The sequence below is a fragment of the Peromyscus maniculatus genome, chromosome 2 (genome assembly GCF_049852395.1).
Source record: "Peromyscus maniculatus bairdii isolate BWxNUB_F1_BW_parent chromosome 2, HU_Pman_BW_mat_3.1, whole genome shotgun sequence".
In the NCBI taxonomy this organism is placed as follows: Eukaryota; Metazoa; Chordata; class Mammalia; order Rodentia; family Cricetidae; genus Peromyscus; species Peromyscus maniculatus.
In genome coordinates, this window is record NC_134853.1 from 9,116,073 (window position 1) to 9,260,251 (window position 144,179).

Below are 144,179 nucleotides of genomic sequence, written 5' to 3' on the forward strand. Positions count from 1 at the left end.
GACTGGCTGTTTAATGCCCATGCACCGCAGCTAAGCTATTCTCACCATCATACCTCCCCAGCCATGATGGACTATATCACAAACCGTGGCCCAAACAAACCTTTCTGTTCTGAAGCTGCTTTGTCAGGCATTTAGTCATAGCATCTTAGTCCGGGTTTCTATCATGATGTAACACCAGGACCAAAAGCAACCAGGAGAGGATAGGATTTATTTCAGTTTGCAATGCTCGGATCACACTACCGCTGAGCAATGTTAGGGCAGGAACTAAGGAGCAGGAGGCAGGAACTCGGCTTGCTTTCTTATATCACCCAGGACCATATGCCCAGAGTCAACACCATCTGCAGTGCACTGGACTCCCCCATATCAATCATTAATTTAAAAAATGCTCTACATGCTTGCCTATAAGCCAACCATATGGAGGCATTTTCTCAACTGTGCTTCCTTCTTCTCATATTACTCCAGCTTGTGTCACCTTGACAAAAAGACCAACCAGGACACACAGCAACGAGAAGAGTCAATGATTCAACTACAGGAAAAGTGCTGTGATCAAGTTACTGAATGTGCTCTATGGTATGTTCCAATCATAATTTCTTGGTCATGGGCTATGGATACAGCTTCAAGGTAGAGTGTGTGTCTAACTAACATGTGGAAGGCTCTGGATTTGATCCTAGTACTCGAAGAGCAAAATGGAATGGAAGAAAGAAAAGAAAAGAAAAGAAAAGAAAAGAAAAGAAAAGAAAAGAAAAGAAAAGAAAAGAAAAGAAAAGAAAAGAAAAGGAGGGAGATTTACAGTTTACATAATTAACTACATTATTAACTACTACTGGCAAATGCAAATAATATACAGAGACTCACAGGCAGACATTATGCAAAGTGGGAAACCTTGGAACACTCATCCCTAAATGAGATGTTGTAAAAGGGCCCCAGACCTTAGCGGACCCCAAGATCTCCATGATGGAAGTTAAATTCCAGTTGTAAAACTCAGCATGTAGACAACATTACCTAATCCATCAAAGCCCATAGTTCTAGTAAAGTCTCTAAATGTGTACCAAATTGCTTTTTTGGCTTCTGTAGTTCTACTTCTGGCTAACTGTTCTTGTTAATTGAAGTGTGTCAACCCAGAACATGGTTTTTGTTTTTAAAAGCACATCCTGAGAAAGGCTTGGTGAGACACTGGGATCCCAAACACCCAGTATAGTCGCAAGCCAGCTAATAAAGATTTTCTATTGGCATAAGCCCATGTCTGAATATCCCACAACAATGTCTCCATCAAATCCATCCTCTCAGGGTTCAAGGAACCCCGCAGAAGAGGGGGCAGGAAAAGTATAAAAGCCAACTGGGTGATGGTGGTGCATGCCTTTAATCCCAGCACACAGGAAGCAGAGGCAAGCAAGTCCTGAGTTTGAGGCCAGCCTGGTCTACAGAGTGAGTTCCAGGATAGCCAGGGTTACACAGAGAAACCCTATGTCAAAAAACAGAGAGAGAGAGAGAGAGAGAGAGAGAGAGAGAGAGAGAGAGAGAGAGAGAGAGAGAGAGAGAATGAGAATGTAAGACGAGGGAATGGAGGACACCAAGAAAGCAAGCTCATATGAACTCACAGAGACTGAAGCAGCATGCACAGGGCCTGCACTGGTCTGCACCAGGTCATATATAAATATAATGACTTCTAGTTTAGTGTTATTATGGGATTCCTTAGCGTGAAAAGTGATTCTTATGCCTTCTCCTGGGCTGTTTCTCTTGTCTGTGTGTGTTGTCCAACTTTGAAGTGATAGTAACTCTGAGGTGGTTATTACTCTGATGTGGTAGCTTTTGTTTTATCTTATTATATTTTATATATTATCCCTTAAAAGCTTGTTTGTCTTGTAATGAGAGACAGAAAGGGAGTCGATCTGGATGGGAGGGGTCATGTGCAGGGACTGGCCAGAGTAGAGGGAGGGGAAATCATAATGGGGGGGGTATATTATGTAAGAAAAAAATCTGTTTTTTGTTTGTTTTTCGAGACAGGGTTTCTCTGTGTAGCTTTGGTGCCTGTCCTGGATTTCACTCTGTAGCCCAGGCTGGCCTCGAACTCACAGAGATCTGCCTGGGTCTGTCTCTCAAGTGCTGGGATTAAAGGTGTGTGCTACCACCACCCGGCCTTGAACAGAATCTATTTTTAATAAAAGGAAGAGAAAGAGACTGAAGCTTTAAAAAAACAAAAACAAAAACAAAAACAAAAACAAAACAAAACAAACAAAAAAACCATGCTGTGCAGCAGAACAATGGCATTTATCCCCCTTAACTACCTGAAACTTTGTACCCAGTATCTTCCTTTTCCCCATCCCTAATCCTATAATTTACTTTGGATTGGTTGAGTTATATAAACTATGATTCTAATATTTATTTATTTATTTTAGCTTTTTATATGTGACTTCTAAAAACTTAGAAATCACATATGCGGCTGAGGTGCTGTGTTGTTAAGTTGAGACCATGCTATTGTGGTCGGCATAGGTCCCTTACTATTCAAGAGGGGAAACCCATCACCAGGGCGCATGGTTTCAGCCAGAGATGATCTCTCGCCGGGGCGGGAAGAGTAGAAAGGCGACCCTCTGGCTCTCAACAGTTTGCTGTCACTTTCTTGTACTCACACATGCTATCGCTTTTGCTTTGGGCAGATGTATTTTATTAAAAATATTGACTAATCAGTGAATTGCTTAAAGCATACACCAGAAGGTATTTACTTAAGTACAGCATTAAAATAAATGTTCATGGAGAACAAATCCCCAAATCTTCCATTGGCTGCCATGCACTGCAAACATTTCAGCCAATGGTGGACCTGTTGAGGAAGACTGTCGCACTAGGAGTATAAGGAAGCTGAGAGCTTCCTATGACCTAGCGTTGTTGCTGCGGCAATGACATAATGCAAGGAAGGCATTACTCCTGAGTTTGGGACGACCCTGACCTAAACAAACCTACTGCCAGTCATGTGACAGCAAAGACAATTACAGCCCATAATACTTGGTCACAACTGACGGTGTTGCCAGTTTATGCCCTCATCGTGTTACCCTTTTGTTTTGGAGGGAAAGGATCACACACTGACCGAATGCCGACATTCTGGATATCTGTTGTCACCACGAAAGCCAATGAGCAGAGATAGGAATTGAGTCTCTAAATTGTGATTTTCTCAAACAGACAGCAGTCTGAGAAGGCAGCATGTTAACACTCTAAAAACTGCGCATCATGTCATCTCCCTCTAGACTACTCAGCTGGGGACACGTCAAAGGCAGGCAGCCACTTAGGAGCTGAGATCTGCTCCCATGGTCAGGTGGTCAACTGCATTCTGAGACATGTGATGTCTCCTGTCGTCATCCCTTGCTCTCTGACATCATTCCATAGATGTCTGGACTCAGGCACTGGCTGAAATGCAGAGTCTAAGACAGTGTCTACCACTACCAACCTTGTACACTCCTCCAAGGGCATCTGGGCTAGGGAAGCCGAACTGAAAAAAAAGCAAACAATTAACAGTATGTACATGTTAAGCTAATAATAATGTTTGCAAATTCCTCTGTACAAGTGAGTCCTTATAATACAGAATATAAAAGTGGCTCTATCCATTGTAGATGTAATTCTGAACAGTCTCATTAAATAAGAAACACAGAGCCAAATGCGGAGTTAAAATTATTTATCACTATTTTAGTGTGCTGCTCCTACTTACAAAAATGTACTGCAAAACAGAATTTTAGGTCATGTTGCAACAGCCTCGTTCACTTCCTGTTTACTTGTCTCCTGAGTGCATTGAAGGGCCATGGCTAATGATTGGCCCATCCCATACAGATGTGTGTCTCAGGCATGGGTATCCCCTGGTTCTATGATACCCATACATGGGCAATATATATCCTAATTCTGCATTTAGCATATCCCTGTTAAGTGATGTGTGAACAACTGTGTTTCCTTGCAGGGCTAGCCTTCACACCACAGTGATTGTGTCCTACCAAAAATAGAGGCAGGGCCCAGCACGGTGGCACACACTTGTATATACAAGTGCCAGCGCAGCATGGACTTCATAGTGAGAGGCTATTGAAGGAAGGAAGGAAGGGAGGAAGGGAGGGAGAGAAGTATGCTGAACATCGATTCTACAGTCTTTTGGGATATGTTAAAAGCTCTAAAATATTAGCATGTCTAAATTAATATTTCCTTCCTGAACCCTGCTTGGTTTCTGCTATAAACACTCCTGCAGTTCTTGGCAGTATTTTCCTGAAGTAATTCTGAAGATGGGGAGCTGGGCGTGCTCATACTCCCCTGAAATCCCAGCTCTCTCAAGGCTGAGGCAGAAAGATACTGAGTTTCCACTAGTGTGGCTATATAGTAAGACCTGGTCTCTACAAGTAGGAACTTATCTCTCAGTATATACAAAGGTTGGTAACATACACCTATTAACTGAACTGAAGGCAGCCTAAGGTAATCTGAGGTCTAAATCTACAACATTCCATCTCTCCACAATCCTCAACTCTACTCTGCCTTTAACATAGTTGTAATTTCTTCATAAAACTTCAGTTCACAGTAAAAACACAAATACTTAAGCCAGGCGGTGGTGGTGCACGCCTTTAATCCCAGCACTTGGGAGGCAGAGGCAGGCGGATCTCTGTGAGTTCGAGGCCAGCCTGGGCTACAGAGTGAGTTCCAGGAAGGGCGCAAAGCTACACGGAGAAACCCTGTCTCGAAAAACAAACAAACAAACAAAAAAAAAAAAACCACACAAATACTCAACATGGTAGATATAAGAATTTAAAAGCTGGATTTCAAAGTGTTCCTCAGAAAAACAGTTCAAGATTAAAAAAAAAAAAAGTCCTAGAAAATGTGACATCATGGGACTTATTATCTAAGTTGCATGGCCATTTCTTCAGTAGCTCTGATGGCATTGAAGGCATCCACAATCCCCTCTTCTACAGTGAGAAGCCAGAGCCAGCAGTATGGAAAAGCCCCAATGGTCAGAAATCCCACTGGAGAAGTCAAATGGACCTCCCAGCATCCCCAGTCTTTGGTTTCCAGTTTCACTGTCAGGAGCATCACTGGACCAATGGAACCTCGCCTTTGTAAGAGCCTATTGGATAACTTTGATGAAGTCAACTCTAGATGGAAGCTCTCCTTTGTAACAGACTATTGGATAACTTTGATGAAGTCAACTCTAGATGGAACCTCTCCTTTGTTTAGCCTATTGAATAACTTTGATGAAGTCAACTCTAGATGGAACCTCTCCTTTGTAACAGCCTATTGGATAACTTTGATAAAGTCAACTCTAGATGGAACCTCTCCTTTGTAACAGCCTATTGGATAACTTTGATAAAGTCAACTCTAGATGGAAGCTCTCCATTGTAACAGCCTATTGGATAACTTTGATAAAGTCAAAGTTATGGGCAACTATACAAAGCGTACAAACTGAACTTGGCCAGAAAGTAGAATTTCCTAATTTTACCCAAAGGGATGGCTGTATGTATGTACGTATGTACGTATGTATGTATGTATGTTGGTGCTGGGACTTGAAGTAATGCCTTGGGCACACTACACAAGCATTCTAGCACTGAGATATATTTCCAGGCCCTAGATTGGCCTGAGATTTACAATATCTGAGCTTCCCAAATAGTGGAATTATAGGTATGTAGCATCACATTCAGCTATCGAAATGGCCTTTACTTACTTAATAATATTTATTTATTCAGTCTCACATAGTCCAGACTAGTCTCTAACTTGTAGGCCACTTTGTGGCCTGGAACTCTGATCCTTCTGCCTCCATGTCCGTAAGTGCTGAGATTACAGGCTGTGACAGTAGGCCTGACTGAGGGGACTTTTAAAATCATAAACTGAAGATTTTCTCTCTTCACCAGACCCACTCCCATCCCTAACTACTAGCCCTGCCTTCTTTAAAACAGCCCTGGGTAAATGGTGCTTTTTTTGGTAAGCCTGTGTGTGTGTGTGTGTGTGTGTGTGTGTGTGTGTGTGTGTGTGTGTGTGTAAGTGAGAGCTTTAGATCCTCTGGAGCTGGAGTTAGAGGTAGTTGTCAGCTGCTCCATGTTGGTGCTGGGAATGCGACTCTAATCTTCTGGAAGAGCAGTAAGATCTCTTAACCACTGGGCCCCTCACAAAGTTCTATTATAAGCCTAGAAAGCACTAGTTCCTTGGTTCAATCTCCAATACTTCCTCCCTCCCTGCCCCCAAAAGATTTTTATTTAGCTATTTTACATGTACCACAGTTCAATTTTCTAAAATTGTTCAGAAAAAAATATATACCATTGATACTCTATGAACTGATAGTCCCAAAACAGCCACACCTGTGTTGAAGATGCTTCAGATGGATTAACTGATTCAAATTCCTAGTTGTGGAGAATTAGAATATTGTAGATCTAAAGTGAAAATTATGGGCTACTGTTAATTCCCTTACAACGATTTATCACCTATCTCTATATCTGACTTAATATTCCTTTAACTATCAGCTACAATCTTGAATTGTATTCTCGGCAGGCCACTAGTTCCCACCAACCCCAAAACTAAGAGCATCATTTACAAAGCACCTAAACACTCCAAGGAGTTATTTCTTTTTGCTGTCACCCACCTGTCATCACTCTGGAGGCACTGGGACCTGGTAGAATGGAGCTGATAAATGAGGTGGAATAAAGTCTCATGTGACCTTTCTTAACACTCGGAGCATCAGACAATTTATACTTTGAGAGTTAACAAAGGTCACACGAGTAACGTTCTCATGAGCTCAAACTGTATACAATCATAAGGACAAGCCACATCGGTCAAAAATATGTTTTCACACAGGGACGTACAAAGGATAGTCGAAACATTTAATCGAGTAACAACAGCAAGCAATGATGAGTAATCTGAAGTAAACTCACTCCTGTCTGCTGCACCTGGGAGGAACACAAAAACACATTCCCAGAACAGTTCCGTGCTTTGAAGAAGCTGAGGTCACAAATTTCTTGTGCTTTTGGAGTGTTCTCACAAGTGACTAGAATCCTCACATGACGACGTCTGGACTGCATGTGTTCTGACACCCATCTCCTGGCTGTCTTCTCCAGTGACCTACGGTAAATGAGTTGACTCATGGCTGCCCTTCTGTTCTGTGACCATAAAAGTTCATGCCATCACTTCCACACAGTAGAACATAGCGTTAAGGGCAACGTGAATCTGTCTTCAGTCCACTGTCACCCATATTTGACTAAGAATAAGCTACCCCTATTCCCTGGGGAGGAGAAATCTATGTTCTTCATTAACAATGGCCCCAGCAAAATTGTTACAGTTCTGCTCCATCCGGGAGTGTAACTAGGGAAATGTTACAGTCCCGCTCTGCTCCAGCTCAGGTGAAAATTGTTACTTCTCTGCTCCATTCCATTCCAGCCAAAGGTCTCACCCAAACCTCATTCAAAAGATTTATTGGGAGGGAAGAATCCAGGAGGGTGGCTGCCTCTGCCAGGGTGGAAAAAGGCAGCTCCCCAACTGAACAGGCACAGGGCTTGGACAAGGCTTCTTAGAGGCAGAATTTTTCCGGGGAGATTTTCCGGGTGGGAAGTGGTGGAATTTCAATCCCTGAGCTTAGACGAGCTCCGAGGTTGGCTAGATTTCATGCTCAGGAATTGGTTGGTTTTTGTGCTGAGTTGGTCAAGGAGTGTATTTCTTTGGTTTTGGTTTCAGGACCAAAGTGTGTTTCTTTCCCTGTCGGTTTTAACCTTTTGGCTCTGGTCTCAGGGTCAGGGTGTTTCTTTGGCCCTAGTTTCAAGGCCAAAGTGTATTTCTTTGGCTGGCCCTTTTATCCGACAAAGGCTTCCTCTGCTTTTTCATTCACAACCTGGGGTTAGACACCATATGAATAATTCTCTATGCAGAAAGGCTTTTGAATTCCCGTTTGCTCCCATCTGACCTACCCTTTGTGCCAGCACACCTAAGGTGTGGCTCATTTGCTCTTCGGAAACAGAAGGCGACAGCAAGCTTATGTGTAGCTAGAAGCAGTTTTTGAGGATGAAAAGGGCCAAAGAAAAACATCTTGACCCTGACTTGACCCCAGGACCAGGGCTTGAAATCCCACCAATCCCTGAGCTTGCCCCAGAATCAGACCAAAAAAATCTACCAATCGCAAGCTACCCTGGAAAGCTCTGCCCCCTAAGAAATCCTGTATGAGGTCTGTACCCTGTTTGGTTTCCTGTTGTTTCTCACACCAGGGAGGAAGCCACACTCCTGGATGTTTCCTTCCCAATCAATCTCTAGAGTGAGGCTTGTTGTGCAGTGTGACCTTTTCCCCTGAGAGGACTCCAGCTGTAACAGTTTTCACCAGAGCAGAACTGTTAACACTTTGCCAGGGGAAACCTTCCCCTAGCAGAGTTATTACACTCTGGGAACCTAAGCAGAGCTGTAACACTTTCTCTGGGGAAACTTACCCCCAGCAAAGCAGTGCTGTAACACTTCACGGGTCCTGAACAGAGCTATAACACTTCTGAGCAAAGCTGTAACAACTTCACTGGGGAAACCCTCCCCTGCCAAAGCGGAGTTGTTACATTTGCTTTGCGGAAACCTTTCCCTGGAGCAGGGCTGTAAGCTGTTATGCTTGTGATGACTTGAGATATTCCTTGGCTCCCGACTGCCATCTAAGCTGCATTGCTAACAGTTTTCAAGCAGCCAAAATACACTCAGAAGCTAGGAGAAGAGAGGTTTAGTTTAGAGTAAGGGGCCGGGGTGAGAAATGCTGGGAGGAGCCACAGGTACTGCATGAGACTTGTCCCAGGCTTCCATGGTACCTGACAGTACACAAATCATGTTCAGCACACCTTCACAAAGTGAATACTCTGCTATAACTACAGTTAAAGAGAAAAATAACCAGATCGCCCATCTTCACCTAAACCAAGATAAACATTCAGGGACTTGTGGTGTAGATCAAATAGTAGAGTAATAGCAATAATTACGAGGGACAATCACTTAATTTCACATAAGATATATTCTAGTTCCAGCGCCTCATGAAAATACTCCCCCACATTTAATGCAGACACCGGACAGCAGTAGTCCTCAAAATGGGGGCCTCAGACTAGCAGCCTCAACATCAGTGGGGACTCACTAGACTTGCAAATTCCAGGGCTTGCCCCGACCCCAGCTAGAACTCTAGAAAATTCTAAAGCAGAGCCCAGCAATTAGTGTTTTAATAAGCCCCAGGTTTCAATAAGATGAACATTCGGCGTTGGAGAGAACACTCTGTGATCACGCTTGTAACTGGGTTAAGTAAGTACTCGTGTTTATGTTTGGGAAATGGTGGCAAGTTCTGATTACCCTTTCTTTTTCCATGTGCCCCAGGCTGACCTAGACTCTGCAGCTGAACCCTGAATTCCTAATCTTCCTGCCTCCATCTCCTGAGTGCTTCTGGGATTACAAATGACGCAGCGCCATGAAGTCAAAAAACTGCAGGCGAAAACCGCTCCATTTTAACTAACCTTGTGGTTTCCAGAGCAAATTGATTTTTTGGGGGGGGCGGTGGAAGGTTCGAGACACGGTTTCTCTCCATAGCTTTGGAGCCTGTGCTCCAAAAGGAAGTGCTCTATAGGGCTGCACGGAGACCCACCTGCCTCTGCCTCCTGATCCCTGGTATTTACGAGTTTGCGCCACCACCGCCCCCGCGGTATTTTTAAAAAAATTATCCGCCCTGCCTCAGACTGACAGGCAATTTAGCAGGTTCCAGCCAATGGGAAGCTAAGCTCGAGGCACTAGCCCATCCCAGCGGCGCGATTGGCTGACGTCCACGCCCAACGCCGGCCAATCGGCGCCCGGCGCCCGCAGAGGAACGACGCGCGCCTTGGGTTTAACATGGCGGGGTCTGTCAGCTCCGCGGTCCGCAGTGCGCCGGGCTGTGCTGACCGGGAGGACGCGGACTCTCCAGAGATGGAGGAGGTGACGGAGCCGGCGGGAGACGACGCGGAGCTGCTGGAGGGCCAGGTGCAGCTGGGGGTCCCGGAGGAGGAGAACGCGAACCTGGTGGCCGAGGCCGAGGCCGTGGCTGCCGGCTGGATGCTCGACTTCCTCTGCCTGTCTCTGTGCCGAGCCTTCCGCGACGGCCGCTCCGAGGACTTCCGCCGGACTCGGGACAGCGCGGAAGGTGAGTGCGGGCTGTGCACGGCCCGGGGGGCCGGAGACCTGCTTTCCCGCACACCCCGGGCCGGTTCACGGAAGACCCAGGCCGCCGCCGCCTCCTCCCGTTGGCTGGGAGCCCCGCCCCCCGCCGCCTTCGCCCCCCCGCCGCCTTCGCCCCCATTCGGTGTTCGAGTCGGGCTGGATTGGAAGGAGGACAGACTGGGTTAAAATGTAGAAAGCGGTGGCCAGTCCGGTTGCCACTGCCTCCTTCGGCCTCCCCCCACCTAGGTGCTCCTTGAGTTGTGTTCCGCGTTCCCATGCTGGGAACTCTTGAGTCGGCGTTATGTTTATTTGCAAGCCCCCTGGAAAGGCTCACAGTGGTGGTCAAGCCAGACCCGGCCAGAAGATGATAACGTTACCATGACTGTGTGTATCTATAGTATAAATGTAATATTTTTGGTTGTGAGGCTAGCCAGCTATCCCTCCAGCCAGTATAAATGTAATATTTACCAAAATTCTCATCAAGCCATATTGACAGACTGCATCTCAGCTATAACAATATTCAGGTTATTTATAGAAAAGTGAGTTAGTTAATCTGAGGTGCTAGTAGGTGAAGAGGGGTGCTCTAGATCCGTGTGTCACGTTACAGTTTAAAAAAGTTTCCACACCGATAAAGCTGGCGCCATGGCGTGGGTAAGTAGCTGTAGAAAACTAAATCCTGAATTCAAGTCACTTCACTGTACTTCCGTTGAGAATAGGCTACGGTTACTCCATGGTGATAGATTAGAGTTGGAGACATCGCAGTGAACTCCTGTTAGTTAATACATATGCGGTCTTTTGGCTTCGTGTGCTGTAACATATATCTGACGTAATCGGCGCATGGAAAGAAGAGGTATATCTTGCACAGTTCTGGGTGTTTCTGTGCCTGGAACCCTGGAGAGTCAGCTCATCATGGTGCCCAGCTCCTAGTGGAGCAGAAGAGCGAAAGTGGCAGTCTTTCAAACACGGGGCACAATCTCAGCTACCCCTGTTAATGTAAGTTAAGAGCAGTGTATCGGGAGAGAGCAGACTGTCAAAGGTGGCAGCCACAGGGGAGCAGAACTTTTTCATGCCAGGATGTAAGAGAGACAGGAGGAATAAAGGTCCCACAGCCCCTTAAAAAGACACCCTCGATGACTTAACATCTGCAGGAGGCTCCATGTCCTAAAGTTCTACAGTCTCAGCAAGTGTGTGGACCAGGCCTTGAGAAGGAAACGTTCTAGATCCAAACTACAGCAGATGAATATAGGAAACTTTTAAGAAGTTGGAAGGAGGGAGGCGTGCCTGGAGGGTAGTACAGCTTGTGAATGCTTTTCTTACAAGCCTAGGACCTTAGTTTGATCCCCAGAACCCATATAAAAAAGCTGAACACATTGTATTCACAGCACTGGGAAGACAAGGTTCACTGGCCGGCCTGCCTACTTTGGCAAGCTTCAGGCCAATGGAAGGCCTTGTCTTAAAAGGGAGAAGGGAGATGAGGAGAGGTGGCTTAGTAGTTAAGAGTTTAAATGTTAAAAAAAAAAAAGTTTGACAGTGTCTGAAGAATGAGACCCCAAGTTTGCCCTCTGGCCTGTGTATGTGTGAGATATCCGGGAATATGGTTGGCTCACCAGTATACATATTCACTGCCAAGTGCATCTTTGTGAGTATTCAAATATTTGAGAAATAAATGTTTTAAAATCGATCTTTATGAATTGAACAAACTCAATGGAAACCTTGACATATGTATAATATTTCCTATAATATAAAGAATTTCATAGTATAAATTTCAAAGTAGTGCTTTGATACATTTTATAATTTAGATATGACTCTTTCCTTGGTACTATTTGTAAAAGCAATTTTGAGTTTTTCACAATTGAGTTACATGTTGTAAGAACAATATGTTACAAAACTTTCTGATTTTTAAAAGATTGAACAATTAGAATCTATAGGTCTATGTTTATGATCAGTTTTTGTTGAATGTTAGATTAGTCAAGGTTCTCTAGAGTAACAGAAGCTACAGAATAAATCTATATATAGAAAAGGAATTTATTAGAATTATTTACAGGCTGTGGTCCAGCTAATTCGTAATGGCTGCCTGTGTACAGAGTCCAAAAATCCAGTAATTAATTGGTCAATCCATGAGGCTTGATGTCTTAGCTGGTCTTCAGTATATACTGGAATCCCAAAGTAGGAAGTAGGCTCTAATGTCAATGAAGGAATGTTTATCGAGGGTGGGAGGACACTAGCAAAAAGAGCTTCCCTCTTCCATCTCTTTTATATAGACTTCCAGTAAAACATGTGGCCCAGATTAGAGGTGGATCTTCCCACCTCAGAAGATCTGGATCAAAGGTTTGTCTTCCCACCTAAATTCCAAATTAGAAGTGGATCTTCCCACTACAGATAGTCCAGTTAAGCAAAAAAAAAAAAAAAAAAAAAATCACTCATAGGTGTGCCCAGCCATTTTTTGGTTTTAGTTAATTCTAGATGTAGTCAAGTTGAGAACCAAAAATAGCCATCCCAGGTGTTATAATCTAATACTTTACACTGAATTGTGGCTACCAGATTGTGATAATATTTTAATAAAAGTCTTTCTTTTCTCTTTTAGCTATTATTCATGGACTACCCAGGCTTACAGCTTACCAATTGAGAACTGTGTATATATGTCAGTTTTTGACAAGAATTGCAGCAGGAAAATCTCTTGGTAAATACAAATTTGATATTAGAAATCTTTTAACTTATGTCTAAATATAAGACATGAGAAACTAAGCCGGGCGTGGTGGCGCACGCCTTTAATCCCAGCACTCGGGAGGCAGAGCCAGGCGGATCTCTGTGAGTTCGAGGCCAGCCTGGGCTACCAAGTGAGCTCCAGGAAAGGCGCAAAGCTACACAGAGAAACCCTGTCTCGAAAAAACCAAAAAAAAAAAAAAAAAAAAAAAAAAAAAAAAAAAAAAAAAAAAAAAAAAAAAGACATGAGAAACTGATGAGCACTATATTTTCCTTTTGTGGCAAGGAAAGTTTGCCTGTACATCTGGCATACACATAAGCATATCTAAAGCAAATAAAGAAATACAGTTTTGTCTTTCTGGAACAGTGACTCTCAAGCTTTAGCCTGCTTCATATTATTGAAAGGGCTTCTTAAAACAAGAGAGCCATTCTGCCTCCCCATGAGTTTGGCTCCCAGATGATTCAGATGTTATGGTGGGAGGACTACATTTCATAGACTCCTGGAGATTTCAGGTGAAGTGATGACAGCCACCATACACACACTGTTTACTGGCAGCTGTTGAAACTTGATGCCTGTCCTTGTACAAGAAAACATAATTTGTAGTTGTAATCTGTCTCCCTTATTTTTATGGTTCATTTTAGACTATAATGGACAACTTTATTTTATTAATCATGACTCATATTTACAACGTGGTCATTTAGAAGGCTGTTTGGTAAAAATAATTACTTTATGTTGGTTTTTATAATTTATAAAATACTTTCCCAGCAATATTTGTTGGTGAACAGTACTTACATGGAACTGCTTATTATAAAAATGTATTATATAAACTCTCAGACTATTCACCATACTAAATTATACCTAAGCCATATAACCTGCTTTATTTGGAGAATAAAATTAGGGGCTTGGTGTCTGATATTATTCCTGGAGCAATTAACAATCTCCCCACAATATGGAACCCATGACAAACCAGAGTAACGTTGACACCAAATTCTAACTCGGTGAACCAGTTGGTTTATTGTAGTTACTTAACAGGATCGTGGACAACTCAAAAGCAATTGCATCACCAAAAGCTCATCCCGGTATGAGTGGCAACTCAGGAAAGCTGAAACTCTAGAGCTCTCTGGATAACTTGTAGGCAGTTCACCAGGTTAGGGAGTCTCCTCTTCTGAGTAGCCCCTACTTAGCCATAAGGGAGGGGCTTGTACATCTGGTAAGTTTCAGGGACTTCCTGGGTCTTTATACGCTTACCTCTAGGATGGAATATTTGAACTAGAAGGGAACTACTACACAGCAGGGCTAAAGTAGATGCAGAAGAGAGGGCTATGTGTAGGTTAGGGCCTGTGGCTGAAAAAGCTAACAAGGTGATGTAGACACAATTGGAAAATTTCAGACCATAACTTACAGTATTGTAGTTAACTGGGTGGTTTTGTAAATTAGATGTGGCAGAATATTCTAAACTGCTTAGCAGTGCTTTACATATAATAGTTACTCTGAATATCTTCGTTTCTTTCCAGGTAATCTTCCCTCCAAGGGATAAAAAAACAGATTTTGTAACTAAGCTGTGGTTGACTTATTTTGTTTGTTCAGTTTTGCAGAGACAGGGATTGAACCCAGGGTCTCATGCATATTAGACAAATGCTATACCAGTGAGCTATATATATCTATCCTGACTCCATGGCTTAATCTTTAAGTGTACCAGGATTCTATTTTGAATATATATCTTAGATAAAAATCACAAAGATCATCGAGCAAGAATCAGTTTCATCACAGTTAAAGATTAGGGTTTTGTTCGTTCGTGTTTTGCAGTGCCGTGTACCCAGGGCCTTTGACTTGAAGGTGAATGTGCCACCATCAAGCTGTAGACCCATTGGATTTTTGGTGACCTTTTAGTAATTCCTCATAGTAGCACTTCCCAGTAGAAAAGTGGTCCATGTTTGAAATTTAAGATGTTTTAGTAATTAAATTAAGACAACTAAAAGAAAGTAGAATTAATTTTAATGGTATCTTGTTTAACCAGTAATCCAGTATTTTTTAAATGCCAAAAGGTTGATGAGGTATCTTATTTTTGTAGTAAGTTTATGATGTAGTATTTTATGTTTAAAGTAATCTGTTTCAGCTAGTTGCGTTTTAACTCCTAAGTGCTTGTAAGTAGGTAGTAGCTGCCATATTGACTCCTGTCTCCAGCCCCACAGAGCTGAAAAATAAGACATCTCAAGGGAGAAAAATGTTTATAACAAGTTTTCTCATCTCAAAAACTTTCATGTACCTCAGGCTGTCCAGAAACTCATAGTCCTCCTGACACAGGGACTTGTAGGTGTGTGCCACCATGCCTGACTATTTCTTCAGGTCTAAGATTAGGAATTTCCAGGCCTCTTACACTGCAGCAGAGTTCAGCAGATGCACTGTGAGGAAAACCCAGTCATGTGTGTTCAGTTTCTTTAGTTTCCAGTGTACCAATCCAATGTCAAGGAACCCATCAGAAGCTTTTCTGGTTTCTCTTTTCCCTGTAAAATGCTGCCTACTCGACCAGGTCTTCAAACCCCATCCAGAAGTAAGCCCGGGCAAGAAAAGAGGAGACAGGCGCACGTTAGCAGCTCACCTCCACGGAGACTCTTCAGAACTCCGGCTTGCCTCACTCTCGTTGTTTCCATGTCGGCTCCTTGTCCTTTGCAACACGACTTGACATTTCCACCTGTTCTACTTAGAGGGATTATGTGATGGTTATGTGACGCCTACTGCTTTGCCGTTCTGCTCCAGGCTGGGGCCTTTTGTTCTTCACTTGGATTTTAGCACCCACCCACCCCCACCCCCCATTCTATGAGAAATGTGAGTGGAATGTTTATAAATTACGTTGAGGGGCTGGAGAGATGGCTCAGTGGTTAAGAGCACTGGCTGCTCTTCCAGAGGACCCAGGTTCAATTCCCAGCACCCACATGGCAGCTCACAACTGTCTGTAGTTCCAGTTCAGGAGATCTGACACCTTCACACCAATGCTCATAAAATAAAGTAAGAAAAAAAATAATAAATAATAAATTACATTGAATCTGTTGATCACTTTCATAACGGTAGCCAGTTTTACAATATTCTGTCAGTCAGTGAGTATGGGAGGTCTTTTCATCTTCTGGTGTCTCCAACTTCTTCAGTATCTTAAATTTTTCATTGTACAGATCTCTTACCTCCTGGCTTAAATTTAATCCTAAGTACTTTATTTTACTGTGATCAAGATTTTTTTTCCTGGTGCTTTTCTCAACAAACTTATTATTGGTGTAAAGGAAAGCTACTGAATTTTGCATTTTGATTTTAAATTCTGCTACTTCTCTAAAATCCAGATGTTTTGTAGTAGTTATTAGGGTCTTTTGGGCACAGAACCATGCCGTCTGCTGAGATGAGCTGTTCTTTGAGACACACAGTAAGTGGTCTTTAAAGGTCCTGGTATCTGCCTCTCCCAGGTTTCTAGTCCTGCTTCAGAGAACAAGGAAAGTTGCCTGATAAGCTTTTTTTTATTAGTAAGAGTGTCTTTTGTATCCCTCTGCCTTATATTCCATCTCAGTTTTCCCAAATGTTCTTTTTATCCTGTCTGTATTTCTTGGTTATTTTCTCATTATCCTTTTTTGTTATTTCTTCTTACAGCACTTGGCTTCATGTGTGCAGAGTAAGTGTTCTACTGAACTGCATCCCTAGGTCATATTCTAGAGCTTAAGCAGTTTCCAGATGTACCTAGTCATCCATGTGTTTGAAAATTCCTGAATGATTCTCAAGTAGAGCAAACATAGAGCCCCTGGCACTATAATGTACTGCTAGGAACGTACTAGGTATATTGGCTTGTTCACGTTATGTCATTTATGGATTATGAAGTCCACATGGACAGAACTTGTTTTTATTTTTGTTTTGAAACAAGGTCTCACCCAGGCTAGGCTTGAATTGTGAGTCATGCTCCTGCCTCAGCCTCAGAAGTGCTGGGATTATAGACTTGAGTTACCATGTGTTATGGTTTGTTCTTTGTGTTTGAATCTTAAGTACTGAGTACAACTTGGATTATAAATTATTATTTTTTAACCTGAAATATTGGAAATGCCAAAAGAGGCCAACAGAAAATTTAAATCCATGAAACTGCTAATATGGATGGCTATTTAGTATATGAAGTTATACCCAACTTTAAAATTCGCTTCAATATATTCACTTATTGTGTGGTTAGTTGAGTTGAAATGAACCCTAACAGTTATGAAACTAGAGCTTTAGAGTAATATTGCTAGTAAATGGTTCCTGCCCCAGAATTTAACATATAGTTGTATGATGGAATAAGAGCATTTTTACCTTCAAGACACTTAAAATTGTAGCCAGGCATGGTGGTACATACCTGTGTTCCCAGCACTCTAGAGGCCAAGACAGAAAGAAAGAGCTGGAGCTTAAGAACTGGGCTACATAGCAAGACCTGTCTTAAAAGAAATAAATTTTTAAAAAATTAATAAAAAGTTTCTGGTTTTTATAATCCCAGTGGTTTTCTGGTTTTCCTTTCTCTCTCTCTCTCTCTCTCTCTCTCTCTCTCTCTCTCTCTCTCTCTCTCTCTCTTTTTTTTTGGGGGGGGGTCAACAAATTAACTTACAAAAATCATTTCCCTAAACTGTTCTGTATGAAAACTGCCTGGCATATAGTATATAGTTGATAAATTTGAAAAAGGCCAAGTTTTTAAGGTTCTACTTGACTTATAGTTAATTTGCTTTTCTGTTTTAAAAGATGCACAGTTTGAAAGTGATGAGCGTCTTACACCCTTGGAATCAGCCCTGATGATTTGGGATTCAATTGAAAAGGAACGTGACAAACTTCATGAAGAAATACAGAATTTAATTAAAATTCAGGTATGAGTAGTATTTTGTGCTTGCTGTTTTGCTAGAAAATTGTATCAGTTGCTTTTCTTGTTGATGAAACAAAATCCCTAACAAGAAGCATCTTAAGGAGAGGCTGTAGAGATGCCTTAGTGGTTAAGAGCAGTTCAGTTCCCAGCCCCACATTAGGAGTTCACAGCCACCTGCACTTCCCTGTTCTGGTCTCTGCAGGCACCTGCACACATGTGTGCGCACACAGATTTATACACATAAAGAAAAATCAATCTTCTGAGGAAAAAATGGAAAAGGCAATCAGAGAAGAAGGGTTTGTTTCAGCTTATAATTTAAGGAGATACAGCCCATGTTGGGAGGCATAGCATAGGAGTGTGAAGTGGTTGGTCATCTCGTGTCTGCAGTCGGGAAGCAGGGAGAGATGAATGCCAGTGTCCACTTACTTGTTCTTATTCATAACAACCCTCACCCATGGAATAGTGCTGCCAATGTTGAGGGTAGGTTTTCACTTCTCAGTTAGTCCATTCTGGAAATACGCTTCTAAGTCCAGTAAATTTGAGAGTGAATATTAACTGTCACAAATATGAAAACATCTAATATCCAGAATAAAAATAACCTGTCAGAAGTTGTGCTATAAACCTAGTGAAAATCTTAATGAAATCTTCGCATTTAGAGCATTGGCCCTTGGTTTAGAGCCTTCACATGAGCACCAAGCCCAGAACCTAATGTTTCTATCTAGGTGTAGGTTGCCTCTGTGTTGCAGGAAGCACTGTAGCTATTTAAAGTTCCAAACAAACTTTAAAGCTAAGGATTCAAGCTCTTCTCTTTTTTTAACGAAAGGATTATAAATACAGAGGAAAAGTAGCAGGTTGCTTGTTTATTATAGGGTGTTGGTTCCGGTGCTGGGGATTGAGCCCAGGGCCTCAACACATGCTGTGCGTGGATTTTTACGATGAGAGTATGTAGAATTTTAACCATGCTAAGACTTGAATTTTAGTAGACTGCTTAAGAATGAGAAACCAGAAAAGCCAAACATCTGCCTGCAGTTAAAGAAAATACTTCCTTAGTTCAATACATTTTTCCTCAGCTTTAGAAGGTTTGTAATTTTTTTTTTCTTAAGTTGCATAAGAAAGAGAAACCCAAGGTAGTTTGCTACTTAGTGTGATGCCAAATGAAATTAGGACCCGGAGATGAGACATTGTGCAGAAAAACGCCTGCTTCTTCGAGAATTCAACTTACAAAAAAGAGATTGTTCACGTTTTCACAATCTTTGAGACTCTAAAGAAAGCTGACTGTTTATTACACTACTAGACAGTTGAGAAGGGGACAGTGACATTTAGGACATTGTTGCTTTTGCCTCGCTGTTGTATGCATTTCACATAACAGTTCCTCATTTTGGGTTGTGAGCCTAGCCCTTAACGACTGAGCCATCTCTCCAGCCCTCACATAACAGTTCTGTCGGGGGTAGGTGTACTCTCTCCACCATGTAGAGCATATAGAAATGAGCAGCGGGATCAGTAGTCTTTCCAAATAATAAATTCACTTCTAATCTATTAATTACTGCTTAGAGATGCTGGATATATCATTGTAAATGTGTACAGAGCTAATAAGAATTTAAAAAAAATTTTAAACCATAATTATTTCATCATTGAAAAATTACTTTATATCTTTATCAAATAAAATACATAAAAATGTTTTAAATGACGCCTTTCAGAATTAACTATGCACTTAGTCAAATAATGGTTGGGTATTTTAAAAAGCAACTTAAGATTTGTATATGTCCTCTTTAAGGCTGTGGCTGTTTGTATGGAGAGTGGCAGCTTTAAGGAAGCAGAAGAAGTGTTCGAAAGAATATTTGGTGATCCAGAATCTCACACGGTAATTATTTATATTAAAACAATAGAATTAATTTTACAGCTCTTTATATGGGGTGAGGAAAATGGAAAGAAAATTGAAAGAGAAAAGAAATGCTTTACCAAACTCAGTATATTAAAAAATAATTCTAACAATCCATACAAAAATGTACTATTTCAGTTGCCCTTTTTTATATCAAGTACTTATATTGAACAGTATGGCTGACTTGATAGCCAGTCACATTTCAAGGGCTCAGAAGTTACATTGGGGCTTGGGGGCTGCCACATTAGGCAGCATAAATATGGAGAGGCAGTATAACTTGTTTACTTTTCTAGCATCTGTCACCTCATTTATTGATTGATTGATTGACTGATTTTTATTGTTGTGTTGTTGAGATAAAATCCGTTGCTGTATCCAGGGCTTACCTCAAATCTCAAGATACTTAGCCTTCGCCACTATAGCACTAGGACTGTAGTCACGTGCTGCTGGGCCTTTCCCCGTTTTCTGTGCTTTCCTCTTCCTTTTTCTTCCCTTTTCGAGAGTGTGACACCACACCCAGCTGGAGTTTGTTATATGATCATTTGCAGTTTGTCTGTGTATATTAATACGGTCAGTAGGCCTCGGGTTGTTAAAATATTAAATACAGTGTTGTTGGGGTAAATTAAATATCTTCAAAGAAAGAAAAGATAATCTTATATTTTTAGCAAATTTTTTTATTGAACATCTATCCCTCTAGAAGAAAACAGTGTGTTCTGGATATTTAAGTAGATATGTTTGCACCAAGAAACACACTTGTGGGAGGAGCCCCTACATCAGGAAACTAGCTAGCTCAGAATGTAGCTTGATGGTGGCACTATAGCACCTGCCTAACATATGCAAGTGCTAGATTTGGTCCTTGGCACCACCAAAAAGAAAGATCAGCCAGGCATGGTATAGTACATACTAATCCTACACTCAAGCAAATCTTCTGGTCATTTGAGAAAGTGTTTGTCTTTCCCAGCATAACTACTAACCAGTCTTCTCTTCCTAAAGATCTGTTTTATAATGGAATCATATACAAGGTTGTGATTATAGTAGTTTATTCATTTCTTTTTGTTGTTGTTGTATGAGTAGGTAGTAATTTAACTTTCCTGTGCTGGACATTTAAGTTATTTCATTCTTTGCTTTAGGTAAGACATGATCTGATTTGACCCTTCTCCTAGGATATAATACCCCAGAAATTTCAGCAGAGAGCCTGATGATTTTGTTGGATTTCCTACTCATATGTTGTCTTCTTAGTATTATTAGATTAATGAAAACTGTTTCTGTCTCATTAGAGAAAAACTTAGGAACAATAAACATAAAGTACTTAGGAGAAAGTATTCAACTGCCCTAGTGTTGGCATAATCAGTGAGACATTGCCAACTAACTCATTGAACTAGTTCCCATGCTTTCAGCCTGGCAGCAGTTTTCATTGGTTAGAACACCAACAATTGGCCCACAGGATGGCCAAGTGTTTAGATGCCTGCTTATCTTCCTCTCTGAAGTATAAATTGATGCATTAGAGAGCCAAGGAAAAATATGCAAGCACACATTCCAGTGAGTTCCATTTCTGGATAAATATCTTAGAATAACTTATTTTTTCTCTATATGCTAAAAGCCATGAAGTTTTAAAGACAAACAGGAAAATCTTACTGAGACAGTCTAGGATCGAGCCTACAGTCTTTTCAAGTTCTATAGTATTTATTGCTTATCCAGCATTGAGACAACTACTGTATAAGAAAAATTTATATTGAGCACAAAAGGAGTAAGAGAAATTGTTTGAACATTGCAGTAATAGCAAATAACCGCAGTTCTTCAAGCAGCTAAATGAACAAATGATGATTGATCAATATACTAGACAGTGGTACAAATAACTTTTCCTATACATTAACATAAGTAATTGCCGGGAACATAGAATTAAGGAAAAACACACTTTTACAAATGCTACTATTTGTGTAAGATTAAAACCACAGGACTTCAGGGATGCTGCAGTGAAGTAAATTGCTTGCTATGCCAAAGTATGAAGACCTGCACTCAGATTCCCAACGCCCACATAGAAAGCCAGACTTAGTGGCAGGTACCTAATCCTGGTGTTGGGAAGCAGAGACTGGAGGATCACTGGGGCTTAGTGATTAACCAGTCTAGCCAATCAGTGAGGACCGGGTTCAGTGAGATAACCTGACCAAAAACATCAGGCGGAGAGCAATAGGGGGAGACGGACATTGATGCAGGCATCACATATGCACACCTCAACCTATAAATCACGTTAGAACTGGTGAACAACACTACCTTATTTACAGACATATACGTATGTTGTACAAGTGTAAAGAAATGGACCTTGGGGAGGCGGCAGTACTGGGAACAGAACCCATTGTCATGCTTAGACTAGACAAGCACTCTGCTTCTGACGAGCTGTGCACACCTTCAGCTCTAAGCAGTTTATAAAGATAGTCAATTCTGAAGTCTGGGAAACAGAGGTGAGGACAAAAAAGTGGGATGCAATCAGACTGTGGAAGTAAACAGATTTTAAACATATTGATAGGGTTTTGTTTTTAAACTGGGCAGTGGACAATTAAGTTTATAATCTCTGTTTCCTCCTATGTGTCTGAAACAAAACATTCAGAAATGTAGGGCATTAAAAAGGAAGAAAATACATGCGTTTTTAAAATTGTATCTTGAGTTTATGTTTACAAAATAATTGTTTTTAATCAAATATATATTTGAGATTTGTTTTGTATTAATACATTTCTGTTTTTTCTTTAGTCTTTAGAAAGGAAATTACTCAGGATAATCTCTCAGAAAGATGCATTCCACTCCTTTTTTCAACACTTCAGCTATAACTGCATGATGGAGAAAGTTAAGAGTTATGTGGATTGTGTGCTAAATGAAAAATCATCAACTTTTCTAATAAAGGTACACATGTTATCTCAAGGAGAGAGAAATTGTTATAATGAAGGAGAGTACTTGAAAGAGAAAGTCTTACTATCTAACCTGAATTTTAAATTAATGGTGATTAAAGCAGAATATCTTTTTTTTTCATTTTTTAAATTTATTTATTAAATTTAATTTTACATATCAGCCACGGATTCCCTTGTTCTTCCCCCCTCCCACCCCACCCCACTCCACCCCCCACCCTCACCTCCGCCTTCCCCCCAGCCCACCCCCCATTCCCATCTCCTCCAGGGCAAAGACTCCCCCGAGGATTGAGTTCAACCTGGTAGATTCAGTCCAGGCAGGTCCAGTCCCCTCCTCCCAGGCTGAGCCAAGTGTCCCTGTATAAGCCCCAGGTTCCAAACTGCCAGTTCATGCACTGAGGACAGGACCCGGTCCCACTGTCTGGATGCCTCCCAAGCAGATCAAGCTAATCAACTGTCTTATTTATCCGGAGGGCCTGATCCAGTTGGGGGCTCCTTAGCTGGTTCATAGTTCATGTGTTTCCATTTGTTTGGCTATTTGTCCCTGTGCTTTTTCCAACCTTGGTCTCAACAATTCTCGCTCATACAAACCCTCTTCTTTCTCACCAATTGGACTCCTAGAGCTCCAACTGGGGCCTGGCCGTGGATCTCTGCATCTGGTTCCCTCAGTCATTGGATGGGGTTTCTAGCACGACAATTAGGATGTTTGGCCAGGTGGGCTTTGAATACTTCAAAGATCTATTCAGAGGGCCTGATCCAGTTGGGGACCCCTCAGCCTTTGGTTCATAGTTCATGTGTTTCCATTCATTTGGCTATTTGTCCCTGTGCTTTATCCAACCTTGGTTTCAACAATTCTCGCTCATATAAACCCTTCTCTTTCTCGCTAATTGGACTCCTGGAGCTCCACCCGGGGCCTAGCCGTGGATCTCTGCATCCAGATTCCTCAGTCCTTGGATGGGGTTTCTGGCATTAGGGTGTTTGGCCATCCCATCACCAGAGTAGGTCAGTTCGGGCTGTCTCTCAACCATTGCCAGCCGTCTGTTGTGGGAGTATCTTTGTGGAATATCTTTGAGGTAATTATACTCCAAAATATTTAGGTACACATGTGTATGTGTGCCAGCAGAGGCCAGCAGAGGGCATCACATTCTCTGGAGCAGTCGGGAGCCACCTGATACAGGAACAGGGAACTGAACTTGTCATCAGCAAGAGAAGCTCTTAACCACTAAGACATGTCTCCAGCTACCAAAATTTTGTTTAATTTGCCTAGAGAACATTGTGTCTATCTATCAAATGTATTTACAAGAGGTAAAAACCTTCCACAGTGCCTATAAACCAAGCAATAGCTAGTGGAGTTGCGAGCATCGTCAGAATCGTGAACATAATTTGGTACCTTCTGTTGGCCTGGGAACAGATACTTCTGCTACAGCTATCGAAGATTATGTGTGACCTGTTCAACATGCCTGATGTGTTCTTTTTTCTCCTCCCTCCACATTCCACCTGTTCTTAAGGCAGCAACAAAAGTAGTGGAAAATGAGAGAGCAAGGGCAGTCGCTTCTGAGGATGAGCCCAGCGCTGCTCACCCTGAAACAGAGGCGGCCGAAGTGGATTTGAGTAAAGGAGAAAGGTGTGTATACTCTGGATTTTTTTCAAGGGTTTAGGAATATTTTGTCTTTACCATAAGTGATGCTAGTAAGCCATTATTAAAGTAATAATTGTGACTGCTGGGTTCTCTAATTGATGGTTTGAATACTTGGAGTACGATAGAGTTATTTCATGATTTACATGGATGATATGTTAAGCAAAGTAATGAGTTAGAAAATACCAGTTTAATGTGTATAGATTTATTTACTATTTTTAGTGAAGGTCTGCTTAAGAAATGAAGTGGAAATTAGAAACCTGGTTCATTTCTGCCTCTTATTTGAGCTCAGATCCTACTTGCCTTTGGTATATACTAAGTTATTCTGGTATTTTAAGGTATTGTTCTCTATATTTTTCAAGGATATCATGTTCTACTCAAAAAACAAAACCCAGCAGTTGGCTCCAGTGCTGGAAGAAGTACCCTAGTCAGTCCTGACCGCTGTAAGGCAGTAGTGCAGTCTCAGGCTATTTTCAGGGATTTTCAAGGTTGGTTTTGCTTTAGGGTTTTTGTCTGTTTGAGCTACATCCTCAGCCAAAGGGTGGTGCTTGTTTGGTGTTTGGTTTTTGTTTTATTCTTTTGGACAACTCTTTGTGTAACTGAGGCTGCTCTTGACCAGTCACTTTGTCACCGAGGCTCACGTTGAACAGATCCTGAGCCTCCTGCCTGGACCACCCAAACGCTACATTTATAGGACTATGCCACCACACTCGGCTGGGGAGTGGGAGGAGGGTTAAAGTAAGTGTGTGTGTGTGTGTGTGTGTGTGTGTGTGTCAGTGTCAGAGAACAGCCTGTGGGAGTTGGCTCTTTATCATGTGGGCCCCAGATAATGAATTTCCGGTTAGTCAAGCTTGGCCCCAAAGAAAAAGTAACCTTTATTCACTCACTAAGCCATTTCTCAAGATGCTAAGGGTGAATAGTGCACTTTTGTTTTATGAGCTAACCCTGTTGAAGAAGATAAAGTTTGACCATTATAAAGATTCTTTATTTTTTTAATTTTATTTGTTGTTCTTGTTGTGTGTGTATATGCATCATATGTGTACCAGAGTGCATGTGTAAAGGTTAGAGGACTTCTGGTAGCTGGTTCTTTCCTTCCAGGATGGATTCTGGGAATTTAAGTGAAGTCATCAGATTTACAGAGTGAGTGTTTTTTTTTTTTTTTTTTTTTACCCACTGAGCTATTTGTTGACCCAAGATTTCTCCTGTTGAACCCATGATAAATTTTTTCTATTGTTGTATACTTAACCCAAGGCTAGATAGTTAAGACCTTTTCATTTCTGGATGAATGGATTTAGTAGCCCACATAATGCTTAAAGTTCCAAGGATGCTATCTTAACTACTTGTTTAGAGGTGGGGGTTGGGCCCCAAGTTAGAGAAACACTTCATTGTAACCCTTAGGACTAAGGCTAAATCATTCTAGAATCTTCTCCTTTTTGTTCCTGTGTGTCAGCATGGCTTGCTCCTCATTCATCTCAAAGGCTTCACTAAAGTCTCATTTTGGCTCTATTACTTTATTTTGTTTGGAAAATAAATGATCCTGAGACCAGGACATTCATGTAATTTAAGCCTTCTTGCCCAATGTAATAGTGCTGTATTATAGAATTAAGACCTAAATCATAATGCTTAGAGATAATAAGTCCATTTCCTATCTCCTCTCCTTATGTAGCACCACTCAACTTTTTTTCGAAGCTCTCCTAGACACAGACATAGTACAGAGTGTAAAGTAGAACCCTTCATGTTCTCATCTGCTTCTCTACACTCTGGACTCTCCTTGACTGCACATATCCAACTGTCTTTACAAGACTTTGGATCCCATCTCAGCAGTACTGCTCTGATGATTTGTATCCAAGGTTATAATGTAGCTTGGTACCACACAAATACATCCTTAAAGTGACTTCCAGAGTTGGCTTTGCAAAGGTAAATGTTTAGATTTCTTCCCAGCTTAAAACTTTTAGCTTACAGTACTAAGAGAGTGAACCCAGGGCAGGACATGAATCATACTTTTTTTTTTTAATTGAAAATAGATTTTTAAAAATACAGTCTATTCTAATTATGATCTCCCCTCCCCTAGTCTTCCCAGTTTCTCCCCATCTCCCCTCCCATCCAGATCCACATTCTTTCCATCTCTCATTGGAAAACAAACGGGCGTCTAAGGAATAATAAAATTCGATTAATAAAAAACAAATATGACAAAACAACCAAACAAGAAAAGAAGTCAAAGAAAAAGTACAAGAAACATATATAGGTGCAGAGATACATATTTGCACACTCAGGAATCCCAGAAAAACCAAAACCAGAAATCATAATATATACAATATATACAAAGGACCTGTAAGATAGAAAAGGAATAAAACACCCTGACTTAACATTATGAGACAAAGAACCTCCAAAGTTACTGCTGAATTCATTTTATGTTGGCCATCTACTTCTGGGCATGGGGCCTACCTACCCTTAAGAATGGTTTCTTGGCCGGACGGTGGTGGCGCACGCCTTTAATCCCAGCACTCGGGAGGCAGAGCCAGGAGGATCTCTATAAGTTTGAGGCCAAAGAATGGTTTCTTTCCCCAGTGAGACTCCCTTAAAGAAAACTAATTTTTTATTTTTAAGTGGTTATCAATTGGAGATAGTTTCTTGGTTAGTGATAGGGGCATGTGTCCACTTCCCCTGTCAGCACCAGGACCCCATCTGGTGCAGATCTATGCATGCTGTGCATGCTGCCAGTGTCTGGAGTTCATATGTATGCCAGCCCTGTTGTGTCTAGAAGGCCTTGTTTCCTTGCTGTCTTCCATCCCTGCTGACTCTAACACACTTATCTTCTCTTCCACATAATTGTCTGAACCCTGAAGAGAGGGATTTGATGGAGACATCCCTTTTAAGGCTGAGTGTTGTAAGTAAAGTCTTTCACTCTGTATATTGTCTAGCTGTGAGTCTCTGTATTGTTTCTATCTGCTATAAGAAGCAGTTTCTGATGATGGCTGAATAAGACACAGACAGATCTATGAGTATAGCAGAATGTTGTTAGGAGTCATTTTATTGCTGCATTCCTTTAGCAGGACAGTAGAATTTGTTTTTATTAGCAGAACATAGTATTTGAGACTGTCTAGTCTCAGGTATCTTGGTCACCAAGCAGTGCTGGGCATGAGTTCCATCTCATGGAGTGGGCCTTAACTCCAATCAGGTATTGATTGGTCACTCCCACAAGTTTTGAGCCACTGTTGCCCCAGTTGTCCGTGCAGGAAGGTCACCATTGTAAATGGAAGGATTTGTAGCTGGGTTGGTCTTTACCGTTCTTCTTTGGTAGCATGCAGAGTTATACTCATGTACCATGAACAGTAGTCAGTAGGGGTGAAGGCTCTATGTAGGCACCAGCTTGATTTCTTCATGTTCATTAAGTTGTGTAGGTGTTGTCTTTAGCAATAAGGTCTTATTGTCTGTTTGTGGAAAGCTACCAATAGCCTTAACCATAACTCTTTGGCCAACAACTCAATTAGATGTAACCTATTCCCTGTACTGGAAGCATCATTTGATGTCAAGAGATGTTCAGTTGAGGCTGTGTCTCTCCTGTTCCTTGACAATTTCATTTAGATTACCTTTATGTATGTATATATTAATAGGAAGCTACTACTGTATGAGGTTTCCATATGACCCCTCAAATAGCTCTTAGTTTTAGCTTTCCCTCCCATATTCCTTCCCTCTCCTCCTTCCATGTTTGATCATCCAATTCCAACCCCTCCTTCTTGTCCATCTGCAGCTATTCTATTTCCATTTCCTAGGGAGACCCATCCCTCTCTCCCAGTCCCTTATTGTCTTCTTAACCTCTGTGGCAGTATGGATTGTAGCTTGCTTATCAGTGACTTAACAGCTAACATCCTCATATAAGTGGGTATGTGTATTTATCTTTCTGGGTCTGAATGGCCTCACTCAGGGTGATTTTTTTTTTTCTAGCTCTAGCGTTTCATGATTGCATGTCTTTTAACCATTGAGTAATGTAAATCATACTTTGACCAGGGTATCTGCTGCATTTGCAGCCTTCCCACCCTCGTTTCAGTTATCTGAGTTAGCAGTTGACATTTGCATTCTTGTGGTACTTAGATTCAAGTAACCCTTATTTACTTAATGACCACAAAGCTCAGAAGTGGTGGTGTATCAGAGGGTGACCCTGAACTTTGATCCACCTACCTCCACCTCAAGTGCTAGAATCATAGGTGTACACCATGTCACCCAGCTTGTCAGAACAATATTCTATCTGTGAAATTATATGGAAAGAAAAAATTTCTAAGGTAAGCATGTTTCCCCATACTTGTAATCCCAACACTTGGGAGGCTGGAGCAAGAGGCTCTTGAGTTTAGAGCCAACATAGGCTGCTTACACAGCAAGACTCTGTCAAACGCATGAAAAGGGGAAAAAAGAACTTTGCCAGGGCTGGAGTAGTGGCTCAGCAGTTAAGAGCATTTGCTGCTCTTGCAGAGCACCAGGTTTGGCGCCCACTGACTACTGTCTGTAACTCCAGTACCTTCTTCTCACTGTCTCACACGGAACACATGCATATGCGGGCACAGCACGCATGCACATAAACGGAAATCGATCTTTAAATCGAAAACAAGGAAAGAAAGGGTGTTGTAGCACGAATCTTAAAACTTCTTATTCATAAAAACAAACCCAAGGCCAGTTATTGGGGTGAGCACTGGAAGATCAGAGAAGCAGAACAAGCCACAACTTCCTCACCTCGCCAATTCCTCAGCTGATCCTGTTTCCTCAGACTGGAAGCCTCTGAGTCCTCATCCAGAATGAATCTCAGCTGAACTGTTTGTTGCTCAGAAGCCTAAAAGCTTAACTAGCCTAGTTCCTGGTTTTCACACCTTATATACCTTTCTGCTTTCTGCCATTACTTCCTGGGATTAAAGGCTCTTGTTACCATGCCTGGCTGTTTCCAGTGTGGCCTTGAACCCACAGAGATCCAGACGGATTTCTGCCTCTGGAATGCTGGGATTAAAGGTGTGAGTGCCACCGTTTTCTGTTCTGTTCTCTGACCCCAGATACATTTATTAGGGTGCACAGTATTTTGGGGAACACAATACCACCACAGGGTGCTTTTCAGATTTTGCTGTCTTTGTTGTTTTTTCAGGACTATAACATTAACTCCCCTTTGCCCACCTGCCTTACACTATCTAGCAACACAGAACAGAGTTCTGTGATCTTAAAATACTATCTTCTGTTCTTAAAAAAGTTCCTTGGTTCCTCCTTTCCTGGGTTCCCTTCTTTTTATTCTCTTCTAGATAAGCTCATATTTTCTATTCAAAGTCTCCTTCAAAGATCACCTGTGTGAAATTTTGTCTAGCTCTCTGATTACAATTGTTAGGTATGTGCTCCCACAGTACAAGGTATCAAATCATGTATCCATGATAAACCCTAACTTTTGCAATAAATTACCTGTTTATCATAATACTAAGAATTCTTTGAAAATTTTTATTATTCGTGTTTTATTTGCTTTGGGTTTGTTTTTTCATTTGTTTGGTGTGTGTGTGTGTGTGTGTGTGTGTGTGTGAGAGAGAGAGAGACAGAGACAGAGACTATGGCTATGGCTATGGCTGTGTGTTTTATCAAACCTAGAGCTTTATACATTCTAGGCAAACATTCTACCTACTGGGTTATACCTCAGACTTTGTTGAAGGAACCTGAACTTTGAACATCTTAATTGGCTCAGTATCCATCATGCCTGGCTCCTTACCAGAAACAAATTAAAAATTTAACTGAGTACTAGTTATGGAGAGGAAAGTCAAAACTAGAGACAGGATTGAAATTGGTAATCAAACAAATATCCAAACCATTCTGAAAGCTAACCCAGGAAGAATTGAGTTCAGTGGGTGTGGTGGTGCATGGATTGATGCTAGAGCACTTGGAAGAGAAAGCAGGAGGGCCATGAGTTTGAATCTGCTCTGGGTTCCATAAGACATTGTCTCACTTCCCACCTACTGCCACATCCTCCAGAAGCTCAATTTGAGACAGATTAGAAAGACAAGAAAATAAACTTGAACCCATCAAATTACATACATTAAACACCTTTTGTGTTTTTCATGTATCAGTTGTACTCAGTAAAGCTGTTAAAAGAGAACTTCATGAAATAGGAGTTTTCTAAAGAAAAACATGATAAATTCTTGGTTGCAGTACTAACTATGCTTAACTTGTGTCTTGGGAAGTTTGATTTCTACTTCTTAAGCACATCTGAGCAAAAAGTGGCCACCTTTTAATGGACTCCGTAAGTCCTTTATCCAAGATGTTTCTTGTGGATTGAAATATGTCTTGACTATGCCAGGTACTTTTTTTACACCAAGTTTCATTTGTATATATTCTTAGAATCTTACTTTTCTTTTAAAGTGTTAATGGCCAACAGTCTACAGAAACTGAATCTTTAGTGGATACAGTATCCATAATAAGGTAAAGTAAAATGATATTTTTTTTGTCCCTAAAATCATTGATGAAGCAATTCATGTAGATTTAAATATGTTATAATTGGCATAATTAAATACAGCTCAGAGTTCTCTTTAACTCAACAGATATTCAAGACCCTGAAATGTCTTAGAATTTCTAGCTATAAAGACTTTGATATGGAATCTAGGGTTGTTTTGCATAGTTTCCAATAGATTGTTAGACTAACAGATAGGGAGCATGTGAGCTTATTCTGGTATTCTATCATCATAAGGCTCACAGGAAAGGACTAGAAAGTACATTTTCTTGTGTGTGTCCATATTCCAATTATATAAAATTATTTGAAAAACTCTTTCTGGACTACTATAAATGCTGTGTGAGACAATCTAAAATATTCAAAGAGCAGAAAGTCTGTGTAAATGATTTCAGAAATATCAGTTGGGTCGCTGAGTGAATATATGGGAGGAGTTGGCTAACTTAGTGTGGAAAGGATTGGTGACTAGGATTTAAGAATCCAAGATGTTATATGATTTGTCCATAAAAACACTGGATTAGATTATATATATCTGGGGAGGAGAGGGAACAGGTTCTCAGTGTGCAGCCCGGGCTAGTCTGGAACTTAGTGTAAAGTCTATGCTGGCTTCAAATTTGCATTGATCATCCTGCCTCAGCCTCTTAGTGCTAAGATTACAGGCATGCACCACCATGCCTGACTTGAATTAGTCTTTTTTTGTTGTTGTTGTTTGTTTGTTTTTTGAGACAAGGTTTCTCTGTGTAGCTTTGGTGCCTGTCCTGGAACTTGCTTTGTAGACCAAGCTGGCCTCCAACTCACAGAGATCCGCCTGGCTCTGCCTCCTGAGTGCTAGGTTGAAGGCGTGCGCCACCACCACCTGGCTTTGAAATAATTCTTAATCACACCTCTTAGGTATAAGAGAGATATATAAATGATGGGAAGTTCTTGAAAGGATGGTGACTGGCAATGAAGAATGATAGCAGGTGGTATCTGTAGCATTCCTGAGTGGCTGAGATGTCTGTGGAAGCAGGAGTAACATTCATGAGGAAATAAAAACTATTGGAGCTGGAGAGAGAGCTCAGTGCTGGAGCCCTTGCTTAGCGTATGTAAGGACCTCGATGCAGTCCCCCGCGCTGTAAAAACGGTGTGAAGGCCCATTGTTGGAACCCTGTGTCTTCTAGGAGGTTGAAGAGTAAGCTTTTCTCTTCTTGAAAAGGTCAAAAGGAGAAAACTATTGTCCCAGGTGGAGCAGGAGTCGGGGTGGGGGCCAGACTTAGAGGTGAAGAGTTTGAGAAGAGCATTCTAGAGAATACAATACAATAGAATAGAACATTTCAGGAGAGAGGAAAGGGGAGAAAGGATCTGCGCATTGCAGAGTGTTTTCGTGGATAAAAGTACAGCTAAAATGTCTACATTTTAGGTGGGGCTAACATACCTATAAAGTTCAGGCACACTGCTTTTTAGGTTCTAAGTTGCTTCTATATCAAATAAGAATAATGCTGTCTTTGCAAGGCTGTTAAAAAAATATGCCACATACATTATTTCCAGTATAAACTTGCCTTAAAAAAAAAAAGTCTTGGGAGATGAAAAGTATGTGATCTACCATCAAATGAAAGAATTTTGAAAATTCTGCAGAAAATGATTTTAGAAGCCAAAGGAGAGAAGGAAAATAAATTCTTTGCAGTTTGAGGAAGGTTTGGGAGTTCTTTTGTTTTTGTCTTGTTTTTCATCCTCAATCTATTTGGATAACTGATAGAATCTTGATTTCTGAGTAGATGAACCATAAAAAGATGAAATAAAGGGAAATTTGACAATAGAAACATTAAAACTTAACATGGGGTGATAGGTAAGAAGAGCACCAAGAGAAGCGGGTGCAGAAGATCCTGTAGCAAAGGTGACAAGTCATTCCCTTCCGTGCCTTCACTAGACTCTGGAACTAATCACTAACTAACTCTCTTGTTTTTGTTTAGGTCTCACAAGAACGTCATATCTAAATTGAAACATGAAAGCAGTCAACCAGATTTTAATAAGAAAGAAGCAAGAATGGGGAATCTTCAAAGTGAGTACTGTTACTGTAGTTTTAGAAGTAGAGACAAGTGCTGTAGCTGTTCACCTTACCACCACAGCACAAAAGGCCCTCAGAAGACCAAGAGCCGACTTTAGAAAGTGAGCTCTTGTTGATGGTCTAGTCTGAGTTATTTGGCTATGTGTGGGAGTAGCATTGGTTTTCTGCTTAACTGTATTCAGCAACTTCAGACTTTTTTGAGCTATGAATGGAATCAAAGCTCATTATTAACATTGAATAAGTGAATTTGGAATCTGTACTTCTAGGGAAAATACTAACATTTTTATCAACTAATCAGTACACAGTCTTGTTTTATGTTTGTTCTATTTAAAGACACTGTGGTGTTGGCTCATTAATATTGAATCATTGCCAGCTGCACTATAATACATGCCTGAATAAAATATATGCCACTCTTCCATGTTGCCCTCTGACCTCCACAGATACACATGCCCATGCCCACTCATAAATAAATGATTATAATTTTTTAAGTTTGAATAAAGAATATGAAGTGCTTTGATAGTTGGCTCTATTTGTGTCTGTAAGTATAAATTAAGCTTTAGAGTGCAGAATGATTTAAGCAAAAGTCTCTCCCCAAAAGCCAATCTTCTGTTTTTCTTAGTTAGCTATTTTTAGTTGGTTTGGAGTCAAACTAACAAAATTGGAGTGATTTTGTTCAGTTTAGAATCTAGCAGTGTAGTCTAGCCCTATCTCAAACTCATGATCCTCTTACTTGACCTCCAGAGTTTACTTGTGTGGAACACCATGCCTAGTTTTTATGTTTTATGTAATCAGGGTTTGTAGCATTGTTTTCTTGATACAATCCCTATGAAATTCTACCTTATTGGTTTAAATTTATTCTCCATGAATCCTTTAATTAGGATTCCTTTAATTTGCATCTTCATTTTATTTCCTATTTGTCTAAATGTTTTTTAAGTCTGTAGTTTCTAAATTCTTACATGCTGAAGACTATCTAGTGTCCTTTGTGTATCTTTAGAACTTTTTGTCTAAGTATATAATACTCATTAGAAATACTTTCTGGCCACAGCTTAGCAAACAGATTGATTTTGAGTTGCTACAGTGTCGAAGTCTGACATTAACATGACTTCTCCCACCTTTGTGTGTGAGTTACTTTTCTCTCTTCCCTGACCAGGTTTTCCTAGGACATGTGCTGAGTGCCAGACATCCCTCCTTAATTACTGCTTTGGTTTTGGATTTCCATTTAATTAAAGTGATTTTTCACTTTGAACTTGCTTATTTAATCTCCAGATAACTGAAGGATGTTCTAAATAGTTTTCTAATCTCCAAATAATTGAAGGATATTCTAAATATCATTCTGTTATTGAGTTCATGTTTAATTCTATTGTGGTCTGAGAATAGTTTGTAGTAGACAAAAAGTACCTATATCCTAAGCTGGCCATGAACCTGCAGTAGTCAGTCCTCTGCTGTGGCCTCCCAAGTGCCAGTTGTCAGAGGACACCTTTCAGGAGGTGATTGTCTCCTTCCCCCAAGGATAGAACTTGGGTAACCAGACTGTACACTAAGAACGTCACTGGCTGAATCCTGTTACCAGTCCCTTAAAGGATTTTGTTTCTCTATGGTGCATCCTACTGTTAGTTTCTCTTGGTGATTGTTGTTGATGTATATCTGAGAAGAGAGAACAATATGTATTCTGTTATTAAATATCATAAAAAGACTTCATTGATCCTATAGCAAAAGTACTTTTCCTTCTATACGCAGGTGATTAGATATGTTCCTGGAGGTGAGAGGACACTTCTGTGTTAGTCAAATGGATTCTTAGAATTAGGTTGCTTCCAGGTTTGAAGGAAAAAGAATTCAACATATAGAGCTCATTTTCTTACAGTAGCTAAAGGAAACAGGAATTTCATGGTAACCTGTTGGAAAGTCCACCCTTTCTTCTAATGTGAAGCAATATTAATGTTGGTGTTTTTATTCACAGGTGAAATAATGACAGAAGAAAATAGAAGAACCATTAGAAGCAATAGATTATGTAGTTCAAAGAATCAGCCAGACATTGATGAAAAACACAAGCGTAAAAAAAAACAGGTATTTTTCACTATATTTGAATAATACTTATAAATATTTAAGTATTTATACTCGTTTTCCTAAAAGGTCTAACTTTAAGGTTCTTACGTATTTGAAAATTACACACAAAGTAGAAAATACACCATTTGTATCAGGGGCGTTTTGTTTTGTTTTGTTTTGTTTTGTTTTGTTTTGTTTTGTTTTGTTTTGAGACAGGGTTTCTCTGTGTAGCCCTGGTTGCCCTGGAACTCACCCTGTAGAGATCCTCCTGCCTCTGCCTCCCAAGTGCTGGGATTAAAGGTGTACGCCACCATTGTCTGGCCCCTCAATCTTGATTTAATTTTGGTGTGTGGTATCTATCAAGAAGTTTGTCCATTTCTTTTAGATTTTCCAAATTTGTGAATTCCAGGTTTTTGAAGTGTGACCTAATGATTCTCGAATTTCCTCACTGTCTGTTGTTAAGTCCCCCTTTTCATTTCTGATGTTGTTAATTTAAATATTCTCCATCTGCTTTTTAGTTAGCTTGTCTATCTTGTTGATTTTCTCAAAGAACTCTTTGTTTCGTTGATTCTTTGTATTGTTCTCTTTATTTCTACTTTATTGATTTCGGCCCTCAGTTTCATTTTTTTATTCTACTCCTCTTGTGTGAGTTTGCTTCTTTTTGTTCTAGAGCTTTCAGGTGTGCTCTTAAATAGCTCGTATGAGATTTCTCCAAATTCTTTATGCAGGCACTTACTGATGTGAACTTTCCTCTTAGAAAAGGGAAACTTGCCTTTTAGACAGTCCTTTCACGCTGTTCCATAAGTTTGGGTGGGTTGTGCCTTCATTTCACTGAATTCTAGGGAGTCTCCAATTTCTTTATTTCTTCCTTGACCCAGTGGTAGTTCAGTTGAGAGTTGTTCCATTTCCGTGTGTTTTTAGGCTTTCTATAGTTTGTGTTGTTGTTGAATTCTTTTTTTTTTTTTTTTTTTTTTTTTTTTGAGGGGGTGGGGTTCGAGACAGGGTTTCTCTGTGTAGCTTTGCGCTTTTCCTGTAACTCACTCTGTAGCCCAGGCTGGCCTCGAACTCACAGAGATCCGCCTGCCTCTGCCTTCGAGCGCTGGGATTAAAGGCGTGCGCCACCCCTGGCTTGTTGTTGAATTCTAACCCATAGTGATCCAATAAGATACAGGGGGTTATTTCAGTTTTTTGTACCTGTTGAGACTTGCTTTCTGACAGAGTGTGTGGTCAGTTTTGGAGAAGATTCCATGAGGTACTGAGAAGAATACTCTTTGGTGTTTGAGTGAAATGTTCTGTAGATATCTGTTAGGTCCATTTGAGTCATAATGTCTGTTATTTCTCTGTTTAGTTTCTGTCTGAACAACCTGTCCATTGGTGAGAGTGGAATGTTGGATGTCTCCCACTATTAATGTGTGGAGTTCAATATGTAAATTAAGCTTTAGTAATGTTTCTTTTACAAATGTAGGTGCTCCAAAAATACATTTGGAGCATAAGTATTCAGATTTTTCCTTTGATGAGTATGAAATGTCCTTCTACATCTCTTTTGATTAATTTTTGTTTGAAGTCTATTTTTTCAGATACTAGGATAGCTACACCAGCTTGCTTCTTAGGTCTGTTTGAGTGGAAAATCTTTTTCCAACTCTTTACTTTGAGGTAGTGTCTATCTTTGATAAATTTTCTTGTATGCAACAGAAGGATGGATACTGTTTTTATATCTAGTCTGTTAGCCTGTATCTTTTTATTGGCCAATTGAGTCCATTGATACTGAGAGATGTTAATGATCAGTGATTGTTAATTCCTATTGGTGGTGGTGGTGGTGGTGGTGGTGGTGGTGGTGGTGGTGGTGGTGGTGGTGGTGGTGTGTGTGTGTGTGTGTGTGTGTTTCCCTTCTTTGGGTTTTGCTGGTGTTGGATTATCTATTGCTGTGTTTTCGTAGGTGTAACTAACTTCCTTGAGTTGGAGTCTTTCTTCCAGTACCTTTTGTAGGTCTGGATTTGTGAATAGATACTGTTTAAATTTGACTTTGTCATATAATATCCTATTTTCTCCCATCTATGGTGACTGAAAGTTTGGCTGGATATAGTAGTCTGGGCTGGCATTCTCCATCTATGGTGATTGAAAGTTTGGCTAGAATATAGTAGTCTGAGCTGGCATCCGTGGCCTCTTAGGGTCTGTAAGACATCTGTCCAGACTCTTCTGGTGTTTCGAGTCTCCATTGAGAAGTTGGGTGTAATTCTGATAGGTCTGCCTTTATATGCTAATTGACCTTTTTCCTTTGCAGCTCTTAATATTCTTTCTTTATTCTATATTAGTATTTTGATTATTATGTAGTGAGGCGACTTTTTTCTGGTCCAGTCTATTTGGTGTTCTGTAAGATTCTTGTACTTTTATAGACATGTTCTTTAGGTTGAGAAAATTTTCTTCTATGATATTATTGAATGTATTTTCTGGGTTTTTGAGCTGGGATTCTCCTTCTTCCATTCCTATTATTCTTAGGTTTTGTCTTTTCATAGTGTCCCAGATTTCCTGGATATTTTGTGTTGGGATTTTTTTTAGATTTAATAGTTTCTTTGACCAATGAATCTATTTCCTCTATCGTATCTTCAGTGCCTGAGATTATCTGTTTCATCTCTTATATTCTGTTGGTGATGCTTGCGTTTATAGTTCCTGTTCGCTTGCCCAGATTTTCCATTTCCAGAATTCCATCAGTTTGTGTTTTCATTATTGCTTTCATTTCCATTTTCAGGTCTTAAACCATTTCCTTCACCTGTTTTGTTGTTGTTTGCTTGTTTGTTTGTTTTTTTCTTGGCTTTCTTGGCATTCTTCAAGGGATTTATTGATTGCCTTCAATTTTTTTTTTGTCTTTTTCTCAATTTCTTTAAGGGTTTTTTTTTTTTTTTTCATATCCCCTATAGGGACCCCTGTCTTCATAAAGTTATTTTTAAGTTTGTTTTCTTGTGTGTCAGCTGCATTGGACTGTTCAGGTCTTGCCGTTGTTGTATAGCTGGACTCTGGTGATGCCTATTGCCCTTTCTGTTATTGATTGTGTTCTTTCATTGGCATTTAGGCATCTGGATTTGGGGTGGTTATAGGACTTGGTGTTGATTCCTGCATGCATTTGTCTTTGTTGGATGAGTGGGTTTTTGTTTGTTTGTTTGTTTGTTTCTCTTTTCTCTCTGGTCTTCTAATCTAAATGGGCAAGGGTTCTAATGACTAGTGAGTCTTCAGGTCTAATAGGGTGTCTCTGTCAGGCTTTTGGGAGCCTTGGGTCCCTGGATCTGACCTGGCCTCTGGTAAAGCCAAAGTCTTCCTTCAAAGTTGTAGGCCACAATATGGAGCTCAGTGGAGAGGGTACAGTATAGTATGGGTTTGTTGGGTGGGCTTAGGGCGTGTTAGTGGGCAGTGGGTGGTGTCTTATCTGGAGGACCCTAGGACCATCCCGGCCTCCTGTAAAGCTGTCAGGGCTATGGACAAAGGGGATGTGTCCCAGGGATCAGGCTCTGGGGAATGTGGCAGCTTGGCTGGGAGGCAGGTCACTCACCTGTTCTCTAGACTGGTGTGGACTGTACCTGGGCATGGTCCAGGAGTCTCTTGGAGTTGTGGGGAAAGGCTGGCCACAGGGAGGATGGTGAGGTGGGAGGGGCTGGGCTGGGAAGTGGGTCTTGGGGAACAGAATCTAGGGGGTGGGTACAGTCCAGCTGGCAGGCGGGTCACAGGACACTCACCTGCTCCTCAATTGGGTATTTATTATTTTTAATTTGAAATGTGCTATCATGTAGCTCAGGCTGACCTCAGACTCTTTATGTAGCCAAGGCCACCCTTGAATCCCTGCTTCTCCTCTCTTTACCTCACTAGTACTGGGATTTACAGTCATCCACCACAACTAGCTTTTAGTAATTCCTTTGCTTCTCTTCTGTCTGCCCCTTGACTAGTTCTCTGATGGATATAAGAAGACTAGTTTTCAGGTTGTTCTGGTTTTCCCATTGTGGATGGGATGATAATTTCCAAGTGCTTTGCTTATCAAACTGGAAACCAGAAATCTCTGCCTCATGGATTTGTATTTGAGGATAGAGCACAGGTGTCATTTATAGATAACTATGAGAGTTTTTCTTTTGTCGGGAGAGTATCAACCGTATGCTCTATAGGATATATGGGTATTGATTATGCCACTGTTTGCTTTGCCAAAAAAAGTTATGTGGACACTGCCAACATCTGTTTTTATTTTTCAGTTGACCTTGTGATAGAGAACTCTTTTCAAGGGTGGCTGACACACTTCATTTTATGTTGTATTGGAGCTTTCAGTTGTTATTTTTTTATTTAAATTACTCAATTTCTACTTGGATAGCTTTTTTTTCTTATCTGTTAGACAAAAGTCCTTGAGCCTGCCTCATTAAAATTTGTAGATCCTTTTATAAACTTAGTCCATTAAGGAAAAAAGTAAATACCTTTCAGTATATCCTCCACACAGAGATTACATAGTGTGAATTATTATAACAAGCTTTTCTTTTACTATAAATTATGCCATTGTGAAGGACAACGTAGAAGACACAGTCTTCGAGTAGCATACAAACCGGGAAGGAGTTTGGCTATGGTCAGTGCCAGTTCCTCTGGTATTCAGTCACCTGGGGCATAGTTTTCATCTCCTGTCTGTCTTCAGGTCACGTTGATTTTCCTTTTCTTAACACCAGAATTTTCTAATAAGAATTTTTTTTTCTCGAAAAACCAAAAAAAAAAAAAAAAAAAAAAAAAAAAAGAATTTTTTTTTCAATTGTAGTAAAATATACATAATGGCAAATGTATCCTCTTAAGATTTTTAAGGCTTATCATTTTTATTTATGTATGTTTCTCGGGTAGGGGTATGTGCATGTGAGTAAAGAACTCAACGTTTCTGGTCTCCTGAGCTGGAGCTACAAGCAATTGTGAGCCACCCATCAAAATTCTAGGACCCAAACTCAGATCCTTTGCAAGAACGGAATATGTTCTTAACTACTGAGCTATCTCTTCACCATGTCTTATTCATTTTTAAGTATACAGTTTAGTAGCATTAAGCATATTCATATTTTCATATCATCGCTGCAGTCCACCCATAACTTTAACAAATTCTGGACCCATTAAAACGCTCTTTCTTTCCCCGTTCTCTGCCATGCTTCATAACTGTCTGTCTCTGAGGTTGGCCATTCTAGGTACCTCATATCAGTGAAATCATTCAGTACATGTGTTATTTTTATGTGAGTGTTTACCTGCATGGGTTTATGTGTACCACAGGTGTACCTGGTGCCATAGAGGTCAAAAGGGGGCATTGAATCCCCTAGAACTTGACTTGCAGATAGTCAATAATAATAATAATAATGCCATGTGGATGCTGGGAACTGAACTCAGGTCATCTGGAAGAACAAGAAGTGATTTTATCACTGAGCCATCTCTCTAGCCTAGTACTTATCTTTTCATATCTAAATTATTTCACTTAGCATAATATTCTTAAGGCTAAAGCATGTTGCCAGAATTTCCCTTTTAATAATAAATAATATTCCCCATATACTGTATGCTGAAAATTCTTTCATTCATTGATGGTCCTGGCTTACTTCCTCATTTTAGTGTTGTGGATAGTACAGCAGTGAGCAATAGTGTACAAATAGTGTGTTGGACACTCAAACCCCTCTTTATCACACCAAAAGAAGGAATAATTAGTTGGCCACCTATCCCAAATACTAAATGTTAGTACTTTGTCTATGCAAAGTATTGATGTTATTTAAATTTTTTCAGCATTTTCTCCCAGCCTAAATTGAGTGGTTGTGTTTTTGAAAGTCTGTCTTGCAGAAGACTTGCGTGCGTGCGTGCATGTGTGCGTGCGTGCGTGCATACCTCCCCCAGCACAGGGAGAGAATGTTCACTGAGTTCATTAGTGAAGTACTAAACAGTCGTGAGTTCTATTTAGAAATGTGGAGTGCTCTGTGAAGGGTTAGATAAAGGCTGCTTGAGCTAGCTCAGGGAGTCTGAAGTTAGACAGCTTACAGTTACTGTATAGCTGTCCCATCTTAGCTGGCCAAGCTTCGGTAACACTACCTGAAATACTACATGGGTCATGGTAAGATCTTATAAAACCATATATGTATGTGTGTGTTGATATGTATAAAAGAATATAGGAAAATAATTTTCCTTTTTAAGAAACAGCATTGCTTTGACTTTTAAAAGATGTATTCTCTCTAAAGAATGTTTCTTTGAGTAACTTTTATGTCTTTTCAACAGGCGTGGCTTTGGGAAGAGGACAGATTTTTGAAGTGTGGTGTAAGGAAATATGGAGAGGGAAATTGGGCTAAAATACTATCACATTATAACTTCAACAACCGAACAAGTGTCATGTTAAAAGACAGGTGGAGAACGATGAAGAAACTAAAGCTGATTAGCTGAGACCCTGAAGGCTGAATGGGTTTGTTTCCACTTAACACAGGACAGTTAATACTTGAAGCACTACATTTTATTTAAAACTTTCTGGTGACTGATGTAGCTGCACTTTTTTGTTGAAAGCATTATTTTTTTGTGATAATCTTGTTACAAATTGGTACTGTAAAAGTAAAATTATATGCCATCATTTTTTTCTTCAAGAATCTTTATTTTTGTAAAATATAGATATGTTGAACCCTATCAAATTCAGTACCCCATCCCGCATCCTGTTTTAATACAAAAGTAAGAGCCTGATAAGATAAAAAGTATTTACTTACAGCTATTTCTCTTTGCTCTATTCCATGTCTGTAGACTTACAGAATGCCACATAGAAATTGATATTCTCAAGAATTGAAGGATACTCTTTTGTGATTTTGTTGCTTGAGTTATGGCTAATGTACTACTTACTGAAGATTTTATTGCTATTGTGATAAATGTTCAGAACAATCCAAAGTTCTGACAAGCTTGATTTCTCTCAGTAGTTTCATTTAAAGGAAGTTGGGTTTTCACCAACAATTTATCCTTTAGAATATTTAGTTAAAGGGTAATAATTAGCATTTTGAGTTTTATGTGCTGTATTTAGCTAGTGAATAAAAATCTCAACCTATTGAAATATTTACATTAGAAACAGGGTATTGTGTAATGTCTCTAATTTTCTATCGAAGTGTCATGTTTTATTTTCGTGTTGTTCTTGATTTGATGTTATCCTATTTATCTAATAAACAGAAACATTACTAATTGCTGTGTGCTTCCTGACCCAGTAGCTCCCACCCATGTTTACCCAGTGACCGTGTTTACCCAGGATGCTGCTGTTGGTTCCAAAGCTGGCAGCTTGGATCAAAATAAGCATCTAAGTCAACCTCACTCTAAACATAGTTCATAAATCATCAAATCTAAATTGCTATTATAAAATACCTACTATCTTTGCTTTAAAAAGTCACAAATATGGTGCATCATTAAAATGTACTTACTAAAAGCTTTTATTTTTGAATTTTTAACACTCTTATTTAGTGAGTGCATAAATCTTCATGCAATGGCATACATGAGGAAGTCAGTAATAACTTGGAGTGTGATAGTTAGTGTCTTGTCAACTTGACACAAGCTGGAGATACTTGGGAAGAGGAACCTCAACTGAGAAATACCTTCATCCGAATGCCTTAGGCAAGTCTGTAAGGCATTGTCTTCACTGGTGATTGGTATAGGAAGATAAAGCTCCCAGGTGGCAGTGCCAGTCCTGGGCAGGTGGTCCTGGATTGTGTGAGAAAAAGCATTCTGAGCAAACCATGCCAAACAAGCCATCAAGCAGCACTCCTCCATGACATCATCAGTTCCTTCATCCTTATTCTTGCCCCGGCTTCCTTCAGTGGTAGACTGTGAACCTCGAAGTGTAAGTGAACTAAACCCTTTTCTCTCCAAATTGCCTTTGATCATGGTGTTTTATCACAGCAATAGAAACCTAATTAAGACAGATTGAACTCGAGTTGTGAGGCTTGGTGGCAAGTACTTTCACCCACTTAGACATCTCATCGGCCCCAAAAGCTATTTTAAGTTTCTTTAGGCAATTTTTTTTTTCATATAACTTGTAGATATGTGAAAAGAATTATAGGTAGGCTACAGAGATGGCTCCATGATTAAGAGCACTGGCTGCTCTTCCAGAGGACATGGGTTTGATTTCCTGCACCCACATGGCAGTTCACAACTGTCTGTATCCAGTTCCAGGGGATCCAGTGCCCACACCTCTGGGCTCCATGGAGATACAGCATGCATGTTGTACACAGACATACATACAGGCAAAGTGTCCATATACGTAAAATAGGTTTCCTCAAAGAGTAATAGAGAAAATAGATTGATCAGTATGTTTATAAAACGTTGTCTCCTAGTCTCAATCCTTTGAGTTACTTTTTAAAAAATCTTTTGTTATTGAGGTAATTATAGGTTCATATACAATTGTAAGAATTATAAAAAGCATTTGCCCAGTTTCCCCTGGTGCTAATGTCTGATAAAACTATAGGATATCACCATCAAGAAATTAATAGTGATAGTCCATTTTGTCAAGATTCCCCAGTTGTCTCCATATTGAGTTCTAAACAATTTTATTTATATTAATCTGCCCTCTTCTCCAGAGGCAAGATCCAGAACAGGATCTAATAACGGGAAGATTTATTGAATTCTTACAAACTGCACTTACTTCCCCAACCCCTGGCAGCCATTGACTTTTACAAAATGTAATTATTTAAGCTGTTAGGCCTGTCGCTCAGAGCACTCACCAGGTATGTGCAACACCCTGGATTCTCCCCAGCACTGGACAGTAAATAAAAGGGTTAGAGTAAGGCCATCAAGGATGCATTCTGCCACTGTGACAGCCAACAAGCTGACCTACTGCTGGGTCAGCTCCGTGGAGCTCCCATGTCTAATACAGATTCAGAGAAGTGCCTAGTGAAGAAAATCCAGGGACCTTTCATTTTGATTGAGACAGTCTCTTCTCACTGTGTAGACTAGCCTAGTCTCCAACTCACAGAGATTCCCCTGCTCTGCCATATACCACCATACCTGGTGCAATAACTTAATAAAAGGCTGGTATTTTGCTTACTCTCTGTCCCTGACTGCTCACCTCAGCAGTTGCTATGGTAACAGCTTGTGCTTCTGGGACAGCTTGGTGCTAAACCATGCAATGTAATGCAGGTTTTCACAAAAAACATGGCTGTGTGTACTGACGTGTTTGTTCCTTGAGTCAATTCAGATTTGTCTTTGTTTTGCTTCATCTAGGCTGTAGCAACTTCAAATGGGCAGTTTTGGGTTTTTCAAAGGTGACAGAGCTGGAGATGAAGTTAAGCCAAACAAGCAAGACTCAGCAAGTTATCACTGCATAGGCAGAGTCCAGATTAAGGTTTGCATCTATCTATGTGTGTATGTGTCTTAGCTAGGGTTTCTACTGCTGTGAAGAGACTCCGTGACCACAGCAACTCTTACAAAGGAAAACATTTCATTGGGGCGGCTTACACTTTCAGAGGTTTAGTCTGTTATCATGATGTTGCGACATGGTAGTATGCAGACAGACATGGTGCTGCAGCTGAGAGTCCTACATCTTGATTTGCTGGTAACAGGGAGTGAACTGAGTGAGACACTGGGTGGTATCTTGAGCATAGGAGACCTCAAAGCCCACTGCCACAGTGGCACACTTCCTCCAACAAGACCACCTACTCCAACAAAGCCGCACCTCCTAATAGTGCCACTCCCTTTGGGGACCATTTTCTTTCAAACCACCACAGTATGTATACATAAGTATAGGACAGAAAAGAATACTATGAGAGGGAGGAAAAGGTTAATGGGATGCATGGGACTTTCCATGAAAGTAAAAGGGAGTGTGAGTTAGAGGCTGGGGACCATGGTGGGAGTCGGAAGAGGGATATGAATAGAACAAAGTTATAAGGACATGTATGGAAGTACCTTAGGAAACTGACTTATTTTTACGCTGATAATGCAAATTTAATGTTTTACAGAAGTACTTGAGCAAACAGCAAAGAGCCTGGGACGGAAAGTCAGAAGATGGGATGGAATGGGGGTTAGGGTTCCCTTTAGACCGTACTGGGTCAGCAGCTTTCGATTGGAAGAGGAGGAGGAGAAATGAGGAAGAAAACAAAACTTGAAGAAGAAACTGGGAAGTGCCCAGGCAGCATCTGGGTATAACTTTCGCACTTTGTTCGGACCCAAGTAGGAAGTGGGGCGAGACATAGGGTGTTAGCAGGTCCTGGCTGTTCCGAGCAGATTCTCTTTCTTTTTTCTTTTTTTAACTTTTATTGATTCTTTGTGGATTTCACATCATGCGTTCCGATCCCACTTATCTCCCTGTCCCCTCACATCTGCCCCCCTGCCCTTGCAGCCCCCACTCCAAAATCAAAACCAAATTTAAAAAGAAAAACCGAAAACCAAACAAAGTAAAGAAACAAAACAAAAGCAAAAACAACAATAACATAACAAAAGACTCTTGTGAAAGCTGTAGTGTGGTACACTGAGACACAGTTGACCCTTTGGTCCGATCATGTTTACTTGTTCATCGCCACGAGTCATTGGTCTGGCTGGAGGCCTCTGGTTTCTGCGACACCACCGATAATGGACTCTCACGGGAACTCCTCTTGGATATCCTGTGTCATGGAGATCCTGCAGCTTTGGGTCTGTAGGTTCATCCCCTTCACATTCTAAGCAGATTATTCCAGAAGTTTGGTTTCTAGGCCTGGTTGCCTCGGACTGAGGCCAGAGTTCTGTCATGTAGACTCCAGTCGCTTGGAGTCGCTTCCGGTCCAGCTGCTGTGCTTTTGTGTCCCACTCAGAGTGTAATGTTAGTGTGAGTGTGTGCATGTGTCTGTCTGTCTGTCTGTCTGCAGGTTCACTGGGAGAGTGTAATGTTAGTGTGAGTGTGTGCATGTGTCTGTCTGTCTGTCTGTCTGCAGGTTCACTGGGAGAGTGTAATGTTAGTGTGAGTGTGTGCATGTGTCTGTCTGTCTGTCTGTCTGCAGGTTCACTGGGAGAGTGTAATGTTAGTGTGAGTGTGTGCATGTGTCTGTCTGTCTGTCTGTCTGCAGGTTCACTGGGAGAGTGTAATGTTAGTGTGAGTGTGTGCATGTGTCTGTCTGTCTGTCTGTCTGCAGGTTCACTGGGAGAGTGTAATGTTAGTGTGAGTGTGTGCATGTGTCTGTCTGTCTGTCTGTCTGCAGGTTCACTGGGAGAGTGTAATGTTAGTGTGAGTGTGTGTGCATGTGTCTGTCTGTCTGTCTGTCTGTCTGCAGGTTCACTGGGAGATGAAATCAGTTTGGTGCCAAGTGTCTTCCACAATCATTCTTGTTTTCTTGAAACAGTTTCTCACTGAACCTGGAGCCTAGCCAATTTAGACTTGGTAGCCAGTGAGTCCTGAGGATTCTCCTAATCTCTGTCTCCTTGGCGCTAGCTAGCATTTCGTTATTGTTGTTGTTATTTGTTTGTTTGTTTTAGGTGAGTGCTGTGGATCAAATATAGGTCATCATGCTTGCATGACAAGCATATTATGAATTGGGCCATCTCCCCAACCTTAGGGATAATAACTCTACTCTTGAGCCAGGAAAAGTTAGAGCTAAATATAATTTCAAGAGCAGCCATTAAAAGAATGCATATGTAGGTTCTAAAATGCGGTACTCACAAGTATTTAATCTTAAAACAGAGCGAAGCAGAGAGAGAGAGAGACAGAGAGAGAGACAGAGAGAGAGACAGAGAGAGAGAGAGAGAGAGAGAGAGAGAGAGAGAGAGAGAGAGAGAGAGAGAGAGAGAACAATAACAAAAAGGCAACTTTAATTCAACACCATCACTAATAACATCTCAGCACCAGAGGACCAGGGTCCTGGTAAATTTCTAATGTAAAGGTCCAGACAGCAACTATTTTGGGCATTCGGGCCATAAAGGCCATCCAAGCTGGCGTGCATTCTGCTGGAACTGGTCAGATAATACACAGGTGGATAGGTGTGCCTGTGTCCCGCAAACTCACAGGGACAAGTGGCAGGTCAGGACAGCCCACAGCCTGTGCTTTGCTGCCCTTCCTGTTGCGATCTAGGTTTCCTTTTGTTTACAAATGAGGCGACGTTTGTTCCAACCACAAGTCATTTCTGAATGTGGAACTTTATATCCAAGCCCAGCCTTCTGATGAGAACTTGGGCATGTAATCTACAGGATGCTAACTCATCACAGCTTCTTAATAGACTTTGACCCCTGGCCCTCTTGCTGAAGAAGAGAATGCAATGGAAAAGGGTCTCCCTCTCTTCCAGTGTAAGCAGGCCTTCTTTCTAAGGCAAGCCACCCAAGGCTAGAAAGCAGCCTGCAGTGGTGAAAGCTGGCTGGAGGGTGAAGTTGGTGCCAGTGTGGGTGGCAGTCCATCTTACTGAACTGTGTGGAGTAAAGAATACATTTCCATCTCATCTCGGGGCTCCCACGCCAGATCATAGCACTGAAGATAATCGCAATATTAGCTGAACAGCTCTGGAGTCAGAAGATGATAACAGAGTCTAGCCTCGGGCTCAAGAGATCACAAGGTCTGGCAAAGCCAACAAAATGATAACTGGTACACAAAATGCTTTAATTCCCCCCCCACCCCCATGTAGCCTGCACCCTATACACATGTATTCATGTCACAGTACTTCAGTGTTAAGGTGGGTCTTCACTTCAGTATGTCTGTGTTGAAATACCAAGAATTCTAAAACACATTGTAACACAATAAATGTGATGGCTTCATACGATCTATAATTCTCAAATGAAAAGAATATTATAGTAAGTTTTTTTCAGCTATTTACATGCTTACTTTTTTAAAGGTACTTGGTTTTTCCTTTCCTCTTGAGTCTTTGAAGTGCTCACATCTACATTAAACTCTATAAATATGTATAATACTTCATACTGCATGTAATATCTCATTTCTTACAATCTATGATTAGGCACGATAGTATTAACTGTTGGATGCCAGAGAGCAGAACACAAGCAGTTATTCTGACTCTCACTAAAATGTATATGCACATCACAGAACAATATCCCACAATGCAAACTTCTTTGTTCTGGCAGGATCTCTCCCCTCCCCCCCCTTTTTTAAAGATTTATTTATTATGTATACAGTGTTCTGCCTGCATGCCAGAAGAGGGCACCAGATCTCATTACAGATGGTTGGGAGCCACCATGTGGTTGCTGGGAATTGAACTCAGGACCTCTGGAAGAGCAGCCAGTGCTCTTAACCGCTGAGCAGCTATCTCTCCAGTCCAGATCTCTCCCCTTTATTCCAGCATGTCAATATCACTAGCATAAGGAAGCCCAGGTCAGGGGAAGTCTGTGGCTGCAGCAGATTGAGGGAGGCATGGGAATTGCCCAGAATGCACCTGTGATGGAGTGTGTTCTTTGCAAATGTCTGTCCCATGGTGTGAAACACCTCTTCCCCTCTCCGATCCCAGTGAGCAGTGACATCAATAGATGTTCCAAGCCTTTCTCCTGCTACCAAGTGGTGAGAAGTCTGGCATTGCTGAAAGCTGATAAGGAATAGCAATCCTATGATGAGTAATTTTGTGGCAAATGCATCTGTTATAAACTTGGAATTTTGAGTAGGAAGTAAGTTGAATGTATGCTTCACCCTTCTGCATCCCAGGAAACAGAACTGGGATACAGTGTGATGGATCACATGCTGTCCGTGTGCAAGCACAGCAGGCGCTCCAAAGGTCATAGGGAGGCTTCCCCAAGCCTCCTCAAACTCCCATTGGTTCGTGCCTGTAATCCGAGCTCTTGGGAAGTTGAGGTAGGAGGATCACCATGAATTCATGGCCAGCCTGGGTATGTAGCAAGAACTGGTCTCAAATGAAAACAAAACAAATCTAAAAGCCCTTTCTGTCTTCCCAGATCATTCTTCACAGGAATTTATTTCTAGTTTTAAGAACCCTGAATTACACTAAATGAAAGGCGCACTCGGCATCTCCCTGTCCTCCCCCATAGAGACTTTACTCAGCAACTAGTAGGTACCTTTCTGGGTGGTTCTCTTCACCCTCACACCGAATAACAGGCTTCAGCTCCCTTCATTCTGTGGATAAACCTGGCTGAAGCCTTCATCCCAGCCCCTCACGTGAGGAGGGACACACGCCACGTCAACTCCTACACAACTCCTCACATCCCTGTGCTCCTTGCCTTTAGTCATTTACCTCTTCCTTTCTTTGTGTCTCCTGTGGGATGGATTAGTTCACAGCAGCCTCCTCTTCACCCCCACCCCACCCCGGTCCTAGCGCTGCAGATGTGAGATGCACACCAGGCGGGCTCTGCAGGCCCCGTTCCCTCCGATCTTTGATGTTGTCAGCGACTTTGTTGGTTAACTGTTTTTGGTTTTAGTTTGCCATTCAGTCTGACAAATGATTATAATTTAGTATTTGGTGCTTTAGATAGAAGTTGATTCTTAAAAAACAAAACTAACGAACAAAAGACACTACCCAGGACCAAAATGATGGCTCTCGCCTTGTGGCCTGATGGCTTAGGAGGCTGAAGCAAGGACGCCAGCTTGGGCTACAGTGTGAGACCTTGTCTGAAATGCAGTTGAAAGCGCTAGATTCCCCCCCAGAGGACCCGGATTCCATTCCCAGCACTCACATGGTGGCTAACAACCACCTGTCACTCCACTTCCAGGGGATCTGACCCTCTTCTGACCTTTGTGGCCACGCACGGTACACACGTGGTAAAGACACACATGCCGGCCAAACAGCTACACATATAAAATGATTTTTAACAAAAAACACGCTGTAGAGATTGCTCAGTGATTAAGAACATATACTCTTCTTGCAGAAAACCCAAGTTCAGTTCCCAGCCCCCACATCCAGTAGCTTCCAACCACCTGTCACTCCAGCTTCTGCTCATACATAACTGAAAATAAAAATAAATATAAAAAAAAGAAAACAAACCTGTTAGGATCAAGTGTTGTTTACAGTGGATCCTAGAGTGGGGGTTAACTCATTCAAATGTCATGCTGTGTCACGAAATTCCGTGGTCAAGCTAGGCCTTGAACGTGTGATCCTTCTGCCTCAGCTCTCCCAGTAATTGGGACTACAGGTGTGCCTAGTCCCTGTCACAGAATTGATCAAATTCGGGGAAAATATTCTGATACTGCTGTGGCTTCGGTGTAAAATGTCCCCAGGAGGCTCGTGTGTTTGAACTCTTGGTCCCCGGCTGGTGGCAATGCTTTGGGAGGTTATGAAACTGTTAGGAGGTGGAGCCTTCCTACAGGAAGTGAGTCACTAAGAGCAGGCTTTGAGACTCCATAGCCTGGCTTCACCGGCCCCATGATGGATGGCATCCCTTCTTTTTCTATAAGCCAACATAAACCTTTCTCACTTAGGCCGTTTCCAGTCGTCTATTTGGTCACAGAAAGAGAAGAGTAATATATTTTTGACTGAATTTCCCCCCACCGGTTCATGTTTTCAGTGCGTAGGTCCCCAGCAGGCAGTGCTGTTGGGGAGGTGATGTCAGGAAGTGGGCCTTAACTGGAGGAAGCAGGCTCCTGGGACTGAGCCTTTGCAGGTTAGAGCTGACTCCTGGCCCCTGCCTCCCTCTTCCTGCTCCGAGTTGAGCGGCCTCTGACACATGCTCACACTGGCTTGATGCTCTGCCTCAACACAGGCCAAGATCAACAGACTCGGAAACTTGAGCTCCCCAAAACTCTGGGCCAAAACAACGCTTCTCTGCGAGTTAGTTGTGATGGGAACAGGAAATGTGAGCAATACAACCGCCAAGGTAAATTGTACATTACCTTTCTGTTGTCAATTCATTCTTGGTAGCTTGAAATGATGTTTATGTTTATGTTGTATTTTGATATTTTTACTTACAATTTCTTCCTGAAGCCTTTCTTTTAATTCTTACGAGAATAATACATCTTCATAATTTTAAAATTAAAATTCCTTGCCGTAGTTTACAAATGAAGATCCCTTCCACCAAGTTCTAGTGCTCCCTACAAGTGGCCCTTCTCAATCCTTTTCACTTTTTCTCGGGTATCTTAATATTTATCTTTAAAAGTACGCTCATGCTTTTCTGTTGTTTTTCATTGACCTCTCATCATAGCAGTGGTCTCAACCTGTGGGTCATGACCCTCGGGAGAGTCGAATGACCCTTCAGAGTTGCCATCTGAAAACACGGATGTTTACGTTACAATTCATAACAGTAACATTACAGTTACGAAGTAGCAATGAGAATAATTTCTGGGTAGGATGTCACCACATGAGGAACTATGTTAAAGGGTCACAGCATCAGGAAGGTGAGACCCACTGAGCTATAGGAACAAGTGTTAGGTCTCCCCTACATGTTACACCCGTCTATACCCCAGCCTCTACCCACAGCCCCCCACACACTTACACCTGTCTATACCCCAGCCCCCCCCCACTTACACCCGTCTATACCCCAGCCCCCCACACTTACACCCGTCTATACCCCAGCCTCTACCCCCAGGCCCCCACACACTTACACTCGTCTATACCCCAGCCCCTACCCCAGCCCCCCACACACTTACACCCGTCTATACCCCAGCCCCTACCCCAGCCCCCCACACACTTACACCCGTCTATACCCCAGCCCCCCACACTTACACCTGTCTATACCCCAGCCCCCCACACTTACACCCGTCTATACCCCAGCCCCCCCACACTTACACCCGTCTATACCCCAGCCTCTACCCCCAGGCCCCCACACACTTACACTCGTCTATACCCCAGCCCCTACCCCAGCCCCCCCCACACTTACACCCGTCTATACCCCAGCCCCTACCCCAGCCCCCCCACACACTTACACCCGTCTATACCCCAGCCCCCCCCACACTTACACCCGTCTATACCCCAGCCCCCCACACTTACACCCGTCTATACCCCAGCCCCCCCACACTTACACCCGTCTATACACCAGCCCCCCACACTTACACCCGTCTATACCCCAGCCCCCCACTTACACCCGTCTATACCCCAGCCCCCGACACACACCCGTCTATACCCCAGCCCCCCCACACACTTACACCCGTCTATACCCCAGCCCCCCCACACTTACACCCGTCTATACCCCAGCCCCCCCACATTTACACCCGTCTATACCCCAGCCCCCCCACACTTACACCCGTCTATACCCCAGCCCCACACACACTTACACCTGTCTATACCCCAGCCCCTACCCCAGCCCCCCCCACACTTACACCCGTCTATACCCCAGCCCCTACCCCAGCCCCCCGCACACTTACACCCGTCTATACCCCAGCCCCCCGACACACTTACACCCGTCTATACCCCAGCCCCCCACACTTACACCCATCTATACCCCAGCCCCCCACACACTTACACCCGTCTATACCCCAGCCCCCCCACTTACACCCGTCTATACCCCAGCCCCCCACACTTACACCCGTCTATACCCCAGCCCCCCACACACTTACACCCGTCTATACCCCAGCCCCCCCCACACTTACACCCGTCTATACCCCAGCCCCCCCCACACTTACACCCGTCTATACCCCAGCCCCCCACACACACTTACACCCGTCTATACCCCAGCCCCCCCCACACACTTACACCTGTCTATACCCTAGCCCCCCCACACTTACACCCGTCTATACCCCAGCCCCCCACACTTACACCCGTCTATACCCCAGCCCCCCACACACTTACACCCGTCTATACCCCAGCCCCCCCCACACTTACACCCGTCTATACCCCAGCCCCCCACACACACTTACACCCGTCTATACCCCAGCCCCCCCCACACTTACACCCGTCTATACCCCAGCCCCCCACACACACTTACACCCGTCTATACCCCAGCCCCCCCCACACTTACACCCGTCTATACCCCAGCCCCCCCCACACTTACACCCGTCTATACCCCAGCCCCCCACACACACTTACACCTGTCTATACCCTAGCCCCCACACACTTACACCTGTCTATACCCCAGCCCCCCCCACACTTACACCCGTCTATACCCCAGCCCCCCCACACTTACACCCGTCTATACCCCAGCCCCCCCCACTTACACCCGTCTATACCCCAGCCCCCCCACTTACACCCGTCTATACCCCAGCCCCCCGCACACTTACACCCGTCTATACCCCAGCCCCCCCACACTTACACCCGTCTATACCCCAGCCCCACACACACTTACACCCGTCTATACCCCAGCCCCCCACACTTACACCCGTCTATACCCCAGCCCCCACACACTTACACCCGTCTATACCCCAGCCCCACACACACTTACACCCGTCTATACCCCAGCCCCCCCCACACTTACACCCGTCTATACCCCAGCCCCCCCACACTTACACCCGTCTATACCCCAGCCCCACACACACTTACACCCGTCTATACCCCAGCCCCCCCCACACTTACACCCGTCTATACCCCAGCCCCCCCCACACTTACACCCGTCTATACCCCAGCCCCCCCACACTTACACCCGTCTATACCCCAGCCCCACACACACTTACACCCGTCTATACCCCAGCCCCCCCCCACACTTACACCTGTCTATACTCCAGCCCCACACACACTTACTTGCAACACCTCCACTCCTCACTGTACCTGTGGATGTCAAGAACGTGTCATCCTCATGCTAAATGACTAGTCTCGATTTTTTCATCGTTTTGTATAATGATGTAATGTTTATCTCATTATAACTCCATGGCTGTTGTTTACACCTGAGCTTTATAGTTTCTGTGGGTCTGTAATCTCCATAAGCCCAGTTCCTCTAACCGAACTGAAAGTCTCCAAGCCTGTCACCGTGTGACGGACATTCTGTCACCACACTGCCTTCTGGTCCTGCCTGCAGGAAGTCGTGTGGCTAGCCTGGCCTGGGCTGTCCCTCTACCCTGAGAATCCCACTTGTCTTTCCTGGGCCTGTTCCCTAGTCTCTGGGGGAGGGGTCCTGCTTGGTTTACACTCCACTCCAGTTTAGGTTGAGCACCCCTCTGATGTCCTCCCAGAAAAGGGGCATAGAGTAGAAATTTTCATGCTTTACATGTCTAAAAAATCCCTTGTATGTGGTGAGTAATTTTATTGGATATAGAATTTTATTTTGAAAAAATTTCCTTTTCGAATTTCAAAGGTATCACTCTTGTCTTTTAGCTTCAAATGTTGCATTATAAATTGTCATACACTGTTCTAATTACATATGAACCAGATTTCTCTGTCTAGAATAGTTTGGATTCTTTTGTGTTTTGTTATCCCAGACATCGTTCTGTGTCTGGTGTAATGCACCTACTGATGCTGAAGAGAGTCTCAGCCTCCTCAAGGATCTTTGCTCCTCTCTAGGGGCCCTAGTTTTTGCTCAGCAAACAGGGGATCTTCAAAAAGTCACCCTGCACTGTGAGGGTCCTCCTGCCTTTCGGGAGAAAGGTTCTTACTGCTGATTCCATCTTCTCTAAATGATATAAAATGAAGTTCCTTCTACCTCATCCAGCTCTTGTGTATCCATCAGTAAAATCTCATTTTCTTCCAATCTTAAAAACGTGTGTCCTAGTTGGCTAGGGGGCTTTCTTAGCATCCATAGTGTCCTAGGTTCAATGCTCAGTACCAAAAACTAGAGTGAGGATGCACACCTGTAATGCTAGCGCCTGGGGGATGTTGGGGAGGAATCAGAAGTTCAAGGCTGCCCTCAACTAAATAGTGGGTTCCAGGCCGGTCTGAGTTACATGAGACCTTGTCTCGGGGGCGGGGGGGTGGGAGATACATTCAAAGTTACTGAGTTGAGGCTGCCCCCCGACTCCTCACCTGTGTTATCTGCATAGTTTATTTGGGAAGGAAGAGAAGTAAGCTGTATTTCTCCCCTAGACCCAAAGCTGCATGTCTCTTTCACCACACTTAACTGGTTACTTATGCCTCAGAGTGTCCAACCAAACACCCTGGAGCTGCAGGTTGTTATGAGCCACCCTCCATGGGTGTTGAGAACCAAACTCCAGTCCTCTGCAAGAGTACCGAGCACACACTTAACTGCTGAGCCATCTCTCCAGCCCCAAAACTGAAGTTGTTTTTTATTAATTTTCCACAAAAACAACCTTAGCAGTTAAATGGAAATATAATCACAAATAGCATTGGAGACAGTTGCCACCCTTTTAAGCTTGCTGTTGGCCTTCTGTTGTTACATGACCAGTACCCAAAAATACATATTTTAGTCAACCATGTTAGTTAGAATTATGCAATTCAATCCAGACCAAAGGAATTATAGCTTTTTAATATTGATTCGGTTCTTCAAAGAAAATAATCCTCAGTTAGAAACCCACTTCAAAATGAAACCAGGCTGAGGTCCTGTATTGGAGTCTTGGGCATACTCAGGATGACCTTTACCCAAGTAGAGTCCGGGATGAGGAACCTGGACGAGGCTCCACAGATGACTACAGGACAGCTTGCCATCCTACACCTGAAAGCACACCATGCCATGTGGGTACAAACACCTATCTTCCAACCATAAGGTAAAGCTAATATTTTATTGCCTGTGTATGGGATCATGACACTTGCAGGAAGATCCACGCCTCCTATCATATGTACCTCTGTGTCTCACCCTAAACATGTGCTGTAGAAAGAAAATTAGTAAGTACACTTCAACTAAATGTGAAGTCAGACATTACAAGATTGTTTGATCCTGCATCAGGCACCAAACATTGGAAACAATCTTAGCTATGAATGATGAGAGAGTGCTTAGAACTAAAGCATTTGGCTCATTCATTGGTGCCAAATCTCAGGAAAATTGTAACACTTTAAGTAATTCCTATTGATTTAGCATGGATTTTAATCTTTTCAACTAACCAAAGAAAATTTCTTCTTTAAAAATGTTTTTAGCAAGGGTGTTGGCTTTTCATCACAAAACACCAAATGAAATTTTAATAACTTTCCCTATGAAAAATTATTTGTGACAATTTACTTGAAATTAGTTTATAACTTGTAAGGTAATATATAGGAGCTTTACGTGTGAGAGTCACGTATGTGTATTTTTTTTTTAAAGTGAGAAACTTTTAAGAATAGGTATAGCACATGTCTTTTATCCTAGCATTGGGGAGGCAGACACAGATTGATCTCTGAATTCGATGCCACCTTGCTCTACAGAGTGAGTTCCAGGACAGCAAGGGCTATACAGAAACCCTGCATACCCCATCCCCTCCAAAAAAAGAAGAGACAAAGAATAGCCGAGCATCGTGGCACACTCCTTCAGTCCCAGCATTCATGAGGCAGAGGCAGTTGAGTATCTATGAATTAGAGGCCAGCCTGGTCTACATAGTGAGACCTTGTCTTTAATTTAAAACAACAAAACAAAAAAAACAATAAAGACAAAGAATACGTAGATGCCCTTAGACAAAAACTTACCCCAAACTGGAGCCCATGGCAGTGATTCTAGTACAAACAGACATGTACTCTGTGGCCAGAGGTAAGGTCAAGGTCATAGCCATAGGAGCTTTGAGTGTGGGTCCTTAGCTCAGTAAAAATAAAAACAAAGAGATTGTGATCCTTGAGAACTATCCCTAAGTTTTCTTTCTCAAAAACAATGGAGAGTGCTCGGGGACTTGGCATAGATTTTGGAGGCTTCTGAAGTGTTGAACTCAGCTTAATAATACCCAACCCACTGGCAAGCACCCTGCCAAGTGACCCCAAGATGCTCTATATAAAGATGAAGTGGTGCACTTCTGGACAGGAACACTGCTCGACCCGCCGCACTTTCTTCCAGGTCCCTTGGCATCGAGGATTGCCAATGGCTTGCCAGCGAAGAGTCTGATTTCTGAAATGATATTATAGAAACATGGGTTATACTAAAAGCAAACCAAAGGAAATTCTAATCTACATGGTTATAACTTTTTAAAAAAGATCTATGTGTTTTTAATTTATGTGTATGATTGTTTTGCCCTCACATATGTGAGTGTATGTATGCCTAGTGACCACAGGGGCCAGAAGAGGGTACTTGATCCCCTGGAGCTGGGTTGTTAGCCTCTATGTGGGTGCTGGGAACTGAATCCAGGTCCTCTACAAGAGCAACAAGTGCTCTTAACGGCTGAGCCACCTCTCCAGCCCTAATGTGCTGTTTGTTGATGTTTTTAAAGACAATGTGCTAGCTAGTGTTATATCAATCTGATATAAGCTAGAGCCATTCAGGAAGAGGGAACCTCAATTGAGAAACTGACCCCACCAGACTAGCCAGTGGGCAAGCCTGTGGTACATTTTTTTAAATTGATGCTTGATGTGACAGGGGCCAGCTCACTGTGGGCCATGCCATCCCTAGGCTGGTGGTCCTGGATGCTGTAAGAAAGGCTAAGCAAGCCATGGGGAGCAAACAAACAAGCAGCATTCTTCCATGGCCTCTGCTCCAGTTCCTGCCCTGACTTCCCTCAGTGAAAGACTTACAGACTCTAAGGTTAAATAGACCCTTTAATTCCCAAATTGCTCTTGACCATAGTGTTGTATCGCAGCAATAGAAACCATAACGAAGATAGATAGTAATCACACAGCTTCAAAATATATTACAAATCAGTTATTTAAAATTATTTATTCATTTTTAAAAAATTTTATGTGTATGAGTGTTTTGCCTAAATGTATGCTTGTGGGTATTGGATCCCCTGGGACTGGGTTTACAGATGGTTGTGAGCTGCCATGTGGGTGCTGGGAACTGAACCCGGGTCCTCTGGAAGAGCATCCAGTGCTCTTAACCACAGAGCCATCTCTAGCCACCTCCCCCAACCCCCTTTCTACAGTCACAGAGAAGACTTTCTTGGGTCCTGCCAATGTAAGTTGCCGATTAATCCCTATTCGAGGACACTCATGTTCAGAGAGTTGCTTGGGGTTTCCTTGTCCATTTCTCCCAGGTGAACGTAGGTGCTGCACACAGCCAATGGTGTTCTGTGTATGGTTAAGCTAGGAGGGTCTAGCCAAATGACCACTTTCGTCCTATTCCAACTCTTTGATTTCATAATGAAAAATGTAAAAAGTACAGAAAACAAAGCCAGAGAATTAAAAATATTATTCATTAAGTCACTCATATAGTAACCAGGGTTTAAGTGCTCTCTTTATTGGGTACAAATTGAATTATAAATTCATTTAAAGTCAAAATAGAGATGAGGTATTCAGAAAAACATTAAATCCAAATATTAGGTTTCATTTGATATGAATTCCTTACCCACTTTATTGCTCATATGGTGAACTCAATAGAGACCGCTAGGCACAAGTGACTAATAAACACGAACCGAATTATTAAATATTAAAACATGATGGGAATAATGAATGATTAACTGGAAAGGTCAGTATTTTACTTTTAATCTATTTTTGCCAATTACACCTGACATGCTGGAAACCATTATGGTGTGACTAAATTGGTTCTTATCCATGGCGTCTTCGGTGACTCCTTTTTTCTAGCTATAAAAGGCGTTTAGTGGGTCTAACTGAAAGTGAGTGCAGGACTGGGAGAGGTTTTCGGGAGACACAATGTCTGCAGTCACTGTTCGCAGAAAACCCACCTCAGGCACAGCGGATCGGAAACATTACTGGGGTTCGACTCACCTGGCAGGACCAGCACACTATGACCCTTTATCTGCCCACTCCATCTTTTTGAATGGGACTTGTGAGTTAAGGATGAATGTTATTTTTTAAAAGATTTTATTCATTTTTAATTACGTGTATATGTGTGTGAGTCTTTCGGGAACCCAAAAAGCCGAGCTGCGGTTCGCAGCAGCAGTGAGCTCCCCAGCCGGTGTGCTGAGGACTGAACTCGGGTCCTCTGGGAAAGCAGGACGAACCCTTAGCTGCTGAGCTGTCTCTCCGGCCACAACTTCTATGTTTTTAAGAATTAAAAGAAGCCAAGTATGGTAATCTATGTTTGCAGTCCCAATATTTTGGAGGCTGATTCTGGAGGACTGCCATGAGTTCCAGGCCACCGTGACCTGTGTAGTGGGTTCCAGGCTATCCTTAGCTAGAGTGGGACCCTATTTCAAACAGCCACAAAGAGTTAAGGAAAAACCAAAAGAGTAATATTTCATGACACATGAAAATCATCCAAAACTTAAATTCTGGGGTTCACACATAAGTTTTATTAGAACAAAGCCAAGCTTTAAATAGTATCAATGGCTGCTTTCATGACCAATGCCAGAGTACAGTAGTTATGAGAAAAGATGTATTTGATGAAAAGCCAAAAATAACTGCTTTCTGACATTTTATAGGACAAGTTTTTAGGTCCAGTCCTCTGGGATTACTAAAACTCTGGTTCACCAGGTCCTAAGTAGTGGGACCAAGAATATGTACATATTCTAATTCCCCAATCCAAGAGATTCAGAGTCAAGTCGTCTATAGTACTTTAGAGTGACCAGAGTTTTGGTAGTCTTTGGGGAGCTTCATCTCAAACGAACCCCAATAACCAAGCTGGCCTATGTACTTCTGTTCCAGAGAGCTTCCGAGTCCCATAGTGGGAACCAAAGCCCTGGATGGGGGTCCCTGGATAGTTTCTCCTCACTGCTCACATCCTGCCCTGCGTTGAAGTGCTACATACTGTTCAGCTCTTCAGGACACAGAGGATGGATCCTCAGGATGAGCAGAAAAGCCCTTCGGTCAGTGGCCCTTCCTTACCCATCAGAATCCAGGCCGTCTCCGGAACAACGCAGGCTCACGGAATTCATGGCCGGAGGCTGACAGTCCACACACACTGTGTATCCCTCTCGGAGATACTGCATCCATCGAGTCAGGGGACGGTTGTCCAGGGCACAATGAGGAGTCAGGGACTCTGTTCTGAACTCCATACAGTATCTGGAGCAAAAGAAGCCAAGAGGTCAGTTACCATTCTTAGAAGCAGCCCAATACTGTAGGAAGTCTTAAGGAGCCATGTCAACCCCACATGGTAAAGATTATTCATTCTTTACTTTTTAGACAAGGTTTCATTGGGTAGCCCAAGTTGACCTCTTTCCTCAGTCTCCTAAGTAATGGCATTACAAATGTGCCACTGTGCCCAGCATAGGTACATGTATGCATGCATGCATACATACATATACATACATACATGAGATTGAGATAGAGGCTCACATACCTCATTTTGGCCTCAAACTCAACAATGTAGCTGAGGCTGGCCTTGTACTCCTGATCCTCTCAATTCCACCCCACTGTAAATGTGAGGATTACAAGTGTGCACCACCATGCTTAACTAAATATTATAATTTTTTAAGAGTGAAAATCCGAGGTTCAATAACGCATCACTAGTAAGCATCCTAGGGTTCTGAGCATGTTCTGAGCACGTTGTCTGATGGAAGAGAGTGGACCCAGGTGAGCATGGAGGTGCTGTGGGATGGTCTGTATGTCAAATTGCTCTGATTGGTCAATAAATAAAACACTGATTGGACAGTGGCCAGGCAGGAAGTAGGTGGAACAAAGAGAGAGGAGAATTCTGAGAAGCGGAAGGCTGAGGCAGAGAGACACTGCCAGCCACTGCCATGACCAGCAGCATGTGAAGACGCCGGTAAGCCACCAGCCACGTGGCAAGGTATAAATTTGTGGAAATGGATTAATTTAAGCTATAAGAACTGTTAGCAAGAAGCCTGCCACGGCCATACAGTTTGTATGCAATATAAGTCTCTGTGTTTACTTGGTTGGGTCTGAGCGGCTGTGGGACTGGCAGGTGACAAAGATTTGTCCTGACTGTGGGCAAGGCAAGAAAACTCTAGCTATATATAGTTATTTTCCTAGAATTTGACAATTAACCTAAAATTTTTCTTTCAGGATAAAGAAAACTTCACCCATACCCAGCAGGAAACAATTTTAAGAATACGATGCCCACATTCCCAAAGAGGTGGTGTGGGACAGATGGTTTTTTGGTCTTTTTAATGGGTTTTAGGTCTGGGATAATTTTCAAAGTTGAGGGGGGTTGGTTACAAGTTGCTGTCAAGGGTTAGGACAAAGGCTAAGCAAAGGAGATTAGATTTAAGGTTCTTATAAAAAAAAAGAAAAGAAAGAAAGAAAGAGAGAGAGAGAGAGAGAGAGAGAAAGAAAGAAAGAAAGAAAGAAAGAAAGAAAGAAAGAAAGAAAGAAAGAAAGAAAGAAAGAAAGAAAGGAAAAAGACAATTACTAGTTTTAAATACTTTACATTGGATTGGATTGTTTTATATTGTATACAAATTTGAAACTGATATTGTTAGAAAATGCTACATGTATATTTCTAATTGTATTTATACCATTCATTTAACAATGTAATACAATTTTCTGATCCTTGAATGTTATTATTACCAACTATTAGGATATAAAGAAATGAAAGTGAGTAGTTAGACATTACAATAGAACTTATAGTCATATTAGATATGTTTTAAAAATTGAGCAGAGATGTTTTAGACAGGTCATCTTCAAACCCTTCAGAGATCTACAGAATATGGCATTTAAAATGTTTTAATAACTTAGAAAATTTTTCTTTTTTGAGACATGTCGGCTCCTGGCAGTACCAATCTACTTCAGAGAAAATATGGGCATTGAAGTCAACTTTCATTGTGGCAAAAGTTAGCCACTGGACAACAAAGTATCCTCGAATCAACAGGACAAAATGGACAGACAGAACACGAAACAAGGGACTACTGATTCTTGCCAAAACAAGTGTGGTTATGGCTTTATCAAAAGGCATCTTCTGAGGCCAGGACAATATGGCCCCATCCCTGAAGTGGCCTTTTCTTCGAAGGCAGCTTAACAGGCAGAGGGCCGATGGCTTCTGTTGTGCAATGGAACAGCAGCTGAAAGCTCACGCCTCTCGATAGTATAATGGCATTCAATAGAGGGATGTGGAGAAGAAGGGGATGCTGAGATGAAGCCATATACACACAGCCAAGAAGAATGGACAGCTGAATTCAAAAACTGTCAACAATTTCCAGAATTTAAAATCCTGAATCACGACAGGACACTAGTGGGATTCAGATGTTTCTGGTACATGGACTGCTCTCACCCAATGTGAGGTTGAACTGTTGACCTTGTGTACATCCTACTTCACAAATGGGGCTGTCAGATACGCTAAGCCTATAGGCTGAAGATGATGCCCCAACACTGCAGAAACCTCAGGTGACTGTCCAGGCAGCTGGCTGTTTCTGTCAACTCACAAAATTTTTGGAAGTTGCTTGCATGCACTTCCTGTTTTTATTTTTGTTAGCTAATATTATTTCCTTCTTGGGTCTCTGAGGGAGTTGAAGATTAATTAGTTATGGTTGAAGATTAGTTAGTTATAGTTGAAAATTAATTAGGATAGAAAGTGCATTAGATACATCTTGGATTTACCAAAATAGGAATAGATAATGGAATTATTTTCTCTGATTTGTCAAATACCTGTTTAGGTATTTATTACTTGTATATATTGTATATAGTTATTGTACTTCTGTATATAGTTTTTCTTATGTTAGTTAAAACCTTTTTCTTTTTTTTTCTTTTTATTAAAATAGAAAAGGGGAAATGTGGTGGTATTCTAATTGTACTGAAATGTGATTTTAATTATATGTTAATAAATAAAGTTGCCCGGGGGTCAGAGCTATTAGAGCCATAGACAGAGCATGGTGGTGGTGGTGGTGGTGATGCACGCCTTTAATCCCATAGATCTCTGTGTGTTCAGGGATATAGCCAGCATTGGAGACATATGCCTTTAAGACCTAGAGGGCTGTACATACAGACAGTGACGAGGCAGTCACGTGTTTGGGTTTACAAACAATGAGAAGGCAGAACAAAATACTATGAAAAGACAGACACACAGGAAGTAGGTCTCTTTTGGGAAGCTAGGACCACCGCAGGAGGAAGGGTGAGATTTTAGCTCTGAGCTCTGATCTCTTGGCTTTCTCTTTTACATTGGTTCTGTGTTTCTTATTTAATAAGACGGTTGGTTACATCTACATGGAGGTGCCTTCCAGCCTGTGTATGAACTGTCAATGAGAAGCTCTCTGAAAGAAAGTGTGTCAACTTTCAAATTCGCAAAACAGTTCAGTAAGGCTCTCAGAAGCTAAAGGCATGGTAGTGCACTCCTTTAATCCCAGATAGGCAGATTTCTGTGAGTTCTCAGCCAGTCTGGTCTACAGAGCAAGTTCCAGGACAGTCAGGACTACACAGAGAAACCCTGTCTTGAAAAACCAAAGAGAAATGGAAAGAAGGGAGGGAGGGAGGGAGGGAGGGAGGGAGGGAGGGAGGGAGGGAGGGAGGGAGGGAAAACATAGCAGTAATTTTAAAGCAACAAATTACCCAGCATCCTCGGTGTGTGTAGACCACTGTGGAGATGCGGCTTGTATTGTTCTCTTCTTGTTGAATGCAGAACTAGTTATAAATGCAGGGACTAGAAAAGGGAGAATTACACTGTATTTGTGCAGTCCAATACTCCATAAGGCTTCCCAAACTGGGTTCTGTGCCAGTCTGAGGCCTCTGTTTCCAAATCCAAAGATCTTAGAGGCACAACATCGAGCGAGACTGTGACAGCGTCTTCTGAAGCAAACGGAATCAGTATTTATATGCATCTAGATGGGTATAGGGGGAGCCACAGGCCTCTGCTGAGCACATCGACCTCCAGGCATGAAAGTGTAAAGGAAGGAGAGGGACCAAAACAAAAAGCTGGCAGAAATAAAAAAATAAAAAAAAAAATGGGGAGAGGGCAAGGGAAAGAAAGTGGTAACGGATATTCCAGCATGAGAAAGAGAAAGAAAGAAAAAGAAGAGAAGAGAGGGAAAGGCAGTGAAAATGAAGTTCAAGGAGAGATGAAAGAAAGAAAAGGGAAAGAAGAGAAAGCAAGCAGGAAAAAGTGAGAACGACTAGAAGCAAGGCAAGAAAATACGGGTGACCCCAAGACTCTTGGGAACCACAGCACGGTAGCTTTGCCCGCCTAAATCCCTACGACCGAATGTGGAGGTTGTGAAAACTGAGCAAGAGTAAAACGTTTCTGGATGTGCAGATGCACAATGAATGTGAGCTGTTTCTGGTGTTACATTGCATGACTCCACCCCAGCCGGGATTCTGAATATGTACACTTTGCCTGTGTGTGTCCATCACCTCAGGAAATGCCGGCTGGAACACTGGCTCGGCTTTGAGGCTGTGGTGTGTTAGGGTTTGTAGTGTTTTTAGTGTAGATGCAAAGTTTTCTGCCCTTATTGAAATACAATGACTCGACTACAGTAAACAAGGCCTTGATGTTTTCATTGAAGCATTAAATCAGTATATCTTCATCTAGTGTTGTATTAGAATTTAAAAATTGCTGTTTGAGTTACTGACTTGACTTTCCTTTAAAAAAATAAAGTCACTCAGTGATTTTGACTTGGGATTAGGGCAAAATTTCCAACAATTTCTGAAATGGCCCTAAACATCCTTCTGCCTTTTTGTACTGTATATTTTTGTGAGGCAGTGTGCTCAAAATTGATGATTATAAAATCAAAATATCAACCAAACTCTGAAAAATGTCAAAGATGTTCTGTGTCCTGTATACCAAATATTCAACCAGGACCTGCTTTTTACATAAAAATAAATATGTCCAATCTATCTCATTAGTATGTGTATTTGCTGTCACCTTTAATAAGAGGTAAAATTATATGTAAAAAAAGGAATTGTTTTAAAATAAATTTCATTATGACAGCAAACATTTTATTTATTTACCTGTTTTATGTACTTATTCATTAGGGTAAATTTGGATATTAATTGGAAGGTAAAAAGGAGTCACAAGTAGAAAAAGTTAAGAAGTCCTGGTTTAGCCTTGTGGTGGTGGCACACACCTTTAGTCCCAACACTCGGGAAGTAGAGGCAGGCTGATCTCTGTGAATTCGAAGCCATCCTGGTCTACAGAGTGAGTCCCAGGACAGCCAGGGCTATTACACAGAGAAACCCTGTCTCGGAAAAAAACAAAACAAAAACCGAACACACAAAGATGTCATAGGAAAGAAGCTGGGCCTCCATGCTAGCAATCATATTAAAAACATCCCTGGGTTCTCTGGCCAGCCAGTCCTGCTAAATCAATGAGCTCCAGGCTCAATGAGAGACCCTGGCTCAAAACTCAGGTGGAGACAGACTAGGGAATATACCCAACATCAACTTCTGCCTTCTATGTACACACACACACACACACACACACACACACACACAGCTGTATAAGTTCAGTACAGACAATTTTTTCCAAAATATCTCCAGTCCTGCTTGGCTGAATCTACAGATGGTATGGACAGAGCCTGAGTGGCTCAACAGCCCCTCTGCCTTCTGCTTCAGAAATTTCTAGATAAGGGCAGATACAAACTGGTGTTAGGTTTTGAGATGCTAAAATCATTAACATGAGCAAACTGGTGTGAGGGCACTAGTTAAAAAAAAGAAGAAAGGAAAAGAAAAGAAGAAAAAGGAAAGAAAAAAAGAAAAGAAAGGCTCCACACTACATGTTGATGTTCCTGGCCCATGACAGCCACAAGATGGCAGGCCTTTATTCTTTTTCAGATTTTCTTTTCCTTTTTTCCTCTGTTTCTCTCTCCCTCTCTTTCTTTTTATTTTAAAAGAAGTAACCCTTTATTGACATGTTCCTTCTACAAAACCAGTGGAGTTGGTTGTTTTGGAAGCATTGGTCAGAGATCAAATCCCATATCTTTACCTGACTCCTCAGACTCTCCCTTGGCTCCAGTCTGGCTGGGGCTGCAGCAGCAGCAGCAGCAGCAGCAGCAGCAGAAGCAATCAGGCGGCAGCTGCAAATGCAGATGCATCAGCCCACAAGGCTTTGACCTTTCCAAATAGGAAGGTCTACTAAGTTTTCATAGATGAAGCCAGGCCTAGCATGTGCCTGTGTATGCTCAGGCCAGAGGAGTCAGGGGACTTCAGATGTCAGTCCTGGAAGCTGTCCACCTTGTTTTATGAGACAGGGTCTCTGTTGAGGCTGGCTGCTCACTATGGCCACTGATCTTTAGAGACCATGTGGCTTCATCTTCTTAACACAGGCGTTATAAGCACATGCCACCATGCCTGGATTTCACCTTCTGTTCTTTAGGACTTACTGTCCAGGGGCTGCCAATGTAGCTCAGTTAGTAGAGCATTCTCTTAACATGAATGAGGTCCCGAATTCTATATCTACCACTGGGGGAAAAAACATGCATGGTGGTTCATATACATATAATCCTATCACTCAGGAGATAGATGTGTGAGGATCAGAGGTTCAAGACTAGTCTGGACAACAGGAGAGCCGCTACTCATGTTTAGTTTCTATGTTGATAGTCTGTGTTACTGTTTGCTTGGGGACAGAGTCTTGCTATGTAGCCCAGGCTGGTCTTGAACTCCCAATCCTCTTGCCTGAGCCTCCACACCCCTGGCTTATGGCACATCTTAAAAGCAAACCAGTCCTCGGGATCCTGCCTGCCCCCACACCAGCGGCTGCAGGGTTTGGATCCAGGTTACTCTTCCCCCACACACGAGTCTTCTGCACCCAGCCCAGGAGCCAGATGACCGGCAGCGCTTTGAACCAAAGCCACTCTTTAATAATAACCCACAAGTTTAATGTTCATATCTCGAGGGTTGTAAATAATTTAAAAGTTATTTTTGCCTTCCGCCCCGCCTCTGCTTCTGTGTGGAAGCGCAGACATGGCTGGTGCCTCAGGACACGGTCTCTCCATAAATGATGGTTCCCCCTTCCTTTCCCCTTGCTGGCAGCAATACTCAGATGTAATATAGTCTTTGTTCAGAGACCATTTGCCAACTCTTTGGCAACCTATGAACCCACCATTGTTCACTTTTACAACAAGTTTCACCTTTAGAAAAGCACGGCACTGCACATATTTCCTTTGAACATGAAAGTAAATGAAATTTGCTTTGAGAATTTCATAAGCCCTCTGACACAAGGGCATGCCACAAAAAAGCAGGCTGCTCTGTGCACACAGTGCAGAGGAGAATAAAAGGGAAATTTGGCAAATAGCCCCTACCTGGAAACACAGTTTATATTAATGCACATTGGTCTTTTGTGGGGAGGAAAATGCACATAAACCTCAGTAATGTGCAACAGTTCGGGTTTTTATATTTGTTTTCAGGATAAAATATAATCATATACCTTAAGTCAAACAAGAAAAAACTCATTAAGAAAAGAGTAATCTTATTCACTGGCTTCGTGGGGCTTTTATATTTTGTCTTAGTCACCAGACTCTTTAATCCTAATTTTAACAATGACAGTGTGGAGGGGAATCGGCACAGGATTTGCAGCCATGGGCTCCAAGCGTTAGTTCTGGTAACCCCACACTATCAGTTTTTGCCTCCCAGAACTCTGTTGTCTTCGGGTGTAAGCACAAGATAACGAGCTTGTCCTATTCCCTGTGGAAAAGAGAGTAACACATCCCCATACCCTCAAGACATCTAAATCCCAATCTCCAGAAGGCATGGATGCCTGAATGTGTGATGGTACAAACTGGCCCCTCAAGTCCTAGAATGAAAGGCAGCCTCACTGATATCTCAACTGTAGCCTAGTGAAACCCGAGTCAGATTCCTGACCGACAGAACTGGAAGATAATAAACTGGCATTGCTTAGGTCACTAAGTGGGTGGCAGCCTAACTTTCTGAGGTACTAAGTGAGTTTACAGCCACACCACTAATAGTTTTGTTCTAGAAGCTGCTTTCTTAGAGCGAGGATCTTCATTTCACCATCCATGTGCCATCTTGGTAAACTGAGAATTACCCAATTCGTAATCCTGATTCCATTGAGATTAAACAACTTTCTTCTCCCCCAATATCTCTTTTTCCTCCCATTTTACTATGAGCAGCGAGAAGAATCAAGGCCTTGCCTTCAACCCCGTGCTCAGAGTTCCCCTTGGCTAAATATGCAAGCTCTGTTGTCATAACTTCTACTTCCCAGTAACTGGAGGCTACACCCGCTACACTTTCTGCTCCCACATGGATGACAGGAATTCCTGTCATCCACGAAAAGCCAAGAGTGGTTTTCCCAAAGAGTCTTCAGAAAGGAATATGCCCTTTCTGACCCACTAGCTTCGATCTGAGTAGACCTGTGCTGAACTCTGTCCCTCAGAACTGTAAGAAAAAAAAATATGTCGTATTAAGCCACTACGTTTCTGGCAACTTGTTACAGCAGCTGTAAGAATGAATATGATGATCACTCGTAGGATTTCTATGAAGACTGACTCAAGAATGTTTATGAAATCTCTGTGAAGTAGGCATGTATATGTCTGTAGGTGGTGCCTGTCTGTGATCCCCACACTCGGGAGTTAAGGACAGGAGGATCAGAAGTTCAAGGTTATCCTCCGGTACATAGAGAGTTTGAAGCCAGCCTGGGCTATATAATCATGATCCAGTCTCATGAAAACAAAACAAAAAATTCTGTGCCACTCAAAAGTGAGGTATAACTCTGCCATGAGCTAAGGCTCATGCTCCCTGAGTATGAACTCTGGCAGTGGTAGAAGGAGGTAGTAAGAGGACCCATGTGGCCACGTGGCAGGACAAATGCACTTAGGTTGAGGTGCGCTCCCTTCCATGCTCCCACGTCAACCTGACAACCTTTTTATACGCATTTAGTTACTTATTTATTGTGGGTGGTGATGGGTGCATTCCAGAGTGTGTGCGTAGAGATTAGAGGAAAACTGGCAAGAGCTGGTTCTCTCCTTTTACTGGGTGGACTCCAGAAATTGAACCCCAGCTGGAGAACCTTTCCAGCACAGTGCTCGTCAGCCTCAGTTGTGATGAGCTGTGATGTACTTGTTTGAATCTCTAAAGCCTACCACAGTCACGGCATGCAGCAGGTACTTGGTGTTTAATGAATGAGAGACAACCACATGAATGAGAATGTGAGAGAGATCTGGCTATGACATGTGTCACCCCATTGATCACTAGGATTGGTTGATCTGGCTTGCTAAGCATGTGTCCCCTTCCTCCCTCTATGGGCATCCTTTCTTTAGCTGTGTGTCTAGCTGAAGAGGAGGACCTCTCCTGACAGAGAAGAATCAGTCTTCAAGGCTGTGAGAGCAGCTGTCCTCCCCTGCTGGGACCTCCACACAAGCTCAGAGAGTCTGGATGAGCAGGAGCTGGTGGGAAATGAACCCTGATGAATCCTCCAGGCTAGATGCTCACATTACTGTTTCACATCCATCTTTTGTCCCGAGTTGTTCTTCTAATGGATACTTCATGAACACTAGTGATTTTACTGCGTTTCTTCTGGGGTTGGGGAGATTTGTTTAATTAAACCAAGTGGGGGAATCCTGCATTTTCTATCTCCCTCTTTGCAGAGTGAACATGTCTCGATCATCATTAGTTCTGAAAAGTTCTTTGGTAGAGAAAACAATTTTGTTCACACTACTATCACAAAAGAAGATACGCTTGGGAAACTTTTGCCAGCCATGATGTAGGCAGAGGTGTGAGGCCATGCTGAGGATATTCTAAAACTCTAATGAGCATTAGACACTCCAGAAGAGTTTGTTACAACTCAGACGGAATTATGGACCCACCCTGGGTATTCTGATCTCATGGGTCTGGGTCAGGCCCCAGAAACTTACACTTCTAAGGAGTGTCTAAATGGTCCAGATAGCCCTGGTCCAGGATCTCATGTTAGGAGGCACTGCAGTGGAATATTCAATGGGCTCTATGCTCCCCAGGCAGCCTGTGAGACATCACTACAATTCATACCCCCTCCGCGGGGAAGGTAACCTTGAGGACCTAAGTTAAGACTAAAAATGTGAAGATTGCCCTCTTCTTTGTGAACTATGAGGTTGTTACTTTTGAGTTTAAGAAGGGAGTGTAAACACAAAGTCTACACAAGTGTTAAACCAAGGCCACTAGTGCTTCAAGAAGCAAGAGAAAAAGACTGCTGTGTCAAATCCTTATTGGGGTGTGTGGCAGGAGCTGTGAGAAGGGAGATTGGGGACAATGTGGATGAGGATGTCAGAGGAGGAACATCTGGAGCTGCTGGACAAAGGAACAGGTATCTCCAGGCAGAAAAGGGACTATCCAGGGGTCTGAGTACGGGCCAGGTTTTTCTGGAGGCACACTGTCCCTTAGATATACAATAATCACACTTCCTGGTGCTCAACACTTGTGCTCCATCCACTTTTCTTAACTTTCCTGCCACACTGTCTTCCTAAAGAGACTCAGGACTGGGAAGTGGTATGCAATAGCCTGGGTGTTGAAGAAATGACTAGGTAGAGCAGATGCCTTTCCTGCTAAGTGGACTCTGGGTCCTAAGAGCCACCAAAGACCAGTAGTCAAATGCAACCACCCTGTGGGACACGTTGTGCTGTGTTTCTGCAGAGGGCCTGGACTGAGCAGGAACTGTGCCCTAGGGTTGCTTCTGCGAGCAGTCCCTTTGGAACTGCATAGGATTTCTCCCAGAGCTTAATGTGGCTCCTCCATCAGAGGCCTCCACTGAAGCCCTCCACTACGATCCTTCGCCATCACAGATGTGATCATGATGGCCCCTATAGAGAACACCTCAGCAGCGTTCCTAGGCTCTTTGGGAAAAGGCAAAAATCTAAATATAGAGTCCTCTCTAGCTCAAAAGCCGGCACCAACCCCCAAAATTTCTCACATTCAAAACAAGGGCTTGGGGGGGGGGGTAACTCAGTAAGTGAAGTGCTTGAAGACTTGAGTTGATCCCCCAAAGCCACATAAAAACAGCCAGACATGGGGGGCAGGGGCTGTACTTGGGATCCCAGCACTGGGGAAGCATAGAGAGGCTGACCCCTGGTGCCACTCGCTAGCCAGCCTAATTTAACTGGTCAGTTCCATGCCAGTGAGAGATCTTACTGAAAAAAAAAAGAAAAAGAAAAAAGAAAAAGAAAAAGAAAAAGCTATCTAGGGCTGGGCAGTGGTGGCGCACGCCTTAACCCCAGCACTCGGGAGGCAGAGCCAGGCAGATATCTGTGAGTTAGAGGCCAGCCTGGTCTACAGAATGAGATCAAGACAGGCACAAAACTACACAGAGAAACCCTGTCTCAAAAAAAAAAAAAAAAAAAAAAAAAAAAAAAAAAAAAGCTATCTAGGGAATGACCTCTGAGGTTGACCTTTGACCTTCACAAGCATGCATACATGTGCACCTGAACACATGCATGCACACCCTTAAACAGTCAAACAAGCAGCGTTTTAGTCATTTAGGGCTGGCTTGCTTGCCTACCTGTGGCATTACACCCAGTACCCTCTGGCCATTGACGAGACAGAGTCTTATGTTGTAGACGCCGGGCTGCCACTGCCCTTCATACTTCCCTAGTCCAGGGGCACCTCAGCGTGTTGTGGCGTTCTGTCAGCAAGAGCACTCCCGGTCCCTCTGCTTCGGGCGTTACTGTGCCCTCCTCCCCTCTAGATCGCAGCCCGCCCTTCCAGAACAATGTGAGCAGTGCTGTGAGGACTCCCCATCATACTGTGCTCAAGCACTGCCCATTCAGATTTCTCCCTTGTGGTCCTGTGTCGGCCTTGATCAGCCCCTCTCACTGCCTAGAACTCACCATCAGGTTTATGCATTCTGGCCTCTCGTCTGGGCAGCTCAGGATTTCTTAGTTTCACCTCCAAGGAAACCCCTGTCCCTCGAGACTAAAGGGAATGACCACATCACTCCCACTTACAGCTCCTGGTGAGACTGATTCCTTTGCGTCAGTTGGGTAAATTACCCGGATATAAATTTCTAGGATTAATTTCCCAGAGTCATCTGATGATTATGTCCCTTCCCACTAAATTGCAATCTCTGAGACTTTGGGCCTCACATCAACTTTCCTCCCCACCATAACCCCATGTCTGGCACCAAGTTGACTCTCAGCAAATAAACACTTATATATGGGGGGAAAAAACAAAGAATGAAATTGCTTGATAAAGATCACGTTGATGGAAAATTTTCCAGGTTCTTATGAAAAACATATGGACTTTTCTACCCAGGAAAGTCAACATGTTGCCCGGCTAGAGTCAGGCCAGATCAACACATTGGTGCTGGCCTCTGTTTATTTCTTTGTGATACTCACGTAGTTCCTGGTACATTAGTGAACCGGCTTCCTAGTGCCCTTCACCAGCTACTCCACACCAGATCCATCTTTCCTTTCCTTTTCTTTCTTTATTTTATTTTATCACTTTTGAGATGAGCTCTCATTATGTTGTCCAAGGTGGCCTCAAACTCTTTGACTTAGTGATCTTTCTGCTTTCTGCCCTGGAGTATCTCAGAGTCCATGTGCCTGCCACTGCACCCAGACAAACAACCTTTCCAACTGACTCACAAATCCGACCACTTCAGCCCCAGTTCAGTCATCCTGACAGGAGAGGCCCACGTTTCAAAAGATCATTTTATCTCTGTTGAGAAACGTATGACTTTGCTTCCATTTTTCATATTTGTTAGTGTGTAAGTTAAAAGCTCTGTTTAACCGGAAATCACAATGGTAGTGAAGAGGTTACCACCGATAGATGATTGCTATGCTGTGTGAAATATCATCACTCTGTCTGATATCCTTTGTCACCAGCTTGATTGATGTGCTGAAAACGGTATGCATGTGTGTGAGTCCTGGAGTGGTGCTCAGTGGTACTTACTGAGTTCAGTGGCCAGAAGGAGGCGAAAAGGTCAGGCAGCTGGGTGCAAACTCATGTGGTTTATTACTGAGTCCATGCAAGATGGAAAGGACCATCCCCTTAAACACACACACACACGCACACGCACACGCACACGCACACGCACACGCACACGCACACACGCACGCACGCACACACACGCACGCACGTACACACGAAAACCAAAAACACACAGGGAAGCAAGGGAAAGAGAGGCACGTGTACAGCTAGCGAGTCCCCCCTTCAATAAGCATTTCCTGAGCTTCCTATCTACTTCAGGCAGACTGGTCCATCCCGCTCCCTCCACTTCATGGAACTTTCCCTGCCCAGAACATGACCTTTCAGGAAGTGACTAAAAATCATCAAAAGCCACAAAGGCAGCACCCATGAAAACATCAGTACCAAAGGCGTGCCCGCAGTCCTGGCCCTGCGATGAGGAGTACTCCAGGCAGCCGGCTCTCTCTTCCAGGGGTGGGCAGGGTGCCCCTCCGTTCAGCGGCTCCTGCTGCACTGAACGCCTGCGCACACGCGTGGTGGGCTGGCACTGACCGGCACAGCCGCTCCAGGGACTCCACTCTCCCACGAAGCAAGGGCGAGCTGGAAAACAGAAAGAGAGCGCGCTCACCTGAGTAAACCCAGCCTGTCAGGTTGTTCCTGCCCACGCAAACGGCAGAGTCTGTCTAGCTTGTGTAAACTTCATAAACTCAGCCATGACCCGTATCTGGGAGCACAGCAAGTCCCAGAGACATGAACTCTACCCACCCTGATGGCTAACTGATAATCAGGTACTTCTGAGGAGGTCCAGGATCCTCAGGGTTGGCCAGGAACGCATCCCAGGCAAATTGCTACAGGCTTACAAAACTCTTCTCTCCTCTCCTCTCCTCTCCTCTCCTCTCCTCTCCTCTCCTCTCCTCTCCTCTCCTCTCCTCTCCTCTCCTCTCCTCTCCTCTCCTCTCCTCTCCTCTCCTCTCCTCCCCTCCCCTCCCCTCCCCTCCCCTCCCCTCCCCTCCCCTCCCCTCCCCTCCCCTCCCCTCCCCTCCCCTCCCCTCCCCTCCCCTCCCCTCCCCTCCCCTCTCTCTCTCTTTCTTTTTTTGTCCTTAATAGTAACCTTTATCCCTAACCCTGATCATAACATGAGTTTCATTCTGGATTATATTTTCATCTGTACATATTTGTGGAAGACAATGTGCTATTTCAATATATGTATACAATGTGTAATGGTCAGAGTAGTCATTGGTAAATCAACTTTCAAACTAGTAGCCGTTCTGGTTAATAGCCACAATCACCCAGCAGTGCTACATAACATTAGGAGTGATTTCTCCTAACTGTATCACTATACCTGTAGCCATCCTTTCTCCATCCCTTCTTCCTCCCTCCCCAGAACATTATTAACAGTCATATACATTCACTGTAGAAAACAGGGAAATAATTATAAAAATAAGAAATGTACCTTACCTACCAATAATCCCAGTACTTACTGGCCAGTCCTTGTAGAAAATGTAATAACAACAATAATGTGACTCAACAGTAATAAAAACAAAATAGACACACAGAGCTGCGGGATAGAAAAAGGACCCTGCTGTAAGGCCACCTCACTACAGCCACCTGGTTTTTTTTTTTTAAACAAAGAAGGCAAAAGTACACATTGGAGAAAAGATAACTGCCAGGTCCAAAAGCTCCCCCTCCTGCCCCCCCCCCAAAAAAAAATGGCAGTGCTGGTGACAGTGTCCTAACCAGAAGGACTCGATGGGTAAACAGAAGGGGTGTTATTGGGTAAACAAGCCTAAATGTTTCTGTTCACCAGGAACCACCCATAACCTTCCCCCAAAGGTCAACCGCCCCTGGCAAGGGCACCCAGTCCTGGATCAATTACGACAGGCTGTGTCAGGGCAGATCCCCACCCTGCTGGCTGTCACACAAAATCTGCTTGCATTGCCACCATTTTGCTCTGTAAATGATTCTGGAAAAATTAGACATCTCCATACAGAAGTATGAAACCAGATCCTTATCTCTCATCCTGAATAAAAATCAATTCCAAGAGGACCAAAGACCTCAGTGGTGTCCCTGAAACTCTGAAACTGCTACAAGACAAAGTAGTGAGTGTGCCCAGAAATATGGGTACACACAAGAACTTTCTGAATAGGACTCCAGGAAACAAGGCCAAAACTTGACAAAGTGAGATCTCACGACATTTAAGAGCTTCTGTACTGCAAAAGAAACTGTTAACAGAGCGAAGAGGCAGCCTACAAAACAGGAGACAATCTTTGCCAACGATACTTCTGACAGAACTTCTGCCTAGAAAACTAAACATCAAGATAACAAACAACAGCACTAGGAACGGTCCATGCACAATCCACCAACGCTAGGAACGGTCCATGCGCCTTCATTAGAACAATCCACCATTGCTAGGAATGGTCCATGCACCATCCACCATCGCTAAGAACCGTCTATGCACCATCTGCCCTCATTAGGAGTCAGAGGAGATGAAAGACGAATTTGTTTTCATCAGCCAGCTTTCCTCTGCCTTTCTATCCCCTTTCCCCCATTTTGTTTACCTTTGCACAACCACCCCAATTAAATAATGCTCTGGATCTTGGGCAAAATAAATAAATATAAATAAAGTGGTTTCTAAAATTGAAGAGTTCTCGAAAGAAGCACAAATAACGAATAAATACTTTTAAAAGTGTTCAGCATCCCCAGCTGCCAGGGAAATGCAAATTAAAAATACTTTGAGATTTCATCATACCCCGGTAAGAATGGCTGCTATCAAGGAAACAAATGACTGCACTTGCTGGCAAGATTTCAAGGGAAGGGCAGCCCTTATCACTGTTGTCACTCAGGGTAAACGGGTAGAGCCACTATGGAAATCAGTGTGGAGGTTCCTTCAAAAGTCTAAAAATAGAACAGCCCTTTTATCCAGCTGCACCACTCCAGGCTGCCTCCAGTTCCTAAGCTAGAGCACACATTCCCTCTGGACCTCTCTCTTGTTTTGTGTTGTTAAAACAGAGTCTCTCTACATAGCCCTGGCTGTCTTGGAACTTACTTTGCAAACAAAGCTGGCCCCGAACCCACAGAGATCTGCCTGCCTCTGCCTCCCAAGCACTGTGATTAAAGGCATGTGCCACCACACCGCTGGCCCACCTGAGCCTCTGTAATCACCGCATGATAGATGTGTCCCTGAGCTAGATGCCAAAACTTTCTTTTTTACAAACAAGACCCCCTTTCTCTATTGCTCTCATACTCAAGTCCGTAGTCCTTTTTACATATAATCCCTCTTTCTTTTGAAAACTTCTGACCCTTCACACATGACAACTTCTTTGTTTCCCAGTGTATGCTAGTTGATAAGTCATGGTTTGGGGAGGACATATTTGGTAACACACATCTTATCCCTAGTATGAAAAGTGCACACACTCCAAAGTTCAACATTTTTTATACTATGTTAAAGCATCCTCCATTTGCTATCTAAAATCCCATTGGTATCCCAGGTCAACCACCTTCAGGCACAAGATGAGCGGTGTTGGTCTTCACTCCCGTATCCACCACAGACAGACCCTTTGGGAAATCAGAAACATGTCATCACTTCTTGTTCTGCTCATCTCTGATGACCCCTCTCCATTTGAACAATGTGTCTAAAGGAGGAAACTCCATAGATGCCATATTGATGGCCTCATCATTGTGACTTAGATATTGAGCAATCTGTGGACCATTTAAAATTGTATTCCAGTCCTTTGCCATTTTTGAACTGAGTTTTTAGCTTTCTGTTGTCACGGAGTTGTAGATGAATAGTAACTCCTCGTCAAATGGATCCTTTTCATGTATTTTCCTCTATCCCTGTGGTCTGTCTTTGTTCTTTCTTGACGGTGTCTTTTCATGCAAAGAGAGAAAATGGTTTTGTAATCCAGTGAAGATGGACTCACCTATTTTTGTTGCTGCTGTGGCCTGTGCTTTGGGTTCAGTACTGGGGTGTATTTTGACATGCAACTTCAACATCCTGAAAATTTTCCCAATGATTTCTCCTACAAGTTTACAGCTTGTTAGGTCTTTTAGTATTTGTCTGTGGAAATAAACATCCATCTTTGTTCATTTGCATCTGGATATCCAATTTTCCCAGCACCACTTGAAGAGACCATCCTTTCTCTTTCTCATCACCTTAGCATACTGGTCAAAAGTTCTTTGACTAGTAGCCAGGTGTGGTGGCACACACCTACCATCCCAGCACTTGAAGGCTGAAGCAGGGGGATTGAGAATTCCTGGTCATTCTTGGTTAGATAGGTAGAAACCGCTGAAACAAGTTTCACTATCTAGTGGTGTGGGTATGATCAAACGGAGCAGCCTAGATCATGTGAATCTAGGAATGAGAGAGAGCAACTCTCCAGAAGTCCCTCTGAAGAGACTCCCAGGCTGGTAACTGGTTATGAAGGCTGCCTCTGCCCCTCATTCTTTCTTTACCTCCCTTCCTTCCCAGACTTCCGCAGTCTAGTGGTCCTTCCATGTGTTGAACTTGAACAGCACTTAATATGTGGATTTTAAAATGCATTTATTTCAAATTTTAAATTTTGAACAATACCCTAACACAAAACTTGGCGTGTTATTATCTTGGAATTTAGTAATGTGGTCTTGAGTTTGACTTTAGTCGAATATTAAGAGATGACACCGTAGGGTATTTTCTGATAGAATTTAGCCTCTCAGGAATTCTTTAGATCTGTGTCTCATGCCCAGCATTTGTTTGATTGGTTTGGTACTATGATTGAAGTCTTCAGGAGTCACAGAATCACTGTGTCAACTAAGGTGTTTTATTTTTGTTGTTGTTGTTGTTGTTTGTTTGTTTGTTTGTTTTTTGTCTAAGATTTGTCCTTGACAAAAAAGTTGTTTGCTATTTTTCCAATCTGACTTTCAAATAAATCCCCATAAAGAGCTGAGTGCCAGGGTGAGTCTCAGATACTCAAGAGCTGAGACAGCAGAATCACTTGAGCTCAGGAATTCATCCATAGCCTGGGCAGAGTTGATTGCAGTCCATCTCAAAAGTAAATAAATAGATATATAAAATAAAAGTCTCATAAAGACACACAGAAGTTCTAGGTTCCAAGACCATGTCTCCATAGCTTCATTCTAAGACAAAATGGAAGAGGAGTTGAAATATAATTATATGAATAAAAATGTGTTCCTTATGATTTTGTGCTAGAAGATTAGTCTGGGATATTTATTTGTCTTCCACAGGAAGTTCTAATCTTGATTCTCTTGTGAACTTTTGATTGAGTTGGAATTCACTGTAGACCACAAGAGATCATTGGTCCCAGAGATTAGAAGTACAGGAACTTCTGACAGATTTATTACAGGTCATTTATTAGAGTTGCATGACATGCATTTCCTTCTGAACTATTTCATTAACAGCCCTGCCCATTTCCCACTAAACTTATCTTTACAGACAACATGCTAGAATATTCTTTCTTCACATCTGTTTTTACCAGCTGCTAGTGGGGTCTGTCACTGTGTTACCTGATAAGATGATACATAATGGCCCTGGACTCCATGCTGGTCAACTGCTTAACAGCTAGGACTTGATGACATCACCCCATTCCCTTTTGAGGAAGGAAGCCTAGATTTAATGGGTACAGGAAATTTGGTGACATCTTTCTCTTCTTTGTTTAAACTCAAGCCAATATTCAGGTTGGGTTTCTCCAGAAGCAGCCTGTGGGGTGTGGACTTGAATGCAAGGCCTTGATTTGGAAAGTTGAGTCCACCAAACACCATGAGGGAGCAGAGGAGAACAGACACAGGATACACATCTATGTTCCTACTGTTGGCCCAGCACACCTCTGGCTCTCTCCTCACTGGAGAGTGAGGGTGATGGACCGTCCAGAGAGTGAGGAACAATGCAGTTCTTCTTACGGTTAGTTGGCCCCAGATATCCCTACCTCCAGGCATAGAATGACCAACAGAAAAGTAGTTATACTGGACACAAGGATAAGGTACATTTTTACATGTTCTGATAGGGACAGCCAGTCATATCCAAGTTCAATTGCATTACTGTTTGGTTTTTGTTGTTGTTGTTGTTTTAAGACAGGGTCTCACCATTCAGTCCCAGCTTGCCTGGAATTCGTTATGCAGACCATGCTGTTCTTGAACTCTAAGAGATTTGTCCATGTGCTGAGATTCAAGGTGTGGGTTGCCACATCTGGTTTCTCTTTTGTTTTTTTTGCTTTTTGTTTTTTGTTGTTGTTTGTTTTTTGTTGGAAGAAGTTTAGTTCCCCTCCCTCCCTCCCTCCCTCCCTCCCTCCCTCTCTCTTTGCTTTTTTTGAGAGTTTCTTTGTGCAACAGCCCTGGCTGTCCTGGAACTCACTCTGTAGACCAGGCTGGCCTCGAACTCACAGAGGAGGTTTAAGTTTCTTTTCTGTGGCTGTGATAGAATACCATGACCAAAAGCAAGTTAAAGAAGAAAGGATTTATTTGGCTTATGGTTTCCGACTTAGAGAGTCCATCACGGCAGGAAGGCGTGGCACAGCTGCGGAAAGACCACGTCTCAACTGCACACAGCAAACAGGGGCCATGTCTCAACTGCACACAGCAAACAGAGACCACGTCTCAACCCACACAGCAAACAGGGGCCACGTCTCAACTGCACACAGCAAACAGGGACCACGTCTCAACTGCACACAGCAACAGGGTCCACGTCTCGACCGCACCCAGCAAACAGGGTCCACGTCTCAACCGTACACAGCAAACAGAGACCACGTCTCAACTGCACACAGCAAACAGGGGCCACGTCTCAACCCACACAGCAAAGAGAGACCACGTCTCAACTGCACACAGCAAACAGGGGCCACGTCTCAACTGCACACAGCAAACAGGGGCCACGTCTCAACTGCACACAGCAAACAGGGGCCACATCTCAACCCACACAGCAAACAGAGACCACGTCTCAACTGCACACAGCAAACAGGGGCCACGTCTCAACTGCACACAGCAAACAGGGTCCACGTCTCAACTGCACACAGCAAACAGGGACCACGTCTCAACTGCACACAGCAAACAGGGACCACGTCTCAACTGTACACAGCAACAGGGGCCACGTCTCAACCGCACCCAGCAAACAGGGTCCACGTCTCAACTGCACACAGCAAACAGGGACCACGTCTCAACTGCACACAGCAAACAGAGTTGGAGCAAGAAGATAGGTGGAGCTGTAAACCTCCAATGCCTGTCCCCAGTAAGAGTTTCTCCAGCAAGGCTCCTCCACATCCTAAAGCTTCTATAACCTCTTCTAAACAGTGTCTCAAATACACAAGCCTATGGGGGACATTTCTGTTCAAGCCACCCTCATTTCATATGAGATGAAATCCAAACTCCTTACCGCACCCACGCATGCACGCATGCACGCATGCACGCACCCAGCTTTAACTACACTGCCTCTTAATTTCCTGAGCACAGCAAGCCTCTAGGGCCTCTACCCACATTTTCACTTGGTTTTGAGTTTCTTCCTGTCCTGAGTATGGCTAAGCACTGCTCATCCTGAAGTCTCAGAAAAAAACTGATTCCCCTTTAGAGTCCTTTTCTCTCTGTGTCTTAAAGTTCAGGAGATCTGGCCCCTGCTGGCAGCCATGAGTTTTAATCCTTTCTAGTCCGTTTACTTCTCTTGACAGTACCTCTGTTGGGGAATATTTGAGCACACTGTGAATTACAAGTTTGCATTTGTGTTAATTAAATAAAATTAACCTAGGATCAGGAGGCTAGGTTAGCAACTAGTTGACAGAAAGCAATCATAGAGCATCAGAGGGCACCTGGTAGAGATGGGGAGACACACCGGAAGTAGTAGGGAGGGATTTTGAGTGGCACTTTTTTTTTTTTTGGCAGAATGGTGTGCTTTTGGGAGACGCCAGCAATGAGAGAAGGTCAGCTAGTTGCTACTCAGCCTCTCTGAGCTAGCAGGTTTTCACCCCAGCTTTTGAATCTTGAGTCTTATTCATAAATAGAATGGTAAAGATTTAGTTAAAGCTACTTTTAGCAGCAATGACAGAGCCAGTGCCTGAAGGAAGAGAATTTCTGCCAGGCTGCAGCCTGAGCGGCCCGGCCACTGCCAGAGAAGCAGGCCAGTAAGGGCAGAGTTGCAGTTGCTGGCTGAAATAGCAGTGGATTAAAGTGAGACGCTGTGCAGAGGATAAAACAACATAACTCATCTTGAAAATAACGAGATCCTTCCATTTTTATCATCTGTGGCTTGAAATGATATTTCCTTTTACTTGATCCCAATTTTCCTGACTTGGAGGTTTCAGCATATAGTGAAAAATGTTTCCTGCCTATGTCCCTCATGGTCTTTCTCTTTCTGTATGTCTCCTGCCTGCTCAGTGTGGACTTTTCCTGTGGAGTACCCAGTTCTGGGTCTGTCTTTCTGTGGAGAAGACACCTCCCATCTTGGGTTACCATGGTCTTTCTCTAAGTTAACCATAGCTCTTTGAGTCATGTCAAATGACTGTTCTTGGTCTCTAGGTTTCTGTGGTGATATTTTGTGTACGATCTAACAAATAAAGCTTGCCTGAAGATCAGAGAAGCAGAGCAGCCACTAGTTAGCCATAGAGGCCAGGCAGGGGTGGCACATACTTTAATCCCAGCACTTGGGATCTCATGCCTTTGCTCACAGTACTTGGGAGGCACACACACCTTTAATCCCAGCACTAGGGAAGTTAAGACAGGAAGTGATATGGCTGGGCACAGAAAGGAATATAAGGTGGGAGGAGACAGGAGCTTGGTCCTTTTCAGCTGAGGATTCCTGAAGGTAAGAAGTCTTTCTAGTGACTGCTGCTCTGCTTCTCTGATCTTTCAGTTGATATCTGACTCTGAGTTTTTATTAATAAGACCAGTTAGGATTAATTCTACAGGCTCCCAAGGGAAAATTTTTTTTAACTTGTTGTTTGGTTGGTTATGTTTTGAGACAAGGCCTCATTGTACAGTCAAGATGACCTCAAACTCATCATCTCGCTCAAACTGGTCTAAAATGGCAATCCTCCTCCTTCAGCCTCCTGAGTGCTAGGATTACAAGTATGAACCACCAAGATGTCTTCAAAATTAATTTAATTTTTTTCCCAGTGAGGTGTTTAGTATATGTCTGTGATTCCAGCACTTTGGAGTTGGCGGTAGAAAGGTCAGAAGTTTATGGGCAACCTTCAGGTACACAGTGAATTCAAAGCCATCATGGGCTACATGACATCCTATCTAAAAAAAAAAAAAAAAAAAAAAAAAAAAAAACCTAATGTTTTTCCTGATGATGCTCTCTCAAGGAAGCACACACCACCACTACATCACAAAGCAAACTGCCAGCGAGAGGAGAGTCCTTCATTTTATCAGTACCCCTGAGGTCTTTCTCTGGCGCAGCATCTTGATCTCGTCCTTAGGCAGCAGTCTCGCCTGGGTTCATCGCGCAGACACGGCACTCCTCTGTCACCCACCCTGCCTGCTGGCTCTCTGCCATCTGAAAGTCAAAGGCTTGTGCTTCCTTCCTCACGTCAAGTTCAGATATCCTAATATCCCCGTGGAGTACTCTCCCTGCACACATTACAGCAGTACCATATTTGTTCACAGCTACAGCACACACGGGCAGGCACATCTCATGGTGCCTGCCATCTTCCTTTTCCTTTCTAGGCATGTACATCCCTTTCTGGGCAGCCTTGTCAAAGCCTTTCTGAGACTGGGATGAAACCGCATTGCCCAGGGGACTGTTGGTACCTCAAAAAAACTCAGTTTCTGTTGTTCTGTTTTGTTTTCCTCTTCTAATAAGTGTCGTTTTCCTCCACCGGCTTTAAAAAGGTCTTTTGAGACATCAGGTGGACTGTTTATAAAACTGTAGCAAAACAATGGAATGAGCTACTTTGTTAAACAAGCAGGATTTTAGAGAGCCTGTACACCCAAGTGGGGGGAAAGTGAATACAAACAAGAAAGATAAAGATGTCTTCTTCTGGGTAGCATTTCTAGGAGAACGGCATTCTTGTATGTACTTCCGGCCCCCCACCTTTTCCGCAATGCTGGGGAACACACCCAGAGCCTCATACACACTAGGGCAGGGCTCTGACACCAAGCTACATCTACAGTCCTACAGTACATCTCCAGAAATAGATTTCCATTTCTGTACTTTCCAAATTCCTCTCAATAGATATATATTCTACAGTCCAAGAAAAAAAATCCTTTCTTTTTTGCTCTCTCTCTCTCTCTCTCTCTCTCTCTCTCTCTCTCTCTCTCTCTCTCTCTCTCTCTCTGTGTGTGTGTGTTTGTGTGTGTGTGTGTGTGTATGTGTGTGTGTGTGTGTGTGTGTGTGTGTGTGTGTGTGTGTGTGTGTGTTAGCACAGAGAGACACACAGACAGGAGGTCTCACTATGTATCTCTGGCTGGTCTTCAGTTTGCTATATAGAACAGACAGGCCTCGTACAGAGATCAGCTTGCCCCTGCCTCCCAGTGCTGGGACTAAAGGCCTGCATCACGGTGCCTGTCAGGAACATTTATAAAAGAAATAGGAATATGCTCCAGTAGCAGTACTTTGCGAAGCCATGGCTAACACCCAGGTGTGCTGAGCACACTCACTCTCTTGAGACGGTGAATTGGATCATCATGTGAACATGAAGAGAGCTTTGTGTGGCTGAGTTGTAGAGCCTGCTCTTAGCATGGATGGGCTTGGGGGTTCAGCCTCAGCACCGGAATTGAGGCTGATGAATGTAGAGGAATAACAAATATCAGGACACAGAACCCCACAAAGAGCACAGAGTGAGCTGCCAGGACACTCACACTCCACCAGTGTCTGTTTGGGTCTCACCCTGCCAAGTACGCAGCTTCCCGGAAACTCTTACCTTTTAGAGGCAGCACAACAGAACGTTTAAAAGCTGTGGGCTCTGGAGCCAGACTTTGTGGGTTCAAATCCTGCTTCATCACCCGTGAGCGGTGGTCCCTCGGGCAGTTATCTAACCTTTCTATGTTATCTTGTTGGTTAAATGAGACGAAATGAAGTGTAACTTTCAGCAGGTTGTGATGCCAATAGAGAGACCATAGCCGGAAAGTAGTTGTGCTGGGGGTAGGAGTGTGTGTGTGTGTGTGTGTGTGTGTGTGTGTGTGTGTGTGTGTGTGTGTGTAGTGCTGACCCAGGGTAAATGCAGCCTGAGTGTTAACAACATCCCCCTCCTTGACTCTTGGCCTCCACTGCTAAGTCCAGGCTCCTCTCAGACTGTGCTGTCTCTTGTAAAGCTCCGGCTTTCTCAGTCTTCGTGATCTGAGCCATCCTTCTTCTTGACTGGATGGAAGCCCATGTTTGTATGCACAGTGTCCCTTTTCCCACTAGATTTCGGGCAGTTTGTTTCCTGGACTTCCTGGAGATCCAGGAGAAGACACAGGGGCTACTCAGTTTTTGCCCTGTCCTGCGTGAGTTACTAATTGCTATGCATATCTCTACCTTTTCCCTAGCTTGCTGGGAAGGATGCAGTACAGCCCTCTGTTTCTGTGGTCTTAGCATGAAGTCCGTAGGAACCTGAGTTAGCAACTTGGGAGTGGCACTGGGCAAACAGCACTTCCACTAAGTTATTCCAGGTGGAGTGTGTGGGGACTGGGTCTGTCTGCTCTCCTGCTGGTTTAGATATGTCCAATGGAGATTGTTTTGTTTTGCTGGTGGTTTTGGGTTTTTTGTTTGTTTGTTTTTCGTTACATTTTGCTTTGTTTTGGGGTGGGTGCAGGGTTTCTCTGTGTAGCCCTGTCTTTCCTGGAACTCGCTCTGTAGACCAGGCTGGGCTCAAACTCGGAGATCCACCTGCCTCTGCCTCCCAAGTGCTGGGATCAAAGGTGTGTATCATCACCACCCGGCAACTGTTTTGTTTTTTTGTTTGTTTGTTTTGTTTTGTTTACTTATTTTTTCTTTGTAGGAAATAAAGAGACTTATGATATATTATTGGTATTAAACCCATACCATCACCAAAATGCTACCTTTTGAAATAATTCATCTCAGTATGGATTTCTTTGGCAACTCAGTAATTCTATAGGTGCAATAACATCTTTATTTTATTTTATTTTACTTTGCCCAGTAAAGATGTTTCTTCCATCTAAGGGTCTCCAGGGTTAAAATAGTTTTAATTTTTACATAAGAGGAAAAAGAAACCTTTCAACTTTGAAAAATGAAACTTTTCAACTTAGATAAAGAAATGCCAATATTCCATCTCTTTGTGACACCTCCCCCAAATGTGATACCAGGATGGAGGAATCAGGATGCTTAGTCATACTGATGCAGTTACAGTTTTCATCACCTTGGACACACTGTCAGACCAAAGGGCTTCAGAAAGCAAGGCTAGGGAGCATAACTTTGGGCAGGAAGAGACTGTGAAAGGTTGGATGGTTCTGAGTACTGAGGAACTTGGGACTCTAGGCTACTGGAATTTGCTGTATTCAGGAATGTGTATGGAGTCACCAGAAATTCCATGAAAAGAGATGGCTGGCAGCAACCTGAGGTCAGAAAGCCCTGTGTTTCCAGCCTTCACTGTACCCTCATTCAGGTGAACTTGGGTGCTGGGAATCCTTGCATACCTCAGCTTTGGCATTTGTAAAATGGTAACGCAGGGTAGCCACATTTTTTCTAACATTCCTGAGTCGGATGAGTTTCAGCCTTTAGGACTTCTCTGATCTTATGTAGATGTACGTAAGATAAACTTCAACACATATACTTTATTTGGGTGTCTTCTCTCCTCAGGATCTGGGGTAGATTTTTGTAAAAAGAGAAAAATAAATTGTGGTGCTGGTGATCAAACTCGAGACCTGCTCATACTAGGCAAGGGCTCTACCATCAAATGACACCCAGGGAATGTAATTTTGAAAGAATTTACTCACATTGGTCTCAGATTTATTCTGTGGACTAGGTAGGCCTTGGATTTCTGATCCTCCTGTTTCAGCCTCCTGTGTGCTGGAGGATTTAAATGTTTGCCACCACGTCTGGGTAGACACATGACTCAATATTAACAATTAGAAATAACTATGCTATGTACTCCTGAAATTAGTGTAGAAATGTTTAATTAACTGAAATATCCAGCAGTGCCCAGTGTAGCCAAGAGCTGATGATGGGCTAGCTGGATACCTAAGAGCCTGCCGCATACCAAGTTCTGGGCTTCTTAGGTATTACCTTCTAGTAACCACTTGCCAGTCCCCTGTCATAGTCTTGCCGTTTTCCTTTTCCACAAGAGATACTTTGAGCTCCAAGAGACGGGCATACACTCTCCAAAGTTGTAAGGCCAGTAGATGGCAGGGTAAAGGTTAAACCCAGGATTCTTTGAGTCTAAGCACAAAATCATGGCATTATGGCTCTTTCAGATGGGAAGAGATCACCAGTAAATAATAAATACTTGGAGGGAAAATTCCTGAGAATAGAGGCATTCTGCCAAAGAGTTGCTCTCACAGGCAGTTTCAAGCAGCAAATTTAGCTCTGGCCAGTGGAGGCAGGCCCAACAATCCTGACCTACTGTAAGTCGGCTTGCCCAGGGCTGAGGAGGCTGGGCCTCTCAGCTCCACCCTGCCCTTGGCTCTCATCCTTAGCTGTAATGCATCAGCAGGCTCCGTCTCACCAAGTGGCCAGCTTCCAATGGCCTCTATTTCCTCCTTCTCTTCACAAGAAACTTCAGACTAGAGCATGTACCAGCAAGTGGCCTTGCTGGTCTCAAGTAAGCTTCTCTTTAGTCTGCAAGTCCTCTGTTGACCCCTAGGGAAGTACATTTAGGACTCTTGGATGGGCTTTGGAATTCCACCACACACCATTCCCTTTGCTGGTGTTAGTTCCTCCATTTCCGTGATTTGCTTTAGAGTTCTTCACGAGATGGTAAACTCACTTAATCTCCTGAATTTATCCAATAAACCCCAGTCCTAAATAATTGATTTTACTATTTCTACATCCCAGGCTAAAACAAGGGTGTTTCATTTCTTTGTGGCCACATAAAGACGGGGCAGCTGGGGGTTGGGAAGTGAATCAGCCTAGCACTGCCAGGTCTCTTAGAAACCAATTACTGCCAGGTGTGGAAGCACACACCTTTAACCCAGCACTTGGGAGGCAGAGGCAGGAAGATCTCTGTGAGTTCGAGGCCAGCCTCTTTTACATAGGAAGTTCTAGGACAGCAGGAACTACATAGAGAGACCCTGCCTCAAAAACCAAAGGAAAGAAGGAAAGAAGGAAATTCCTCTCACTATGCTCCCCTCCACTCCCCATCCCTCTGGAGATCCTGATCTCTATATCCGGCTGTGTCCACACTCGGCCATGTTCACTCTGTTAGCTTTAGGGCCTGGCAGAGGCATCCTGATCCCCACAGGCCACTGGGCAGAGATGCCATGAGGCTTCCTACAGGTCTTCGAAGTGTTTCTTCCAGATTACCTTGAAATTGTCCCCTCCTCCCACCTAGTTTCACTGTCCAGGATCTCAGTTACCCACTGTTTGAAAGTATTAAGTGGAAAATTCTGGAAACAGTAAAGTTTCCCTTGTATGTAGTTCCAAATAATGTGAGGAAATCTCACACTGCTCTGCCACTGTGTTCCAGAACGTGACTCATCCCTCTGTCCGTCACGTCAATGCTGTGCACACTGCCTGCCCGTCAGCCACGTCAGTTATCAGATCCACTGTGGCAATCAATATCACCACAATTAATTAATAATGGGCCTTTATTTCACTTAAATAGAGCCACGAAGTGCAAAAGTAAAAATACCAAAGAAGTGTTAGAACACAAAACATGAATGGACAAATGAACCCTGGTACTGTATAACAGGGCACACAGGAAAAAGCAAAACAAATCAGGGTGTTAGGTATCCCTGGTCATCGTGGAAAGTGTAAGAGGGGATTTGCTCTACTGTCATGTGTGGTTTCGTGTGTGTTTCTGGGTACACAGTGACTTCCTGGGGAGTAGAGACTGCATGCATCTTCAGTGCCGTCCATCTTTGTGTTTACCACAAACCTAGGCTACGGAACTTCATCATTAATACATAGGTAACCCCGCTGCGGAAGAGTGATTAGGCCAGAACCAAATTCTGGTTAGGAGGTGTTGCTGCGTTATTCGAGTAGCTGAGACACACAGTTTAGGGTGCTGTCAGGGGTGGGGACACATGGTTCAGGGTCACTACATATCCTGAGTAATTGATATTTCCAGCTTTCTTTAGTCTGAGGCAAGATGTCCTGGAACAGGGGGGAAAAACTTATGAAAAAGGGCATCCCTATTCACAGGTAAACAATTAGTTCTCAGTCAGTAAATCTTTCAGGTTTTTGGCTGTGCTTTTCCAGCATCAGACCGGGGTGACTGGCCTGCCTGGGGGCTGACAGACTCTTAGCAAATAGGAAAGAGAGGTCTTGTCCCTACTGGACCCTGTGGTCCTCTCCCCAGAAGATGCTGAAGACTTGAGTGACGGAGTTCCAGTGTGATAATCACAGCTGCTTTTGTTTTCAGAGCTGATTTCTCCGGCACAGTTTGTTTTTCAGGATTATGTTCCCCATTTCTTCCTTTACCTTTAAATTCAGTTAAACCACTGTTGTTGACTGAACCCTACAAAGGGGTAAAGATCGGAGATGCTATGGGAAATTTAAACGAGGAGAGGCCTCACTGCAAAGGAAAGCTGGTGGATGAAAACACGACAGAGACCCGAGGCCGGGAAATCTTAAGGATAGCTCTGGAGAGCACAGAAAACCTCACGGGAAGCAGCTGTGGTCCACATTGGAGCCCACCAAGAAACACAACCTCAGACCTCTGAGAACTTTAAGTTCCCCCGTCCCCACCAAGGGCAAGCTTAGCACGAAGTGGGCTAGTCACACCTGTCCTCATCACCATTTCCATCCGCAAGCTTTCTCTATGAGGTTGACAGAAAAAGTGTAGGGAAGGCTGGCCCGGAGGAGACACGCCCCTGAAAACAGTCCTTCCTTCCAGGCCCCAGGTGACTCTCTCTATGCAGCTGGAGTTCTTGAGTCACAGAAGCCATCCCTAGAGGTGGCCCACAAATGTCCAAGAGGGGTGCTTCGGAGATGTTAGATGAAGAGGACTAGGAAACCTAGGGATAGCGCTGGGGGTCCTGGGACTAGGGAGGCTGAGACCGTACTGGACTAGATGCAACCAGAAGGCTCCCGGCTCCTAGCGGTCCTGCGCCCTGACCTCTGCCTGCTGGCTGGGGTTACAGGGCTGGCGGCCCCTCCCCGGGCCCAGCCACCCACCTGGGCACGCCCTGGCGTAGTCGAAGCAGCAGTCCCCGGTGAGACGGCAGGCTTGATCGCAGAAGCACGTTCCGTAGACCCTGTCCAGTCTCCAGCCGCGGGCGAAGCAGGCTGGGTCCCGGCCAGGGCAGCAGCGCCCGGCCTCTGCGCAGCCAGCCAGGGCCCCGGGCCACAGCCGTGCCAGCGCGCACAGCACCATCCACAGGGTCCTCATGGCCAGAGCTGCTGCGGCACCTGCGACCCGACCCAGCCTGAGCCTCCGGCCAGCGCTCCGCTCCTCCGACAGCCGCAGCCCCCGCCCCTGGCCCTCCGCCCTTCCGCACCGCCCCTCGGCCGGGCCGCCCTGGCTGCTCGCCCGGCGGGCTCTGGGCGGGTGGCGCTCCGGCCCAGGTGGGACGAGCCTCTCCTCCCGGCCGCCAGCCCGCCCCGGAGAGTCGCCAAGCAGGTGCTCGCACATCCCGCCCCGTCGGTCACTTTTCCAGGCACCAAACTTAACGTTTGGGGGATGCGGTAGCCAGTGCGTGTTTGCACCCGAAAGCCGTCGTCAGATAAACGGCGCTCAGGTGCACCCGGGCACCCCAGCTCGGGGATTTTCCCAAACCACCGCTTCGACAACTCTCGCAGGCTATGTCGGGCACACAGGAGCCAGGGACATCTTTCTGCAGCATTTATAGTGGCGTTTTCTCTCCCAGGAAAATGCTACTTTGCTTCACTTAAGGGACAAATAAATGAATATGAAGGAAATGATGAAGCAGAAACTGTGCCCTGCTTTCTATGAAAGCTTACTTCTCAAAGGGAATCCTCACCAATAACGTTTTTAAAAATAATTTTCACTCTGAAGTGTTTATCTAACTTTGGAGGTTTTTGTTTGTTTGCTTGCTCGCTTGTACTTGTGGTGCTGAGGATGGAACTCAGACCCTGTCCAACACAAGGCCCTACCACTGAGCTGTATCACGCCCCCAACTTAGCTCTGGCTGTCCTGGAAATTACTATGTAGATCTGACTGGCCTCGAACTCACAGAGATCCACTTGCCTCTGCCTCTCAAGTGCTGGAATTAAAGGTATATGGCTCCGCCCCCGACTTTTTATATGCGTGTTCTTTCTTTTCTCTAAATATATTAAATTTTCTATACTTTATTCTTTATTCATCGAAATTTATTCCAGAGGTCCCACTTTTCCTTTGTGATCTTAAATCATTTAATTAGTATAGTTTTTGGAAAGAAACATTTTCTATATCTGAGAACTTAAGAAACCAAATTAAATTCAGAGTCTAATTTCTCCCTTCATACACGGTCTTCTCAAAGTGGACTTTCTCATTGGAGAGAAAAGCATTGAAAGTAAAAATTTTAAACTTTACTACAAAAGTGATAAAGCAATTTAGTAGCCAAATATAAAAATTAGGCTTGTCAGGAAATGGAAAAAAATAACTACATTGTAAGCGCTGTATCTGATCAACCCTAATCTGAGATTACTTTGACCAGTGTAGAAAACAGTTTTCTTTGATTGTCCAAAGAAAATATACTCTAAAGTATTAAAAAAGAAAATCTTTCTTTGTGAGTTTATACAAATAAGTTCTCAGTATTGGAAAACTTTTTTTTATTTTCCTTTCTGGCAGGTCTCTCTTCCTTTTGCAGTTTAAAGAAATAATATGCATTTCTTTGTGTTTTTAGTTCTTGATAGTTGGGGCTAAATAGGGTTGATCTTGCCAACAGATCACACCCTCTGCTCTCCCCCTGTGGCAGGTTTTATTAGCAGTTTTGTAGCAACACATTCATGTAATTTATCTTTGAGCCTTCTCTAGTCTGTCTTCTCTGTGGGACGCCTCTGGGCAGATGCTTCTGCAATGCCATAAGAGCCTGGAAGAGTGCCAGGAAGGTGTAAAAAGCAAACAACCCACTGACTAGTTCCTTTTCCAGAGGAAAACTGAAATGAAATGGTAACAGGAAAGAGGAGGTGAAAAGCGGAGCTGGGAGATGGCGGAGCGGAGGTTAAGAGTGCTTGCCACTCTTCAGAGGACCCAGGTCGGGTTCTCAGCACTCAGACACCCTCTTCTGGCCACAGAGGACACATACACACACACATACACACACACACACAGAGAGAGAGAGAGAGAGAGAGAGAGAGAGAGAGAGAGAGAGAGAGAGAGAGAGAGAGAGAATAAACAGAGAAGCAAAAAGCATAATATCAAATGCTTGCTCAAATACCACATCTTTACTCCCTTTCCCAGTGGGCCCAGGCAAAAGCAAAAGTCGAAAGGAAGAGGCTAGAAATGGGCCGGAGCTGCCGTGCGGGGTCAGAGCACTTGTCTGTCATGCATGAGGCCGTGGGTCCTACTGTCAGTGCACAACCCCGCACGCTTAGCATTCTTCACACTGGAGATGTGAACTTAGCATTCACACTGGAGATGTGAACTTAGCATTCACACTGGAGATGTGAACTTAGCATTCACACTGGAGATGTGAACTTAGCATTCACACTGGAGATGTGAACTTAGCATTCACACTGGAGATGTGAACTTAGCATTCACACTGGAGATGTGAACGTAGAAAGGACTTGGGTCTGGCTTGGGTGCTGCCATCCCTGACAATCACCTCAGCATCCTCATCTTACCCAGAACACTAACCTGCCTACAGGAAATCCCGTGACGGGTGCAAAGTGGGTGCTAAGTATCTACTGGTGACTCCGTCCACCCCTGCCCTACTTTCAGGCTAAAGACAAGCCAAAGACAAATGTAGCTTTATTAGTGTGCAACACCCAGGAAAGCCCAAAGCTTAAAATGTTCAAAAGGAAGAAAACCACAAATAAATGATCAATACTTAAAGCAAGCAAAGCGGAGCTTATCTCTGGTAACACTCAAAGAAGCTCACAGCCTTGAAGGCATCAGGTAAGCCTTCTCTAGGAAGCCACAGCCCACACAACAGCAAGGGGGGGGTAATGACATTTAAAGCAAAACTGTTCACATTCTCACTGGAAACTGCATGCAGTCAGACATAATAGTGACTGACTTTGTTCTCCATGCTGTGTTGCTGTGTGTGCAGGTCAAGGACAGAAATCACCCTGACCATCATCTGGATGAACAGGAAGTAATCAAGTGCAACTTCCTGTCTGTTGTCTCTGGGGGTGATCCAAGATTGGGAAAATGACAGAGGGAACCTGAGACCTAGCTGTGCCATCAGATCTCCAGAGCACAGTAAGTGTAAGGCACCTCCACCTGTACGGTTCCATTTGATCCTCTATAACTGTGAAGCAAATATCTCCCTCTTCTAATAGCTGAGAGACGCATTAGGCAGGCGGCTAATTAGTGACTTAACAGACGGGGAACCAAACTTGCCCTTTCCAAAGCACCAAAGGTTCTTTCATAACTCACCATTTGTTGGATGGGATAGTGAAAAGAGATGGTAATGGAAAATAAAGATGGGTAACATTAGGAAGCATTGATTGAACACTGTAATTGGATATATGGAAATCAAAATACCAACAATTTCCCAAGAGGCTGGAATGCATTAAAAATGTAAGTTTGGGGGCCAAGGAGATGGCTCAGCGGATAAGGCATACACTCACTGTCAGCTTCAGGCTTGCATACACACATGCATGCATGTGCACACATGTGCACACACACACCAAGGCAACAAATAAAAGGTTTGAATTTTTAGTCATGAAACTGAATAATGACTTTTATTAAAAGCAGCCAGGGTGCTATGAAAGGTATAAAAATCTCTTGAGGTTGGGTGACAAATAGAATAGTTGACACAATTTGGGGCCACTTGTCAGAGGCACGACACTTCATGGATTTCTGTGACATCGTTTATTGAATACCAGATGTCTTTGACTATAAGCTATGGAGGTTTTTTTTTGTCCTAAGACAAAACAAAAACAAACAAACAAACAAAAAACAACTTGACACCCAACTCACTATCAATGATCAATTAAATTATGATGCAGGGACTTTAGTTTCAGAGATGAATGTACTTTGTGTATTTTAGGTGTTAATGTCAGCCACATAGCTACCAAAGTCTCTCCTTCTGAAGGCAACCACTTACTGACTAGTTTCCTTTACTGTGAAGGGTTTTTGTTGTGGATGATGATGGTCTGGTTTGGCTTTGTAATTCAAGGATTTTGTTTTGCTTGCTTTGCATTCTAAGAGAGTGCTTTGCTGCAGCCTAGCCAAGTCTGGAACTTACTGTGTAGCCCAGCCTGGGCTCACACTTCGGCCAGCCCTCCTGCCCAAGCCTCCCAACTGCAAGAACAATAGACATGAGCCACCACACCTGGTTTGGAAGCTTTCTAATTTCGTGGAGTCTCCACACACACACTTTTTCTAAGACATAATTTTACCATGCAGCCATGGCAGATCTGGACCTCAGTATGTAGATTGTGCCAGCTCCAAATTCCAGCTCCAAACTTGTCTTGCCTCTCAGGCCTTTGCCTACCAAATGATGGCATCACAGGCCAGCTCCACCGTGCTGGACATAATTCTTGCTATTATTTCCCAAACTGTTGGAGTCTTTTCAAGAGCACTTTCCTGGCTCTACACCTCAACATGCACACCATCTCCCTCTAGCAGTTTGGTGGCTGCAAACCTCACATAAAAGTCTTTGGTCCATTTTGAATTGAATTCATTTTTGTTCAGGTTCAGAGGTCTACATCTGTTTTCATTGTTCTTCACATGGCTGCTCACTTTCCCCAGCACCGGGAAAGTACAAAATGCTTCATGGATTTGTAAGTCACTCTTGCACAGAGACAAATCAGTCTGTTTCATTTTGATTTTAGCACATGTGCTGCTGAAGCAAGCACTCTAGGTAAAGTTCAATTGGTTAACACATATATTTGGTTTTTCAAGACAGAGTTTCCCTGTGTAGCCCCGGCTGTCCTGGAACTCGCTCTGTACACCAGGCTGGCCTCGAACTCACAGAGTTCGCCTGCCTCTGCCTCCCAAGTGCTGAGATTAAAGACAGGTGCCTAATATTTTTAAAGCACCGGGGCTCAAACCCAGGCCCTTGCTCTCTACCACTGAAATACATCCCTGGCCGTGGCTTTTCCTATATTATGTGTTTATTTTATGTGTGTTTGTGTCAAGCAGGGGACCTGAGTATCACAGCACGTGCATGAAGGTCACATGACAAGCGTCGTGTGGTCCCTCTTCTCGCCTTCCACCACGAGGATCCAGAGGATTGAACTCAAGTTGTCAGGCTTGGTGGAAAGTACCCTTGCCCACTAATCCATCTGGCTGGCTCCTAGCCCTTGTAGACTTTTGGAAAGAGGGTTGTTTGTTTGCTTGCTTTTTGTTTTGAATTGATACAGTGTATCACTGTGTAGCTTAGGTTAGCCTGGAACTTGTCATCCCCTGCCTCTGTCTCCTGAGTACTGGAACTATATGCACGTGATACCACATCAGGTTTCTTTTTCTCTTTGTGTTCTATTGAAGTCTGTGTTGTTTGTTCATCTGTCTCTGTTTATTTCCACAAATCCCAGAGGACCGTCCCTTTGGAAAAAAAATCACTCTGATAATTCAGCTGGAAGCAAATATCTGAGGTCTGTGGGTATCTACAGTGTAAACATGGCGAGTTGGAGGGCTCCTCCAGTAGCTGGAGATGGAGTAGGGGAGTCGGATCACTGTTGACTCCCACAGGCTCTGGGCCCCAGAATGACAACACTCAAGCCACAGAGTCCATGCTTGGTGTTTTCTCTGAAGAGTAATGGCATGACCTTTAGACCAGACAGAACACCTTAGGTTTATCCTAATGACCATACATAGATTCATATGCCAGTGCCCACGTAACTCCGGAAAAACAAAGAGGAAGGCACTCAGAACACTGAACAGCAGACCCTTCAGGTAATGGTCCCTAATGAAGTCAACCCCAAGCACTTGATGGCTCAATCATAAAGTGCTTACCATGCAGGCATAAGGACCTGAATTTGGTTCCCAAGCACCCGCAAGAAGACCAGGCATAGTGGTATGCAGACATAATTTCAGTCCTGGGGATAGGGTGGAATTATGTCAGTCTAGCCTAACTGGTAAGCCCCACATTCAGTGAGAGACCCCAGTGGAAATGGGTAAAGGAAGACACTGGTGCCAACCCTGGCCTCCACATTCATGTTCACACACACACACACACACACACACACACACACACACGCACGCACGCACGCGCACACGCACATGCACACGCACTTCATACCCATCTCCACCACCCAGATCATCCATAAGTCTAACTGAAGCTCATGAAGAATTTTTCTCAGTGGGTAGGGGGTGACAAGAAGTGAGAAATGTGCTTCATTTTTACTATCCAGGTCACACAAAGGCTCATACAGTGTCTCCTGAGAAAAATGAAGAACAAAAAAGTAGAAATATTTCTAGTTGCAACTGGGTAAGTTGTTCTTGTAACCTTTTTATCATATACTACCTCACTTGTCCTTAATAGTTCATACTGACCCACACCTCAAAATAGCTCCAGTGCCAAAGAGCAACAGTATGTATCAGTCTGGAAAACGAGTTCCTTCAACTCCAAACCAACACTCCACATACACGGCAACCACAGCACCCAGGTTCCAATGGCCTTGTCCACCCACAAGATGCTCAGTAAGTAGGACTACACGGGCCTTCCGCTGTGGTTGACAGGCTGAGCAAACATTGGTGAGGTTACAGTTGGGTGAGGCTGTAAGTCTCTGTGCAGGGCGACCTCTGCTGTGAGATGCTTCTAGCAGCCTCAGACCTGTGTGCAGGTCCCCGTGAGCCCAGAAACCACGACATTTTATCAAAACACACCGTGCCTTCATGGCCTGTCTTCTGTTACCAGAAGTGAAATGCGGACTTGTTGGTTTGTAAAGGATAGGTGCTTACTTTGCTCACAGGCCTGGGAAGTCCATGAGCAGAGCAGCTTCCTCTTCTCAGCTACGCCGTAGCCTGGAGGAACACCTTAGAATGCAGCAGAGCAAGCTAGATATCTCATTTTACAGCAAAGTCGTCATGGGATACCCCACTGGTTCATTGCTCTATGAAGAAGCTCCAGGATCCGAGTCCTCCCAAAGGTCGGGCTTGTTAATACGCTGCATGGGAATTATTGGGGAACATATGCAAACCAGAGCACATCCCAGGACCAGCTATCCTTCCTCTCTGGCAACAGGGGCAGATCCAAGTTTCAGCAAACGAAAGCTGTGAGACCCACAGGCCTAATTGAAATGACCTCGGCCTTTACAGAGCCAGTCTGTCAGCCCTAGTCAACACATCCAGCTCTAAAACCCTGTCAATTAATATACACGCCGCAGTGTGGGAGCTATGAGGCCTTCATTCACGGGTAAGGGCTTTACAGAAAATGAAATTCTGAAATGTGAAAAGGTGCAGCCGAACACTCATGCCAGCAAACATTGTTGACTGTGGCAAAGCCGTGGACAGCGCCAAGATTTCTCTGTGCTGCTCAGAAATGCTTTGGAATTATAAGCAAAAGCTGAAAAATACAAAGGAGAAAATCATCTGGTTGACATTAAAGAAGACGTGCAATTTTGTTCCTTTTACGGTAAAATAGCCTCTGATCCACACCAGGAATCTTTATAGCAAACTGTTCTTTCTTCCTACACGCAAACTCTGTGTCGGCAAAGGGCACAAAGCCCTAAGAGGGGGCCGAATTAGCTGGAGAGAAATGTGCCCCTTTGGGGAAAGGAATGTTCCTACTCCATTTATTTCAAACAGGCAAGTGGGAAGTGAGGGCACTCCCTGACCAAGCGGGCAGCCCTGCGTGGGTGTGGAAGCAGTTCATAGCTGTGACCTTGAACCTAGACATTTGCTGAGAGGAAACATGTTCACTGCGTGCTAAGATTCCAAATATTCTCCTTTACTGGGAATAACGGAGCTACTCTTTGTTAAGGCCTCTCTGGCCCCAAGGATCTGCATTAGCTCTTAATGTATCCTCTCTGGAGCTACTGGGTAGAGTGAGCATCTATTATTCATAGCTGAGGGGGTTGTGAATTGATGATGTTCTCGTTGCATTAATGTCCAGATTAGAGACACTCAAATCAGTCCTTATGTCATCTTAAGAGTTTTTCTACTCACAAAACTAATTGCATAATTAATACCTTGCTTTCTAGTAACATTTCATAGACCAGTGGGACACAGAGGCACATGTCTTTACTTCCAGCCCTGGTGAGGCAGAGCCAGGCAGATCTCTGAGTTTCAGGACAGCCTGATCTTCATAGTGAGTGCCAGGCTAGCTGGGGCTGCATAGTGAAAACTTGTCTTTAAAAAAAAATTGAGGACTGGAGGGATGGCTAAGAAGTTAGGAACACTTGTTGCTCTTTCCCAGGACCCAGATTCGATTCGCATCACCCACACTATGGCTCACAACCATCTGTAGCTCCAGTTCCAGGGGACCCAACTCCTTCTTCTGACTTCCATGGTTACCAGACATACTCATAGTGCACATCCAAACTCACAGGCAAAACATGCATACACATAAAATAAAATGCATACATTTGAAATATTTAAAATAAAAATAAAATAAAATCACCTAGGCATTGCATGATTAATGAGGAATGAGACTACTGCAAGGCCAAGGGTGGGAAGCCTTATATCTTACTACTGTTTCTTAAGGGCTGAGATACTTAATGAGAGGAAAAATTGAGCAGGAGGGCGGAGAAGTGACTTCTAAAGCTGATTCTGTTGTTCCCTTTGAGTGTGAGTTGGAACCTTTACCAAACTGCAAGTCTCGGTTTCTGGACTGCAAAGGAGGGGGCAGCAGAACCTACCTCAAAACAAGAACGACAAGGAACCAGGTCTAGTGAGGATGGAGTAAAATTGTGTCGGTGACAGCACTTCATAAGCATTGTGTCTTGTCACTGTTAGTGTCCTTACGTTAAAATCTGTTCACATTTGGATGTTTATAACCTGAGACAAATAGGAACATACATCAGAGACGGACTGCTTGGATGACTGAGACAGGACACTGCTCTGTGGCTCAGATGGGCCTTAAATGCACAAATCTTCCTGTTTGAGCCTCTGGGGTGGTGGATTTACAGATGTGTGTTGCCTCACTTAGATAACTTCAAAAACCTTCTTAAGAGTTGTATGTGTGATTGTTGTATATGGGGTGTGTGTGTGTGTGTGTGTGTGTGTGTGTGTGTGTGTGCAGGTCACAAGTGCTCTGTGCTCGTGGAGGTCAGAGGACAGCCCTTGCCATAAGTCCTCACTGTCTACCTTGTTTGAGACAGGCTTCTGTTCTTCCAAACTGTGTATATGCCAGGCTCACTGGTCCTCAGGCTTCTTCTCTCTCCATTTCCCTTCTTGCTATAGGAGCTCTGGGGCCGGCTACAGCTGTGTGCAGCGGTGTCGTGGGTTCTGAGGACTCAAGCTCTGCTCCTTAAACTTGTGCTGCAAATTCTCTAACCACGGAGTCATTTCTCCATCCCCGGGAGACGTGAGTGCAAACTTTGTACACATTTTGGCTTAGAAAATGCAGTACATCTCCTTTTAGTAAGATTAAAAGGATAACGTTATTAGTCTTTTAAAGAAAGAAAAAAAAATGCATGCAGAAGTTTGCTGTGTAGCCCAAGCAGGCCTCAGACATGCAACCCCTTTCCTCTGCCCTTCTGAGTACTGAGATCACATGTGCCGCCATGCCAAACTAGAAAGACCATTTCCCAACCTTATCTAAGATGCTACGCAATCAGAACAGCACATCTGGCCGCAATCCCTTGGGCGGTTTGCATTTTAGCTGGAGATGGCAAACGTTTAAATGCTGTCCCTGCTTTTCCAGCCTTCCGGGAATCACAGAGAGACCCTGAACCACAGCTTCGCGACAGTCCGCACGCTCCGTGGTTGTTACATCCTGGGTCCTTGGCTCTCACTGGAGAACACTTGACAGGTGGGAAAGATCCACCCAGACTAACTTTTTTTGCCCTTCTTCCACAGAAAACTGTTCCAATCAACAGCCCCACCTGCTGGCTAGCTCCAGGAACTAACTCAATGCCCTCTCACCTTCAGATACATCTACACAATTCAAAGACTTCGTCTCTGGAAGTCGTTATTTCACGTGTTCACAGATCTTTTCCATTCTTCTTTTGATTTGCTGGAGCATCCCTAACAAAGCACCACAGAAGACGGTTTTTGTCTCCGGTCTGGAGGCAGGAGCCTGAAAGCCAGAGATCGCTGGGTTGGTTCCTTCCCACCGTCATCCTGAGGGGAGGATCTGCTCCGTGCTTCCCTCCTTGATTATCGACGGCCCTCATCATAATCAAGTTGTTTTCTTTCTATATTTATAACTATGTCCAAATTTTCCTTTTTATTAGGGTGATCCTCCTCTTGGATTATGGCCCTCCCAAATGACCTCATAAGGCCACATGATGAGGTGCAGGGGGTTAGGACCTCCACATACGAATTTGGGGAAACACAATTCAACCCACAACAGCTTCATTTCATCTTCTTCCAAACTGCACATGTGCTGAGACATCTTTTATCTTCATTATGCCTCTGCTTCTCCTCCACCTCCCTGTGTCAGGACTTCATCTACGGTAGGAACATCGAAGAAGCAAGAAGCCATGTGCTTTGAAATTCAGCCACACCTGGATAGGGGTGTGAGCAACGCCTAAAATCACTTTTAAAAACTTATTTCATTTATTTTCTTTATGTATTTATTTGTGTGGGGTGTGTAGATGGGTGCCTATGTGCAAGGACACACCATGTCTGGAGAGTCAATTCTCGCTTGCCACCATGTGAGTTTTGAGGCTCAAACTCAGGTTGCCAGGACTGGCAGCAATTCTTACCTGCTGAGCCGTCTCACCGGCCTGAGCTGGATTCTCTTCCGGTGGTCCCTCCTCATCCTCTCCTATCAAACCAGATTTTTCTCTTGTCCTCAAGCAACAGTAGGACAAATATCTCCTACACAGCATTTTCTCATTCCCTTCACTAACATTCAGAAAGGGTTGGGTTCTGGTACATTTTCATTACCAATGCATAGCATTTTACTGTTATAAAAGAAACACCAGAATAAAAGTCCTTAGGGTCACTATCAGTTCTCCTCTCTGCACACCCCACCCCACCCCGTCCCCAGCCATCAATGCAATTATTTCTCCAAGTCATTATTAACTGATTATGTGGTCAGGGTTGCGGTAGATGTTGGAAATGTAAACATCAGAAAGTCATGATGTCTGCAATGGAGACATTTAATGTTGAGGTCCACACAGCCAGACGTAACTAATATGACTGGGAAACAGAGGATAGAGTGATTACGCAGCATCCGCTGTCCCTCTAATAAAGAACAGCCCTTGTTAGGGAGGCACAGCTTCCTGGTGTGTGGGATGGGAAGAGAGAAAAGGCTACCCTGCGGAAGAGAAGGCTTGCCAGCATGCTTGAAGCGAGCCAGAAGGTAGATGGGCAAGCAAGTGTGATAGCTCCTGAAAGAATTGTTGAGCGGTGTCTTGGCTAGAGTTCCTGTTGCTGTGATGAAGCACGATGACAAAAACCAAGTCCAAGAGGAAAAGGTTTACAACTCTCAGGTCACACTTCATCACTGAGGGAAGTCAAGGCAGGAACTCAAACAGAGATAGAACCTGGAGGCAGGAGCTGATGCAGAGGCCATGAGGAGTGCTGTTTACTGGTTTACTCCCCCACCGTTTGCCCAGCCTGCTTTCTCATAGCACCCAGGACCACCAGCCCAGGGATGGCACCACCCACATCCACCAATCACCAATTAAGAAAATATCTTACAGGCTTACCCACTGCCAAATCTTATGGAGGCATTTTCTCATCTCAAAAGACTATAGCTTGTGTCAAGTTGATATAGAAACTGAAATGTGATGGTATTGTGTTCCCCAAAATATTGTGCACCCTAATAAACTTATCTGGGGTCAGAGAACAGAACAGCCACTAGATACAGAGGCTAAAAAATGGTGGCACTCACACCTTTAATCCTAGCCTTCTGGAAGCATGGATCTCTGTGAGTTCAAGGCTTTAATCCCAGGAAGTGAGCCTTTAATCTGCAGAAAGCAGAAAGGTATATATAATGTGTGAGGACCAGGAACTAGTGCTGGTTAAGCTTTTAGGCTTTTAGCAGCAGTTCAGCTGAGACCCATTTGGATGAGAACACAGAGGTTTCCAGTTTGAGGAAACAGGATCAGCTGAAGAATTGGCAAGGTGAGGTGGCTGTGGCTTGTTCTGCTTCTCTGATCTTCCAGCATTCATCCCAGTATCTGGCTCCGAGTTTGATTTTATTAATAAGAACTTTTAAGATTCTTGCTACAGCTAGCACAAGCATTCTTCCATCTAGTCACAAACTTCAGTCTGCTTCTGTGGATGAGTCTGAATTTGTTCAAGGCCCTGATAAGTTAAAGTGATGGATGCCACCTGTGACCTCAGGGACATGTACATTGTTCAGTGTGAATAAATGAAGCGCTTCTAAACCTGCAACTCGATCCTCTTAAGTTGGATCCGTTGTTATCATCGAGACAGTGAGTCTTTGACACACTGTTTCATCTACCCTCCCAATGACTGTTGTGAGCTGCTAGGCGGCCATCCACCCGTGGAAATGGTTCATCTCTTCTCGGAGGTTACTCTCACATTATTTCTTTTTTTTTTTTTTTGGTTTTTCGAGACAGGGTTTCTCTGTGTAGCTTTGCGCCTTTCCTGGAGCTCACTTGGTAGCCCAGGCTGGCCTCGAACTCACAGAGATCCGCCTGCCTCTGCCTCCCAAGTGCTGGGATTAAAGGCGTGCGCCACCAACGCCCGGCTTACTCTCACATTATTTCAATTCGCACCAGTTCCTGTTTGGGGCTGGAATTATTTTGGCATTTGCCATTCGCTCATGAAGCTAAAAATGGAATAAACTCAAAAGCAGGCTTTGAAATTATTCTTTTGAGAAAAAAAATCTCAGAATCCTACTTAAACCATTTGATTATTATCAAACGCCAGCAGGGCGTGTTGGTGTGTTGTTTTGTTTGTTTGTTTGTTTACAGTGTCACGATTTGGTCAGAACTTCCTACCAAGAGCTCTCTACAGTGGCTGACTTCTCAATTCTACTTCTTAACAATTAATAGGAGGTAAGTTTACTTATTATAATTCTGGGAGTGAGGATACCTGAGTGTATGTACATGCAGGATCCTACTTTCTTAGTATAATCAGTACAACTCACTTCCAATCAGTTAGGTCTAGAATTTAACCTAGAAGAAAGTAATTAATATACTTGTAGTATACTATACTATACTCTCTCTCTCTCTCTCTCTCTCTATATATATATATATATATATATATATATATATATATATATATATATATATATATATATAACTTATAGTACACCGCATGTGTACTGGAGCCTTTGTATGTGAAAAAAGGTGTCAGACCCCCGGAACTGTAGTCACAGACAGTTGGGAGTCGCTGTGTGGACACCAGGAACGGAACCTGGTTCTCTGCAAGAGCAGTTATTGCTCTTACTGGCTGAGCCATCTCATCAGTCCCTCTTTGTTACAATTCTGATGACTCTCCCCCAAAGGCACATGTGCCCAGGGTGGTGCTGCTGGGAGGTGGTAAGATCTAGAAGTCGGGGCCTTATGTGCTTTTTTTTTTTTTTTATGAGCTGAGAACTGAACCCAGGGCCTTGCGCTTGCTAGGTAAGTGCTCTACCACTGAGCTAAATCCCCAACCCGCCTTATGTGCTCTTACTGCAGTCCCTAGGTCATTGAGGGCACTCACTTGAAGGAGATGGGGGGACCCTGACCTCTCCCTCCTCCTCCTCCTCCTCTTCTCTGTCACATGCTCACAGCCAATGCCATAGCATTGCCATCCATGAGGGGCCTGAAAGCAATGGGTCCTCCTGATCACAGACTTGGCTAAAGCCAAGAGACAAAGATATCTTCTCTATGTGTAACTTAATTCAGCTATTTCATTAGAGAAAGCCGGACAGCACAAAATTGATGACTCACATTGCCCCAACTGAGTCCTTCACTTGGAATGGATTTTTGTCTCCAGTCTTACAGTGAAGAACCAAGAAATTTGAGAATTTTAAGCAGAATAAGATGGAGTTTCTCTAACAGTGTTGTTTGCATGAACCATGGGAAGGATTTAATACTAAGATAAGGGACCAACTGAAGGGTTTCAAGACGGATTGAGCAATCAGGTTAATGCATTTTTTTTTTTTTTTTTTTTTGGTTTTTCGAGACAAGGTTTCTCTGTGTAGCTTTGCGCCTTTCCTAGAGCTCACTTGGTAGCCCAGGCTGGCCTCGAACTCACAGAGATCCGCCTGGCTCTGCCTCCCGAGTGCTGGGATTAAAGGCGTGCGCCACCACCGCCAGGCCTAGGTTAATGCATTTTTAAAATTTTTTTTTAATTTATTTTTTTTTAATACTCTCTAGTGACAAATAATGGATTGAAGGGAGCACTGTAACAAATGTCTTCAGGGTTTGCTGTGTCACAGCCCTGAAGTGGCCCCATGTGACTGTTAAAGCCCATCCACCCAGACCAATTCTCAGAGTCCTTGGGTGGATGCTAGACCCAAGGGCAACCAGTGCGCTGTAATAGACTTCACAGGCAGAGCTATAGAGATACGCTGGATATGCTTGCTTGTTCTCTCTCTCTCTCTCTCTCTCTCTCTCTCTCTCTCTCTCTCTCTCTCTCTCTCTCTCCCTCTCTCTCTCTCCTCTCTTCCCTCCCTCCATCCATCTGTCCCTCCAGATATTATGACTGAGTTATCAAGGGTAAGACTCTTTTTTAATGGGATCTTCAATCTTTTCATGCCCAAAGTGGTTCACTGGGAGCCATTTTACAAACCAAAAATAAGATAGAAACAAATTCTCAGGTGTGGTGGGGACCAGAACAGGGCTGTTGTGACATTAGCATTTCTAGTCAAAGATGTGGCCTGGGAGATAGAGGAACTGAAGAGACAGAGACAAAGAAGGAAGACTCTGTGTTCTCAACTGCCCCAAATTACTATGCCTCACTTCAGAGCCCATTACTCCCAAGAACACCTGGTCTTCATGACGGCCCTTTCTCCCCCTCCTTACATGCACACTGAGCTGGGTTGGTTTGTATGCCTTGCAACTAGGACCCATAAAGGACATTAAGTGCACAGCTCAGAATCTTTCCTTATCTTTCTCTTTCTTAATTATTTCTTTTTTTTCCTTTCCCACCACATCCCATTCTTTTATCAATGCTTTTCTCTCTTCTGAAATGATCCAAAGCTGGTTGGCATGTCCAATGGCATGTTCCTAGCCAAGTGTCTGCTAACCATCCATGTGCTGTGCATAAGCCAACCCAGTTTCCTCGTAGTCTTCCCATTGGAGATGTGAGAGCGGAGTCAACTCAGGAGGGAGGCTTATGGTGGCCCTGGGAAGAGGCTTACTTCCATTTTTCCATCACACTTTGTCAGGAGAGAGAAGACAAGCCTGCCCAGACAGCACTGATAACAGCAGACACTAAGTCAGAACCGTTAACCCCACACCACCTTCCCAGACACAAACTTTAAGACCGATGTGAGATAACACTGACCTGAAAACCGCACCGTGTTCCATAGCCTGAGTTAGCTGCTTGTAAGCAAAACCAAAGTATCAACCAGTGAAGGAGATGGGTGGAAGATTTACTTTAGGATTTAAAATGGAATCAGGTTGGAGGAAGTAAAAGTCATCGCACGCACGCAAACACACACACACACACACAAGATAACAGAGAGATACAGATATGTGGGAATTCTGGATAAGCAGAATGCTAACTGAAATTAATTTGCATGAAATGACTCACGTATTTCCATTTGATTTGTTGGGGTTTTGCCTATCTGTGTTTCTCTTAATATTTATAATGGACATTGCATTCATGACACTATAGTGTTGGTGTTTTAAGAAGACGCGGCACCGCTGGTAGCGTGCTTATGCAGAACCCATGAAGCCCGGGCCTCCACCCCTAGCGCTTCATAGACTGGGCCTGTTGTCACAAGCACACCTGTAATTCCAGCACTTCAGACAGAGTCAGGACTGTCGAGTCACACTTGGCTAGATATAAATCCAAGTCCATCCTTGGAAGAAAAAAAGCAAGAGGAAAAAGAGGAAATAATCATTGTTGAAAGAAAGAAGCAAGAAAAGAGGAAAACTAAGAGGAAGGAGGGAAGGAGGGAGAAAGAATTATTATTTTTTAATTGCCCTGTCACTGTGAGGCCCCTGCAGTGAGCCCTGGTGTCATAGATGTTTCGATGACCTGTTCTGCATAGAAATGTTTCCAGGTTAGTGTGTGTGTATGTCTTCATATCTCTCTGTGTGTGCATGTGTGTGTGTGTCTGTAGATGTCTGTGGATGTGGATGTCTGTACCACCAAGAAGGGGGAAACGGGGAAGCCATCTGCACACAGAGAGCCTCCTCACAGAGGATTTACTCAATAGTAAAACACTTTGTTCCTGATTCAAGTCTAAATTGTAGCCACAGCAATATTGAACACTCAATGAGACAATTGTTCAGGTCAACTTCAAAGGCAGGCTGAGGTGCGGTGTGGGGTAGAGCTGCCACACCTCCACTCTTGGCAGAGATGCACTCAGCCTCCCTGCAAACAAGCCAGCTCACTCTGTTGCTTCCCCAGGGGATTGGACTGATGGAGTCAAGATGGGAGACTTCAAACATGCTGCATCGTCCTGTTTTCTTTTTCTCTCCTCCCACCCCGCCACTTCCTGTGTGTCTGCTTACACTCTAGAGACAGACACACAGACACACACCTCAGGCCATACCCCTCAAAAGCCCAGAACGAAAGGCTCCTGAAACCAGGAACTGCCCAGAGTGTGTACAGAGGGTGTGATTCTGTGATTCACAAACTCATTCCTAAGTGACTAGTTGGTGGATGATTTTCCCTGGGTTGTGGTCCAAAGCTGAGAGCCTACCTAGAATTATCTTCCCATTGAAGTCATGATTAGATCTTTCAGGTTTATTAAGGATCTTTTAATTTCGATTTAAAGATTACTTCAAAGATCCCTAAGGACCTTAATGTTTTTCTCTTTCTTTCTTTCTTTCTTTCTTTCTTTCTTTCTTTCTTTCTTTCTTTCTTTCTTTCTTTCTTTCTTTCTTTCTTTCTTTCTCTTTCTCTCTCTCTCTCTCTCTCTCTCTCTCTCTCTCTCTCTCTTTCTTCCTTTCTTTCTCTTTCTTTTTTTTAAATGAATTTATTTCTGTTTTATTTTAGTACTTGGGGTACAGATTAAGTGCAAAGATGATACTGTCTGTATGAGACACATTTCAGAAAGGGCACTTCCTTCTATTTCAACAGTCATTAGCAATAGTATTTTCTTTTCAGTGCACACAGATTGTTTTTGGACTGCTGTATTGAACCCGGGGTCTCCTGCATGCTTGAGAAGCACTTTACCTTTGCGCTAACCGCACACCATTTTACAGTATTGAGGGTGAAGCCTTGTACGGCCCTCAGAAGGAAACAGGACACATGTTACATTCACTCCACTTTACAAGACAGGAAACAAAGATAAAAGAAGCCAAGGACCCTTGACCTTCGGAAGAAGGTAGCCAACTGGGAGACAATTGAAACACAGCTGTTTGGCCAGCATCTGGCTCAGCTCCTCTCCTGGACTCTGCCTTCCTGGTGTCAGCCCAACTGTGGTGAGGTTGGTTCTCCAGAGAGGCTGTGCTCCCAAAACAGATTTCCAATACAATTTCATATTTCATCTCTGACAATTACTTGTCAAAAGTTTAAACTCTGTGCATCACTCTGATCAAGTGACTTCTAATAGAATTTGAGAAGTCAATGCAGGATTAAATATTTAGCAGTCTCGGAAAACTAGGAAATTAAAACATTTACTTTTACACGGGGAATTTTTGTTATAAAAGATTCTGCTTGAGTGGTTGGTAAAAGCTTGCAAGCATAACAAGATAATGGGGTAAAATTCTACGGGAGAAATGAAATGAAAATTCAGGCCCAAGGAAACAAAAGAAGGTTGCAGACTTTCCCACCATTAGGAAAAAACTACAGACTCATTCCTAGTTGGCCAGTTGGCAACCAACTTGTTGATGACAGTGGGTATAAAATAATCACGCTATGTATCATTAAATGAATAGATTTAAGAGCAATGTCATGGTGTTAGGTGCCAGTGTTTATAAGATAGTAGAAATTGCATCACCCTACATCAATAATACAAAGGGAAATGTCAAAAAAATTTAAGTGTAAAGAATACAAAGTTCTTCAAAATTTTTTGAAACAAGCATTTGATGGCCCCTGCACTGGAGAGCCATTGCCTCAGCTGAGGGTAGAAACAACCGACGATGATCCTTCCCTGGGTGAAATATACTCCACCAAAGGAGAGAGAAACCTCCAGGAGAGCAGCATAGGCCCAGAGACTTCCCTTTAGATTAGACGGTACGGGACATTTTAAAAGTCTCCAGGAACCCAGAAACCTTGGGATAAGCGATTCGACTGTGCAGTTGTAAAGACAATAGGAGAATGGAAAACTGGGCTGTTTTGTTTGTAATCTGTCAAGTTCTGACTTCAATCACCTGCTTTTCTAGTTTCCCACCGAAAGCGCGGTCCTTTCCCTTTGGGAATTAGCTCAGTTAAGCAGTGTGAGTGGAATAAGGAGAAGGACCTGCTTCTTAAAGGATCCCAGAAGGAAGAGGGTCTAGAAAAGTGGTTCTCAACCTGTGGGTCAAGACCCCCACAAGGTCCAATAACCCTTTCACAGAGCTCACCTATAAGACTATCGGAAAACACAGATGTTTACGTTACAATTTGTAACAGCAGCAAAATTACAGTTACAAAGTAGCAATGAAAATAATTTCAAAGTTGGGGTCACCACAACATGAGGAGCTATATTAAAAGGCCACAGCATTAGGGAGGTTGAGGACCACTGTTCTAGAGTATTCTGGGTACAGGAGAGAGGTGTCCCAAAATTGACCTCTTGATATTTTCTGGAACTTAAAAATTGTTGTATTCATAGATACATACATTTATTGTTATAATGATACAGAGTTTTTCTAACTTTATTCCTTTTTTATGTATGTGAGGTTTTTTGTTTTTGTTTTTTTTTTTAGGTATGAGTGCTCTGTCTGAATGTATGCCTGCACTCCAGAAAAGGGCATCAGATCCCATTATAGATGGCTGCGAGCCACCATGTGGTTGCTGGGAATTGAACTCAGGACCTCTGGAAGAGCAGTCAGTACTCTTAACCGCTGAGCCATCTCTCCAGCTCAATTTATTCCTTTATATATATATATTAAAACACTGAGAACATTTGTTTTCACGGTCATTAGAGACTAGTTCTTGCTTCTTAACCTAGGCCACCTTCACACTCTCAATCCCTCTGCCTCTGCTTCCTGGGTGCTGGCATTCCAGTGTATACTACCGTGGGGAGCCTGAAGACCCAGCCCAGGTCACCTTTCAGACCCAAGCTCTCGGGCGGCTGCATCCACGTCCTTGTCACTGTTGGCTTTGCCCTCATGAGAGCCTCCCACATGTCTACCTCGTGTCCAGCTTTCTCTGTGCTTGGTTGGCTGCCTAACTGCCTTTGGAGGGCTGGTCATATCCCGTCATCCTTTCTAGCCACGCATCTCAGAACTCAGCCTGAGTTTCATAAAATGGAGAAGAGACAGTTTTGAAAGGAAGGCAGGAAGTGGGGGAATCGTGATAGCAACTGTGATTTGCAGTTTGTTTTCTCCTGAAGAGGAAACTGAGTGTGTAGCGGCTATGCAGTATGCAGCCCACCTAAAGACCATTGGTGTAATGAGTAGAGCTTGACTTGAAACCCAGACTCTTGTAATTCCCAAATCTGTGGCTTTACCTATGGTACCTTCCAGAAGCAAACAAACGGAAGGTGACCACTTATGGCCCCCTATTAACACTGCAGCTGGTGAGAGGTAGTGATCTGAGTTATTGCGGGCTTCTTATTACCCTGCCTCCCTGTGTCCCGCACTCTGTGTCTTCCATGTATGCCTTCTTGATATTCTCTGGGTGTACCAACGACTAGAAGCTTCTAGAGGCACCACAAGCCCTGCAACACCATCCCTCCCAACACCAAAAGCTCTGTGCACTGTCTCTCAGGAAGGGTGCTCAGGATGTGGACCTGTTTCTACATCACATTCCACCCTGGGACCATTTTTCCACTGAAGCCCACAAAGAGTGACTAATATTGAATCATAAGACAAGTCCTTCAACAATTAAGCTGGAAAGCAGCCAGTTAGCTAGCATCAAAGCCAGGCCCGGTACAATGGGGTTTCATTAGCTAGACAGATAAAGAAGAAAAAAGAACAGTTAGCAACCACTGGAGTATTTGGACTGTATAGGGTGATAAAGTCTGGATGAGAGAACAAAGATAGGAGATTGGGAGCGATGTGGTCATGGGCAGCTAAACAGAAGCACGTAGGTGGAGATGGGACATCACAGGAAATATAACAAGGACTGCCAAAAGCTTTATATGGTTGGGGCCGCAGGCCTCATGGGGTCCTCCTAAATTCTATGCCGGCAGTGAAAAGGGACATCCAGAATTGCTACACAGTTGTGCTGAAGTCAGTTCTATGTCATAGGACTGCCCGTGCCCAGGGACATGGTCAGTATGGTATATTTCATACAAAATGAGCAGAAAGACCTACCCACCCAAATGCTGTTCTCTTCTAGCCCGTCATGGTGTCCTTCTTCTCCACATTGATTATATTTCCAGATTAAAGCAGTGCGTCTGCTGTGGTATATTCCCAGAGACCATGCTGGGAGACGCTAGTAAGAGGGCCAGCCTTCTTGTCCCCTCCTCCCCTGTCTGATAGGATCTCCCCCTCTGCTGGGTGAGCTTTGTCTGACCTGGGCATGCCTGAGCATGTCCACCATCCTGCTTTTACCATCATAGCCAGGATGGCTCCCTCAGCAGGAGGACTCCCACCATGTGGTTCTACTATGAAAAAAGAATGCATTGGATTCTGAAAAGCAGACTTGGCTACCAATTTTGGACTTTTGATTTCCAAATAAACCATTTCCCCAATTTTTCTTAAAAGTTGTTGAAATCATCACATGCCAAATTATGTTCCGGTCTATGATGGGCCACATATCAGACAGCAGCCCCATGAGATCATATCCCATAGACGCCCTGGCCATCTTAGTGTGTACCAATATATTCTACAGTGCCGGTGGAACAAAATCTCTTAATAACACAGTTTCTAGACTGTGTACCTATTGTTAAACAGCACATGGCTATGAATAGGAAAATACCTACCACACACCTTCTACTTCACTCAAGTATCAAATGTCCTGAAAAATCACCCTCGTTGACAAGTGGGTGTGATTCAACTCATATTTTTTTCTTTAATTGAGGTGGAATTCATGTAACATAAAATTTTCCATTTGAGTATGAATGACTCAGCTAACTGACATCAAAGACAGACTCAATGTGATTTGGTCTCACTGAGCTAGACTGATAATAAAGGAATGAATAGCATTTAATCACCACTAGAGTACTCGAGGCTACAGTGGGGTAATAAAGGCTGGACAGGGATGATACTTAGTGCGTTTGTGATATTGTGCAACCATCACTCTTGTCTGGTTCTGAAGCATTTTCACTCTCCATCCCAGAAAGAAACCTATAGCTTTTAAGCCACGACTCTGGACTTTCCTCCAGTCTCTGCGCCTCTAAGCATTTGCTGCTTTAGGCTGTTTCAGAGAAAGAGAATCATGTGACCTATGATGTTCAGTCATTGACTTACTTCACCTTAGCATAATTTTTTAGCATTTATCCACATTATCATATATATATATATATATATATATATATATATATATATATATATATATATATACAGTCCATTCTCTTTCTTTTCTTCCTTATTCTTCCCTGTGCAATATTCCATTGCATAGATATACCACATTTTTAACTTTCAAGGAATTGCTAAGTTCTTTTCCATATTGACAGCACCATGTTCTGTTCTTGGCAGCAATTTACCATTATTGAATTATAATAGCTATTCTGGTGAGTCTGACCAGGCATCTTATTGTGGTTTTGATTTCTATGTTGAGTACCTTATGGTGTATTTGTTGGCCATTTGTCTACCTTTTTTTAAAAAAAGGATTCTATCCAAGTCTTTTACCCACTTTTTAAGTGAACTGTTTCCAAGTCACTCTAAAAAGTGATGTTTTTTCACTGAACTGTTCATAGTGTATAAATATATGAAAAGTGTGTGTGTGACTGGGCAGTGGTGACACATCCCTTTAATCCCAATACTTGGGAGGCAGAAGCAGGCAGAGATGGATTTCTGTGAGTTTGAGACCAGCCTGGTCTACAGAGTGAGTTCCAGGACAGCTAAGGCTATATAGAGAGACCCTGTCTCAAAAAAAAAAAAAGAAAAAGAAAGAAAAGAAATTCATGGGGAGGGAGGTATATGTGTACTGTGGTCAGAGGTGTCCTCTCAATCCCTCCCCACCTTATTTAAGTGTTCCTTTGTTTTGGAAGTGCTGGGGTTTCCCCCATGCATGCACAGCAAGTGCTCTACCACTCAGCTACAGCCCCAACTTCCACCTCACTTTCTTCTTAGACCTCCATCAGAACTCTAGCAGACACCTCACTTTCTTCTTAGACCTATCAGAACTCCAGCACACTCCTCACTTTCTTCTTATATCTCCTATCATCAGAACTCCAGCATACACCTCACTTTCTTCTTAGACCTCCTATCATCAGAACTATAGCATACACCTCACTTTTGGACACAAGGTCTCCCACTGAATGGAGTTCATGGATTCAGCTAAACTGGTTGACCAGCAAGATCTAGAGATCTTCTGAGCACTGTTTTCCCATCACTGAGATTACAGCCATGCATCATCACACCAGCTTCCTCTCCATGGATGCTGGGGCTTGAACTCAGGTCTTCATGCTCATGGGGGAAATTCCTAACCAACCAAAGGATCTCCTGAGTCCTGTTAGTGATGCGTTCTAATGGTGGTGACAAAGCCAATCAGCATCTTGGCTTGTTCATTCATCTTACTGACTATTACAACAGAAATATATGCTCTTTCCTTTGTGTCTGTGTTCTAACAATTCTGATAATAGAAGAATCATTGAGCCCTCACAATATGTTTGCTATGCCCTGACAGCTTTAGGTATTTTTATACTCATTTACTTATTGAATTCTGGTGACAATGCAATGAAATGCTTTTCATACAGAAGAAAAAGTATGACCTGGTTCCAACTCCAAGTCACACAGCTAGAAAATGAGAGAGCTGGCATTTCCCTAAACCCAAACGTGACTGGACACTGGGAAATGTAAAACAGGATTGGCTTGAGGTAGTGCTGGGCTCAGGCTTGCTTTTGTTTTGTTTTAGCCTGGGTAATCAGCTCTAACAGGTGGTTTCGGGTCAGTTTAGGTGAGGGCTCTGCGAAGCTGTAGGGACAGGGAGATGAGCAGCTTTGTGCAGAAATGAAATGTGTTCCAGAAAGCTGGTCAACTGGGAGTGTTAAAAGATTACCCACAAACATGGAAAAGGAGTTGACAACAGTGTGACCCCCCTCAGGGGGAAATGGACAGGTTTCAGCAAAATGCTGTATGAGTTTTCACTAATGAATGGGGTCGATGATGGAAAGGGAGGCAGGCAGCTCTCCAGAGTGCTGAGGTCAAGATCGCCATAAAGCGATCACAGGGACCCTTCATCTCTTCACGCTAATGGCTCATAGATGCATCACCAGATGCAAACTTAATGAAAACCAGGGCACCAAAATGTTCACTAGGGGACTTTTTTTAAAACAGATAAAAGCTCAGTGGTCTAGTCTATATTTTAACACAGAGAAAAAAAGTCATTCCAAACGCACTGAGTAAGATTCTCTTAAAAAAAAAAAAAACTGACTCATTAAGTATAGGGTGTGTCTAAATTGCTCCCTAAAATATGCAAAGAAGCCTTTGATAATGTTATTGTTTCAAGAATAAATGTAACAACAAAGCAATGAACATGTTTGAATATAGTTGGGTCTTGGACATGAAATACATCACATTCTGCAAAGCCTTAACTTTCTCTTTCCACTTCTGTTCTTCTGTTTATTTTATAGGCTTTCTTTTAACTCCCCTTTCCCTCCTAAATTCCTTATAACTTTATAGCTAGAATTTAGTACAGGAACTGGGCAGCTAAATGACAGTACGGGAGCAAAGAGTGGGAGAAATTTAGCAAAAAAGACTGATCTGGAGCAGAGAGCAAAATTAGCACCACATGGGGAGAACGCAAACTGCCCTGGGGTACGAGTTTGGTTCTGTGATCCACGTCTGATATTAAATAGTCCTTGTAAATAATCATCTATGCATAGACTTTTAAAAGAATTTTCAGTAGACGTAGAGGGTACAGTGTGTGGCCAATATCAATATGAGAAGCAGCTTTGAAACTCAGCTCTGACGCAGAAGTCGCAATCAGTTATTCCATGACTATTTTCTTCATATCTGTTTTTCCAGAAGAACTTCAGGATTAGGTCGCAAATTAAACAAGAAAGTGTGACTTTACTGGACTTCAACATCTTTTCGTTGGTCCTGTCTTCCTTGAGAGAGACCAGCCAGATGTTTTGTTTTGTTTGACACAGGGTCTTCTCTACCTCACCAGATAGGATACAGATGGTGCCCTCAAAGAGTAAGGATGCTTGTGCATACACGAGGATCCAGCCTCAAATCTGCAGTATCCATGCAAAAGGCTAGGCATAGCCATGTGCCCTTGTAATCCCGGCATTGTGAGAATCAGTGAGGCTTCCTAGCTGTCAACCCAGCTCCTGTTTAAAGGGTGGAAACTACTGAGCAGGACACCCAATGTTCCCTTCTGGCCTCCATGGTGCACACATAAGCACACACTCCAACACATACCACCCCCACCCCCATATGTACTTGCTCATACACCAAACAAAAAACAAAGTAAAACAAACAAAAAAAAACTTAACTGTATGTTGAGGATGACCTTGAACTTCTGATCCTCCTGCCTTCATGTCCTAAGGGCTGGGATTATAGCCATGTGCCAGTATGCCCAATTTCATTAAGTACTAGAAATGGATCAACTCAGTCCTTCATACAAGTGACTCAACCACTCTATTGACTGAGCCACAAGAATTTTCTATGTTATTTTCTCCCTTGAGAATGAGTCTGCTATATTTTGGTTGGTTTTTAGATAACATTTTATTTTATTCCTAAAAGTCTGTTGAACAAAAAGGAAAGAAATAAAAGGAAGTAGAAATCAGTAAAGTTTCTTCATGAGCTTAACAAAATCACTTGTTATTCCATCAGGCAAGTTATTGAATGATGCTCCTCTCAGGGTGAATAGGATGATCATGGGAAAGATGCAGGAGGGAGGAGAGATTGTGAGGCAGTAGGAAAGATGTCCTCAAGGAGCTGGGTTCGGAACACACCCTGTGGGAAAGAGATGGGGTCACAGATAGGGTTGGATGGGCAGAAAGGATGTGAGGGCTCTCAGCATGGGAGCAGGAAACGGACACCCTGAGGAACAAGAAGGAAGTCAAGAATACATCTCCCTGGAAAGGAGAGAGAGAGAGAGAGAGAGAGAGAGAGAGAGAGAGAGAGAGAGAGAGAGAGAGAGAGAGAGAGAGGTGAGCGGGGCAAGAATGCCATAGTGTCACAGGGCGCAGGAGCAAAGAAGGGACCTGCCTTGTGAGAGAGAAAAGAGCTTGTGGGTCAGAAAGTCTGGAGGGTGACAATCTTCTGGAAGTGTATTTTGACCTCAAAATAAATAAATAAATAAAATAAAGATGGCCAAAATGTCTCAGTGAGTAGAACTGCTTGCTGCCAAGTCTGATGACCTGAGTTTAATCTCCAACACTCACAAGGCAGGAGAAAACTAACCATTCAGGCTGTCCTCAAACCTCCACACAGACACCTGGGCATTCAAGCTTGAATACATACCCCGTGTACACACACACACACACACACACACACACACACACACACACACACACACTAAATGTACATGTCAGTAAGAGCCTGCATGAAAATCCGCAGGTAGCATTAGCAAGCTATGTCCTCAGAAGCATGCTTTTGCTTGGGTATTTGCTTCTGGAGATGGGGAATGAGATGGGAGGGCCATCCACATGGGATGCTGGAACCCTTCCACACAGTTTGTGTTCACACAGGTCCAGTAAATGATCATACCCATCTCCACCATGATTTGCAACAAGAAGAGTGAAGTTCTCCATTCTCTCTATGGCTGTCTGTCTGTCTGTCTCCCCCTCCCTCCCTCTCAACTCCCTCTGTCCCTCCCCAGACCCACTCTCTCTTATACACATGCATACACACACTCATACACACACGTGCATATTGGATTTATTAATGTTTCCAAGTCTTGGGTGCCTGTGTGTTAGGCTGTCACTGCAAGTGAGGCTGACTGAATAATGACAATAGCTATTTATTTGTGGTAATCACATGCTAGATCCTGCATATCATTAATTTCTTATTTTATTCCTAAGCCAGTCCTGAAAGTCGGGCATTCCCGGGCTGCGTTCTGAGAGGAAAACACAAGCAGAGTGAGATGACGCTGCCGCGCTGCCCCGGCCCTTTGAAGGAATGAGCCAGAACTCCGAACCCAGCTCTGCAGACTTGAAGCTATGATGCGGTGAACTCGGGCACAGAAGCATTTTGCTGTGGGGGACGGGGGACATTGAATGCTCAGGTTCTGTTTAACTGATGACATTCGGGCCTAGTCTCACCCTCGCATCTCTGCCTCAATGAAGATGAAGAAAGGGAGGTTCTGGGGAGGTTCTGAGGAAGAGAGGTACAGAAATCTCTCCCATTTCGGGTTTTATGAGGCAATAAAACAAAGCAACATTCAATCGGCCTGACTTGGGCCTTTCTTTCTCTTGCTCCACACTATCGCATTTCTCCCCTGACGGGTGAGTCACGGGGTGGCAGTTACTTAGTTTTCATACATAATAAAATGCTCTGTTTCCCTGACAGCTCAACCCTGGGCAAAATATCATTTCTAAAGCATGCCCTCAGCAACCATCTAATAAATGTGGGCTGCTGTGACCACTGCCTCTTCTTTCTGTCCGTGTTATATGAGGCTGCACTGTACATTCATCCATCTCCTCTCTAGAACTGGGATATCTTCCTTGGCAGGGACCATCTCATTTTGAAATCCAGCTCCAGGACTGTGCCTGACACTCGGTAAGGGTTTATTGAGTGACTGTGTTATGAGAAAGTTGGCCTCCAGTGCAAGGTTCTGATGTATTGGGAATTCTGATTGGTGCCTTCACTCAGCACTCCTGTTCCTCGAGGAACAAATCCTTCAAAGCCACAATGTTGTAGAAACACTGGGTTTCGGTTACACTGAATATGGTATTTGGACATAGGAAGAAAATTGTGGTATTTGGTGGAGGCAACTTGATGGGGATATGTACTTTTTCTTGAATTTATCCTTGGGGTGATGGTTGGCTGGGTTTTTGGATTTATGCAGCACTTGGAATTGAACCTAAGGCCTGTGATAGGCAAAGGCTTTACCATTGAGCTACAGGCTCAGACTCGTAATTTCTTACACTTGAACATCAAAGTATAATAAATAATAAACATCTGAAACATGTTGTGCATGTTTGTAATGGTAACTTTTCAGGAAAATTAATCAATACAGTGAAGAAGAGAGAGTAAGGAGAAAGAAAAAGAGGGGGGAATATGTCTGACTGTTTATTACAGTTTCCAAAACGTATGTGTTGTTGGAGATTTGATCTTAGAGCTGGAAACAACAGAAAAAGAAAAAAACACAATGTATTTGTGTTCGAGAGTAGTTTTGCTATTTTGCATTGATTTGCATACTACAAATTAAAGAGCATTGGTTTCACAGTTCTTGGCTTGATAATCTCCCTGGAAAACAGTTCTGGGATGTTCATGATTGGGAGGCATTGTTGATCCACTCTCTGACCAAACTCACGTCTTCTCTCTAAAATATGTCTTCTTTTTAGGGTTCATACATCAGACCTCTTGTGAGGACAGCATGGGGCACAAAACAGAGCCACCAGCAAATACGCAGCTCCCCTCAGCTGCCCTTCCACAGAGCAAGCCGAAGTGTGGCCACTGATGCGTTCCCTCCTGCAGGGCTCTCCTGAGGTAGCTAATGTGTGTTCTTCTTTTAAAAACTGCAAGTCTGCATTTAAAGACAATCTGGCCATTTGAACGAATAATATAGGGAAGAGAAACATCCATCATTTAATTCTTATTCATTCCAGCATCTAAAAGCACAACTTTAATGATCAGATCCAATAAGGATATATGGGCATTTAAAGTGAGCATGAGCATGGGCAGGGGCAGAGAGGAGCTCGGCAGTTAAAGCCCTTGCTGTTCTTGCCGAGGACCTGAGCTTGCTTCCCAGAACCCCTATCAGCTGACTCCCAGCCATCTGTAACTACAGCTCCGGGGCATCTGATGCTTCTTCTGGCATCTGTGTAACAGACACACACACACACACACACACACACACACACACACACACACACACACAACCTTACCTGAGACGAACAGGGGGAACCACACGTGTCCAGTCCCATCTGACTGCCATCAAGGCCTTCTCTCCCTCAGACCTACTAACAACTTCATGAGTGACCCCTACTTTCAGAAATGCTGACTCCCCGGCCATCTGCTAGGATCTGTTCTAGATATGAGTGCCTCAGAATTTTTTCCACTTCTGGCTGATAATGGAGGGAACTTCTGGCTGGGAGAAGAGCCAGATGGGCTGTGATTTGCTGAAAATGATTCTCGATTTTATTATTTATTTATTATTTTCTACCAATGATAGAAAGACATTCTCAGGACCTTGGTGGTGGTATCCTGAGCTTCTTGTCCCCCAGCCTCTGAGGACTTTCAAGTACCTGTGGCTGGCCCCACATTCTCGTCTTGCACCACAGGGTCACTACTGAAGCTTACAATTCTGTTATATCTCGGACACACATCCCTTTAAACACATCATACCTTTCATCTGGGTCCTTGGCACTCTAGCCTTTGGAGACATTTTATGCCTAGTAACTCACTGGGTGTTTGAAAATGTCAGTGACCAAAACAGAATTTGAGAACAACTGGTTTCTAAAAACAGCCCTATTAGTTAAAGCACACACACACATACATACACACACACACACACACACACACACACACACACAGATTTTTGTTGCCCTGTACCTTCACTTATATACCAGGAAAAATGGAAAACAGTTGCAAAAAAAAAAAACCCAGAAATATCACTTCCTTATTCACACACACACACAAAAATAAGCTAAGCTTGCATGTATGCGTGTATATGAGAGTGTGTGCATTAGTAAATTTTGCATATGTATGCACGGGTATACTCAAATGTATTCAAGTGTGTAGGATATATTCAGGTGCATATGTGTGTCAGTACATGTATGTGCATACATATGGAAGCCAGAGGGAACTTGTAGTGTCATTCATCAGACGCTAAGAGCATTTTCATTTATTAGCTTTTGGCACAGGGTCTTTCACGAGCCTGGAACTCAGAGCGTGGGCCAGCATGGTTGAGCAGAGAATCCCTAGGGATCTGCTCATCTCCACATTCCCAGCACTGGAATTACAAGCACCTGGCTTTTCAAATGTAGTTTCTGGAACATTCTGCTCAAGTCTTCAAGCTTGCAAGCTAAGTGCGTTGTGGACTGAATTATCTCCCCAGCCCTGTTAGCAAATTTTAGAAGCCACGGTTGGTTGGTGTGGTTCTGAACTCTTGAACTAGGACCAACTGAGTAGAATCATTTATGCTGAGTCCACACCACACCACAAAGCCAAACCCAGGCTGTTTATCTGCCCTTCTAAGAATTCCTAAGTTGTTTATCTGAACTAATAAGAATTTGAGTGAGCGATAATAGACAACTTCAAACAAGCCAAATTGGGGGGCTGTGATAAGGAGAAGCCCTCTGCCTTCACAAGGAAGCAGCTCATGCGCTTTCCCATCTTGGTTTCTGTAAAGACAGCCTCTGCTGAGCTCATGGGAACGCTCACTCTAGTCATTAGAGTAAGGTGTTGCCACAGTTCAGGGTCACAAATGAAAGACAATTAAGACCTTTAAATCCATTGGAATTTTTTCTTCTGGCAATATGTAAAAGGTCTGAAAAGTTATCATTCTGTATGATACCAATGCAGACTAATATTCCACAATAAAATTAATGGTAGAACAGTCTCCAAGTCATATGTTAAATGTGATGCCTCCTTGTATTGGGTGCCTGATAAATTATACCTTTCAGATCCAAGTTAATGGAGCGGTGGGAAGGAATCTCTCTTCTCCCCATGCCTCCCACCCACTCTTTTCCCCCTGCCTAAAACATCTGGCGGTCCTTTGTAGTTCTGGACGATTTGATTTGGAATTCATTAGTAATAATTGATGTGCTTTCTGGAATTTGTTTAAACATTTAATCATGCGGTGGGTTGTTAAGCCAAAGGAATCGTTCAAAAGGAGCCTGCCGATGTGGTGGAACAGAGACGGGCAATTGACGGGCTGTGAGGCCTTAGGCTTTGGGAGGCTCCCACCACCCTGCACAACCCATGCTTCTACCATGTCATCCAAGCTCCCTCCACCACCACCCTGCACAACCCATGCTTCCACTACCACCACCCTGCACAACCCATGCTTCCACCACCACCCTGCACAACCCATGCTTCCGCCACCACCACCCTGCACAACCCATGCTTCTACCACCACCCTGCACAACCCATACTTCCACCACCACCCTGCACAACCCATGCTTCTGCCACCACCCTGCACAACCCATGCTTCCACCACCACCCTGCACAACCCATGCTTCCACCACCACCCTGCACAACCCATGCTTCCACCATGTCATCCAGGCTCCCTCCACTTTGGGTGGAAGAGAAATCATAGAAGTGTAAACACTAAAGTATAAGACTTCCCTTTGGAAAGAGGAATGAGAGCAGCTAGCCAAGCATGCGCATATTCATGACTAAACGGGGCACACAGCTGTGCAGAGAGCCACGACTGGCATGTGAGAAGTTTAAATCGGGAGTCAGGAGGATCCATGGAGGTGCTCCTAAGCAGGGTCGGGAGGGGGCTCTATAGAGATGCTGGGGACAAGACTCTTTGGGGTTTGGGGATCATGGACTTTCTGTTCTAATCTGATGAAAGCTACTGATACGTTCATGTAGAGCTATGGATGTGTTCGTGTTGGTCTGCAATGCTAATTGGTATACAATTTCAAACACAGACTCCTGAAACATATCTAAAACTCAAATTAAGTAATGGTAGTGCCAGTTGTGGTAGCACATGTTTATAAACACAGGGAAAGGCAAGGAGACCAGGAGTTCAAGGCCAGTTTTGGCTACGTAGCAAGTAAGAAGCCAGCCTGAGCTACAAGAGACTCTGTTGGAAAAGTTCATTCACAAACTAACCCAATGTACTGACTAATTTTGTGTGTCAACTTGACACAAGCTAGAGTCATCAGAGGAAGGAGCCTCAGTTGAAGAAATGCCTCCCTGAGATCCGACGTAAGGCATTTTCTCAATTAGTAACCAATGGGGGAGGGCTTAGCCCATGGTGGGTGGTGCCTTCACTTGGCGGCTGATCCTGGGTTCTACAAGAAGGTGGGCTGAGCAAGCCATGGGATGCAAGCAACTAACCTCTGTGGCCTCTGCATCAGCTTCTGCCTCTGGTATCCTGCCCTGTTTGAGCTCCTGTCCAGACTTCCTTCAGTGATGAACAGCAATGCTGAAGTGTAAACCTAATAAAACCTTTCCTCCCCAACTTGCTTTTCGGACCCTAAGACACTAAATAAATACAAATGTACATTGAAAAAAGAAACCCTGCATGGGACTGACCTAGGCCCTCTGCATGTATGTGACAGTTGTGTAGCTTGGTCTTCTTGTGGGACTCCTAACAGTGGGAACAGGGGCTGTCTCTGACTCTTTTACTGGCTTTTGGGGCCCTACTCCTCATACTGGATTGCCTTGCCCAGCCTTAACACAAGGCAAGGTCCTTAGTCTTGTTACAACTTGATATGCCATGTTTTGCTGATATCCATGTGAGACCTGCCCTTTTCTGAAGAGAAACAGAGAAGTGGATGGGGGAGTTGTGGGGAGGGACTGAGAGGAGAGGAGGGAGGGGAAACTGTGGTCAGGATATAAAATCATTAATTAAAAAAAAAAGAAACCCTAGAAAGGTTTTGGGGGTGTAGCATTTTGGTAGAATGTTTGCCTATTGTGTATGAAGCCTTGAGTTTGATCCTCAGAACTTTACACACACACACACACACACACACACACACACACACACACACACACACACACACTCACAAGTACACAAATTACTCTCTTCTGGGGAAAGGCTCTCACTATTTAGCCCAGGCTGGCCTCAGCTTCCTGACTCTTCTGCCTAGCCTCTCAACTGATGAAATTATAAGCATGTGTCACTATATCTGGTGAAACACACATTTTTTTTTCATTTTTAAAGTGTTTAGGGACTATAATAACCCTGTCAGATGCTATAATAGTTTCTCAGGGGAATCCTTAGCTTCTGTTTTTTGCTTATTAAGGACAGTAGCCAACACTATGCGAGCCATGAGGGGTCTGTGGGTAGCCCTGGATCAGATGACAACCCTGGCTGCCTACCCAAAAACACATCCCTAGAAAGTCTCCCCTTCATGTCTTGAGTTCAAGTTTTCTCTGCTTACCACTATCTGTAAGCACTATCAATAATCCAATACACTGTCAGTAATCCAGAACACAGTTCAGAGAGGCTCGATTAAGACAGGAATTGACTGATACTTGTATCCACATAAAAATGTGTTCAAGTATCTTGAAGTTATTTTATCCCTGGTTTGGCTCACCATTCTAAAAACCAAGGACAGTTTCTTACATCCATTACACTACCACCACATCTAACACAACATAACAACACTTCTATAACATCATCTACTATCCCAATTTCCCATTTATTCCCCCATGTTTGTTTAGTTATTTTCCACCAGAACCCAGTTTAATCCATACCTAGCCCTGCTTGTTCCGTGTCCTCAGCCTCACAACCTTCCGTGGTTTTTCCCCTATCAGCACACACGCCATCTTCCCTAGGCCACCGACTCCCGAATAGGTAGGCCAGGTGTGTTGCAGATGGAGTTTCATGGTCTAGATTTCTCTAAGCCCTCCACAGGTGGTCTGACTAGATGTTTTCACTGCTGTATTTCCTATAAACTAGAACCTGGTTAAACTTGAGCTTAAAGTTTTAAATAAAAAATCCTTGATAAGATGCCATGTGTTTGTAATGCCTGATGTTGGAGGTCTAAAGTCTTAGCCTCTCAGTGTCAGTGAGACAAAAATACTCCCACACAGGCTGGCTCAGGAGGTGACAGCCTTTCTCTCCTTGTAGAGAAACACTCCTCTGTTCACGATTAGAGCACATCTGGAAGACTTTGCCAAGTGCTGCTGGACATCAGGAAAGCCAGCTCTGTAACAATGGTCCCCTTGCACTCGCTGAGACTTCTCACAAACACAGCATTCCTTCCTTTAGGAACTTCCTTCCCTGAGGAGGTTCAGTCCTCCAGTCTCCTGACACGCAGCAACTGCAGTCCACACAGACATCTCCTGATAGCCCTAGATGAGTTTGGCTTCAGTGCAGCAAAATTCCTGTGATGTACTAGGACGTCTTCATAGCAGGACCCTGGTTCTCTCTCAGGAGCATAAAACCTGATCAAGTGGGCATGGGTTGCTGATACCACAGTTTAACTGTTTTTTTTTTCTTTCTTCTTTCCATAAAACAATGAAGCAGATAGAAATCAAGAAACACTCAAGCTTTCTTTTCCTGTTATAGCATGTGTGTGTGTGTGTGTGTGTGTGTGTGTGTGTGTGTGTGTGTGTGTGTTTCTCTTTTCCTTACCTGTAGAGCTGTACAACACTCCCCCATTTGTTTATAACCAAACATTCCCACCACAGATAAGCATTTGGAAGTCTTACCAGTGATTGCAGACCTCTGAGAATGGTGGGAAGTGCTGTGGGAAGATTTGAAGAGCTCAAATTTTCATCCTTTTTACATCTTGACTTGTGCAGAGGCCATTGATGCTTTGGTAGCTGTTACTCGGCTGCACACGGTTAGCTTTCCTCAGGAATTCTGAAAACTTATGCCTTTAATTTCATAAAAATCATACCACGATAGCGAAAGCCACTTGAATCTTGCTTTCTTATTTGTTATAGAATCTAAGTTGATGAAAATATAAAAACCTTGGAACATATGATAAAGCCAAGCATTGTGCTATTGTTAAGCCTCTGATGTAACACCATAAATCTTTGATGAACAACCCTTCAGATACAAGCATTGGCATGTCTGAAGTCAGAACTGGGTTTTCAGAAATCCTAAAGCCATTGAGTCCAGCCACATCTTCTTCCTGAATTCTTCGCTGCCAAGTGAGGGTTCCTGTGACCTCTGCCCGAGTCGCACTGAAGGGTAAAGAAAGCCCCTGTGTCTCCAGCATCTCTATTCTTTACTGAGCACCCATGTGATAGAGCCCCCGTGTCCAGCATCTCCTCTCTTTACTGAGCACCCATGTGATAGAGCCCCTGTGTCCAGCATCTCCTCTCTTTACTGAGTACCCATGTGATAGAGCCCCTGTGTCTCCAGCTTCTCTCCTCTTTACTGAGCACCCATGTGATAGAGCCCCCGTGTCCAGCATCTCTACTCTTTACTGAGCACCCATGTGATAGAGCCCCTGAGTCTCCAGCATCTCTACTCTTTACTGAGCACCCATGTGATAGAGCCCCCGTGTCTCCAGCATCTCTCCTCTTTACTGAGCACCCATGTGATAGAGCCCCCGTGTCTCCAGCATCTCTACTCTTTACTGAGCACCCATGTGACAGAGCCCCCGTGTCTCCAGCATCTCTCCTCTTTACTGAACACCCATGTGATAGAGCCCCCGTGTGTCCAGCATCTCTACTCTTTACTGAGCACCCATGTGATAGAGCCCCCGTGTCTCCAGCATCTCTCCTCTTTACTGAGCACCCATGTGACAGAGCCCCCATGTCTCCAGCATCTCTCCTCTTTACTGAGCACCCATGTGACAGAGCCCCCATGTCTCCAGCATCTCTCCTCTTTACTGAGCACCCATGTGACAGAGCCCCCGTGTCTCCAGCATCTCTCCTCTTTACTGAGCACCCATGTGATAGAGCCCCTTTATCTCCAGCTTCTCTACTCTTTACTGAGCACCCATGTGATAGAGCCCCTGTGTCCAGCATCTCTCCTCTTTACTGAGCACCCATGTGATAGAGCCCCTTTATCTCCAGTATCTCTCCTCTTTACTGAGCACCCATGTGACAGAGCCCCTGTGTCCAGCTTCTCTACTCTTTACTGAGCACCCATGTGATAGAGCCCCTGTGTCTCCAGCATCTCTGCTCTTTACTGAGCACCCATGTGATAGAGCCCCCATGTCTCCAGCATCTCTCCTCTTTACTGAGCACCCATGTGACAGAGCCCCCATGTCTCCAGCATCTCTACTCTTTACTGAGCACCCATGTGATAGAGCACCTGTGTCCAGCATCTCTACTCTTTACTGAGCACCCATGTGATAGAGCACCTGTGTCTAGCATCTCTACTCTTTACTGAGCACCCATGTGGCCAGGGCCTGGTCACTTTGAGAAATATCACATGGGTCCAAAGGGGAAAAGAATCTGTTAGGAAAAGGGAAGAAAACTAAAACAAAATGAGGCAGTTCTGGATGCAGAGAGCCCAGACACGTGACTGGCATTTCCTGTTTGGTGTCCCAGTGTCCCCCAACCTGCCACACAATTGGACAGTTACTCACCACACTTCAATGAATGATTTTGTTTCCATTATATGGTTTGTTTGTTTTTGTTTTGTTTTGTTTTGTTTTTGGGTTTTCGAGACAGGGTTTCTCTGTGTAGCTCTGCACCTTGCCTAGATCTCACTGTATAGACCAGGCTGGCCTCGAACTCACAAAGATCTGCCTGCCTCTGCCTCCTGAGTGCTGGGATTAAAGGCGTGTGCTACCACTGCCCGGCTCCATTATATGGTCTTAATCATACCATGTTTCATTTTGAGCTGAACCCAGTCAGTGGTCCATGTTCTTGTCAAAAAGTTTGATAGTCTAAATCTGATAGTCATCAAGATGACACTTTGAACTCCCAGGCTTCTTCCCCAGTTTCTGTTCTGTCTGCTGTCACCAAGAAGGATTCTGGGCCCTTAGCATTGCTCATGGTGTGGCACTCCTGAGACTCAAGGAGTGAGTTTTGGGTCCTGCCATTCCTAGGCCACACAAAGACACACACAAGGCAACTGCAGACAGGTAGCCTCTCCTCTCCACTCTCACGTTTCAATGAAAAAGAGAAGGGTAATAAAGCAGAGCTAAGGAGAGACACTCCTGGAACGGGAAAGAGCCTGGGGGAAGGGAAGGGGCAGAGTCAGTTTGTGCAGCCACACCCAGCTTCTCTCTGGTTAAGATGGTGTCTTTAACGGTGAGAAACTGGATTACTGTTCCCACACACTGCTGTAGAAGGGTATGACTCTAAATGGCCCTTTTGGAGCTTCCATGTGCATTTCCTTCCTCCCTCCCTCCCTCCCTTCCTCCCTCCCTCCCCTTCTTCCCCCCACCCCCTCCCTCCTACCCTCCCTCCTCCCACCCCCTCCTTCCCTCCCTCCTCCCACCCCCTCCTTCCCTCCCTCCCTCCCTCTTCCTTCCTTCCTTTCTCCTTTTTTCTCTTCTTCCCTTGCCTTTTGCTGTCTCTCCTTGTTCCATTTCTTCTGTTCTCTCTCTGTTTCCATTCATTGTTTGTCTTAGCCCCGCTCCAGCCCCCACAGATGGAAGAACACTCTGGATGCCGCTCTGGAGGAGAAATCAAAGCACTGCAGGAACTCGGGCCGGCAGAACGTGGGACTAAGGTTCAGAAAACCTGGACTCTTCCTGACTTTGTCGTTAATATCTGTGACAGGCAGGATGAGATGAAAGACACGGAGGTGCTTTGAAAACAGAAACAGAGTGCCATTGTCCGTTCTTCCCAAGCTCCTGCTCTCAGAGTGCAAGTGGGGATGTCTGGCAACCGCAAGAAACCTGGGCAGGCCTCCTGCTGCTGGGCCGGGCATTGGGTCCTCTCGGCCTGAAGACCTTTCTTAGCCTAAAAAGGCCCATTTATATCAAGACACACTGAAGAATGCCTGTGATACTAGGCATGCCATGAAACCCGAGAACACAGAGACTCCTGAGCTCAGTTAAAAATCAAGATCAATGTTGTCATTCCAAAGCCACTGTTCCATTTAGCTCCATGCCAAGGATTACTGCCATGTTGAGTGACATGTGCCACTGGGTCCAGCCTGAAGCCATGAAAACAGAACCACAGATAGACGCTCTTATCTCTAACTACATTCCTGAGTGGGCCAGTGCTTGATGTCTCCGATAAGGGCCCATCCCTAGGAAGCAAGCTGCGGTGAGGAAAGAGGACCTCTGTAAACTGCCAGTTCATTGAGTACCCGTGCTCTCAAGCCCTCTTCCTGTGTGGGTGTTTCAAGCCAAAGCACACATAGAGGAGTCAAATGAACAAAGCAGGACACATTAGCAGCCGTGACAATCGAGGGACCAAGTGAGGCAGAGTCTCACAGTGTGGTCACCAACCTACCACCATGAACATTTCCTGATGTCTCGTTAGAAATGCAAGTTTCGGGGCCTTCCCAAGATCTATTGAATCAAGTTCTTGGGAGGATGAGGGGAGCGGAGGAGGTAGAGGGAGGCCAAAATCTATTTTCAAGGTTTTTTGTTTTGTTTTGTTTTTTGTCTAGTGATCAAACGCAAGCATTAATACACGTTAGGCAAGCATTTTGCCACAGCAGGCATTTTATGTTTTTAATTTATTTTCAGTGGTCCTAGTTAAAGTTACTGTGATGGAATACCATGAAGAAGAAAGGGTTTATTTGGCTTACACTTCCATATCACTTTTCATCACTGAAGGAACTCGGACAGGAACTCAATCAAGCAGGAAACTCAAAGCAGGAGCTGATGCAGAGGCCATGCAGGGATGCTGCTTACTGGCTTGCTCTCCCTGGCTTGCCCAGCCTGCTTCCTTACAGGACCCAGAACCACTAGCCCAGAGATAGCCCCACCAACAACAGACTGAGCCCTCCCTCATCAATCACCAATTAAGAAAATGACCTACAGGCAGATCTTATGGGGCCATATTCTCAATAGAGGTTCCTTCCTCTCAGATGACTTTACCTTGTGCCCAATTGACATAAAACTAGCCAGCACAATTGACCTCTTGTGATATGACACACATCATCATAAAGCCACAATCTTTCCTTTCTTGTTCATTCCCAGTATTACACATTAATATAAACATCACAATATAAAACATTTTACAAACTTAAAAAAAGTCCCACAGCCTTACAAATTCAAACATTTTAAAATTCAGTCTCTTCTAAAATCAAGGTTGTCAACTGTAGAGTCCTATAAAATAAAAAATAAGTTAAATACCTTCTTATTTCAAGAGAGAACAACCAGGGCACAGTCACAATCAGATCAGGGCAAAACTAAATTCCAATATTATAAATCACTCAATGTCCAATGCCTGGGACTCATTCACCATCTTCTGGGCTGCTCCAAAAGGCCTGGATCACTTCTCCAGCTCCGCCCTCGGCAGCACACATACCTTGCCTTCTAGGCTGAGGGCGGTTCTACTCCATAGATGCTGCTGTTCTTAGTGGTTGTTCCGTGGTACTGGCATCTCCAAAATTCTGGAATCTTCTGCTGCAACTAGGCTGCACTTTCACCAATAGCCTTTCCTGGACTCTCTTCACAGTGCCAAGCCTCAGCTTCTCTACATGACCTTTTCAATCCTGGGCCTTCAAAACCAGAACTACCTGGGAGACTCTTGCACATGACTGAGTTTGGTGCAGCTTTGGCCACCTCTGAACATCGCTTGCATGTGCTGACTCTGAGGAAACACTTCCCAGCAGATTTCATCTCAGTGATGCTGGTCTCTTCTTAGGCTGATTTCTCAGCTCCAGCCCACCCGTGTCAATTGCCCCAGCAAAGCAATGGTTTTGCTTCAGCAGTTCTGGTATCTTGTTAATCACAGCTGATTCTTCAGCCTCAGATAACCAGAACCACAGAGTCTTTTTGTTGTGGTTGGTTTTTTTTCGAGACAGGGTTTCTCTGTATAGTCCTGGCTGTCCTGACACTCACTCTGTAGACCAGGCTGGCCTCGAACTCACAGAGATCCGCCTGTCTCTGCCTCTTGAGTGCTGGGATTAAAGGCATGTGCCATCACTGCCTGGCTAGAATCACAAATTCTTAACTCAAAATATCAAATGGCCCTGTTTTGAGAGAGAGAGAGGTGGGGGGAGGAGAGAGAGAGAGGTGGTGTGTGTGTGTGTGTGTGTGTGTGTGTGTGTGTGTGTGTGTGTGTTGTGTGTTATGTGATATGTCAATAAGGGACTCTCAAACTTCCCTCTAAATCTTCACACACCAGGCCTCCATCATCTGCATTGCTCAACATTCTTATCTTCCAAGCTCACACAGAACAGCTCATCAAGCTTTGAACACTCAATGACTTTTCTCTTCCAAAGATCCACAGTCCTTCCACAGTCCTCCCAAAACAACACGGTCATGTCTGTCACAGTAATACAGTCTATGGTTTCATGTGCCTTCCAGGCATTTCTGATATACATTTAGTGCATTTGTCTTTTATCATCACTGTAAGAAATCACCATGCCTTTACAGACTTAGAACAACATTAATGTGTTACCTTGTGGCTCTGTGGATCAGAGTGTTCTGAGGGTCTCACGGAGCTAGCCTGGGTGTTGCCAGAGCCACATTCCTGTCTGGAAGCTCTAGGAGTATGTTTCCTTGGCTCTCCAGGCTCTTCCAGCTGCCTCCACAGTGGGCCCTGTGCTTTCTAAGATGCTGCATTTGGTTCTCTTGTTAAGAGGTACCTGAAGAAAAACACTCCCGAGATGCCTGAATACATCACGTGGAGTTCTTATTCATCAAGCACAGCAGTGGGAAGCAGCCCCGACCTCCAGTTTTTCTGGGTTTTTAAAGGCAAAAACCACAATTGTGACATATACAGAAAGGCAGCTGTGAATATCTGCAGCAAGCAATCGTTGTTTATAGAAGTAGAGAGATAGCAGTTAAATAGTCAGGCAGTTAACCTTTAGGTCAGAGACACATTGTATAGGAATTTATGGTTAGTCCAGAGACCAGTTTACCTTGGGAATTTATGGGTGGTCTAAGTGACCAGAGACCAGTTTTATCCAAGATCATTTTAGCACTTACCATATTCTTAGGGACAGTTTCATGAGATGACATAACTATAGTTCAGTAACCAATTACCCTCTGATGCTTCTTCTCCCACTTTCTAAAGTGGCTATAGTGGATCCACTGATATAACACAGACTAACCTCCCATCTCATGGTCAGCTAATTAGCTAGTGCATTTGCAACCTTCATTCATTTTGCTAAGCCACATAGCTTACTCATAGGTCCTGAGTATGAGGACCTGGACATATAATGTCTATACACTATTTACAGTTCATACTATGGCCCCCAAAATTCATGTCTGCCCCATAGGCATAATAATTAGCTCTATCTCAGGTCCCACAAAGTTTCAACTCATTACATCGGCTCAGTGTGCCATATCTCATCAACTCAAAAGTCTCCAATGTTATCATCTAACTTGTCTAAATAAGATATGAGCAAGCTTCTAGGTATACTTCAACCTGGGGCACAATTTCTCTCTACCTATGGATTGAATACCAAAGAAACAACAATTATCAGAGGTAACAGCCATTACCATCAATGGCAAGTCAATCAGGGGCTATGGGTTTTAGGCAAATCCATTGAAAACAGGAGAAAATGAGGTCTGGGAAGATGACTCAGCCGGTAAGGTGTTTTGCTGTGACAACATGGGGACCCGAGCTGAGATTCCCCAGCACCCAGGTAAAATCTGGGCACCATAGGATGCTTCTATAATCCCAATGCTGGGTCAGGGGAGGGAACTGCTACTGTCTAGGGGTCTTGATCAGGTTCATTTTTCTCTACCGGTGAAAGAATTAAAAGGCAGGGAGTCTCTAGCACAACAGGAGACAGCAGAGATCTCAAACAGCAGCAGACAGAACCAGCAGTTGAAGAAAGTGTTTATGGGGGATAAGGAGACACACACGTGCAACAGACACACAGAGAAAAAGACCCTCGGCACAGCCAGAAACTCAGTGTCTTCTGAGGGCTGAGTTCTTTTAAGTCTCTGAGAGTTTCCCTCCCCTAATTTAGTGTTGGTCAGAGTGATGGTTTCCCTTCACTGCTTAAGGTTTTCTTTAATTCCTTTTTACAAGTTGGAAGCTTAGGTGGGTGGGATCTTGCCCTGAGGTCACCATGCTTTTTATTCTTTTTAGGATCAGGCTTTTCTTTAAACTTTTTATCTCCTTGAGCATTGGACTTGGCTACATTACACTTCCTGGTGCTCCTTTTCCCCCCAGACTGTACATTTTGTAATTCTCTTTGCCCCACGTGCTCCTTTTCATTGTAGATCTACGTAAGAGGGACTACTGCAACCATGTGACACAATCAATCCTAGGCTCTCTTGAAATATCCTCCGCCAACACCATTAATCCTAAACTCTTTAAATTTAGCCTTTGGGAATTTTTTTAGGACAAGGGCAAAAAAGCAGCCTCATTCTTTGCCAAAATATCATAAGTATTGTCTCCAGGCCACCTTACTAATACTCTTCCCCTCTGATACTTCTTGAACTGTGCCTCCAAAGTTCAAATTGTCCTCAGCACTGTCTTTTATGTTCCTAGTAGGATGGCTCATTGAAACCCCTCTTAAAGTATCCAACTGCTTTCTTAAAAAAAATTTTTTTTAAAGATTTAATTTATTATGTATACAGTGTTCTGCCTGTATGTATGCCTGCAGGTCAGAAGAGGTCACCGGATCTCATTATAGACAGTTGTGAGCCATCATGTGGTTGCTGGGAATTGAACTCAGAACCTTTGGAAGAGCATCTGGTGATCTTAACCTCTGAGCCATCTCTCCATCCCCAACTGCTTTCTTATCTAAACTCCCAAAGTCCACATTCTACCAACACAGAGTGTGGTCCTTCCTGCCTATCACAGCATACCCTACCTACTCCCTGTTACCAGTTTCCATCCTAGTCACTGTTCTACTGCTGTGAAGAGACACAATGACCAAGGCAACTCTTGCAAGAGAAAGCATTTAACTGAGAGCTGGCTTACAACTTAAGAGGTTTAGTCTATTATCATGGTGGGGAGCATGGCAGCATGCAGGCAGACACTAAAGCAGGAGCTGAGAGCTTTATTATAACCGAGAGAGAGAGAGACAGAGAGACAGAGAGACAGAGACAGAGACAGAGAGACAGAGAGAGATGATGGGCCTAATGTGGATTTTTGAAATCTCAAAGCCCACCCCAGTGACACACTCCAGCAAAACCACACCTACACCAATGTAGCCATATCTCCCAGCTTTCTAATCCTTCTCAACGAGTGCCACTCTCTGATGACTAACCATTCAAATATATGAGCTTATGGGCACTGCTTTATTCAAATCACCACATTCCACTCCCATAGACTTATAGCCATACCATAATACAAAATGCATACAATCCAACTTCAAAGGTCTCCATAGTCTTTCAGTCTCAACACTGTTTAAAAATCCAAAGTCTCTTCTGAGACTCAAGGCAATCTCTTAACTACAATCCTCTGTAAAATTAAAATTAAAGAATCAGATCACATACTTCCAACATACAATGGCACAGAATACACATTACCATTCAAAAACTGAGGAAAGGGAGCATAGAGAGAAAGTACTAGACCAAAGCAAGACTGAAAACCAGAAGGGCAAACTCCAGATTCTGCATTTCCACGTCTGACATCAAAGCACTCTTCAGACCTCCAGTGTCCAGCTTTGTTGGCTGCAGCTTACTTCTCTCCCTTGCCCTGGTTCCAGCCCCACTGTGGTTTCTGCCACTTTCCTTGGCAGGTATCCCATGACTCTGCAATCTCTAACATTTTGGGGTTTCCAATAAAGTCCATGCTGCATCTTAACAGCTTCACTCAATGACGTCTCTGGGCCTACATGCACATACCTAGCCTTGGTGACTTTCCTTAGCTACAGAGGAAGATTCCACAATCCCTTTCTCGTGTACTTGACTCTAAAGCCAGGCTCACATGGCTGAATCTGCCAAGTCCTGTTGCTTGATGGAGTTGGAACTCGGCCCTCTTGTTCAATTATATTTGCATCAGCTTTCTGTTGGTCTGCACGTTATACAGCACTATGCAGAAGTGGACAGCTGCATCGTTACAACCTCTTTCTGGGACAACCCTGAAATATACAGGCAAAGAGAAATCTTCACAGCAGGCAGAACTTTGGGCAGTATACATACATTTTGTTTGGAAGGAAAAATGGCCAGATGTGTGATTGTCCACTGATTCATGGGCTGTAGTCAATAGATAATGGTCAGGAACTTGGAAAGAGGATGATTGGGAAATTGGTGAGAAAGACATCTGGGGAAGAAGTACGTGGATATATCTCTCCAAATGGGCAAAGGATGTGAAGACAGTTGTGTCCCATGTCAATGCTCATCAAAAGGTGACTTTTAGCCTTTTCCTCTACTATCCATTCTGTATTTCCTCAACCCTCAGCAGGCCCCTTAGCATGTCTTGGCTCTTTTCCTGGAGGAGTGGCCCTACTTTCACTCCTGATGCATCTGCGCCCTTTGTCATCCTGCCTGGATTAGGTTATAGTTTCCCATTTGTCAGGTCCGCCCAAAAAACTGGGGAGTCTCACTCAACACCTATGGTTTCTCCCAGCACTGCGCATCCTGCCCCACACCCTAAACCTCCCTAGCCCAGGCTAAGAAAGGAATAACAATGTGTGGAGGTGTGAATGATTCCAATTTCCAAGGGGAAAATGGATTGCTTCTCTACAATGGAGGTAAGAAAGATTATGTCTGGAGTGGAAGAAACCCTGTAGGGCATCTCTTGGTGCTACCACATCCTGTGACTAAAGTCAATTGTGCATGAAAATGAGGACATGACTGCTCCTAGGCATATTTGAGGAGAAGGTTCTCTATGTAGATATGGAGAAATCATCCAGAGGCATCGGGAAGGGTCCAGACTGGACTGGGTCATGAAAAGACAAAGAGAAGGGGAAGAGCAAGAGAAGAAGAGAGCGGGGAGAGGGGACCAAGAGAGGGAACAGGAGCCAAGAGAGCACATGGGAACCAAGAGGAGGCTTGGCCAAAATGGCTGAGTTACACAGAGATCAGCAACTGGGGGAAGGGAAGCGAATGCAGCCCTTAAAAGATCTGCCTTTAATCTGAGCCTGCTTCCTCTCACTCTCTGGCAAGTCTGTCCTTCCCTGGCATTGGAGTATGCTTCTTCAGAATTCCAGCATACACTGATGACCAGCCTCATGGACTGAACAAACACTGGATTCTTGAACCTTCCATGGGTATCAGTTGTTGAACTAGCTGGACCACTGCCTGTAAGCCAGTCTATAGATGGATGGATGATAGATAGATAGATAGATAGATAGATAGATAGATAGATAGATAGATAGATAGATAGATAGAGATAGATAGACAGATAGATACAGATACATATTCATTCTGTTAGTTCTGTTTCTCTAGAGAATTCTGACTAATACAATTTGAAGAAAGATGTGATGGTTTATTGGCCCATATGGTGGTTTGAATGAGAATGCCCCCCATAGGCTCATATATTTGCATGCTTAGTCCCCAGCTGGTGAACTATTTGTAAAGGATTAGTAGGTGTGGTCTTGTTGAAGGAGGTGTGTTACTGGGAATAAGTTTTGAGGTTTCAAAAGCCCATGCCAAGAAGTGTCCCCCTGTCCCCCTGACCTCTCTCTCTGCATGCTGCCTGTGCATCAGAATGCAGTCCTCAGCTGCTGACTAAGAGCCAGGCCTGTCAGCTTCCTACCCTGATAATAATGGGCTCTAAGCAAGCCCCTCTGGAACTGTAAGCAAGCCCCAATTAAATGTTTTCCTTTATAAGAGCTCTCTTGGTCATGGTGTCTCCTCATAGCAATAGAACAGTAACAACAGCTGTTGTATGACATGTTCTAAGCAAGCCTTGACCTCGTTGAGCTAGTCCATCAGCAGGGCCTGCTGGTGGGAGACAGAAGTCTACAAAGCCTTTGTTTGAAGCTGCCAGGCTTTTGTCTCATGTCAGGAAGGTGAGGAAGAAGCTGGCCATCTTGGAAATTCACCACCTTTATTACCTCGTCACAGCCCCTCTTCCTATCTGTCTTCCTGCCAGGGAGTCTGTCTGCCTCCTGATCTCTCAGGACAAATTCAGGTGGATCTCAAGGACTCTTTGATCAGCCTTGAGTTGAAATGGTGAGTTCCAGGTTCAGTGAGAAGCTATCGCTCATAGACAGTAATGGAGGGAGACACCTAACATCAACCTTTGGCATCTACTTGTGCACATGTGCCATGTGCACATACCATCCTCACTCCATAAACCAGGAGAAATTAGAAAGGAAAAAAACAATCACCAATCAAACACCAATCCAGCTGAACAAAATCCGGTTAGGCTTAGGACCTGGGAGTCAGCCTTTGGGCCTCCCTGCTCTGGTTTCTGGATCATCCTTCTCTTTGTAAAAGGAAACTGAGCAGCCTTATCAGCCTGTTACCCAAAGGTTGAAGGGATCTTTCACTTTGGGATCACTCTGTCCTTTTCAGTCTGGACTGGAAGTGTTTCTGCTGATATAAAATCCTCCAGAATGCCCCCATTCTTCCTTGGAAGTCACGATTCACTCCATTGGGTAAGCAGATCCTTCAAGGACTCTTAACAGCTAATCCCATGTCTGCTTTTTGCTTCTGCTGACATGGTAGGAGGGTTTATGAGCCACACTGCTGTTGTTTATTACCCTGAAAAATCACATACATATGCACAATCTATCTTAATCATATCCACCTCCATTCCCTCCCTCCAATTCCCTCCCAAGGCTCCCCCATCACCAGATCCTCCCCACCCTCCCACCCCACCCCTGCCAACTTCATGACTCTTCTCCAACTCTCTCCATAACATACTAAGTCCAGTTAGTGCTGTCCATATTCACATAGATATAGGACCACCCACAGGAGCATGGGCAGCCTACCAGTCAGTGTCCACCTCCCAAAGAAAAGTGACTCTCCCTTCCCCACAGTCATCAGCTGCCGCTAGTTCTTCCCCTAGGGGTGGGACCTCAGGAGCCCCTCCTCCATCCACCCTGGATTTTTTAACTTGTTTGATCTTGTGCAGGTAACCACAGCTACTGTGTAGCTGGAAGTTTTCCTGTGTCCTGGCCGGCCGGCAGTTGAGACAAATCTCTCCCACTTGCATCCCCCAAGTAAACACACAGAGGCTTATATTAATTACGAACTGCTCGGCCATCAGCTCAGGCTTATTACTGACTAGCTCTTACACTTAAATTAACCCATAATTCTTATCTATGTTTAGCCACATGGCTTGGTACCTTTTCCCAGGTCTGCCTTCACATCTTGCTTCCTCTGTGTCTGACTGGCGACTCCTGACTCAGCCTTTCTGTTCCCAGAATTCTTCTTGCCTGTTTATCCCACTTATACTTCCTGCCTGGCTACTGGCCAATCAGCATTTTATTTATCAACACACATTCACAGCATACAGAAAAACATTCCACAGCACTACTGTGAGTGCATGTGTGTAACACATTTCATATCCAGAGGGCAGCCTTTCATAGTGCCCTTTCCCATCCTCTAGGTGAGCCACATTCTTAATATCTACAAAAAGACTGTGTGTGTGTGTGTGTGTGTGTGTGTGTGTGTGTGTGTGTGTGTAAAACAGGAAACTCATAAAAACACTAATGTTACTATTAGATAAGTAAAAATCTTTTTAAACAAGCAAAACATATAATAGCATGATATTTTTAGGATCTCTTCTTTAGAAAAAAACTAATTAATGGAACCTAGGTACCTAAAAGACAAGTTACAATGAACACAGAAAAAAAGATGCTATAACCAAGGGATTATGTTGAACTTTATTTAAGTATGGAAAGGGGAAGCATACACCATCACCTACAGTATAGACACATCACAGTGGCAATAAATACTATACAATAGTTTTATCTTTTGTTTCTCCTGAAGTCTCACTACACAGCCCAGGCTGGCCTTGAACTTGTAATTCCCCAGCTTTTACCTATTGGGATTAAAGGCTGACCCCACCATATACACATAGCTGTATTATACTTTCTATCACTGTGTTGGACTGATCTACTTATAGAAAAAACAATTTCCTGTAAACAGTGTGCCACACTATAACAGCAGCAGCCTGGGATAACTTGAGCTCACCATGCCTTTTGATTGCATCAGGGCCACATCTAGCAATTATCCTGTATCTTGTGGGTTCACATTAGCACACTCTGTGATGTCCACACAATGATATCACCTACTGTGATGGTTAAGATTGATTATCAATGTTACAAGAACCCAAAGGTGAGTCACTGGGCATGCCTGTGAGGGGTTATCTTAAATAGGTTAACTGAGATGGAAAGATCCACCTTAACTGTGGGTGGCACCATTCCATGCACTGGGGTACCAGTCTGAATAGAAAGGGGAAAGCGAGCTGAGCACCAGTGTTCATCTGGTTCTGGACTGGAGACGCAGTATGACCAGCTGCCTCAAGCTTCTGCTGCCACGAGTGCCTCATCCTGCTAAACCTTACCCTCAAACTGTGAGCAAGGATAAACCCTTTCTGTCTTAAGTTACCTTTTCTAACGTAATTTATCACAGTGAGAAGACAAGTAGCTAATGGGCTGCCCGTGTGTGGCGCAGATGCAGCCCTGTTTTTGAACAACACAGCTAGCTGCACATCACTCAGAAATAGCGAAACTAGATCGAGACCCTTCAAATGCCAAGACTCTGACAGAACAAGCTTGATTTAGCTGTGTTTGTAGTTGGTTGTTTTGTTTGGTTTGTTTTGGGGACAAGGTTTCTCTATGTAGTCCTGGCTGTCCTGGAACTCATTCTGTAGATCAGGCTGGCCTCAAACTCACAGAGATCCACCTGACTCTGCCTCCCGAGAGCTGGGATTAAAGATAAGTGCCACCACACCAGGCTTGTGTTTGTGGTTGTATTGCTTGTTTTGAGGATCAGGTTTGAACTGAGTTGTTTTCCTGATCCACAAAGACTAGGTGGGTTTGGGGAGGTTTGGTTTTTTGGAGGTTTAAACCTTTGAGCCAGAATCTTACCATGCAGTCCAAGCTGGCCTCAAATTTGCATTAATCCCCTGGCCTCTGCCTCCCAAGTGCTAGGGTTATAAATGTATACTCCAATGCCCAGCTAAATTGTTTTAAATGAGAATGTCTCAGTTTGGGAGAACAATTGCTGCAGAATAACTTATCAACTGTTCTAAAGAGTGAAGTGTAAACCTAATCAATCTTATCAATAAAAACCATGAGTCAGATATTGGGGCCAAAAGCTGAAAGGGGAGAACAGCAAGGGAGCAGCTGCAGTCACTTCCTACCTCTCCGGGTCCTCTGATCAAAAGGGGGCTGAGATCCTGTCTCTGCCCCGCCTTATCACTTCCTGTCTCCTGTTTGTGCAGACCTCCAGACCTCTATGGTTAACTAGTGGCTAGCTCTGCCTTCTGACTCCAAGCAAGCTTTATTTGTCAGAACACAAACAAAATATCACACAACAAATGAGCCCTCCAGTTCTCTTTACTTGAAAAGCCTTCGAATGTTCAGAATGATATTTCTTGCCAAAAGGAGGTGAACTCTAATGAAGACATATAATTAAAGAGGAGGGGATTGGAACTTGGGAGCCCCTGTCTATCCATGCGAGTAAAAAGGGGAAGCATTGAGTGACATTAGGTAAGATCTTGAAATTAAGATCACACACTTGGCAGTATTACAAAATATGCTACTCTGATGCCTCGGAAGGATGCTCTCTGAGAAAATAAACAGGACCAATAGCTTCACAAGTCTTAGGGTCTTAAATATCACTTGCCTAAAGGAATAGTCCTCAAACTCCTGCATCTAAGGTGTAATTTACCCTGAGTTTGAAATCAGCTAAAAGGTTGTAAACTGATCTTACAGTGTAGTGTGGGTGGGAAGCAGTGTTCTCATAAAGTTCCAGGCAGTGCCAGGAAGCACGTCTCCACACACAGAAATGAGTGCTCCTTTGGAAACTGGTATTGTTGCTTCTATAAAGACAGGAACGAAGTTTTTCCACAAGCAGTTGTAAGATGCTCAGTACAAAAGGTTATGAACCACTGCCCCGACACCCACCCAGAGCATACTGTAGCTGATAGAGAAGATTTAGGACTTTCCCCAAATCTAAAATAGGGCACAAAAAACATAGTGAGAAGAGGTTTAATACAGAGCAAATTTTGAAGTGACGAATTCCTTTGAAAATGTCAATCCAACACAGAAATCTATTTATGGCAAGGCCTAATTTTGCAACAGACTTTAGAGATCGGTAAGGTGGGGGAAGGCTTGGCAAAAGAAAATAATGTGGATTTTTATTTTGACTTGGAATCAAAACTGCATTCTTTACTGGGGAGCAGATGTTCAGAAGGAGCTGGGTGTAGGCATTCAACCAGAAGTGGTATTTGCTTGTACTACACACACAACAACGGACCAGTGAAAGCCTCCCCCCCTCCTCCCCCTCCCCCCCCCAAGTACCCTCTTCAGCCGCTATTGTCTCTAGGTAATGTGAAGCAAACACAGGATGCTACCCACACCAAAGGAGAGCCATGCCTGCCAGAGGACCAGGCTCCAGATGGTTCTATAGTGCGTGGGCAGAAGCCTTCCAAGCTACTGTACTCCAGAAGACTAGACATTTATGAAAAAGGAGGGCTCAGGATACTGCAGTGCAAACTGACTTGCTGCTTTCAGGAAATGTGAATGCTTCTTTCTGTAAAATCCTCTCCCAACAAATTCAGTGTAAATGAGAACATCGGCTGCTTTTTAAAGAGTCCCAGAATGTGTATTCATTTGCCACAAGATGTGTAGTTTAACTCCATTGGTTTCTCTGTTTTTCCTACTGGGCTGCTTCTTGGCATGTGCATGCACGTGTGCATGTATGTGTATTTGTGTGGAGAACAAACCCTTCATGGCAGGCAAGTGTTCTGTCACTGAGTTTCAGCCCTGCCCCATCCCTTGTTTTCACGTCTTATTTGAGACAGGATTTCACCACGTTGCTCGAGTCAGACTTGAGCTCACGCTGTAGCTCGGGCGGAGTTTGAACTCACGGCCTCCGCTCTAGCCTCCAGAGAAGCTGTGAGTCCAGGTCTCTTGGAATGTGAGTAAGTCTCTAGGAGGGAGAAGAGGTCTTTATCCTCATTGCCTTTGGATGTTTTTAAAAAGAGAAAGCTTACTAAGCTGTGTTGTTCTATCCTGGCCCCTTATATAAACACTGGCCGTAAATGTATTTGCTTAGACGCTCTGAGCAGTGGAAGAACATGAGGAATCTGTGGATAAATGTTCCTACCAGCTTCTGCAGTGAGGAGGATACGCAAGCCTGTCCCATCAGACTCTAGAAGGTCCTAACCACTTGGCCTTCCCTTCCCTTTCCAGTCTCAATTTGTTCGTCCTCCGTGAGTCCCAGCTGCACTGGGTTTGTTTGCGTCCCTTGAACCTTTCCAGAACTTGCTGGAACTTGCCGCTTTCCTGCCTGCACACTGTTCCTCAGAACCCATGATGGCTTCCACTCTGCATCTGACGGTGTCATCTCCCCAGAGACGCTTCTCTTGCCCCAACACGACTCCCTTTCCATTACATCACCATCTCATTGTCTTCACTGCCTCTGCCTTTACCTTCTCCATCTGTCTGTTCCCCCAACATAAGAATGTGCACCAGGGTGTGGCAGCATGTGCCTATAACCCCAGCACCAGGGAGATGATACATTTAAGGCTGGCCTAGGTTGCACAGCAAAATTCCACCTCACAACAGAAAAGTAAGAAGAATGTAAGTGCTACGGCAGAGGAAACTTGTTCTGTGTTCGGTTTTTAAGCTGTGGCTGGTATGGATTGGCTTGTTTCAGATGTCTTTACTGAATGATGAGCAAAGTGGAGATAATTGATCACAGCTGAGCAATAGTGACATAGAGAATGTGAATGTGCTCTGTAAACTATAGATAGAATATGGGGAAATCGATATTAATGTCCAACCATGTAGAAACCATGTAGAAATCAAGGTGCAGGATGATATAAAGGTTATATAATCCCATTATACCCTATCAAACCCATCATCATTGTATTCCAGAACAATGGACGTATACCAAACATAAAGCACTTATTCAACAAATTCTGTGGGCTCCTGGTATTGTTCACATGAACATATTAGGTTCACCCATTTATGAAAAGATATAGAAATGGCTAGATGAACATGATGATGTATGTGTCTGTGTGTATACAGATGGGGACAGGTCCATGTGTGTGTGCGCGCGCACATCTGTGGAGGCCAGAGGTCAATACTGGGTGTTCCTCAATCACTTTCCTCTTTATTTTTTGAGACAGGGTTGCTCACCAAACCTGGAGCTCACCAGTTCAGCTGAACTTTGTAGTGAGTTGCGCAGATCCACCTGTCTTGACGTTCCAAGTGCTGGTGTTACAGGCACACGATTCTACAACCATCTTTTATTCTGAAAGGTGGGCGCTGGGATTCCAGACTCAGGTCCCCATGCCTATGCAGTAAGCACTTACAGAGTGAGCCACCTCTCCTCCCCCACCAGGCCCGCATTCTTTTGTTTCTTGAAGCTTAACCCAATTTGGTACTAGACATTTGGTAATTAATTTATGCAATGTGTAAATGAAACTACATTTGGGATATAAAGATTAAAACTTGGTGTTCTTATTTTATTAATTGAACAAATGCTTACAGAGAACCCTAGTCTGTAAGATCCTGCAATAGACTCTAGAACTCACCAAAGAAGATGAGTCTCCATGTTTAAGGAGGTTAATTTAGTAACAAGTAGAAAGATGAATACGGTGATATATTGTGTACCCTAATAAATTTGCCTGAAGATCAGAGAACAGAATAAGCCACTAGATTAAACATAGATGCCAGGCAGTGGTGGCACACACCTTTAATCCTAGCACTCGGGAGGCAGAGAGCAGTCTGGATCTCTGTGAGTTCAAAGCCACCCTGGACTACATGAGATTGACTCAGTCTAGGAGAGAAAACAGAGCCAGGCAGTGGTGACACACACCTTTAATTCCAACACTTGGAAGTCACACGCCTTTAATCCTCGCACTAGGAAAGTTGAGACAGAAAATAATATGGGTGGGTGAAGAAAGGTATATAAGGTGTGAGGAGACAGGAACTGAAGTCTTTCAGCTGAGGAAAGCTTTTCAGGCTGAGGAGTCCTAGAGGTAAGAGGCGACTTGTTCCTTTGTCTCTCTGATCTTTCAGTATTTACCCCAATATCTGGCACCAGATTTTTTTTATTAAAAAGACCATTTAGCAATTCATATTACATATGGATTTATATTTGGTACTACTATTAGCTGGAGTAGAAAAACCCATGTTTTGTTTTGTTTTATTTCTGATTCAGGTTCACAATTTATCTCCCCAATGGCTCAGGCTCCTCATATGTATCATGGTATCCCTGTATGCTATGAGTGTTATTTGGCCAGATTTTGTAGAGACCTGTCTGTAGATTCATTGGTCCCTTCAAGAGGAGACTAGAGTCTAAACTAAAGAAGCAACGCTGAGGATGAAGAGATATGGAGGACCTGTTCACTGCCGGAGAAGAAGCACACCCCCTTCTCTGGAAATTAACATATTAACGGGCTCTTGGTACTATCCAGCCTGAGTTCAAATTCCGGCTAATGTTCCTTTGAGCAGTTTGCTCTTCTGTCTCTAAGTTCCCATACCTATAATAAAACAACTACTGTGTTAACATCTCCTGGGAACCTGGGAACAAATGTCTACCCACATCAGAGAGGGAATCAATGGCAGACCACAACAGTTTCAGTCAAGTCTAGCTTGGTAAACCAAAGAGTTTGTTGAGATCACCTAGAGGAACGTGGGTAAGAGGTTACTTAAAGGAGTGTAGGTGACCTCAAAATGTCTGGATCACAAAAAGCCTCACCCTGCCATAGATGATGACTTCTCCAAAGCCACATGTAGAGAAGGCCCTTCAGTTAACTTTCCATCTCCTATATGCAGCACCTCGAAAGACCACCGGGGGCTGGAAAAGAATTATCCACAGCTGAGGGGGGGGGGGGTGTAAGCAGGAGTGGCCGGCATCGCAGGTGAGATTCCTTTTTGTTTTTATTTTATGCTTATGAGCGTTTGCATGCATGTGTGCATGTGCACCACGCGCATGCCTGGTGCCAGTGGAGGTCAGAGGAAGGCAACAGATCCCCCTGGAACTGTAGTTACAGACACTTGTGAGCTGCTATGTGAACACTTGGAACCAGGTCCTCTGCAAAGTAGCCAGCACTCTAAACTGTTGAGTCCCCTCTCCAGCGCCAGTGAAGGTCCTTTTTTGAGGAATGGCAACAGGCTTGATCTTGTGAAGGGTCTTTTGTGGCTAATTGTAGCTGCTCTGATTAAGATCCCTATGGCTCAGGCCTATCTGTATCCTCACAGCACAGATGGGTGGAAGCAGCCATAGGCCCACCTGGGTCCTCATGGCCCAGGCTGACTGAAGACATCCATATCCGTTACGATGAGCAAATACATGGTGGAGAAATGGGAAAGAAAGAGAAGCAGAGTGGTTTATGTGCTGTGGAAAGAGGCAGAACTGAAGAAGCCAGGGTGGTGAGGAACAGGCTGATGTGGGAGGCCTGCTTGCCACCTGGGGCCACTGTGATGTCCGGGGCCAGGAAGTTGCTGAGACCCATATCTGTGCCCATGGTCCTACCGCAGCTGGGGTCTGTGTTGACATCCAAGGCCCATGTTGCCACCAGAGGCCACATGGATGCCCAGGGTCCAGGTCGGGGCCGCCACCCATATCCATGTTGAGCTGCCATTGGGTCTATGCCCAGCTGAGTGGCCTAAGCTGCCACCCGGGGCTATGATGATGTCAGGGCCTGAACTGTAGCAGACGGCCATGTCTGAGTCCTTGGCCCTACTCCAGCCAGGGTATGTGTTGATTTCCATGCCTCTGTGACCGTCAAAGGCCATTTGGATGCTTGGGATCTGAGCTGCCACATGGGTCCATGGTGTTATCCAAGGGCCACTGCCATTGTGACCATGACAATCTGAGTGCCCTGCACTGCCACCTGGGGCCGTGGTGACATCCAGGCCCAGGCTTCTGCCTAGGACCTTGTCTGGGTCTGTGGTCCTACTGCAGCCAGGGTCTACGTTGCTGTCCATGACCTGCGCTGTCACCAAAAGCCAGGCTCTGGGCTACCACCTGAGGCCATGTTGGTGTCCAGGGGCTGTGCCACTTCTGGGGCCATGCCAGTCTGAGTAGTCTGAGCTGCCACCATGGGCCATGGTGTCACCCAGACCTGCTACTGGGGCCATGTCTGGGTCTGTGACCCTATGGCAGCCAGGGTCTGAGTTGATGTCCATGGCTCCAGTTAGTACTGTGCCATTCACATGACTAGGGTCTGGTCGGCCACCGAAGACCATGTAGCACGAATCTTAAAGGACCTTATTAATAAAAACAAACCCAGAGCCAGGTATTGGGGTAAACACTGGAAGATCAGAGAAGCAAAACAAGACACAGCCACCTCACCTTGTCAATTCCTCAGCTGATCCTGTTTCCTCAGACTGGAAACCTCTGTGTTCTCATCCAAATGGATCTCAGCTGAACTGCTGCTCAAAATCCTGAAAGCTTAACCAGGTCTAGTTCCTGGTCCTCACGCCTTACACACCATGCAGGATATCTGAGAGGAGTTTCTGTGAGGATCCAGTATTGATGGTGTGTCAGAAGCCAGAAGCCTTAAATTAGACCAACAACTTGTTAAACGAATCCACAAGAGTCTGTTAAAGGGTATTAAGGATTTATTATGATATAAAATGGAGAGAAGGCCGGGCGGTGGTGGCGCACGCCTTTAATCCCAGCACTCGGGAGGCAGAGCCAGGCGGATCTCTGTGAGTTCGAGGCCAGCCTGGGCTACCAAGTGAGTTCCAGGAAAAGGCGCAAAGCTACACAGAGAAACCCTGTCTCGAAAAACCAAAAAAAAAAAAATAAATAAAAAAAATAAAAAAAAAATAAAATGGAGAGAAATACACCCAGGGATACTGAACAAAGTAAACAGCTATCCTCGTCCTCGGTTCTGTCCAGGAATCAATGGAAACAGCCATCCAGTCTCCGATCACCCCAGCGTGAGAGAGCATGCACCTCCTCCTCAGTTTTAAGCAGTCATGGACCCAGAAAAAAAAAAAAAAAAAAAAACACGCCTCTATCAGGACAGATACCCCAAGGTCATCGGCAGAGTGAATTCCCACAACAATAACTCATTGCAGTGAGTATTTGCAAGTAAAGCTGAGTGGACAAAAGGGTCGACTGCATGACACACCGCAGCTCCCAGCGCCACTAAGATGAACGAAGAGGGGTCGGAGAGGTGGGAAACCTGAAGGAGTCAAGTGGGGTTTTTCTTGGTTTATTTGTTTGTTTTTAATTAATATTTTTAAAATTTTCTTTTAGGGAGGGCACTATGGGGGTGAGGGTGAATATGGAGGGACTGGGAAATGAGCAGTTTTGGGGTGCATAATGTAAAGTTCCCCAAGAATCAATTTAAAAAAAAAACATTTAAAAAAAAAGAAAAGATCCCTATGGTGTCACGCTTGAAGGACAGTGTTCTACAACAATGGTATTAACCTTAATTCTTACCCTATGGAGTTTAAACACATTCCAAGAACTTAGATAGGTGCACAAGTAATTGTCATCCTTGAAGTCTTAGGAAGCCACCGTACACACTTGTTTTACAGCAACTTTGTTCACACTGGGGGACTTGCTGTGAGTTATGCATACCATGTCCCCATCTTTTCCACTGTAGAGGTGTCTCTTTCACTCAGTGCCCACCTTCTCTGGCCCAGCAGCACGCCTTGGGTCTCACTGGCCTCCAGAAGCATTTTCATACCTGAAA

General features: G+C 43.8%; 2 protein-coding genes across 3 annotated transcripts; one reads left to right on the forward strand and one right to left on the reverse strand.

The window, feature by feature from the left end:
• Positions 1-9,764: 9,764 nt before the first annotated feature.
• Positions 9,765-41,819, forward strand: Terf1 (telomeric repeat binding factor 1). 2 transcript variants are annotated; one of them, XM_006974708.4, is made up of 10 exons: positions 9,765-10,111; positions 12,713-12,808; positions 17,567-17,688; positions 19,459-19,545; positions 22,306-22,455; positions 23,966-24,081; positions 30,469-30,528; positions 32,503-32,591; positions 34,555-34,661; positions 40,887-41,819. In XM_006974708.4, the coding sequence occupies exons 1-10, from the start codon at positions 9,823-9,825 to the stop codon at positions 41,046-41,048; spliced, it is 1,278 nt and encodes a 425-aa protein (XP_006974770.2). In that variant the 5' UTR covers positions 9,765-9,822; the 3' UTR covers positions 41,049-41,819. The 2 variants fall into 2 exon arrangements, with proteins under 2 accessions (XP_006974770.2, XP_042126691.2); XM_042270757.2 differs by lacking the exon at positions 30,469-30,528 and having other exon boundaries at positions 9,785-10,111.
• Positions 41,820-54,785: 12,966 nt separating this feature from the next.
• Positions 54,786-88,545, reverse strand: Sbspon (somatomedin B and thrombospondin type 1 domain containing). The gene is made up of 5 exons (XM_006974710.4): positions 88,248-88,545; positions 72,467-72,661; positions 62,792-62,882; positions 59,177-59,353; positions 54,786-56,348 (listed from the first exon to the last, which is right to left on the reverse strand). Exons 1-5 carry the CDS (start codon positions 88,459-88,461, stop codon positions 56,231-56,233), a joined length of 795 nt encoding a protein of 264 aa, XP_006974772.2. The 5' UTR covers positions 88,462-88,545; the 3' UTR covers positions 54,786-56,230.
• Between the last annotated feature and the right edge of the window lie 55,634 nt (positions 88,546-144,179).

Excerpts from the sequence above, each read along its gene's own strand:
- Terf1 (XM_006974708.4), top strand. The coding sequence starts at position 9,823 with ATGGCGGGGTCTGTCAGCTCCGCGGTCCGCAGTGCGCCGGGCTGTGCT. Across the intron at positions 12,809-17,566 it reads TGCAGCAGGAAAATCTCTTG|ATGCACAGTTTGAAAGTGAT; the intron begins GTAAATACAAAT and ends CTGTTTTAAAAG. Across the intron at positions 32,592-34,554 it reads AAGAATGGGGAATCTTCAAA|GTGAAATAATGACAGAAGAA; the intron begins GTGAGTACTGTT and ends TTTTATTCACAG.
- Sbspon (XM_006974710.4), bottom strand. The coding sequence starts at position 88,461 with ATGAGGACCCTGTGGATGGTGCTGTGCGCGCTGGCACGGCTGTGGCCC. Across the intron at positions 62,883-72,466 it reads GGACTGCGGGCACGCCTTTG|TCCCTGCATTTATAACTAGT; the intron begins GTACTGATGTTT and ends TCCCTTTTCTAG. Across the intron at positions 56,349-59,176 it reads GACGGCCTGGATTCTGATGG|AAATCAGACTCTTCGCTGGC; the intron begins GTAAGGAAGGGC and ends ATATCATTTCAG.